This window comes from Capra hircus, chromosome 5 (assembly GCF_001704415.2).
Source record: "Capra hircus breed San Clemente chromosome 5, ASM170441v1, whole genome shotgun sequence".
Lineage (NCBI taxonomy): Eukaryota > Metazoa > Chordata > Mammalia > Artiodactyla > Bovidae > Capra > Capra hircus.
The window spans coordinates 15,522,800-15,666,978 of NC_030812.1; the positions used below are offsets into that span (position 1 = coordinate 15,522,800).

Sequence of the window (144,179 nt, forward strand, 5' to 3'; positions counted from 1 at the left end):
ACTCCAGAGAAAAGAGATCCAGCTCTACCCACCAGAACACCGACACAAGCTTCCCTAACCAGGAAACCTTGACAAGCTACTCATCCAACCCCACCCAGAGGGTGTAACCTCCACAATAAAGAAGAACCACAAAGTTCTAGCAAACAGAAAGGCCACCTCAAGCATAGCAAACTAAACAAAATGAAAAGGCAGAGAACTACTCAGCAGGTAAAGGAACATGATAAATGCCCACCAAACCAAAGAGGAGGAGATAGGAAGTCTACCTGAAAAATAATTCAGAATAATGATAGTAAAGATGATTCAAAATCTTGAAAAAAAAAAATAGAGTTACAGATAAATAGATTAGAGACATGGATTGAGAAGATGAAAGAAATGTTTAACAAGGACCTAGAAAAAATAAAAAAGAGTCAATCAATAATGAATAATGCAATAAGTGAAATCAAAAGCAATCTGGAGGGAACCAACAGTAGAATAACTGTTGCAGAAGACAGGATAAGTGAGGTGGAAGATAGAATCGTGGAAATAAATGAAGCAGAGAGGAAAAAAGAAAAAAAAAGAATGAAAAGAAATGAGGACAACCTCAGAGATCTCTGGGACAATGTTAAATGCCCCAACATATGAATCAAAGAGTACCAGAAGAAGAAGACAAAAAGAAAGGCCATGAAAAAAATACTTGAGGAGATAATAGTGGAAAACTTCCCTAAAATGGGGAAAGAAATAGCCACCCAAATCCAAGAAACCCAGAGAGTCCAAAACAGGATAAACCCAAGGTGAAATACCCCAAGACACATATTAATCAATTTAATGAAGATCAAACACAAGGAGCAAATATTAAAAACAGCAAGGGAAAAGCAACAAATAACACACAAGGGGATTCCCATAAGGATAACAGCTTATCTTTCAATAGAAACTCTTCAGGCCAAAGAGAATGGCAGGACATACTTAAAGTGATGAAAGAGAAAAACCTACAGCCCAGATTACTATACCCAGCAAGGATCTCATTCAAATATGAAGGAGAAACTAAAAGCTTTACAGATGAGCAAAAGCTGAGAGAATTCAGCACCACCAAACCAGCTCTTCAACAAATGCTAAAGGATCTTTTTTAGACAGGAAACAGAGAAAAGGTTTATAAAGTTGAACCCAAAACAACAAAGTAAATGGCAATGGGATCATACTTATCAATAATTACATTAAATGTAAATGGTTGAATGCCCCACCCAAAAGACAAAGACTGGCTGAATGGATACCAAAACAAGACCCCTCTATATGCTGTCTACAAGAGACCCACCTCAAAACAAGGGACACATACTGACTGAAAGTGAAGGCCTGGAAAAAGACATTTCACACAAATAGAGATCAACAACAACAACAGCAAAAAGCAGGAGTGGCAATAATCATATCAAATAAAATAGACATTGAAATAAAGGCCATGAAAAGAGACAAAGAAGGACACGACATAATCATCAAATGATCAATCCAAGAAGAAGATATAACAATTATAAATATATGTATATATGCCCTCAACATAGGAGCACCATGATATGTAAGGAAAATGCGAACAAGTATGAAACAGGAAATTAACAGTAACACGATAATAGTGGGAGACTTTAATATGCCACTCACACCTATGGATAGATCAACTAAACAAAAAATTAGAAAGGAAACACAAACTTTAAATGATACAATGGACCAGTTAGGCCTAATGGATATCTATAGGACATTTCACTCCAAAACAATGAATTTCACCTTTTCCTCAAGTGCACGCGGGACGTTCTCCAGGATAGATCACATCCTGGGCCATAAATCTAGCCTTGGTAAATTCAAAAATATTGAAATCATTTCAAACTTGTTTTCTGGTCATAATGTGGTAAGACTAGATGTCAACTGCAGGAAAAAACTATTAAAAATGCAAATGTGTGGAAGGTGAACAACACACTTCTGAATAACCAACAAATCACAGAAGAAATAAAGAAGGAAACCAAAATATGCATAGAAATTAATGAAAATATGGCAACCCCAAACCTACAGTATTCAGCAAAAGCAGCGCTAAGGGGAAGCTTCATAGCAATACAAGCTTTCCTCAAGAAACAAGAGAAAAATCAAACAAATAACCTAACTTTACATGTAAAGCAACTAGAAAAAAGAAGAAATGAAGAGCCCTAGTGTTAGTAGAAAGGAAGAAATCATAAAAATTAGGGCAGAAATAAATGAAAAAGAAACAAAGGGGACTAAAGCAAAAATCAACAAAACTAAAAGCTGGTTCTTTGAGAAGATAAATAAAATAGGCAAACCATTAGCCAGATTCATCAAGAAAAAAAGGGAGAAGAATCAGATCAACAAAACTAGACATGGAAATGGAGAAATCACAACAGACAACACAAAAAATACAAAGAATCATAAGAGACTACTATCAGCAATTATATGACAATAAAATGGACAACTTGGAAGAAATGGATGAGTTCTTAGAGAAGTATAACCTTCCAAAATTGAACCAGGAAGAAATAGAAAGTCTTAACAGACCCATCACAAGCACAGAAATCAAAACTGTAGTAAAAAAATCTTCCAGCAAACAAAAGCCCAGGACCAGATAGCTTTACAGGTGAATTCTATCAAACATTTAGAGAAGAGCTAACACCTATGCTACTCAAACTCTTCCAGAAAATTGCAGAGGAACATAAACTGCCAAACTCATTCTATGAAAGCCACAATCACCCTAATACTAAAACCAGACTAAGATGCCAGAAAGAAAAAACTACAGGCCAATATCACTAATGAACAGAGATGCAGCTATCCTTAACAAAATTTTAGCAAACAGAATCCAGCAACATATTAAAATGATCATACATCATGATCAAATGGGCTTTATCCCAGGGATGTAAGGATTATTCAATATCCACAAATCAATCAATGTGATATACCACATTAACAAATTGAAAGATAAAAACCATATGATTATCTCAATAGATGCAGAGAAAGCCTTTGATAAAATTCAACATCCATGTATGATAAAAACCCTCTAGAAAGCAGGAATAGAAGGAACATACCTCAACATAATAAAAGCCATATATGATAAACCAACAGCAAACATATCCTCAGTGATGAAATATTGAAAGCATTTCCCCTAAAGTCAGGAACAAGACAAGGGTGCCCACTCTCACCACTACTATTCAACTTAGTTTTGGGAGTTGCAGCCACAGCAATCAGAGCAGAAAAAGAAATAAAAGGAATCCAGATTGGAAAAGAAGTAAAACTCTCACTGTTTGCAGATGACATGATCCTCTACATAGAAAACCCTAAACACACCACCAGAAAATTACTAGAGCTAATCAATGACTATAGTAAAGTTGCAGGATATAAAGTTAACACAGGGAAATCCCTTGCATTCCTATACACTAACAATGAGAAAACAGAAAGAGAAATTAAGGAAACAATTCCATTCGCCATTGCAATGAAAACAATAAAATACTTAGGAATAAATCTACATATAGAAGCAAAAGACCTATATATAGGAACCTACAAAACACTGATGAAAGAAATCAAAGATGATACAAATGGCTGGAGAAATGTACCATGTTCATGAATCAGAAGAATTAATATAGTGAAAATGAGTATACTACCTAAAGCAATCTATAGACTCAGTGCAACCCCGATCAAGCTACCAACGATATTTTTCACAGAACTAGAACAAATAATTTCACAATTTGTATGGAAATACAAAAAAACTCGAATATCCAAAGCAATCTTGAGAAAGAAGAATGGAACAGGAGAAATCAACCTGCCTGACTTCAGAGTATACTTGCAATGCTACTATCATAAAGATTGTATGGTACTGTCACAAAGATAGAAATATAGATCAATGGAACAAAAGAGAAAGCCCAGAGGTAAATTAACGCACCTATGGACACTATCTTTGACAAAGGAGGCAAGCATATACAATGTAGAAAAGACAATTTCTTTAACAAGTGATGCTGGGAAAACTGGTCGACCACTTGTAAAAGAATGAAACTAGAACATTTTCTAACACCATAAACAAGAATAAACTCAAAATGGATTAAAGATCTAAATGTAAGACCAGAAACTACAAAACTCCTAGAGGAAAACATAGGCAAAACATCCTCTGACATAAATCACAGCAGGTTCCTCTATGACCCACCTCCCAGAGAAATGGTCATGATAGCAAAAATAAACAAATGGGACCTAATTATAACTAAAAGCTTTTTCACAACGAAGGAAACTATAAGCAAGGTGAAAAGACAGCCTTCAGAATCGGAGAAAATAATAGCAAATGAAACAACTGACAAAGAATCTCAAAAATATATAAGCAGTTCCTGTAGCTCAAATCCAGAAAAATAAATGACCCAATCAAAAATGGGCCAAAGAACTAAACAGACATTTCTCCAAAGAAGACAGTCAGATGGCTAACAAACATATGAAAAGATGCTCAGCATCTCTCATTATCAGAGAAATGCACATCAAAACCACAATGAAGTAACATCTCACACTGGTCAGAATGGCTGCTATCAAAAAGTGTACAAACAATATATGTTGCAGAGGGTGGAGAAAAAGGAACCCTCTTACACTGGTGGTGGGAATGCAAACTAGTATAGCCACTATTGAGAACAGTGTGGAGATTCCTTAAAAAAGTGGAACTAGAACTGCCATCAGTTCAGTTCAGTTCAGTCGCTCAGTCGTGTCCGCCTCTTTGCGAGCCCATGAATCACAGCACGCCAGGCCTCCCTGTCCATCACCAACACCCGAAGTTCACTCAGACTCACGTCCATTGAGTCAGAGATGCCATCCAGCCATCTCATCCTCTGTCATCCCCTTCTCCTCCTGCCCTCAATCCCTCCCTGCATCAGGGTCTTTCCAATGAGTCAACTCTTCACATGAGGTGGCCAAAGTACTGGAGTTTCAGCTTCAGCATCAGTCCTTCCAATGAACACCCAGGACTGGTCTCCTTTAGAATGGACTGGTTGGATCTCCTTGCAGTCCATGGGACTCTCAAGAGTCTTCTCCAACACCACAGTTCAAAAGCATCAATTCTTCGGTGCTCAGCCTTCTTCACAGTCCAACTCTCACATCCATACATGACCACAGGACAAACCATAGCCTTGACTAGATGGACCTCAGTCGGCAAAGTAATGTCTCTGCTTTTGAATATGCTATCTACACTGGTCATAACTTTTCTTCCAAGGAGTAAGCATCTTTTAATTTCATGGCTGCAATCACCATCTGCAGTGACTTGGGAGCCCCCCAAAATAAAGTCTGACACTGTTTCCACTGTTTCCCCATCTATTTCCCGGGAAGTGATGAGACCGGATGACATGATCTTCGTTTTTTGAAAGTTGATCTTTAGGCCAACTCTTTCAGTCTCCTCTTTCACTTTCATCAAGAGGCTTTTTAGTTCCTCTTCACTTTCTGCCATAAGGGTGGTTTCATCTGCATATCTGAAGTTATAGATATTTCTCCCGGCAATCTTGATTCCAGCTTGTGCTTCTTCCAGCCGAGCGTTTCTCATGATGTGCTCTGCATATAAGTTAAATAAGCAGGGTGACATATACAGCCTTGACATACTCCTTTTCCTACTTGGAACCAGTCTGTTGTTCCATGTCCTGTTCTAACTGTTGCTCCCTGAACTGCATATAGGTTTCTCAAGAGGCAGGTCAGGTGGTCTGATATTCCCATCTCTTTCAGAATTCTCCACAGTTTACTGTGATTCACACAGTCAAAGGCTTTGGCATAGTCGATAAAGCAGAAATAGCTGTTTCTTTTTGGAACTCTCTTGCTTTTCTGATGATCCAGCGGATGTTGGCAATTTGATCTCTGGTTCCTCTGCCTTTTCTAAAACCAGCTTGAACATCTCGAAGTTCGTATTTCACGTATTGCTGAAGCCTGGTTTGGAGAATTTTGAGCATTACTTTACCAGCGTGTGAGATGAGTGCTATTATGTGGTAGTTTGAGGATTCTTTGGCATTGCCTTTTTTAGAATTGGAATGAAAACTGACCTTTTCCAGTCCTGTGGCCACTGCCATAGGACCTAGCAATGCCACTGCTGGGCATACTTACCAAGCAAATCAGAATTGAAAGAGACATGTGTAACCCAGTGTTCATTGCAGCACCATTTACAATAGCTAGGACATGAAAGCAACTTAGATTTCCTCATCTGATGAATGGATAAGAAAGCTGTGATACATATACATAATTGAATATTATTCAGCTATTAAAAATTATGCATTTGAATCAATTCTAATAAGGTGCATGAAACTGGAGCCCAGTTTACAGAGTGAAATAAGTCAGAAAGAAAAACACCAATACATTATATTAATGCATATATATGGAGTTTAGAAAGATGGTAATGATTACCCTATATGCGAGACAGTGAGAGACACAGATATAAAGACTTTTGGACTGTGTGGGAGAAGGCAAGGGTGGGGTGATTTGAGAGATAGCATTGAAACATGTATATTACCATATGTGAAATAGGTCACCAGTCCAGGTTCAATGAATTAGACAAGGTGCTCAAGGCTGGTGCACTGGGATGACCCTAAGGGATGGGGTGGGGAGGGAGCTGGTAGGGGGGTTCAGGATGGGGAACACATATACACCCATGGCTAAATCATGTCAATATGGCAAAAACCACTACAATATTGTAAAGTAATTAGCCTCCAATTAAAATAAACAAATTAATTAAAAAAGAAGAATAATTCTGAAATAAAATAGAGAAGAAATTCAAAGCAGTAGAAATGCAAGCACAGAAACTCAGAGTAGTCAAGGAGATAAGCCTCCTGTGTCCTAAGTTTGAACATCATTGCCTGGGTAATTTATGTCAGTACACTGGTCGCTTTTGCCAGCAATGGAAAATAAGCCAGAGAACAGGAAGTCCGCATTAAAATTTTCTTTGAAAACCATGGTTCTATGAGCTCAATAAAGATTCTGAGAAAAATTTTAGAAATATAAAAAGCCTTTTTTTTATTTTTCAAAGTAAATTAATTTAGATTTCTTAGAAAAGAAATGGTCATTAATATTTACAGTGGAAATGTTAGGAACAGATGTTACAGATTTTGAATAAGATATCTGAAATCATAGATTAGAATGACAGAAATATAATATATTTTGAATTTTGGAAGGCATTTACATAATGCTACATGACATTCTTTTGGACGTAATATAAGAAAGATGGAACATTTCTAATGGGTAGTGAAGTTCATGATTCCTGTTGATCAGAGTGAAGGCCTATGATAGAGTGTAGAAGGACCAAATCCTTTTACACTCATATAACATGGCTAAAAAAAAATAAGGAAACATAAGATTCTTGATGAGTTTACATTATCTGATCATAAACTCTAACACCCGAAAAGGTAAAATTATTCTAATTCCACAGATGAGGGAACTAAATTTCAAAGAAATTAAACAACTTTTCTCATATCTAGAAGTTAGTAACTGCAAAACCGGCTGTCAAACTTAGATCTGCACAACACTTCCACTGTATCTCCTATGAGGACAAAAGACACATATTAAATTTGTGGTAGCATACATTTGGGAGAAGGCAATGGCACCCCATTCCAGTACCCTTGCCTGGAAAATCCCATGGACTGAGGAGCCTGGTAGGCTGCAGTCCATGAAGTCGCTAAGAGTCAGACACGATTGAATGACTTCACTTTCGCTTTTCACTTTCATGCATTGGAGAAGGAAATGGCAACCCACTCCAGTATTCTTGCCTGGAGAATCCCAGGGACAGGGGAGCCTGGTGGGCTGCTGTCTATGAAGTCGCACAGAGTCGGACACGACTGAAGCGACTTAGCAGCAGCAGCAGCAGCAGCAGCAGCATACATTTGAGAGATTATGGTAAAATACTGAATGATAGAATCAAGAGCAGAAATGTATGGGATCATGGCCAGAAGAAACAAAATGAGATTCTTCTGAAATTAATATTAAATCTTAGAAGAAATCTTCAGAGAATCAGTTGAGCACGTACAAAATAGCAAATTATGTTTTGTCAGTAGATTATGTAACAAATAGCATAAAGTTTGAATGTGGACTCTATTAGTCAGTAATATGGTGACAAAAAAATAACAGTGTTGAATTAATAGATATATTGATAAGGCAAAAGTAGAGAATTACATTATCTTCAACTGTAGGAGGAGATTGCAAGTAGTGTTTGCAATGTTAATTCTAGGTGCCATGTTCTAAAGGGCATGTTGCAAGCTGACAAATATTGAGTCAAATGTGCCATATGAACATCTAAAAGAACAAATGCTTTCCCTGCCATATCTTATATTTCATGTTTGTTTCATTTATATACCATTATTGTACAGTTTTGCTATGATAGCTTTATAAAAATTCCCAAAGAATATTGCTCAGTAAGAAATAGAATGTTCCAGTGTCATAAGTGCAAATGTATGACAGAAACAGTTCTAAATGACGTATTGGTTTCCACATCATATTTTATAATTGGAAAACATCTGATTTATAAATTGCACAAGGTTACCACTTTTCAATGAGAATGTAAAAGTGCTTGCATTACAAGTTTTATGTATTTTTTATTTCCACCTTTATTATTGCTGCTAAACTATGTATTTTCTAAAAGTATTTATTCTTCAATTTGTATTGTGCTTTAACAAGATGCTTTTCTTTGATTTTCATAAATACCGAAAAGACTCTGTTAAGAATTTTAAGCATAAGTAATGTTTCAGTCAGTTTAAAGCATACAAATCAAGATTTTTTAATGGTCATACCATATTTTGTGCTTGAAACCTGTCAGTATCTAATTTTATAGCAATTAAATAACTCAATAATTCATGTCATATTCCAGTCTTTTTCAATGAACATTTGCAAAAAGAATTTAATATGGTTTTAAATTTACTGTAAAAAGAGAGATCACATAATGCTTAATAACAGAATATAATTAAACTTCTCTTTCTTGCTTTGTGTTTCTGAGACAAGATTATTGGAGTCTTATTCATTTTAAAACATAGGATTACACCTTGAACCATGTAAAGATAAAGAATGTTTGGTCAGATATTTTTTGAAAGGGAAAGGTTACTTGTACCACTGATCCATAATGGAGAAGCTTTCTTTGTCAAAGTCTTTTCCTTAGAAAGTTGACCCACGGTCAACCTGTAATGAAAACAGAAACATTCTTAGGTGATTGATCAGCTTAGGCAATCCCAGTTTTAGTAATGAAAAGCTCAAATTTAAGATGAAATTTGACCTCAGTAGTTCACATTTGCATTTGTAATTTTCCAGCAAAACTCTATTTAAGTGATGTTTCTTGAGGCATTTTCCAGAATTTAATGCCAATTGTTGGCCTTTGTGAACACTCTCAGAAGAATATGTAAAAGTTAACAACTCACCTCACAGAGTCTACCTAGGTCTTGGTATTATATATCTCTGTTGTGTACCTTTTATCCTTGAAAGTACAGGAAAAAAGGTTATTTCTAATTTCTAAGATGTGTGTAGAATACTATACAGTTAGCCAGGTAATAAAAGAGAGAAAAGTCAAGAATATGGAGTATCTTTAAGTATCTGGCAAGCATCTTCCAAATCAAAATAAAGGTAATAGTTTAGTGGCAGGCATGTGTTAAGTCTCTTCAGTATTGTCCTACTCTTTGTGACTCTATGGACCGTAGCCCACCCAGCTCCTCAGTCCATGGAATTCTCTAGGCAGGAATACTACTAGAGTGGGCTGCCATTTCCTTCTCCAGGGGATCTTCATGACCCAAGGATCCAACCTGCATCTCTTATGTCTCCTCCTTGGCAGTCTATTGGCAGTATTTTTCTTATAGCTTTGACACTTAAATGTGCCACAGAATATTATACATTCATTGTTTTCTCAAATACTGTAGCAACTGTGTGCAAAGAAAGTACATATTTGCTATTGTATCAATAAAAAAATTCTTAATAATTTTATCTGTTTCTAATTTAATTTATTTGAATAAAATTAATAAAATATTTTCCAGTCTTTTCTTAGACTCTATCATACAAGTGATTCCTAAGAATTTTGTTTCAGGATGGAAAGAAGAACAAGAGGAATTCCTTGTCTTCTCATTATCCCAAGTCTCGTATTTCATCTATCTCTCCATATTGTATATGTTGTACATTCATCTGTATACTAGTATATTTATTTGTCTTCATGAGCTTGAGTTAACTCTGGGAGATTGTGAAGGACATGGAAGCCTGGTGTGCTGCAGTCCATGGGGGTCACAAAGAGTTGGATACAACTTAACGACTGAACAACAATAAACAATAAATCACTTCATCTTTGCTGTTTGTCAAAAAAGAAAAGGATGAGACAAGCTAAGGACATTCTGAAAAAACAATGATTTTAGGATGCACTAATATAGGTGTCCTGAATTGCTTTAATGACTCTATGTGTAGACACTATGGTGAAGTCCCTCACAGTAAAATTTAGACAAGTTTGCTTACCATTTGGGTGCATATATCACAAGAGTATCATTTAGGATACTTCAGGATTATTTTATAGAATGACAACATGACTTATGGAAAAATTATGCAAGCTCTTTTCAGATAGAATAACTTTTTAACTGACACTCATGTACCAGAGAAACTAGAGCATAAATTATGTGAAGACCAATCTCTACATAAGAGAAAGAACATAGTCTGGATATTAAAACATTTGATCTCTCATCCTGAACTTGCTATAAGTGTAGAAAAAATGACTGATTTCTGTTTCTTATGTTCTTCCTTCATAAAATGTCCATTTGAACTCCAAAAAAGTATATGATAAATCACAAGGATTTTAAGCATATGAATTTTAATACAAACATATAAAATCAATTTCAAAAATTTTCTGCATATACTGAAAATGTTCATTAGGAATGGAATAACCATAAACCTTCTCTATTTTTTTTTCTATTAAATGCAGGTACCCAGTGGAACCTGAAAATATTGAGCATAACCTTTATTTTTGCAAAAGGGAACCTGGAAAAAGAGTGCTTCCCACAGAAAATTTATTGACAGTAGGTGTTCAAATTTTTGTACATTGAACAATTTCCCCTCCTATATAAATAATCAGGGGAGGATATTAAGTTTTTTTCTTCTTTTCATCACCTCAGTGACACACAAATTTCTATTGTAAAGACATCACTTCTATGAGGAGGTATTCATTGTAGATGTACAGAAGTCTATGGTAACCTAAGTTTACAAGAAAAACAAGACAGATTATCATTCTAACCAACTGCATAGTCACAGAGATGCTTAATAAAATTTATCTAATGATATAATGAAATAAATTCTTGACTATGTGCATACAGTGGGAACTATCTTTCACAATTCATAATTGAACAAACCACATTTTCTCATTTTAAATCCTTCATGTCGCCTTTTTGACATGCAGATGAAATTTTGAAAGTAACACAATAACATTAAAATATAAACAAAAGTATTATTAACTATGAACTGATACACAGCTTCAAAAGTTGAAATAAATGTGTGCATAAAAGTAAAAGTATGCTGAAAATGAGCAGATCAAAACTGCCAAAATGATTGACTTTTTAATTATCCAATCCATTGCTTTCCCTCTAAAGGACAAAGGGAGCAAAAGAGGACGTAGCAAAGCAGGAAACAGGAAGACCTGCTTCAGTAACTGGACATATTGATTTCATTGGCTAAGAAGTCCAAATGCTAATACTCCTAATAATCAGCCATTCCTTTTGTGTTTTGGTAACATATATCCTCATACAATGTATATCAAATGGAATTTTTTGATTTACATCAGATACTTCAAAATTTCCATTTCTGAATTCTCCTAGTTTAATATAAGTAACACATTGTCTATTTTGTTTAAAATATCGAATATTCCCCCCAACATCTAGAGCTCCATGATGCAAAATATCATTTTGTCGATCTTCTGTTCCAGTATTCACTTTAATTCTTTTAATTACAATTGGTTTTTCAAATATAATCACAAAGACATCTCCTGTTGAAGGTGGTTTCCCCCAGAAGTAGTCATCAACACTACTGTAAGCTTTGCTTGCATCATAATTTTCAAAAACACTCATGTTGGTATACAGACTTGCAGGAGGGTTATCTGGGAGGTCAAATGGCTCCTCTTCAAAATCATCATCCTTCAACTTATTCTCAGTTCCTTTATATGATGAATAGTAACCCATGTGCTGAAAGAGAGATGGTTTAAAACGAATCACATTTTTCTGAGCTAACAGACTCCGGAAATGAGTCAATAGCCAATCACAAGGCATTTCTTGATAAAACATTAATAAAAAATGTGCCAAACGTGGGAGATCATGAGAATGATAAAGTTTTCCAATATAGCCAAGCTTAGAGAACTCAAGGGTTACCCAGTAAGTTCCTTCTAAGGATGCAATGACTTTCTTGATGGCAGTTAAGAAATTTTTTGAACAACGAACATCATCTTCAAGCATTACATAATAGTATGAAATATTGGCACAAAAGTTGAGCAAAAAAGCATAATCTACATTTTGCTTGGAACGAAATCTGACTCTATCTTCTGGATCATTGTAATTTCTTTTAAGGCCACTCAGGATTGGGTAATATTCCTCTGGAGCATGTATAACCATTAACCTTCCAGCAATAATATGGTGGGCAAATTTCTGTGTAATATCTTGCAGCATGACCTCACGCCAGGATGAGTTAAAGTCAGCTAGATGAACCACCACTGAAATTTCCTTCAATTCTTCATAGCTGGATTGCTCAAAAATTGACTTGATTGTCTCAAGTAAATAGCTTCCTTTTTTTCGTCTCACTGATGAAAGTCCAATTGTAAGAAATCCTAAACAAAAGAATCCAGAATGAAGACAAATTAAAGGTGAAACTGGGTTTTGAATAACATAGAAAAAAGAAAAAAAAAAGTTCTTTTCCCCTTAGGCCTTCTGCTCTATTAAGTACATCTAAGTGAATGATCATATATAGAGCATTTTGTGATTAGAGAATTATGCTAAATATGCAAAAGCTTCCCAGGTGGCACAGTGGTAAAGACTGCCTGCCATTGCAGGAGACACAGGAGTAACCGGTTCAATCCCTGGGTCAGGACGATCCCCTGGAGGAGGAAATGGCAAATTACTGCAATATTCTTGCCTGCTCTCACTCTCTGTTTTGTATTACCTCTTTAGTATAAAGCAGTTGTAAAAGGAAATGGCAAACCACTCCAGTATTCTTGCCTGGAGAATCCCATGGACAGAGAAGTCTGGAAGGCTACAGTCTGCAGGGCCTCAAAAAGTCAGACACAACTGAGTGACTAACACACACAAACTCTCTATTTTGTATTGCCTCTTTAGTATAAAGCAGTTGGTATACGTGCCAGCACACATTTGTAAATTTAGTATGGAAAGGGATTAGTAATGTGTGAAAAAAGGTGGTGCAATAAATGGAGATTTTAAAAAATAGTGTCAGTCTTTGAAATTAGGAGGAAGTTTAAGAGAAGTAGACCTTTGAAATGGAAGAAAAAAGATTTAAAGAAAGCTAAACTATTGCAATTTTTCCTCAACCTGGTGATCACAAACTCATTTGCATAAACACTTCTTAACAGGGAACTCAGTTTTTGTGGTCTCCACACCACCTACTAAGAAGTTCATGATATGTGTTTCGCCTTGGGTTTATCCTATTTGGAACTCTCTGTGTTTCTTGGACTTGATGAACATAGATGCAAAAATCCTCAACAAAATTCTAGCAATCAGAATCCAACAACACATTAAAAAGATCATACACCATGACCAAGTGGGCTTTATCCCAGGGATGCAAAGATTCTTCAATATCCGCAAATCGATCAATGTAATTCACCACATTAACAAATTGAAAAATAAAAACCATATGATTATCTCAATAGATGCAGACAAGGCCTTTGACAAAATTCAACATCCATTTATGATAAAAACTCTCCAGAAAGCAGGAATAGAAGGAACATACCTCAACATAATAAAAGCTATATATGACAAACCCACAGCAAACATTATCCTCAATGGTGAAAAATTGAAAGCATTTCCCCTAAAGTCAGGAACAAGTCAAGGGTGCCCACTTTCACCACTACTATTCAACATAGTTCTGGAAGTTTTGGCCACAGCAATCAGAGCAGAAAAAGAAATAAAAGGAATCCAAATTGGAAAAGAAGAAGTAAAACTCTCACTGTTTGCAGATGACATGATCCTCTACATAGCAAACCCTAAAGACTCCACCAGAAAATTACTAGAGCTAATCAATGAATATAGTAAAGTTGCAGGATATAAAATCAACACACAGAAATCCCTTGCATTCCTATACACTAATAATGAGAAAGTAGGAAAAGAAATTAAGGAAACAATTCCATTCACCATTGCAATGAAAAGAATAAAATACTTAGGAATATATCTACCTAAAGAAACTAAAGACCTATATATAGAAAACTATAAAACACTGATGAAAGAAATCAAAGAGGACACTAATAGATGGAGAAATATACCATGTTCATGGATCGGAAGAATCAATATAGTGAAAATGAGTATACTACCCAAAGCAATTTACAAATTCAATGCAATCCCTATCAAGCTACCAGCCATATTTTTCACAGAACTAGAACAAATAATTTCAAGATTTGTATGGAAATACAAAAAACCTCGAATACCCAAAGCAATCTTGAGAAAGAAGAATGGAACTGGAGGAATCAACTTGCCTGACTTCAGGCTCTACTACAAAGCCACAGTCATCAAAACAGTATGGTACTGGCACAAAGACAGACATATAGATCAATGGAACAAAATAGAAAGCCCAGAGATAAATCCACACACATATGGACACGTTATCTTTGACAAAGGGGGCAAGAATATACAATGGAGTAAAGACAATCTCTTTAACAAGTGGTGCTGGGAAAACTGGTCAACCACTTGTAAAAGAATGAAACTAGATCACTTTCTAACACCACACACAAAAATAAACTCAAAATGAATTAAAGATCTAAATGTAAGACCAGAAACTATAAAACTCCTAGAGGAGAACATAGGCAAAACACTCTCAGACATAAATCACAGCAGGATCCTCTATGATCCACCTCCCAGAATATTGGAAATAAAAGCAAAAATAAACAAATGGGATCTAATTAAAATTAAAAGCTTCTGCACAACAAAGGAAAATATAAGCAAGGTGAAAAGACAGCCTTCTGAATGGGAGAAAATAATAGCAAATGAAGCAACTGACAGACAACTAATCTCAAAAATATACAAGCAACTTATGCAACTCAATTCCAGAAAAATAAACGACCCAATCAAAAAATGGGCCAAAGAACTAAATAGACATTTCTCCAAAGAAGACATACAGATGGCTAACAAACACATGAAAAGATGCTCAACATCACTCATTATTAGAGAAATGCAAATCAAAACCACAATGAGGTACCACTTCACACCAGTCAGAATGTCTGTGATCCAAAAATCTGCAAGCAATAAATGCTGGAGAGGGTGTGGACAAAAGGGAACCCTCTTACACTGTTGGTGGGAATGCAAACTAGTACAGCCACTATGGAGAACAGTGTGGAGATTCCTTAAAAAATTGCAAATAGAACTACCTTATGACCCAGCAATCCCACTGCTGGGCATACACACCGAGGAAACCAGAATTGAAAGAGACACATGTACCCCAATGTTCATCGCAGCACTGTTTATAATAGCCAGGACATGGAAACAACCTAGTTGTCCATCAGCAGATGAATGGATAAGAAAGCTGTGGTACATATACACAATGGAGTATTACTCAGCCATTAAAAAGAATTCATTTGAATCAGTTCTGATGAGATGGATGAAACTGGAGCCGATTATACAGAGTGAAGTAAGCCAGAAAGAAAAACATTATACAGTATACTAACACATATATATGGAATTTAGAAAGATGGCAATGACGACCCTGTATTCAAGACAGCAAAAAAGACAGAGATGTGTATAACGGACTTTTGGGCTCAGAGGGAGAGAGAGAGGGTGGGATGATTTTGGAGAATGGCATTCTAACATGTATACTATCATGTAAGAATCGAATCGCCAGTCAATGTCTGATGCAGGATACAGCATGCTTGGGGCTGGTGCATGGGGATGACCCAGAGAGATGCTATGGGGAGGGAGGTGGGAGGGGGGTTCATGTTTGGGAACACATGTAAGAATTAAAGATTTTAAAATTAAGGAAAAAAAAAAAGAGAAAAAAATAAAATAAAATTTAATAAAAAATAAAATAAATTAAAAAAAGAAGTTCATGATATCACTGTGTGTCACTGATTCTAAAACATATTTTTCACACAGAAATATTTTAAACTCAGGTTGTATATCACAACTGATAGCATCTTACAACTTAAAATTTATGATGCTTGTACTTTCTTAGAGGTACATCAATTAGATCATGATATTTTCTATAATTTATAATGTCTTGAAATTCATGAAATGTAGTATGTTACTTCTTGGATCAAAGTTCCTGCAGTGGATTGAATAATTGCTTCCAAAATTTCATGTCTATCTGGAACTTTAGACTGTGACCTTATTTGAAAATAGTCTTTGAAGATGCAATTAGTTAAAGATCTCCAGATGAAATCATATTGGATTTAGATTGGGCCATAAATTCAATGACTAATTTCCTTATAAGAATGGGAGAGAACACAGAGAGACAAAGAAGGGCCATGTGGAGAGAGTGGCAGTGATTGCAGTTTTGCTACAACTAACCAAGGAATGCCAAGTGCGGCTAACACCCAGAGGAGGCAAGGAAGGGTTCTCCTCTAGCTGGAGTCTGGTGCTGCCAGCATCCTGGCTTCTGAATTCTGGCTTCCAGCAATGTGAGAGAATCCATTTCCATTGTTTCAGACCACCTAGTTTGTGACCATTTGTTATGACATCTTAGGAAACAAATACAGTGACTTTCACTACTTCAAACTGGTGGCATGTCATAAAACCAGTGTTTGAAAATGTATCACTGTGGGAATAATTATTTTCAAAAGCTAACTTAAAAAAGTTAAAGTGAATTGCTTTTTCCTAGTCTCCCTACATGAATTCTATAGCAAGCTGTTAAAAACTTCATGTCACAATTAGGCATTTAATTTTTTTGGTGTTGTTATTAATGAAATTGGATTGGTCAATAACCGAATTTGTGAAGAAACACTAAATGTTTCCCAAAATATATATTATGTTAGTAAAGCCCATAGATTTCTTGTTATACAAATGAAGCATGCTATCATTATTTTAAAACAAAGTATTTTATTGTTATTGATTTTAAAAGTATAAGTATACTTACGCTTTCTTTGTAAAGGCATGACAGCTAAGTAGCGATAGGTGACATTGAGGGCTCCTGAGAAATTGGACAAATCTTTGAAAGTATGCATGTAGTGTTCTGGACTCAGCTGATGTGTAGATGTTTCCCTTAAAATCTGTTTGTCTCCTTCCTGAATGCCAAGAAGGAGGAAGAGAGAAATAACAGATGGTCATGGATTAAATAAACTTTCTCCTTACACAATAATAATAATAATTATACATATATATATAATCTGATATACAATATTTTGTTGTTGTTGTTCAGTTGCTCACTCGTGTCCAACTCTTTGCAACCCTATGGACTGCAGCACACCAGGCTTCCCTGTCCTTCACCATCTCCCGGAGCTTGCTCAAACTCATGTCCATTGAGTTGGTGTTGTGATGCCATCTACCCATCTCATCCTCTGTCGTCTCCTTCTGCTCCTGCCTTCAATCTTTTCTACAATCAGGGTCTGGAGAAGGAAATGGCAACCCACTCCAGTACTCTTGCCTGGAAAATCCCATAGATGGCAGAGCCTGGTGGGCTGCCGTCTGTGGGGTCACACAGAGTTGGACACAACTGAAGTTATTTAGCAGCAGCAGCAGCAGCAGGGTTTTTTCCAATGAGTTGGCTCTTTGCATCAGGTGGCCAAAGTATTAGAACTTCAGGTGTAGTAGCAGTCCTTCCAATGAATATACAAGGTTGGTTCCCTTTATGTTTGATCTCCTCGCAGTCCAAGGGACTCTCAAGAGTCTTTAATATGGATATTATATAAATATCAGTTACTGGCATTAGAAGCTGTAAATAATTATTTTTCACCCGAATTCTAGATTCTGTTCACTATTTTCCACTTTTTATTTTATGCTTACAGTTGCTTTTCTAAAGCATACATTAATAATGGCATTCTTTTGATAAAAAAATTGAAAACTCCCACTGTTTTCATGTTAAAATTAAAATTCTTTACAAGAATCTTCAAACTTGACAGTGATCTTTACAGTTTCATGTAAAGCTAGTTCTCATTAGAGTCCCCATATCTGAATCATATTAAACTATTTACTCTTCTTCAAGTCCTGTCAAATAAAAGACCACACATTATTTCTAAGATTTTGAAATTTTAGGAATGATTAGAAGGATGCAACAGTGAACATAATGATTGGAGTTTGAATAACTTATTAATCAGAAGTGTTAGTCAGTCATTTATGTAGCCACTATAATCGAAGGCTATTGAGAATGGACAGGCATGGTCTTTGTGAAATGATACTATTTTTTACAAATATCTTCAAGATATGTTGACTAAGAGACATTAATACCAAATGTTCAAAGAAATGTCTTTAGACTATGTACAGGTCTTTCCCATGATGTTTGCTTGTTGCTTGTGAGTGTAGAGGGGGAGAGGGAGTGTCCTGATGAAAGTGAAGTTTAGATCTTTTATATTTAAAAATTTTAGTATCAATTTGATAAGGGAATTATGTCATACAATTTTCAGGATGGTTTATATTCAAGAAGATATTCCTATTCAGCTTAAAAATATCCTGCTAACAATTAATTGCTTCCCTTTATCTCCCTTTGATATAAATTCAGTTGTAGATTTTGATTATCTAATCATTTGAACAGCGTCTGTCTACAATGTGGGAGACCTGGGTTCGATCCCTGGGTCAGGAAGATCCGCTGAAGAAGGAAACGGCAATCCACTCCAGTACTATTGCCTGGAAAAATCCCATGGACAGATGAGCCTGATAAGTTACAGTCCATGGGGTCGCAAAGAGTCGGGCACGACTGAGTGACTTCACTTTCACTTTTCACTTTCTATTAGTTATACATTACTAGCAACATGATGACCTGCTTGGCTTTTGTATATGGTTTATTATCACTGGTAGAATATTAGGACAACCTCATTAGATTTTTTTTTTTTCTTTTCTGGCAAAGTATCTGTTGTGCTGTGTGAGTTCTGTGGATATTTTGACTACTGAGTATAGGATTGGCAGGTCAGGTATGAGCAATGCCATTAAGACAACAGGGCAAGTAAATGTATTAAATGAATTTGGTCCTCATACTATCTGACTGTGGTCAATGAAACTTTAATCAATTAAACATTATCCTAAAATATTAGAAAGGATTCAAATATGAATTTTACTTTAGTTGGAACATTTACTGCTTTATTTTAAATTCAAATATCAATGGAAAAGATGACTAACTCAAAGTTTTCAACCTATGGCCAGGCTGAAATTGTCTTAGAATAAAAGTTGAAACAGTGAACATTGACTGGCAAGAACTTTTAATCTGGTCCTTGATAAATGAATATGCATTCTGTATATCCTTTCTGTATATTGAATTATGTTTATGAGCTTATATTTGCTTTTTAATAGTGTATTTCTATATTTTATATTGCCTTGATAATTTGGACAAAGAAAATACTTTATCATGATTTATAATGTGTTTGCCATCTATAAGTTACAGAATTTTAAAATAAATGACATTAAACTTGGGAGGCTAGTTGTATAAATGTACTAATATCCATTGAATTCTGATTATTTTAAATTAATTGGACATAAATATTTTCATCTTTGTATTTCTGAAAACCTAAAAAAAATCACGCAAGTTTTAAAATGAGCAAATTTAGGATTTTCAAAAGGTAACTGGAGACTCAATTTTGCATTATCTACTTTAATAGTAAATATTATGTCCATATTTAATAGGATCTAGAAAATACATTTATAAAAATCAGGCAGTAGTCACAATACTGAATTCATTTTACCACTCTGTTCTTATTTGATGTCACATTCTAAAGGAAGTGCAGGATATTGAATATCTCTTTAAGAATTCTATCTTGAACACGTAAAAATCCAGACCTTTTCTGTGATAAGATAGGGTACATTCATCCTGATTGAAGGACATAACAGAATATAAGATGAAATGAGACATATGAAAGCACTTTATTAAATTCTCAAGAACAAGTCTTTACACTTTTCAGCATAAATAAATAATACAACTTTCACCTGAGTCAGCCTTGTTGGCTGCTTTCCAGAAGCATCTACCTGAACAGCCAGGCTCTCCCTGGATACCTTCTTTCTACAGCTACTATGCTGTAGTGTGTTTTCAGTAATAAGACAAAGCTTTATGACAATCATTTTCTGGATGGGAATGAAATTCAATGGACTAGCTACAGGCTAAATATATACCCTAGTGGCTACTTTGAAGATGCTCACAGCTGAGAGGCTAAGTTGATTGGGCATGCAGTGTCTCTTCTACTTAGTTTGCCCTGTAATACAATTTGTCTATTATACTGAACTTGGCTTTCTTTCCTACTGAAAGGCACATATGCCTCTATCATATACACATTACACTAAGCTGTTATACGCTCAGGATTTGGGGCCATTGATGGATTTTCTAGCAAGAAGAGTAGAATACATGTGCTAAATAACCCTAGAGGCCTTATTACTGCAATTGTTTATCTGAGTTCTCTGAATTATAACTATAATTTCCTCCTGATTAAAAAAAAAAAACCAGTGGACTTCCCCGGTGGTCCAGTGGTTAGGACTGTGCTCCCAATGTAGGGGGCTGGGGTTCAATCCTGTATCAGGGAACTAGGTTCCTCATGCCACAACTAAGAGGCCAGTTTTCTATGGATATTAACACATTGCTTAAAATTCTTCAAGCCAGGCTTCAGTAATATGTGAACCATGAACTTTGAGATGCTCAACCTGGTTTTAGAAAAGGCAGAGGAACCAGAGATCAAGTTGCCAACATCCACTGGATCATTGAAAAAGCAAGAGAGTTCCAGAAAAACATCTATTTCTGCCTTATTGACTATGCCAAAGCCTTTGACTGTGGGGATCACAAAAAACTGGAAAATTCTGAAAGAGATGGGAATACCAGACCACCTGACCTGCCTCTTGAGAAATCTGTATGCAGGTCAGGAAGCAACAGTTAGAACTGGACATGGAACAACAGACTGGTTCCAAATAGGAAAAGGAGTACATCAAGGCTGTATATTGTCACCCTGCTTATTTAACTTATATGCAGCTTACATCATGAGAAACGCTGGGCTGGAAGAAGCACAACTGGAATCAAGATTACCGGGAGAAATATCAGTAACCTCAGATATGCAGATGACACCATCCTTATGGCAGAAAGTGAAGAAGAACTAAAGAGCCTCTTGATGAAAGTGAAAGAGGAGAGTGAAAAAGTTGGCTTAAAGCTCAACATTCAGAAAATGAAGATCATGGCATCTGGTCCTATCACTTCATGGCAAATAGATGGGGAAACAGTGGAAACAGTGTCAGACTTTATTTTGGGGGGCTCTAAAATCACTGCAGATAGTGATTGCAGCCATGAAATTAAAAGACGCTTACTCCTTGGAAGGAAAGTTATGACCAACCCAAATAGCATATTCAAAAGCAGAGACATTACTTTGCCAACAAAGGTCCGTCTAGTCAAGGCTATGGTTTTTCCAGTGGTCATGTATGGATGTGAGAGTTGGACTATAAAGAAAGCTGAGCGCTGAAGAATTGATGTTTTTGAACTGTGGTGTTGCAGAAGACTCTTGAGAGTCCCTTGGACTGCAAGGAGATACAACCAGTCCATTCTGAAGGAGATCAGCCCTGGGATTTCTTTGGAGGGAATGATGTTGAAGCTGAAACTCCAGTACTTTGGACACCTCATGCAAAGAGCGGACTCATCTGAAAAGACCCTTATGCTGGGAAAGATTGAGGGCAGGAGGAGAAGGGGACAACAGAGTATGAGATGGTTGGATCGCATCACCAACTTGATGGACATGGGTTTGGCTAGACTCTGGGAGTTGGTGATGGACCGGGAGGCCTCGCGTCCTGCTGTTCATGGGGTGGCAAAGAGCCGGACACAACTGAGCAACTGAATTGAACTGCACTAAACACATTGTAGAAGAACAATTTTAATGTAATTGTACATGAATACAATGAATATTTAAAAGTTTATACATATTAAGCCTTGGGATAAAATTTGGTCCAAAATGTAATTTAGGTAGAAAACATCCTCTAGTAAAGAGTGAATACTTAATAAAAATATTGTCACTAAATTTTCAAAATGGGGGCATGCTTATACTTAACTTCCATTTTAATTTACTTTTTCTAACAGAAAGTAAATATTTAAAAATGAATTCAGTTTTTTAAGCTAAGAAGCAATCTCTTCTCTGTATCAGGGATGATTTGTAAATCTGATTAGATATATATGGACTTCCCTGGTGGTATATGGCTAATGTAGCCAAATTTCATTGAGAAAGTACTCTTTAGTAAGAGCTACTTCATTAAATCACACTTTTAAATAACGCGGGTAGGACTGATGTTTAGACAGAAATGTATAAATAGAGCAATAGAATTTTATCTTATGGGTATGTACTCTATTATTTCTTATATATTTTATGGTGAATTGAAGTGGTTTTCTTCCAAAAGACATAAAGATGTTTGCTGCATATAATATTTTGTCTGCTTAAAGTTAAATATTGAAATTGCACTTGAAAGAGTCTTATCATCACTAAATGCAACAAGCATCCTACCAATACCATGTTTTTGATTTACAAGACGTGATTTACTTTCACCAGTACACAGAGATGCAAAAAATAAATGTTTATTACAAAATTAAATCATTAATCAAACCTCCTCTAATTAATTTACAATCTTCAATTCTCTTAATTAAAAAATAGCTGGATCACCTAGGTTTTGCTCTATTGTCCTTAAATTTCATAAACCTAATAGTCAGGCTAAAAAAATCTAAAATGCATATTACTAGTAAGTCTTTCCAGTTTGCTATGTTTAACTAGATCATGCCTAGTCAAATTCTATTAACTGTGGTACCTTCAGTATGGTGAATTGACTAAGGATGGTAAAATTAGACCTATACTTGAAGGTAAAAGCCCACAATATTAAACCTATAATTGAAGGTAAAAGACATAGGCAGAGTCAAGATCTTGGAATGTGACAGAATTTCACCATCTAAGAACAATGCTAGGGGAGGCAAGATGCTTTACAGAAGACCTCCTAAGAAAATCTGTACCAACTAAGATCATTTTGTTGGCTTGTAGGATATAGAATAGTATCTGGCAAGTAACTGGCAGTTACTAAATCATTTTCAATTAATAAAATAAAACATTTTACTAGGAAATGATCTTTGAAGTTGTTGTCAGAGTCTCTCTAATTAAGCTATTAATTGAAAGTTTTCAGCATGCTTCTATGAAAGAAAGTACTTTCCAGTTCTCTGTATGTTCAAAGGCTTTGGTTTTCTGAAATATGTAAACAAGAATAATTGTACAAGTATTAAAATTTTCTCAGATATCTTAACATCAATTATGATGGAAAAAGTGAATAAGAAATAATGCCCATAATTATTCTCATTAGACATGAATTATGTGACAATCATAACAAAAATAAATAATAGAGACATATTGAGTTCTCACAATCAGTCAGAATGTGTCTTTTTGTATACCTTCATAATTCACTTAAAATTCATTCAGGGAATTTCCCTGGCAGCCCAGTGGTTAAGTCTCTGTGCTTCCATTGTAGAGAGCATGGGTTTGTTCCCTGGTCAGGAACTAAGTATCTATAATTGTGTGGTGTGGCCAAAAAATACAAAACTACTCCCCTAAGAAAAAAACAAAACCTATAAAATTAGGGACTTCCATGGTGTCCCAATGCATATCATTAGTAAGTTTCTTCAGAGGTTAAAATTCCACACTTCCATTGCAGGGGGCATGGGTTTGATCCCTGGTTGGGGGCTTCTCAGGTGGCTCTAGGGGTAAAGAACCTGCTTGACAATTCAGGAGACGCAAGAGATAAGGATTTGATCCCTGGGTCAGGAAGATCTCTTGGAGGAGGGCATGGAAACCCACTCCAGTATTCTTGCCTGGAGAATCCCATGGCCAGAGGAGCCTGGATACTCCTTAGAGTCATAAAGAGTCAGACAAGACTGAAGCAACTTAGCATGCATGCATGTACCGGGGACCAAGATAACTGCACGCTGCCAGACATGGGGAAAAATCTACTAACTTGCTAATTTTACCTTTTTTTAAACTATTGAATAGTTTTCACATTCTTATCTTTAGTTCTTGACATTCTTTATTACTTTTTAGTGACTATAAGGGTAAAACATGGTGGTCATATACAGCTGTTCAAGATCCAAATGAGATGTCACACATTAATAAAGCATTCCTTCTTAACAAAATAACACACTTAGTATCATTAATTAGACAACAGGATTTGAAAAATTTTGATAATATAGAAAAGTAAAGAAAGTAAGGAGTTCAGTTCAGTTCAGTCGCTCAGTCGTGTCCTACTCTTTGTGACCCCATGAATCGCAGCACGCCAGGCCTCCCTGTCCATCACCAACTCCCAGAGTTCACTCAGACTCACGTCCATCGAGCCAGTGATGTCATCCAGCCATCTCATCCTCGGTTGTCCCCTTCTCCTCCTGCCCCCAATCCCTCCCAGCATCAAAGTCTTTTCCAATAAGTCAACTCTTCACATGAGGTGGCCAAAGTACTGGAGCTTCAGCTTTAGCATCATTCCTTCCAAAGAAATCCCAGGGCTGATTTCCTTCAGAATGGACTGGTTGGATCTCCTTGCTGTCCAAGGGACTCTCAGGAGTCTTCTCCAACACCACAGTTCAAAAGCATCAATTCTTTGGCACTCAGCCTTCTTCACAGTCCAATTCTCACATCCATACATGACCACAGGAAAAACCATAGCCTTGACTAGACAGACCTTAGTCAGCAAAGTAATGTCTCTGCTTTTGAATATGCTATCTAGGAGTAATACCTATAAAAATTTGTTTAGTCTATTTACAGGTGACTCTGCCCAGTTCCACTTATAAGTGTATCTTTTTCAATAAATATGTAATATACTACTATGAGCTTCCTCGTGGCTCAGTGCTAAAGGATCTGCCTGTCAATGCAGGAGATACGGGTTCCATCCCTGTGTCAGGAAGATCTGCTGGAGAGGGAACCAAAAACTCATTCCAGTAGTCTTGCCTGGAGAAGCCCATGGACAGAGGAGCCTGGTGGGCTACAGTCTATGAGGTCATAAAGAGTTGAACACAACTGAGGGACTAAGCAGACAAACACACACACAGACATACAGTTAATTCAGATAGAGATGATAGCTAACTTATTTGTAATTAGATGTGCATATTTGAATTAAATATAGCATATAGCATTAAATAAAGCATTGGAATATGAGCCAAAACAATTATACTGTTGACAATGTATAATTGATATAAAAAAGTAGCTAGATAGGAAAGATATATGTTATAATATTGCTCAGACTAAGGCTATTTCAATATCTTGGGACTGAAGTTATGTTACAAGTGGACTGTCTTGTTTGACTTATGCCTTAATTGAACAACAAATAATCAACCTCCGAGACTTACCATAACATAGCTATCTTCAATGTACAAGTTCATAAACAGAAGGAAAATGACAAGAACTCCCAAGAATGAGACAGTAGAACGTTTTCGCAGGCATCGCATTTTATCTAGTATATCAAAAATATGTTTCACTTGGTGAAATTTAAGCATTCTTTCCTGTGGAAAAGAGGCACAGAATTACTAACAATTAATTATGCATGTAAATATTTCTTCACCCAACAGGCCTTTATAAAATTTTAATCTCCAGATATTTGTACCAAAATTGTTTACAGTTTCACAATAAAAGTTGGCATAATTTATCAAAACATTAACATAAAGATAATGCAGTGGTTTATCTTGATGTAGTGTTAGTAAAAGTGAAAAGCACAGTTATTTCTGAACAAATAAATATTGGTAACAATAATGTAAGAAAATAATAGTCCCCACTGCACATGGTGAATGCAGCCATGAAATTAAGAGACACTTCCTCTTTGGAAGAAAAGCTATGACCAACCTAGACAGCATATTATAAAACAGAGATATTACTTTGCCAACAAAGGTCCATCTATTCAAAGCTATGGGTTTTCCATTAGTCATGAATGGATGTGAGAATTGGACTATAAAGAAAGCTGAGCTCCAAAGAATTGATGCTTTTGAACTGTGGTGTTGGAGAAGACTGTTGAGAGTCCCTTGGACTGCAAGGAGATCAAACCGGTCCATCCTAAAGAAAATCAGTCCTGGATAGTCATTGAAAAGACTGATGCTAAAGCTGAAACTCCAATATTTTAGCCACCTGATATGAAGAACTGACTCATTTGAAAAGACCCTGATGCTGGGAAAAATGGAAGGCAGGAGGAGAAGCGGAAAACAGAGGATGAGATGGTTGGATGGCATCACCGACTCCATGGACATGAGTTTGAGCAATCTCCAGGAGATGGTGATGGGCAGGGAAGCCTGGCGTGCTGTAGTCCATGGAGTCACAAAGAGTCAGCCACGACTGAGGGACTGAACTGAACTGATGAGAAAGAATGAAAATAAAAGAAAAGCAAGCATTAAGGTAACATCTACCTCCCCATATTATAATGTAATAAAAATAGAAGACACTAGAAGTTTGGGGCTAGTACTGATCTCAGAGTAGGTCCGCTGAAAAGAAATATAGGGAGAAAATTTGAGTGAGAGAAAGAGAAGTCACAAAGGAAGTTAAAGTTTTGGGTTGAGTCCACACAAAAACTCAGTTATAATTGCTTTGTTAATTTTCCCAGTAATTCTTGCTAAATACGTGTAAATCCTGGAGTGGCATATCAACATTACCTTGCTCAATCTATTGTTTATAATGATTTATGGACTACAAAAAGCCAAAATGGAGTTGGTAGGGTTAGTGGAAACCTAATTATTTTCCATTTCACTCTTCTACATTTTGTGATCCACTACAATTACAAATTCATTTATATTACTGATATTTTAAAAAAATTATGTAGAAAACCTAGAATGATCAAAAGGTTAGTGGAATCATATTTTGTCCATAAGCAACGATTTTTGGAAATTATGCCTTGTTGAGTTACATACTATGTCTTCTTGGGTTCTGCTTTAGGATGAAGTATTTATGGGCATAAAGAACTTCAGGAGGTGAAAAAGGCCTGTACCCCAACCTTTACAACAAATGTCTAGAACATATCCAGCTAACAATGTCTCTTCCATGAATTAATGCAAGAAAGCATTTCTGAATCTTTGAAAATTATAGGAAAGAAGATGAGGAATTGGGAGAAAGGAATGTTAATGAAAGCCCATTTTCTTTGGCCATATTCTTCTTGATAATTATTTTTTCTTGATTTGTAGCTATAAATATATGTGTAGAGATGTACATATTTTTTTTGTATAATGTTTTAAAAAAATTCTTCCCTATCTTGATATCAGATAGACAGTCTAATTTATTTTCTTCTGTGTTTTTTTGCTTGTTTTAATACACAGACTTTTGTTCGTACACCTGGAATTTGTCTTTGTGTCTCTTATGAGGTGAAAGTGAAACAATTTAGCTTTTCCATATGTAGAGCTGTGCACTGTGAACTGCTCACAGTTCACTGGCAATAGTAATAATAGTATTACCACTCTAATTTCAAGGGAGTGGGGAGGTATAATCTCCTGTGTACTGAGAAATAAAGAAAAACTGGATACTGGAAAACAATAATGGATTAATGAAACTATGAGCCATGCTATGTAGTAGGGTCATTCAAGACAGATGGGCCATGGTGGAGAGTTCTGATAAAACATGGTCCACTGGAGAAGGCAAAGGCAAGCTGCTTCAGTATTCTTGCCTTGAGAATCCCATGAGCAGCATGAAAAGGCAAAAATTTAGGACATTGAAGGATGAACTTCCCAGGTCAGTAGGTGGCCAATATGCTACTGGAGAAGAGTGGAGAAGTAACATCACAAAGAATGAAGAGATAGAGCCAAAATGAAAACAACAGCCAATTGTGGATGTGACTGGTGATGGAAGTAAAGTTGGGTGTGGTAAAGCACAATACTGCATAGGAACCTGGAATGTTAGGTCCATGAATCAAGGTAAATTAGAAGTGGTCAAACAGGAGATGGCAAGAGTGAATGTCGACATTTTAAGAATCAGTGAACTAAAATGGACTGGAATGGGTGAATTTAATTCAGACGACCATTATATTTAGAACTGTGGGCAAGAATCTCTTAGAAGAAATGGAGTAGATATGATAGTCAAAAAAAGAAAGAGTTCAAAATGCAGTAATTGGGGGAAATCTCAAAAAGGACAGGATGATCTCTGTTGGTTTCCAAGGCAAAACAATCAGTATCACAGTAATCCAAGTCTATGCCCTGACCAGTAATGCTGAAGAAGCTGAAGCTGAATGGTTCTGTGAAGACCTACAAGACCTTCTAGAACTAACACCCCCAAAAGATGTCCTTTTCATTATAGGAGACTAGAATGCAAAAGTAGGAAGTTAAGAGCTACCTGGAGTACCAGGTAAATGTGGCCTTGGATTACAAAATGAAGCAGAGTAAAGGCTAACAGAAAGGCAATGCCAAAGAATGTTCAAATTACTGCACAACTGCACTCATCTCACATGCTGGTAAAGTAATGCTCAAAATTCTCCAAGCCAGGCTTCAGCAATATGTAAACCGTGAACTTCCAGATGTTCCAGCTGGTTTTAGGAAAGGCAGAGGAACCAGAGATCAAATTGCCAAGATCCTCTGGATCATGGAAAAGCAAAAGAGTTCCAGAAAAACATCTATTTCTGCTTTATTGACTATGCCAAGCTTTGACTGTATGGATCACAGTAAACTGTGGAAAATTCTGAAAGAGATGGGAATACCAGACCACCTGACCTGTCTCTTGAGAAACCTGTATGCAGGTCAGGAAGCAACAGTTAGAACTGGACATGGAACAACAGACTGGTTACAAATAGGAAAAGGAGTACGTCAAGGCTGTATATTGTCGCCTTGCTTATTTAACTTATGTGCTGAGTGGTGGTGGTTTAATTGCTAAGTAGTGTTTGACTCTTGTGATCCCATGGTCTGTAGCCTGCCAGGCTCCTCTGTCCATGGGATTTCTAGCCAAGAATACTGGAGTGGGTTGCCATTTCCTTCTCCAGTGGATCTTCCTGACCCAGGAATCAAACCTGGGTCTCCTGCATTGCAGGCAGATGATTAACCGACTGAGCTTTACATCATGTGAAATGCCAGGCTGGATAAAGTACAAGCTGGAATCAAGATTTCTGGGAGAAATATCAATAACCTCAGATATGCAGATGACACCACCCTTGTGGCAGAAAGTGAAGAACTAAAGAGCCTCTTGATGAAAGTGAAAGAGGAGAGTGAAAAAGCTGGCTGAAAACTCAACATTCAGAAAACTAAGATCATGGCATCTGGTCTCATCACTTCATGGCAAATAGATGGGGAACAACGGAAACAGTGTCAGACTTTATTTTTCGGGGCTCCAAAATCACTGCAGATGGTGATTGCAGGCATGAAATTAAAAGACATGTGCTCCTTGGAAGAAAAGCTATGACCAGACTAGACAGCATTTAAAAAGCAGAGCCATTACTTTGCCGTCAAAAGACCATCTAGTCAAAGCTATGGTTTTTCCAGTAGTCATGTATGGATGTGAGGGTCGGACTATAAAGAAAGCTAAGCACTGAAGAATTGATGCCTTTGAACTGTGGTGTTGGAGATGACTCTTGTGAGTCCCTTGGTTTGCAAGGAGATGAAACCATTCAATCCTAAAGAAAATCATTACTGAATATTCATTGGAAGATCTGATGCTGAAGTTGAAACTGCAATACTTTGGCCACCTGATGTGAAGAATTAACTCACTGGAAAAGACGGTGATTCTGGGAAAGATGGAAGGCAGGAGAGGAGATGACAGAGCATTAAATGTTTGGATGGCATCACCGACTTGATGGACATGAGTTTGAGCAACCTCTGGAAGTTGGTGATGGACAGGGAAGCCTGACGTGCTGCAGTCCACAGGGTCGCAAAGAGTCAGACACAACTGAGTGATTGAACAGAAATGAGACATTAATAAAGTATAAAGTGTTAGTCACCTGGTCATGTCTGGCTCTTGTGATTCCATGGACTGTAGCGTACCAGGCTCCTCTATCCTTAGGATTCTCCAGGCTAGAATACTGGAGTGGGTAGCCATCCCCTTCTCCACCCAGGGATTGAGCCCTGGTCTCCTGCATTGCAGGCAGATTCTTTGCCATCTGGGTCATCAGAGTAGGCCTAATACCAGACCATATATTAAATCATCTCATCTTTTGGTTTGTGATGTCAGTTTTAGAATAGGGTCAGTTTCTAATTTGCATTTATGTGTCAAAAGTGTGTCAACAGACTCACCATTTATCTTTTCCAATAAGAAAATGCATTACATATCACTTTTGAACCAAAACATTAAGTTAAATTCTGTTGTCTCATTCTATAATCTGAAGTGTACTGTAACCTGGTCCTCAATCTACAGATAAAATATTCTGCTTGTAAAAGTTTTTTTTTCTGGATTTGAGTAGGATAAGATGCCCTCTCATGTTCACTGCAGCTGTAACCGGCCTAAGTTGGCCCAGCAAAGATAAGAAGCAAGATTAATGCTATAGACTCTCCATCTGTGGCTCACTTCAAGAGAATGATACTCTGGTAGGGCCCCAGGCCCCAAGGACCTGGAGGGGCTGCCTACAGGGTACAGAGTCTGGATGCAGCTGGGGACTGTTAGCACAAATGCTCGTGAGTCTGGATACTTGAGGCAGAAGTCTCAGGGTCACCTGAGAAGGACTGTTTTGAAGTACGGTCTGGTGAAAGACTTTTCTTTTTATATTCAGTGGCCAATATCAGAACTCCGGTGTTGTTGTTGTTCAGTCGCTAAGTCATGTCCAACTCCTTGCGATCCCACCAACTACAGCATGCCAGGGTCCTCGGTCCTCCACCATCTCCTGGAGTTGGCTAAAATTCATGTCCATTGAGTAAGTGACACTATCTAACTATCTCATCCCCCACTGCTCCCTTTTCTTTTGCCTTCAATCTTTCCTAGCATCAGGGTCTTTTTCAATGTGTTGGCTCTTCCCACCAGGTGGCCAAAGTATTGGAGCTTTAGCATCAATCCTTCCAATGAATATTGAGAGTTGATTTCCTTTAGAATTGACTGGTTTTATCTCCTTGCAGTCCAAGGGATTTCTGAGAATCTTCTCCAGCACCACAATTTGAAAGCATCAATTCTTCAGTGTTCAGCCTTCTTTATGGTCCAACTTTCACATCCATACATGACTACTGGAAAAACTGTATCTTTGACAATACAAATATCTGTTGGCAAAGTAATATCTCTGCTTTTTAATACACTGTCTAGGTTTGTCATAGTTTTCCTTCCAAGGAGCAAGTGTCTTTTAATTTCACGGCTGCAACACAGAACTCTGGTGCTGCCATCTATATTTTAGGATGTGCCTGATTCAGGTCCAGGAGAGGATGCTCCAAGAACACTGAGGGTGTACAACCATGAGTGTTTGGGTTGAAGGAAGAGGTGGAATTGAGGTGTTTCAGGACCCATCCTGAGGGATACCATGGGTTAGGATAAAGTTTATGTTACGCGTTCTGGTTCCAGAGAGGGCTGAAATATGGACTCAGATCTGTTAACATGAATATAAAGGCATTGTAGGACTTTCTTGGTGGTCCAGTGGTTGAAACTCCATGCTCCCAATACAGAAGGCGTGGGTTCGATCCCTTGCCAGGGAACTAGATTCCACATGCCTCAACTAAGACCTGGCCTATTTAAATAAAAAATAAAAGTATTGTGGATGGATGATCCAGGACCCTTGGTTGGTTGAGAGACTGGGTTAAAGTTGTATATTCTGAACCTGGGGATGTCTTGACAACATTGAGAGAGAAGATTCTTGCAGAAAAGGTGTTTGGGAGGGATTTTCAGCCTCAGAGTCTAGTTCTGTGAAGAACAGAAGTAGTCGCTGAATGCAGCCTTGAGTGTTGGTTAGGAGCAAGGCTTTCAGAACCCATCAACTATGTAGCAGTCCTGAGTCCTCAAGCCAAGGCACCAGGAAACTCGGCCTGGGAGCCTGTGCCTGAACTTCTATCCTGGCCCACAGCTATCCGCCCTGGTGCACGTCTTCCCCTCCAACCAGGTTCATCTCACCAGAGGCTCTCAACATCAGTGTCAGAGCTTTTAGAACCACACCTCCACGTTGCCCATGGATTTTTCTCATGCTTTGTCATCAGCATACACGTGGAGGTGTTTTCATCACAAATTTGAATGAAAACCAACAAGTGAAAGTAGAGAAGATCTTTCAATATTTGTAGTGTTAATAGATTGAAGCCATTCACAATGTAGCCTTAAATGCATATTTGATGGTATACAAAGGAACTTATGAGCAAGGTTAAGTAATGAAATGGATTATAACAACACAGAAAGCTTTTTATCTGAATTTGAAATGACAAAGAATTAGAATCTAATTACACACAAGTGACACAATATTTCTAAATGTCAATTTGGGAAGACGACAATAGCATAAAATACATTTATTCCCCTTAACTCAGCAATTATACTTCTAAAAATCTTTTCAAAGATAAAACAATTGTATTTGTGAGCCAAAGTCTTATCATGGTATAGCAAAGCAGGGATGTCTGTAAAACAAATTGGAAACAATCTATAAGATGTTAACAGTCATTATCTCAATGTAGCAGAATGATCAGGAATTTTTAATCTTCTTTTTACTTTTCTGAACTTTCCATGTTTTTAAAAGCATATATATCATCATATTTTTAAATGTTACTTTTAATTTTCAAAATTCTCTATTGTCTGTCAGAAAATAAAGGACATTTTATTTCCTGGACACAGAAGCATAAACAGCAAACTTTTTTTCAAGAAAATAAGATTAAAAATACATAATACTTTATAATTTTGTTTCTGAAAGTTGAATGTTTTAAGTTTAATATAAATGCTAAGTCAAGAAGAATTCCATCCTAATTTTACTCTTTTGAGATAAAGAGAAAATGCAAATGATGTGACACAAATTGCATTTGCAAAGTTCAAATGTAGATAATTATAAATAAAATAATATGCATATCTACTAATATTTATTAAATATTCGTAAGTGCTGGGTGATATACTTTGCATAGGTAGCTCACTGAATCTTCATACCAATGCTAAAACTTTAATACTACTATTAGACCAATTTTATAATTTAAGAAAAACAAAGCTTTCTTGAGGTGTCTCCATAAGCTATGACGCCAACTTTCAAATCTTAGAATTATCAGAGTCTGCTTTATTAACTACTATTGCTATACAGTTTATTAATTAGGCTTCTTATGATATTTTAAATACATTTCTACCAATAGACACAATAACTTGTGACATTTATCTGTTGCACAAAATAAAAATAATATAATAAATATAAATATAATTTTCTTGGCAGAAAGAAAAATTTTGATTAAACTTATTTAACTTAAAATACACATAGATATATAATATGATACTGCTGCTGCTGCTAAGTCACTCTAGTCAGGTCCGACTCTTTGTGTCCCTATGGCTTGTAGCCTGTCAGGCTTCTCTGTCCATTGGATTCTCCAGGCAAGAGTACTGGAGTGGGTTGTCATGCCCTCTTCCAGGGGATCTTCCCAACCCAGGGATCTGTTAGGGACCAAACGACAGTCTCTAGGACCTGAGTCATGTTTACCAGAAAGAGACAGGATATGTGCTCATCCTGCCTGGCCAATCATGTAACGCCAGCTACTCCTGTAATTGAGACAAAGAACTGCCTGTATATAAGCCGCCATACTCCTTTGTTCGGGGCTCTTGTCAGATTCCCTTGTGTGGGATGAGACTTGGGCCCTAGCGCGCTAGGAATAAACAAACTCCCTTCTTGCGTTTGCAATACTGTGGTGGACTTGCTCTCTCGGTCGGTTCAGAGATACGGGCTCCGAGCATAACATCTGGGGGCTCGTCCGGGATCTCCGTCCCGCCGGGGAGGACAACTCTCCTGGTAGAAGGGAGTAACCTCGTTAGGAGATAAGGGCTCTGAGCACCGGTGCTAACGCTGCAGAAGCCCAGATTAAGTCCAAGGCCCGGTATCATACTGGGGAGGCATCTGGCTCTGGTTACTGGATTAAGTCAGCGTAAGGCCGGGGCCTGGTTTCGTGCTGGGGAGGCAGCTGGCTCTGGTTACTGGATTAAGTCAGCGTAAGGCCGGGGCCTGGCTTCGTGCTGGGGAGGCAGCTGGCTCTGGTTACTGGATTAAGTCCAGCATAAGGCCGGGGCCCAGTTTCGTGCTGGGGAGGCATCTGGGTGTAAAGTGCAGAGGTAAGCCCAGCGTAAGGCCAGGGCCCAGTTTCGTGCTGGGGAGGCGGCTGGCTCTGGTTACTGGATTAAGCCCAGCGTAAGGCCAGGGCCCAGTTTCGTGCTGGGGAGGCGGCTGGCTCTGGTTACTGGATTAAGTCCAGCGTAAGGCTGGGGCCCGGTTTTGTGCTGGGGAGGTGGCTGGCTCTGTGAACATCCTGCAAGTAAGACTGAGTGCATTGTCGGTGGCCACCTTGCGTTTGTTATCTGTTTGTCTATTCGTGGTGTCTGCGTTGCTCTTTGTGTGCTCTGTTGGCTCCCAGTGTACTTTTCTGTGATCATGGGACAAACAACTTCTACTCCTTTATCTCTTATGATTAACCACTTCTCTGATTTCAAGTCTAGAGCACAGAATCTATCATTGCTGGTGAAAAAAAAAGCAAGTTAGTAACTTTTTGTTCTGCCGAGTGGCCTGCTTTTGATGTCAGCTGGCCACAAGAAGGCACCTTCAGCCTGCCTACTATTCAAGTGGTCAGAGAGAAGGTGCTCACCCCCTACCCTTCAGGACACCCAGCCAGACCAAACTCCATACATTTTGGTCTGACAGAACCTGGTGGAAAACCCCCTGGCCTGGCTAAAACCTTTTGTTTTTCAGTCCCTCACTTCCCTTCCCTCTTCCCCTCCCTTGCTTCCACAGGTTCCACAGGTTTCATCAAGAGAAGCCAAAAAGAGAACCAAGCCTTCAGCTCCTCCCAGAAAAAGGGGCCCCGCCTAGGGAACTCGGAGAAAAGGCAAAAAAAAAAAAAAAAAAAAAAAAAAAAAAATGGCCGGCGTAGCAGAAGAAGACCCGGAGGTTCCTTCCTCCACCATTCATGTGTTTCCGGTCCGGGCAGGACCAGCCAGAGAGGGTGGAGAACGGACATATCAGTATTGGCCCTTCTCCACTAGTGATTTGTACAATTAAAAAACCCAGACTCCCTCCTTCTCTGAAAAACCACAGGGTCTTATTGATCTTTTTTAGAGTCTATCCTGTTTACTCACAATCCCACTTGGTATGATTGTCAGCAACTGTTACAGGTACTTTTTACTACAGAAGAGCACGAACGGATCCCTGTCAGAAGCCCTGAAAAATGTGCCAGGGGTAGATGGGAGGCCCACAATACAGCCTAACCTCATTGAGGAGGGGTTCCCCTTGGTGCGACCCAACTGGGACTTCAAACGCGCTAAAGGTAAGGAGCCTCTCCGAGTGTACCGTCAGACTCTCATGGCTGGCCTTAGAGAGGCCACCAAAAAGCCAACTAATTTGGCCAAAATAAATCCAGTGAGACAACAGCCAAATGAGAGCCCAGCAGCCTTCCTGGAAAGGATAATGGAAGCTTTTAGACAGTATACCCCTATGGACCCACAGGCAGATGAGTCACGAGTGGCAGTTATGTTAGCATTTGTAAATCAAGCAGCCCCCCATATTAAAAAAAAGTTACAAAAGATAGAGAGGTTAAATGAACAATCCTTGCAAGATCTAGTGAGGGCAGCCGAGAGTTTTTAATCATAGAGAGACCCCAGAAGAGAGAGAGGACCACATTAAAAGAAAAAAAAAGAAAATTTAGAGCTGAAGAAAACCGTAAAAATCAAAAAGAGCTGGCCCAGATATTTTTTGCTGGGGTTAAAAACAAAAACAGGTTCCAAAAAGGGAAAAAATTGGACTCAAATACTGAAGAAAAAATGACAAGGCGTAAGCTTGAGAAAAACCAATGTGCATTTTGTAAAGAGTTTGGACATTGGAAAGATAAATGCCCCAAGAAAAATCTAAAAAAGGGGCCCAAGAACCCCAAGAACAAGACTCCCTCTCCAGACAGTCATATCCTCTATGCGGGTGAGGATAGCGACTGGGGGGGTCAGGGCTCAAAGCCCCTCCCCGAGTCCTGGGTAACTATAAATGTGGAGGGGAAACCGGTTGGCTTCATGGTGGACACGGGAGCCCAATACTCAGTCTTAAACCAAAAAGATGGACCCATGTCTAAAAAAAGTAGCTGGGTGCAGGGAGCAACTGGGACTAAATGATATGGATGGACTACAAAATGGCATGTGAACTTGGGGGCCCACCAGGTAACCCATTCTTTTCTGGTGATATCTGAGTGTCCAGCACCCTTGTTTGGAAGAGATTTACTGTCTAAAGTAAATGCCCAAATTCATTTCGACCACGGACAAGTGTCAGTTTTAGATGGGACCGGGCATCCTCTTCAGGTCCTGTGTCTGGCATTAAAAGATGAATACAGACTCTACTTGCCAGAGGCCCCAGCGACAATAAGCCCCGAAGTACAACCATGGGTTCAAAGATACCCTCAGGCCTGGGCTGAAACAGCAGAAATGGGACTGGCCAAACAGAGGCCCCCTATCATTGTGGAACTAAAAGCCAGTGCTTCCCCGGTGAGGGTACGACAGTATCCCATGAGTCAGGAGGCTCGACAAGGAATTACTCCTCATATACAATGCCTCATAGATGCTGGGGTCCTGAAAAGGTGCCGGTCCCCATGGAACACTCCCCTGTTGCCTGTGAAAAAGCCTGGGGGAACTGATTTTAGACCGGTTCAAGATCTACGAAAAGTCAACAAACGGGTAAATGATATTCATCCTATGGTTCCTAACCCTTATACATTGCTAAGCAACTTGCCTCCAAACTACATTTGGTACACTGTTTTAGATTTAAAAGATGCCTTTTTCAGTTTGCCTCTTGCCCCCGCAAGCCAAGAGATCTTTGCCTTCGAATGGCAGGAAGACGATAGTCAGACCCCTGTGCAGCTGACATGGACTCGCTTACCACAGGGTTTCAAAAACTCGCCCACGTTATTTAATGAGGCCCTGGACGAAGACCTCCGTGAGTATCGGGTTGAACACCCTACCATTGTTTTATTACAATATGTTGATGACATTATGCTGGCAGCGGCTACAGAGAAAGAGTGCCAAGAGGCAACAGGTGACCTTCTCCAAACCTTGGGGACTTTAGGTTACAGAGCCAGTGCCAAAAAGGCTCAGATTGCCAAGCAAGAGGTTACATACCTCGGTTATAAGATAAAACAGGGCCAGAGGTGGCTAACACAAGCTATAAAAAAACCATCCTCCAGATCCCTGAGCCGGCTAACCCTAGACAAGAGAGAGAATTTCTGGGAACTGTGGGATATTGCCGGTTATGGATCTTGGGGTTTGCAGAAAAGGCCAGGCCCCTATATGAAGGGACCAAAGAAAACAAGGACTGGAAATGGACTGAGCCAATAAAAGAGGCCTTCCAAGAGCTCAGGCGAGCCTTGCTAGAAGCTCCTGCCCTTTCCCTCCCTGATCCATCTAAGCCTTTCCAATTATTTGTAGATAAAAAGCAGGGGATAAAAAAAAGGGGTACTAACACAGAGATGGGGACCATGGAAGCGACCTGTAGCTTACCTTTCCAAGAGACTGGACCCAGTGGCAGCCGGATGGCCACCTTGCCTCCGTATCATCGCGGCCACTGCACTCTTAGTCCATGATGCTGATAAACTGACTTATGGACAGAGACTCTTGGTCTACACTCCTCATGCCATAGAGAGAGTTTTAAAGCAACCCCCAGATAAATGGATTTCTAATGCCCGCTTGACGCACTACCAGGCCTTGCTACTTGACACCCCACTGATTCATTTCCAAATGCCCTGCACTCTAAATCCGGCCACTCTTTTGCCCAATCCAGAAAAAAAATAGCCCCCTCCATGATTGTGATGAGATACTGGCCAGGGTAACAGCAATGCGAAAAGACTTAACCGATACTCCACTGGATAACAGTGAGCTAAAATGGTTCACAGACGGCAGCAGTTATATAAAAGATGGACAGAGACGGCTGGGAGCCGCAGTAGTAGATGACTCTGGACAGACGATATGGGCAGAGGCCCTTCCCCCGGATACCTCAGCACAAAAGGCAGAGTTAATTGCCCTGATTCAAGCATTAGAGAGAGCCAAAGAAAAAAAATAACTATTTTCACTGACAGTCGCTATGCTTTTGGCATGGTACACATCCAGGGCCCAATATATCCGAAACGGGGGTTTTTGACAGCTGAAAAAAAAAAAAAATTAAAAACTTGCCTAAAATCCGTAGACTTTTAGAGGCTGTACAGATGCCTCAGGCTGTGTCAATAGTACACGTACCTGGACATCAGAAGGGTGACAGCCCCACGGCATGAGGGAATCATGCCGCAGACCTGGCAGCTCGAAAAGTAGCTGATGAAGATTTCATCACCCCTGTGTTGGCGATCAGACTTCCACCTCCAGGTATGGGAACTCTGCCCCCAACCCCTGAGTATTCATCCACAGACTTTGCTTGGATCCAAAAACACACCAACCTTCAGAAAGATAAAGATGGATGGTACCGAGACTCAGACGGCTACTTAATACTCCCTGCTCAGTTGGGACGGCAACTATGTGAGCATTTACACTCGTCTACTCATCTGAGAAAAAAAAGAAGACTCTGATGCTCTTTCAAACTGCACGCCTGAGATTTCCCCAGCACCAGACAACTGTAAAGAACATAGTGCATGCTTCTAAGGCGTGTCAACAGATGAGGCCAGGAAAAGGACAACATGCAGGACTGAGGTATCGGGGAGAAGGACCAGGGCATCACTGGGAAATAGATTTCACCGAGGTAAGGCCAGGCAAGTATGGTTACCGGTACTTGTTAGTGTTGGTGGATACCTTCTCAGGGTGGGTGGAGGCTTTTCCTACAAAGGGAGAAACCGCGATGATAGTGGCAAAAAAGATTTAAAATATATATATATATAGTTCCCAGGTTTGGCCTGCCAGTGACCATCGGCTCTGATAATAGACCTGCTTTTGTGAGTCAAATAGTTCAGAGCCTTGCCCTAGCCCTGGGGACTAAATAAAAGTTACATTATAAATACAGTCCACAGAGCTCAGGGCAAGTAAAAAAAAATAAATCGGACTCTAAAAAAACTTTAACTAAATTGGCTATAGAGACTGGCGGGGACTGGGTGACCCTCCTTCCCTTCGCCCTCTTCCGTGCGCGTAATACTCCTTATCAACTTAATCTGACCCCATTTAAAATTCTGTATGGGAGACTTCCCCCTGTATGTCCAATATTTAAAAGAAAGAAACTACCGCCTCCCACGTTGGGGCAATTCCAAGAGGACTTGATGGCCTTAAGCAAGGTGCACTCTCGTGTCTGGAAACTGCTCCAGAAAATACATGTGGGTCAAAATAAGTGTTCCCTCACATGACATTGGCCCAGGAGACTGGGTATGGGTCAAAAGGCACCAAACCAAGGCACTAAAACCCAAATGGAAGTGTCCTTATGTTGTTCTTCTTACCACCCCAACTGCCCTAAAGGTCGACGGTATCGGGCCTTGGGTGCATTGCAACCACATACGCCCAGCTGCTTCAGCAGAGCAGGAAGACACTAAAAAAAGAATGGAAAGCATCTCTGCACCCGTCCAACCCCCTGAGGCTAAAGCTTCGAAGGCGCCAACAGGACCAGGACAACTCGGCTGGGCCGTCTTGTGGATGACCCAGTTATTCTGCTCCAGAGTTGCCAGCGTGAACCCGCATCAACCCGTCAAAATCACCTGGAAGCTGCAAAATGGACTAACACGAGAGGTGCTAAACTCCACTACCGCCATACATCCACCAAACACATGGTGGCCAGACTTGTACTTTGACCTTAAGCCGATGGTAAATGTGTCTTGGGCTAGGGGTTATCTCCGAGAACAAGGGTTCTGGGCATGCCCAGGCGCACCCAGACATGACTGGAAGACCTGTGGGGGGGCACAAGACTCATTGTAAAACTTGGGATTGTGTTACTTCTAATGATGGACCTCGGCGCTGAGAAGTAAAAAATCGAGATTCATTTAATTTTTCATTCGCCAAGCCCCTCCCTAGGGTCCTCGGAGATCCAACTTTTAGCTGTAAAAGTTGCAATTATGCACAAGTCAGAATAAGGTTTAATCCAGAAAAAAGCAAACAAGAGGGGATTAGATCTGCTCTTTCTGCAACAAGGGGGACTCTGTGCTGCCCTAGGAGAAGAGTGCTGTTTCTATGGGGATCATACAGAAATAGTTAAAAAATCTATGGCCAAAGTGAAAAAAGGACTAGCCCAACGTAAACGAAAACGTGAGGCTCAACAGGGATGGTTTGAATCTTGGTTTCAACAATCCCCTTGGCTGACTACCTTAATCTCCATCTTGCTAGGACCCCTGCTAGTACTTTTACTAATGCTTACCTTCAGCTCATGCATTATCAATAGACTTGTAGCCTTTGTAAAGGAACGCATAAATACAGTACAGCTGTTTGTGCTTCGACAACAAAATCAAACTGTGTCTCAGGACCGAGAGGAAGATTCCTCTATATGATCTAAGGACAGGGGGAAATGTTAGGGACCAAACAACGGTCTCTAGGACCTGAGTCATGTTTACCAGAAAGAGACAGGATATGCACTCATCCTGCCTGGCCAATCGTGTAACGCCAGCTACTCCTGTAACTGAGACAAAGAACTGCTTGTATATAAGCCGCCATACTCCTTTGTTCAGGGCTCTTGTCAGATTCCCTTGTGTGGGATGAGACTTGGGCCCTAGTGCGCTAGGAATAAACAAACTCCCTTCTTGCGTTTGCAATACTGTGGTGGACTTGCTCTCTCGGTCGGTTTGGAGATACGGGCTGGGAGCATAACAGGATCAAACCCGTCTCTTATGTCTCCTGCATTGGCAGGTGGGTTCTTTACCACTAGAGTACCTCCTGGGAAGCCCCTATAACACAATGAGGTGGGTCATATATGATATTTCAAGTAGTATTGTTTGTCTTCTTTGATGAGTACATGTATGTGTGTTCAGTCATATCTGACTGTTTGTGACCCCATGGACTGTAGCCCACCTGTCTCCATTGTTCATGGGATTTTTCCAGGCAAGAATACTGGAATTGGTTGCCATTTCCTCCTCCAGAAGGTTTTTCCAACCCAGGGATCCAACCCACATGTTCTGTGTCTCCTACAATGCAGGTGGATTCTTTACTGCTGAATAAAGGGGAATTTTAACTGGTATAAGTGGAAAATATAAAGCTTTGAAGATAATACTCTTGTGCATTTTGTATTAATGCAAAATAAAACAAATCACTGCCACCAAAACCTTGTAATATAGTTCCAAGAGTTAACAAAAACAGAAATAAAGTCCTTAGAGAAAAATGGTAGTTACCTAAGTTTTAATATCCAGTCCTCCAACTTATAATCCTCCAAAATTCATTCAAACAATCAAAGCACAAATAAACCTTCTGTAGTATATACCCTCAGCACAACCAAGAGAAAAATAAAATAACACAAAGTCCAATTTATATGTAAATAAACATAATAACATTAAGGACAAGCAGAACTAGCTGAGGAGCCCAAATTAGAGGTCAAGAGACAGACCAAAATATGTGTCATTTATTCAACAACATTAAATTATATCATAATAAAAGAAAGATTAAGAAAGCTAGTAATCTACCCAAAGTTCTCTCTCACCTCAAACACAGAATTAGATCGTTCCAGGAAAAAAACAAATGAACATTCAAGGACAAGAAAACATAGAAACAGCAAAAAAAAAAAAAAAAAAAAAAAAAGATAATAATTTCAGACCAATGTCAAACAAATTTACTGAGAAGAAAATGGAAATATCTGAAGGAACTCTGATATTTGGCTTTTTGTTTTTCCATGAAACAAGGAAGATCTCAGATGTTAGTGGGGTCACAGAAAACAACTTGACAAAGTTTATATTGAGAAAACTTGTGGAAAAAACAGTGATAAAAATTACTCTGATAGTAAAATACAGAATTAGTATAAATTTATGATTATATTGTAGTGATAAAAAGAGAGAGAGAAAGTAAGAAACCTATTTGCTACAATTGGATGTGACTACTACACCATCATCTGATCCTCAAATCAGTAACTGACAGAAAAACAAAAACTAAAGTTTCCCCAATTTCCAGGAGGAATTGCATTTCATCAATAGTTGATGATGCTTTTTATTTTTTTTCAGATACTGGCAGTGTATAGCCTTAAGTATATCCTTAAGAAAAAAAGAAAGAAAAGAAGTAAGACACAATTTCTCCAGTTTGCTGCCAGGAGGCAAGTTTTAAAAGTCAGGGTAGGAGATTGATGCAAGAAATTGAAGAAGACACAAATAGAAAAATATTCTATCCTAATCTATCAGAAGAATTAATATTGTTAAAATGTATATTACTCAAAGTGATCTATAAATCAAATATGAACCCTGTTAAAACTCCAATGGCAGTTTTCACAGAAATAGAAAAAAAGCCCTAAAATTTGCATGATGCTACAAGGACTTTGAGATCCCAAAATAATTTTAAGAAAGCAGAACAAAGCTAGAAGCATCACACTTCCTAATTGAAACTATCTAAAAAAGGAGAAAAAGAAAGATATACCCATGTAAATGCAGAGTTCCAAAGCATAGCAAAGAGAGATAGGAAAGCCTTCCTCAATGATCAGTGCAAAGAAATAGAGGAAAACAATAGAATGGGAAAGACTAGAGGTCTCTTCAAGAAAATTAGAGATACCAAGGGAACATTTCATGCAAAGATGGGCTCAATAAAGGACAGAAATGGTATGAACCTAACAAAAGTAGAAGACATTAAGAAGAGGTGGCAGAATACACAGAAGAACCGTACAAAAAAGATCTTCAAGACCAAGATAATCACAATGGTGTGATCACTCACCTAGAGCCAGACATCCTGGAATGTGAAGTCAAGTGGGCCTTAGGAAGCATCACTACGAACAAAGCTAGTGGAGATGATGGAACTCCAGTTGAGCTATTTCAAATCCTGAAAGATGATGCTGTGAAAGTGCTGCACTCAATATGCCAGCAAATTTGGAAAACTCAGCAGTGTCCACAGGAATGGAAAAGGTCAGTTTTCATTCCAATTCCAAAGAAAGGCAATGCCAAAGAATGCTCAAACTACCACACAATTGCACTCATCTCACATGCTATCAAAGTAGTGCTCAAAATTCTCCAAGGCAGGCTTTAACAATACATAAACCATGAAATTCTAGATGTTCAAGCTGGTTTTAGAAAAGGCAGAGGAACCAGAGATCAAATTGTCAACATCTGCTGGATCATCAAAAAAACAAGAGAGTTCCAGAAAAAACATCTATTTCTGCTTTACTGACTATGCCAAAGCCTTTGACTGTGTGGAACCTAATAAACTGGAAAATTCTGAAAGAGATGGGAATACCATACCACCCGACCTGCCTCTTGAGAAACCTATATGCAGGTCAGGAAGCAACAGTTAGAACTGGACATGGAACAACAGACTGGTTCCAAATAGGAAAAAGAGTACATCAAGGCTGTATATTGTCACCCTGTTTATTTAACTCATATGCAGAGTACATCATGAGAAATGCTGGGCTGGAGGAAGCACAAGCTGGAATCAAGATTGCCAGGAGAAATATCAATAACCTCAGATATGCAGATGACACCACCCTTGCAGCAGAAAGTGAAGAACTAAAGAGCCTCTTGATGAAAGTGAAAGAGGAGAGTGAAAAAGTTGGCTTAAAGTTCAACGTTCAGAAAACTAACATCATGGCATCTGGTCCCATCACTTCATGGCAAATAGATGGGGAAACAGTGGCTGACTTTATTTTTCTGGGCTCTAAAACCCGTGCAGATGGTGACTTCAGCCATGAAATTAAAAGACACTCCTTGGAAGGAAAGTTATAATCAACCTAGACAGCATATTAAAAAGCAGAGACATTACTTTGCCAACAAAGGTCTGTCTAGTCAAGGCTATGGTTTTTCCAGTAGTCATGTATGGATGTGAGAGTTGGACTATAAAGAAAGTTGAGTGCCGAAGAATTGATGCTTTTGAACTGTTGGATAAGACTCTTATGTTGGATAAGACTCTTGAGAGTCCTTTGGACTGCAAGGAGATCCAACCAGTCCATCCTAAAAGAAATCAGTCCTGAATGTTCATTGGAAGTACTGATGCTGAAGCTGAAACTCCAATACTTTGGCCACCTGATGCATACAGCTGACTCATTTGAAATGACCCTGATGCTGGGAAAGATTGAAGGCAGGAGGAGAAGGGGATGACAGAGGATGAGATGGTTGGATGGCATCACCAACTCAATGGACATGGGTTTGGGTGGACTCCAGAATTTGGTGATGGACAGGGAGGCCTGGCATGCTGCAGTCCATGGGGTTGCAAAGAGTTGCACATGACTGAGTGACTGTATTGAACTGAACTGAACAAAGATATAGTAATTAAACCAGTATAGTACTGTCACAAAAACTAAAAGCTTCTGCACAATAAAAGAAAAAAATCCAACACAGGAGGATAGAGCCCTATTCCTTGAAAGAGGTATGGTGGTCTACAATAGTAAAGTGGAAATAGGATGGCTAGGGGAGAGATTTAAAAGCAAGGTAGCTAGATAGCAAGATAGAGTTACTGGGTAGCTATTGAAACTTAGATTTAATCCACAGACACTGGAACAATATGTCTCTCAGGTCCCAGTATAAAAAGACAGAATGTTGTTAAAGGCTACTAATAATACTGATTATCTATAGGAAACCACTAAATCCAACAAGGCATACACAATTTCACTATCCTTAAAACTGCAATTGTTAAAAAAAAAAAAAGGTAAAAATTTGGTTTCAAATTTTTAAGCAGGTGACCATATCCTGATAATATACATATAACTTACATATAGAATTTTGCTACTTGAAAATGTTAGTATCACAAATGAGCATAAGTTACTTGAAGAGTATTTGGTTCCATATTCAAGCAATGTCTTATTTGTTAGAAATTTACCACTTTGCCTTAAATAATTTCAGAAAAGTTTGAAAGTGTTATTCAAAGGTAATGGGTTGATTGCTACAGATTAGTTTTATTTAGAAAAACAAGAACTTTTATTACCATGGCTTGAGTGAATTATTTTCTCAAGTTGATATATCATTTTTATATACCCTAAATGTCATCAGAGATTCAGCTGTTAACAACATATGCTACAATATAGTTTATCTTTTGTGTATACGATGGGAAATACTGAACATACTTTGTTTAGCAGATTTACGGCAAGTGTTTTCAAAAACAGTCTCTTTGTCACAAGTTTCTAATACAACACTGCTGATTTTGAATACAGTTATGGAAATATGAGGGCTTCCCCTGGCTCATCAGTAAAAAAAATCTGCCAGCAATGCAGGAGACTGGAGTTTGATCCCTGGGCAGACAGGATCCTCTGGAGAAGAACATGGGAACCCACTCCAGTATTCCTGCCTGGAGAAACCCATGGACAGAGGAGCCTGGGAGGCTATGGTTCACTGGCAAAGATTTGGACACAACTGTAGCAACTGTGCAGGCACACATACATGGAAATTAGAATGTATATTAACCCTATGCTCCACTCCAAATGTATGCCAAGTTGGCACATCTGGTTCAATAAGACTTCATTGGTTTTTGCTTATGGAAGAATCATATTCCCTTTGGAAGACCCAGGTGCTAAATGTTTATATATATGAAACTACTATAACAAAACATCAAATACATAAATGTGTAATATTATTTTGATGTGTCACCATGCCAAGTAATTCATTCTTCAATAGAAACCAATCATTTCTATAATTCCCATCATCATATATAAATACATGGATAAATATACTTACATATAAAATGTATATCATATATTCATATATATCACAAAGGATTTTGAAATTATAGTGTGACATATATTCCTCTAGATTTATATACACATAATTATACATATATAAATATAGCTGTATTCACAGACAATGAAACAGGTAAATCAGTGAGAAGGTACTATTCTTTCTCACTATTTAAAACTGATGCTATCCGAGTTTGGTCTTCTCAATTTACAGACAATCACCAAGGGCTTCTCTCATAGCTCAGTTGGTCAAGAATCTGCCTGCAATGCAGGAGACCCCAGTTGGATTCCTGGGTGGGGAAGATCTGCTGGAGAAGGGAAAGGCTACCCACTCCAGTATTCTGGCCTGGAGAATTCTATGGCCTATATGGTCCAAGGGGTTGCAAAGAGTCAGACACGAAGCAACTTTCACTTCACTCACACCAAGATATACAGGATCTTCTTAATAATCATCTTTCCCTTCCGTAATATTCTTTCTCACTGCTCCATCTAACCTCTTCTTGTCTCCCTTCGCAAACTTTTGACATTATATAACCTCTCCTACAAACATTTTTTGAACAAAATTCAAAACTTAAATTCCAATTTTTCAATAAGGACTATTACCTCTAAGTAGATTTTTCCTTTGCCTACTCAAACACCCTGGTGGTTCAGATTGTAAAGAATCTGCTAGGTTCCATCTTGGGTTGGGAAAATCCCCTGGAGGAGGACAAGGTGACCCACTCCAGTATTCTCACCTGCAGAATTCCATGGACAGAGAAGCGTGGCAAGCTATAGTCCATGGGATTGCAGAGAGTGGGACACGACTGAGCAATTAACACACACACTCAAACACCAGGAATCTAAAACTATAGCTGATTTTCCCTTCCAGCCTGCTCCACCTATCTGTCTCATTTTTGGTAGACCTAGCTTTCTAATCTCCTAGTCAAATTATTTGGAAAAAATAACAATAACAACAAAAAACTCCTGGTCTCCCATAGACAGAGAACCTCGTCTCCAGACCTCAATTTCTCTCTCACAACCTGCCACAATTTCTTCCATTCTGTTTGTACGGTCATCATCAAAGTTCAGGTTAATACTTTAACTTTGGAAACAGCAATAGGTTACTTGATGGTTTTTCCTACCTTTTCGCTGTTTAACACGTTTCTAAAGTATCAGAACCTAAACTGGAAGAGGATTTGGAAGTACCAGCTCCTAAACCAGAAATGGTGAGATGGCGCAACAGAGATGTCAGGATGCGTTTCCAGTCCTGGGGTGTTAAAAAGATGCTTGCTTGGCGAGGTTAGTAGAAAAAAACATAATAACAAGGTCCTGATGTGCCCCTAGGGAGGCAGAAGTCAAGAAAGCTGCCTGCAAATCACCTGTGTCATCACCATGATAAAACAATGCCTCATTGGGTAACTTGGTTATCAAGGAGGAACAGCCGGCCCTGCACAGAGCTCAACCAGCCGATGCATTCAAACATGAACATCCCCACACTACGGAATCCCAGGACTTAGATAGTGGAAGCTGTCTGCAGAAGACAAATTCAGTTGATCTGTTTCAGAAGAAATCGGGAAGAAGAACCTAATGCCTCTTTCAGAACGATTTTATGCATTTGTTTTTCAAGCTGTAGAATTAGCTGCATTTTAATTTCTACACTGCATTTTATGAGAAAGTGACACTGGGAAAAGCCAACGAGGTAGAAGGCCTGGGCAATTCTTTTGAGTCAAAACTACAATTTCTATATCCATCCTATTGGACTTCTACTTCCCACTCCTGAGCTAAAATAACCAAAGTTTATCCTATTTTGTGATGAGTGGTCTTCATCATTAAGCTCCTGACTTTTTGCAACCCCTGTTCTTGTAAGAGTAGTTTTATATTGAATTAAAAAAAAACCCTTCTCTATAGGAAATAATGAAATGCTCGAGGTCCAGTGCGGTGGTGGCGCCGGTGCTTCAGGTATTGTCTCCTTTTGCTTCAAGCTGCGCATGCTTGAGGCCATGAACGATCACCTAGAGTTCAATGAGCGGTCAAAGGGCCAGCAGAGAATACATCGCAGGATAGCATCCCCTTTCTGGACTGTATGGAAAGCAGAAGCTTGACATCTTTTTCTTGAGGACATTGAAATTTATACACTTTGTGATTTATGTCCAGAGTCATCTAACTGGAAGAAACACATTGCAAAGTTGCCACCACAGTGTAGTTTGGATTGCTTGAAACTGGAGCTTTAGCAATTGCTACGATAACTGGAAGAAGAAATACTTTGAAACCTTACTAGCTTGATCCAGAGAGTTGCAGTATGGCGACCCAAGTATCAGGCTGCCAGTCCCAGAGTCCTCCCTCTGACGTTTAAAGAAGTTAAACTGTTTTCTCATAATGTTTCACTTGTACACAATTCACATCTTTTAAAAATGCAAAGCAAGTGATCACAAGTCTATGGCTCAACTAATTTTGAAGTCCTACAAGGTTGACCATCTCTAGAATTTGGATTCATCAGCGTGTGAGTAGTTATGGGCTATACCACTTTCTCATACATGCAACCCTTAAATTACTGTAACTCTACATTGAACACCAGTGGAATAATTTTGATTCGTTTTGCAGTTCAGAAAAAAGATCCAAGGGATTAATTTCCCTGGAGGATGGATGGGTGAAAAGGAAGGGTCAAGTAAAACTTAACGATAATGACCCTTTCTGGATTTGGGTTCAAAATCTTTGATGAACTACCATACACATATCGGTGGGATGGAGAACAGTTATTAAAATAGGACAGCACCTTTTTTAGAAAAAAGGTGTTCATACATTTATTGGAACTTTCTATCCAACAAGTCCAATGCTCCTGTGTCTTCAAGTTTTGTCACAGGCTTAAAACCACCTACCTCTGAAAAATTTCAGAGCCAGAAGGTTTTTGAAAGTCCTGCTTGAATCATGGCAAGATGGCTTGGTTTTACTAGGACTTTGGTTGCGACAAGACCCAAGCTACTGAAAGTCATATTATGTGCCGAGAGGAGAGTCCCAGGGGAGCTATACAATTTCCAGACACAGAAGTGTAACTGGCTCTGGGGAAGATGAAGATGGCTCCTGGGGAAAGAGAGCAGACCTTCATGTAAGGTCTGTCAGATTCTCTTTTGGAACTCAACACTGAGTGTCATCAGTCTTGCATTAGAGGCTAAACTAGGTCATATAGAAGTGAAAACCAATCTGTGTTAGTTTTGGAGTTCTTGCCCCTAATTAGAAAAAATTAGGGATTGAACAATTTAGAAGTTCATAAGACCAAGAAGGATATTGTTTGGTGCAACACAGTTTATTTCTCAAAGGCCTTACTATAAATTGCTATGTATGTGGATGTGCTTTTGTACATAATTCCTTTTCTTTCTGAAACTTGGTGTATTCTAAGCATTAGCTTAAGAAAAGTACCAATCTCCACATTTCTTTTCATTTAATCTTTGTGGATTTGCTCTCTTCTCTTACCAGTGCTCACATTTTTGGAATTTAATTTTACATCACCATGATGGTACTTTCTTGATAAAGATTTCTCTGAATCTCTTTTTTGGTCAAAAATTGTTCATCACTTTTTTTTTTTAACTCTTACCATTTTATCTATATGTCTCTTAACTTAATAGTTTCTGCTTCTTCATATAGTATTTTTAAGTCTTATTTCCTGTTGGATTCTGAGCTTGTTATATGTAAAACATTGTTTTGAACTTCTATCATTGTACTTGATTATTTAGTGGAGTTTTTTTTTTTTTTTCCTTTAAGATTGTAAACAATCTTTCCTGGACTTCCCTGGTGGTCCAGTGGCAGTTAAGACTTTGATGTCCAAAGCAGGTGATGTGGGTTCAATTCCTTGTCAGGGAGATAAAATCCCACATGCCTCACAGCCAAAAATCCAAAAGGTAAAACAGAAGCAATATTGTAACAACTTAAATAATGAAGACTTTAAAAATGGTAGGTGGCTCAGACAGTAAAGAATCTGCCTGCAGTACAGGACACCACCTGGTTTTGATCCCTGGATCAGGAAAATTCCCCGGAGAAGGGGATCTTCTCCAACTCAAGTACTCTTGCCTTGAGAATTCCATGGACAGAGGAGCCTGGTGGGCTACAATTCATGAGGTCGCAAAGAATCAGACATGACTGAGTGACTAACACATATATATATGTTAAAAAAGTCTTAGAAAAAAAAGCAAGCAGCTACTTTTTGTGGTGTGTGTGCATTTTTGCTTATGGAAGAAACTACCAACATGTGAATATTTACATTTCTTTCTCACAGCACAACACTCAAAAGAGTTTGTCAAAGAGCTTCCCTGCCATGACCTAGACCTACAATGTAATCTCTGGGCTCTTTGGTTGCAGAAATGCAAATGAGCACATTAAACTTAACTTTGTCCATTATCAAAGAACCAGACTCTTTAATGCTTATTTGTTTTTATAATTGATTTGAGAAATGAAGATAATGGCATTTGCTAGTTTTATTGTTTAATGGATTAAAATATTTTATATGCAAAATAAATAAAAGTTTTGGGGGACATTTAATGTAGCAAAAAATAAAATAATCTTGACACTTAAAAGACACTTGAACACTTAGAAGACCAGTAGCAAAATAAATGGCTTGTGCTTAGGAGCCTCCAACAGATGTATTCTGACCTATTTATTGCTTATCAGAATTCAGATATGGTACAAAGTTTTAGAAGTCATGCAGTTTGGGAACTGATATTCATTGGACTCATGGGACTATATTTTTATCTTTACTACTTCACATGGGGCTTCCATGATGGCCCAGATGGTAAAGAATCTGTCTGCAATGTAGGAGACCTGGGTTCAATACCTAGGTCCGGAAGGTCCCCTGGAGAAGAGAATGGCTACCCACTCTAGTAATTGCGCCTGGAGAATCCTATGGACAGAGCAGTCTGGTGGGCTATACTCCATAGGGTCACAAAGAGTCAGACATGACTGAGTGACTAACACACACAGTTCACATATCTGCATACATATGTATAGGAATAAAGATTCTTCATGACGTTATGAATATCTATTATTGACCTCAAATCATTGCTCATAGAGGCAGGTAAGTGTTGGTTGTACAAACTTCCTTACATTTCTTCTTGGAAGACACTGTGGGGGAATCTTATGTTAGTTTTCATTAACTTAAGAAAATCCTTTCATTTGGTGACAAATTTATACTGATACAAAGTGACAAGTGAATTATTACACAGTAGAACCATTTGCTTAGAGGGTATGATAATATGCTTATGCATATTATCATGTTTCTATAATGTTACCTGGATTATATTACCTGGACAAACCACCAAATGTTAATGAGTTCAGTTCTCTCCCTCCAGTTATTTAGGGTAAAATCATGATTCCCAATGCAAACTATTCCATGGTCCATAAATAAAAAGATGGAAGAAAGCAAAACCGTATTCCTATCTATATGAATGAATGCGACTATATTAATCTCCCCCAGGGCACTAAGCTTATAATTTATATTACATCTAATAGTCTATTTTAAAATCAACAGAATGTTAAGGTAAATTACATTCTTCACATCACACGGGCTTGTATCCAATACTTAACCTCCTGTCAGCAAACATGTAAGTCTTGCAGTCAGCTGTTCCTCTGTCTGACATATGCCGCGACGCGCATCTGACTTGCTTGGCTTGCTTTGTTTAATGTGCGCCTAGTTTGTCTCCCGGCATTGCTTTGTGGACGGCTGCACATGCCCTTAGGGAAGTATCCAATACTTTCCAGTGAACAGAAAAGAAGGTTGCTGACAGAGGAAAAGCTTCACTACCCCACGAAAATGGAAAGGGTCTTATAAAATATGATTATCATGTTTTGTACAAAAGGTTCAGATATTCTGATATTGATAGAAACAAATGTAATTGTCTTTCCCCATTAAAATTTTTTTTAAACAATTCCAAGTTGTACTGTCTATGTGTAGTTATAGGTGGTAGTGAAGTGGAAAATTATAACAGCTAGACAATTCCGTAGGGGTCACAATGATGACCAGCAAGATTTATTTTTTGGTTCCTTTAAGCTTCAGTGCAGATAGAAAATCTGTAACCCTGATAGGCTGAAGGTTTTCTGCCACTAAATATAAAAATAGCAAACCTTGAGATGAGGATTGGGAAGAAAGAGAGGCATTTTCAACACTGAAGCTAAGACATGTACTTAATTTACCAGTGTCTCTTACTGATTTCTAATTTCTTTCCAATGAGCTAGAAAAGGTCTGGCTAGAGAAGAACCAATAAAAACAAACACTGAACTAACTGCTTTAGAGAGAATGCAAGAGTTAGTGCTAAGGAATGGTATAGCTTTGAAAGCTGTTTTAAGTCTCAGTGAGGAAGAAAGAATAATAAAAATGATGGTGCTAACTAATTCATTCAGAGGGTTGTGAGGTATATTGCATTTAATCTTCAACAAAATTCATGAAGTAAACAAGAATATATTTGTAGTCATTCTTATATTTCAAATAAGGGAAATGAGGATTAGATAAGGTCCTGTGTCCAGGTATACTACTGAGCAAGTATGCTGTACTGGTATGATAAATGATAGATTCTCTTTCTAAATCTGTAACATTTTATGCTTTCCAGTCTGCTCAAAGAGTTTATCTGAGAGATCAGTTCAGTTCAGTTCAGTTCAGTTCAGTTCAGTCGCTCCAGTCGTGTCTGACTTTTTGCGAACCCATGAACTGCAGCACGCCAGGCCTCCCTGTCCATCACCAGCTCCCGGAGTTCACTCAAACTCATGTCCGTCGAGTTGGTGATGCCATCCAGCCATCTCATCCTCGGTCGTACGCTTCTCCTCCTGCCCCCAATCCCTCCCAGCATCAGAGTCTTTTCCAATAAGTCATCTCTTCACATGAGGTGGCCAAAGTATTGGAGTTTTAGCTTTAGCATCACTCCTTCCAATGAATATCCAGGACTGATTTCCTTTAGGATGGACTGGTTGGATCTCCTTGCAGTCCAAGGGACTCTCAAGAGTCTTCTCCAACACCACAGTTCAAAAGCATCAATTCTTCGGTGCTCAGCTTTCTTCACAGTCCAACTCTCACATCCATACACGACCACTGGAAAAACCAGAGCCTTGACCAGACAGACCTTTGTTGACAAAGTAATGTCTCTGCTTTTTAATATGTTGTCTAGGTTGGTCATAACTCTCCCTCCAAGGAGTAATGGGTCTTTTAATTACATGGCTGCAAACACCAACTGCAGTGATTTTGGAGCCCCCAAAATAAAATCAGCCAATGTTTCCACTGTTTCCCCATCTATTTGCCATGAAGTGATGGGACCAGATGCCATGATCTTCGTTTTCTGAATGCTGAGCTTTAAGCCATCTTTTTCACTCACCTCTTTCACTTTCATCAAGAAGCTTTTTAGTTCCTCTTCACTTTCTGCCATAAGGGTGGTGTCCTCTGCATATCTGAGGTTATTGATGTTTCTCCCAGTAATCTTGATTCCAGCTTGTGCTTCTTCCAGGTCAGTGTTTCTCATGATGTACACTGCATGTAAGTCAAATAAGCAGGGTGACAATATACAGCCTTGAAATACTCCTTTTCCTATTTGGAACCAGTCTGTTGTTCCATGTCCAGTTCTAACTGTTGCTTCCTGACCTGCATATAGGTTTCTCAAGAGGCAGGTTGGGTGGTCTGGTATTCCCATCTCTTTCAGAAATTTCCACAGTTTACTGTGATCCATACAGTCAAAGGCTTTGGCATAGTCGATAAAGCAGAAATAGCTGTTTTTTTGGAACTCTCTTGCTTTTTCAATGATCCAGTGGATGTTGGCAATTTGATATCAGGTTCCTCTGCCTTTTCTAAAACTAGCTTGAAAATCTGGAAGTTCACGGTTCATGTATTGCTGAAGCCTAACTTGGAGAATTTTGAGTATTACTTTACTAGCGTGTGAGATGAGTGCAATTGTGTGGTAGTTTGAACATTCTTTGGCATTGCCTTTGTTTGGGATTGGAATGAAAACCGACCTTTTCCAGTCCTATGGCCACTGCTGAGTTTTCCAAATTTGCTGGCATATTGAGTACAGCACTTTCACAGCATCATCTTGCAGGATTTGAAATAGCTCAACTGGAATTCCATCACATCTACCAGCTTTGTTCATAGTGATGCTTTCTAAGGCCCATTTGACTTTGCCTTCCAGGATGTCTGGCTCTAGGTGAGTGATCACATCATCATGATTATCCGGGTCATGAAGATCTTTCTTGTACAGTTCTTCTGTGTATTCTTGCCACCTCTTCTTAACGTTTTCTGCTTCTGTTAGATCCATACCATTTCTGTCCTTTATCAAGCCCATCTTTGCATGAAATGTTCCTTTGGTATCTCTAATTTTCTTGAAGAGATCTCTAGTCTTTCCCATTCTGTTGTTTTCCTCTATTTCTTTGCACTGAGCGCTTAGGAAGGCTTTCTTATCTCTCCTTGCTATTCATTGGAACTCTGCATTCAGATGCTTATATCTTTCCTTTTCTCCTTTGCTTTTTGCTTCTCTTCTTTTCACAGCTATTTGTAAGGCCTCCTCAGACAGCCGTTTTGCTTTTTTGCATTTAGGTGCTTCCAAATCAGTTAAAATTTGGATAAAGCAACACTCTTTGGATAAAGCAACTGTCACTAATACATAAGATTATTATTTTTCCCCCAAAGGAATTGTACAAACATTTATACAATGGTATAGTGTAAAAGACTGTAATATGTTGTCTCAGTAAAATTGCCACACATTTTTGTATGCCAATGTACCAGGTAAACTTTAACTTGAATTTAGTAATACTAAATACCAATTTGAGTAGATAACAATATATATATAATAAATGGTAGATGTTCCAGGTGATTCAGTAGTAAAGAATCGACCTGCCAAGCGGGAGACATGAGTTCGATCTCTGGATCGGGAAGGTACCCTGGACAAGGAAAGGGAAACTCATTCCATTATTCTTGCCTGGGAAATCCCATGGACAGAGGAGCCTGGTAGGTTACAGTCCATGGGGTCATAAGAGCTGGACATGACTTAGCGATTAAACAACAGCAACAATATGATATGTGGATAAATCATTTTATTTAAATAATACTCTATATTAGAAAAGCAATTGCTTTTCTCTTTAAGAATTATTTTTATTAAGGTTGTTATTAAATTTTAAAATCAGAATGATTAAGTATATTATGCATAATTCATCACCAATTTATTTATCCTTCTTTCAAACATGGAGTTCAATTAAGTACCAGGGACATATCCTAAGCACAATGACTGCAATTTCACATCTAGCTTAACTAGAACAGAAAACAAAACAAAATAAAACCTTACAGAGGGAAATACAATAAAAAACACATGATGTGGTTAGAAATACTTTCCTGATGGCTGGTATCAGGAATTTTTAGAAACATCACTAAGTGATTGTTTCATCTATGTTGCCCTGAAAGTGAAATTGAAGTCTCTCAGTCATGTCCAACTCTTTGCAACCCCATGGACTGTAGCCTACCAGGCTCCTCTGTCCATGGGATTTTCCTGGCAATAGCACTGGAGTGGATTGCCATTTCCTTCTCTAGGGGATCTTCCCGACCCAGGGATTGAATCTGGGTCTCCCGCATTGTAGACAGACGCTTTACCATCTGAGCCACCAGGGATGTTAAATATTGCTTTGACCTTTCATTTATTTATATTTCAACATGCATATGACATTGTGCTAGAAAAGAAGGTTAATATGCCCATGTTTTTGCACCACTCTTTAGTGTAAGGTAAATGGAAGAAACACGTGCCAAAATTCAATCCATAAAGTATTACACGTATGACTTTAGAAAAAAGTTGCTCTGTTGTGTCTGACTCTGTGGTTCCATGGAATGTAGCCCACCAGGCTTCTCCGTCCATGGAATTTCCCAAGCAAGAATACTGAGGCCAATTGCTATTTCATACTCCAAGGGATCTCCCCTACCCGGGGATCTAACCTGCATTGCTTTTGTCTCCTGCATTGGCAGACAGGTTCTTTACCACTAGCGCCACCTGGGAAGCCCAGGACTTTAGAATGTGCACAAATTGCAGTAGGGACACAAAAGAGGGAACGTGGGGAGGTGTGCTGTTTACTGTGGAGTGGTATCTTCAGGAAATATCCCATAGAAGAGGTGACAGGTAATAGGATAAGGGTGGGGATGATTCCAGGAAAAGGCAGAGCAGAAAGCAGCTTGTAGAGTGTAATATTTCTGTGTTATGAAGTTGTTTTCCTTTTATAAAAAATAACTTATTTATTTATTTTTGGCTGTGCTAGGTATTCTTCGCTCTGTGTGGGCTTCAGTTGTTTCACGGTGTGTAGAATCTTTCCAGACCAGAAATCGAAATTGTGTCCTGCACTGACAGGTGGATTCCTAGCCCCCTGTGCCACCATCCCACTGCACCACCAAGGAAGTCCCTGAAGTTGTTTTCTTTTTCCTTAAAATTTTACTAACATCTTCCTTCGTGGCTCAGTGTAAAGAATCTGTCTACCAGTGCAGGAGATGCCAGTTTGGGAAGATCCCCTGGAGAAGGAAGGTAGGAAAGATCCTCTGGAGATGGAAATGGCAACTCATTCCAGTAGTCTTGCCTGGGAGATCTCACGGACAGAGGAGCCAATGGGCTGCAGTCCATAGGGTTGCAAAGAATTAGAGAAGACTTAGCTTTAAACAACAATATTCACATTGACTTTAACTTTGAGCAATGAAGTTGGACTCTATATTAAGTACTACAAAATTCAGTCCCTCTTTTGAACCTTTGAATTTTCTAGAATCAAGAAATCTGCTTATGAAACTGTAGCCAATGTTCAAATAGGATGTTACGTGTTGTTTATGGCCACTTGAAGCCATAACTGGATTTTTTTCAGTTCATGAACTGGTTTACGATGGTTATAACTTTAATGCAGTTTGGAGTTTACAAAGGTGATTGCCAGTGAAGTTTGGTTCTTGTTTATACCCATCTGAAAGTAACTTAAAGGTCACCTCCTTGTCAAGAAATTTAAGGAAAGAAAATTTGTTTCTGTATCTTAAAAACTCTTCCTAAATGAAAATGTCCTATATCACGTGTCAGTAAGTCACCTATTATCTTGTATAATGTTATCGTTCATCTAAGATCTATATATACTCTTATTTATTTACTGTTCTTAAATACACATAAAACTTTAACTTAAAATGCATAGAGAAAAATATTAAAGAACTATAATAAAATATTAATACTAGCTGTGTGCACTTCATACAAATTAAATACGCTTGTTATTTTCTCCCTTATATTCTTCTATATTTTTCAGTTTTGTTAGTAGGCATATAATATATTTAAAATAATATATTTGTTTAAAAAGCACCTAAAATTCTACAAACATTTTAAAAATTAAGCAAAAGAGTGTGAAGCAAAAATACTAGACGGAATTAATTCTGATGGCAAAGGCTGAATGTTTTCTGAGCCTAAGAATGTTTTGATTCTTCTTTTTCTTTTCATGTTGTAACATTACTGCTCATATATGAATTTTATGGAACATACAATTTTCACTTTTATAAAAACTTATTGCTATAGTCCAGTACCTAAAAGGACAACTTAGGCCATAAGTTTCTATATCATACAGATTGATAAATAATTTCAGGTTGACTAAAGCGATAATGTAGATATAAGAAGACTAATATATATTTGCACTATATCAACTGTCCTGTAAACTGGTGATGGTGAAATTGACAGTCATTTCCATAGTTAAATTCTCAAATGGGAAATCTGTATCTGTGGCCTAGGGATGTTTCTAGCCATGGTATAACTGACATTTTAAAAAATGTATTTTAAAGTCTCAATTCCCCTTATCCACCTTGTTATCAGAAGTCTTAAAAATTTTTAATGTATCAGGTTATTTTTTTCAATTCCCAGACCCTTAATGTAAGGATTAAGCCTAATAATATTAACAGTTGTATGACAATCTTGGTTCATTTGATTTACTAGCACATGGAAACAGAATCAAGACTTTGTCTTTTCCTCTCAGTTACTGATTTCTTAAAGTAGATTGTTAGGTAATTTAAAAAAAAGAAGTAAATGAATTTAAAAATAGCCATGTTAACCTAAATTCATTATCAGTTCCTTAAATAGAATTTTTATACCAACTTCTCAGTCTTCCCTCTTTTTTATTCTCCAATGGTATGAATTATTTTATTGATTAGGAAGCTACAGCCTGAATACATAATGAAAATTCACATGAAAAACACATTTTAGTAAGAAATTAATAGTTTGAATAGTGAAAACCCAATTTTCCTGTGTTCAATCTTGTCATCTTTTCCTGTTATTTCCCACATGTACTTCAAAGATCACTGATTCTTAGAACTGTGCAGATAATCAAATAAAATTAAATAATTATATAAAATATGTTTTTTCAAGGCTAATGTCTAGCTCTCTCACATAAGCACAGTTATATTCTATATATTCAGAAGCAAAATATATTATTAGATAATTAAACAGCTTTGAATATGTACTATTATTGAAAAACTCATACAATAGTATTTCATATGTTGTTTCAGAAATTATATACTTTATTGAAAACAAGCTATTGATGTAAAGCTAACAAAAAGCACTAAAAGAATTTTAAACTTTAGGGAATTATTATATGATAGGCAATGTGCTATAGGACTTTCTACAAGCATTATCTATTTTAATCCTCCTAAGACTCTAGTAAGTGGATACCATGATATTCATTTTTCAATCAAGGAAAAAATCAGGCTTTAGGGAATGTTTAATAAACTTTTCCTGGGTCACATGGTTTCTGAGATTCAAGCCAAAGGTCTATTTGACTTTATGTATTATGCTCAAACATTATACTATCTTGTCTCTCTTCATGTAGTGACAGTGATTCATTATCAACTAGATTCTAATGCTTAGCTTTCCTGTACAAAATAAAGTATACATTCATATGACAAAAAATACTTACGCATAAATTTCACTTGCCAAACTAACACATGGTAGTAAATGGCAATGATTAATTAGGAGAAATAATGTTTTGCAGTTATGATGGCATGTTTATGTCACTAGTGCTGAAATTTCATGTTTTTGCTAGTATAAAAATGAAAAAACAGGACTTCCCTGGTGGTCTAGCAGGTAAGAATCTGCTTACCAATAGACCTGGGTGCAATCCTTGGTCAAGGAAGATTCCAGATGCCACGGAGCAGCTAGGTCCAGGTGCCACAGCTGTTCAGCCTGCCCTCTTAGCTGGGGAGTCACAGCTAGTGAGTCCGGGCACCTAGAGCCTGTGCTCGGCAACAAGAGAAGCCACTGCGATGAGCGTGGCCCTTGCTTGCCACATCACGAGAAAGTCATTGGCAGCAATGAAGACCCAATGCTACCAAAAATAAAATAAATCAGTAAAAATAAATCCAAATAGACTCTAAAATACTATAATAAACAAAGGAAATGTTCAAGTCCAAACATAAGAAATGGGGATAGAAAGAGAGCTCTTCATTTTTAAATGATGCAGATAATGCAAGGATATACACAGATAGAAGCAGTGAATGTCCTCCTTTACCAGGCCCCCAAATTCCTGCTAGAGATAACCGTTCCCCCCAGCCAACCCTAACCAGGTAAGTTAATTTTCCAGGGCCTTTTCTACACACACACACACACACACACACACACACACACACACACAGACATATACACACACACCTACTTCTTAAAATAACACATATATTGAGTCATTACATGTACTAACTTGTTTTTTTATCCCTTCGTATACGCTGGAAATTCTTTCATATTCAGTTCAAGTAGGGTACTCTTTTTCTTTTATATAGCTTAACATTCTAGTTGAAACACTTAATTATATGACCCTTGCCTTATAAATATATTTGTTAGCTATTTCTAAATATTCTCTACTATAAAAAAATGCTACAGTAAAGATTTGGGTTATATACTTTTGTGCATAATTTTTGGATATAATCTTATCAGTGAAATTCTGTGTCAAAGGGTAGGTGCGTTTATGATAGATGCTGCCAACTTCCTTTAACCTTGTAATATATTTCTGTGTATTAAATGTAACACATTTAGAACTGGTTCTGTGTTTATTGTCAGCATTTCAAATAGATCTCACCACTTCCCAATAAATTTAAGCAGATCTGTGAGATTATTGTTGACAGCTTAGTTAAATAAGCTTTCTTAGCTCTTCCAATCTGTGTGATTTTAATTCCTCCAGAGCCAGAGATGTTACTGAAAAGGGTCCTTTTAGTTGAGATAGCAACAACAATGTATTTGTGTATGGTAGCATTTGTTAAGTAGACTGATTTTTCACAGAAAATGTGCATGTTTCATAAAACAGTTCAGAATTTTTTGATGCCCTGTGGCCACAATTGCTTTTACTGGAATTTTTCAGAGGTTTGACTAATTCTAAAATTCCTCTCATTTTGCTAAGCTTATCTTTGAAATAATAGTTTAATCTTTAATGCACTCATTTTTCCTAGAAATATACATGTGCTGTAATAACTCATCAATATAAAATATTATAGATATTAAGGACATAATTAATATAATAGTTGATTTTATACATTAGCCAATGACTTAAAATATTTAAATTTTCCAGCCTTTGAAAGTTAGTGTATCTAGTCCAGAAAGCATTAAACACATGTTGTTAAAACTGATCCATCAACTGCCATATTTAAAGAATGTCTTGTAGTTTTCATAACACTTTTCACACTCCTTTTTCTCATCTTTTTTTAAAAAAATTTATTTTAATTGGAGGCTAATTACTTTACAATATTGTAGTGGTTTTGCCATACATTGACATGAGTCAGCCGTGGGTGGACATGTGTTCCCCACCCTGAACCCCCCTCCCACCTCCCTCCCCATCCCATCCCTCAGAGTCATCCCAGTGCACCAGCCCTGAGCACCCTGTCCCATGCATCAAACCTGGACTGGCGATATGTTTCACATATGATAATATACATGTTTCAATGCTACTTGCTCAAATCGTCCCAGCCTCACCTTCCCCCACAGAGTCCAAAAGACTGTTCTATACTTCTGTGTCTCTTTAGCTGTGTCGTATATACGGTCTTCATCTTTCTTAAAGCAAATTTGACCACATCACTCCCAAGCATGAGATAGTTCATGACTTCATTTGCTGATGATGCAGAGTTCAATTTTTTTTTCACAATTTACTGAAAGCTCTTGTCACTTTCTCTGGCCCTTTTCTACAGTTGACAGCATTCCATCTTATGACCATGTGCTACATCTGTTCAAACATTTTTCCTACTCCCCACCCCAGCAGCTCAAGTGATGCTTCCTCTATGAAACAGTGTGAGATTTTTCCCTCTTTTACGTAGAAGTAGTCAGTACTATCTAGGGTCATCTGTGAAACTAATGTAACTTATTCATTATATCATGTTTAACATTTCATTGCAAGGATTTCTTTACATAACATTTTTTTTCCTAACAGATTGTGGATTTCTTCCAATCAGGGAAACTATCTTTATATTTATTTAGAAAAATGTATACCTTAGAAACATTCCCCAACATTTTGGACGGATTATTAATAAATGAATTTGCCATTTGAGAATGCAGACAAAAACATCTCTAATTAAAATTTGAATAATCCTTAGTGAAACTTCAAGGAGTATGATTCTCACTATAAGATGTTACTTTACTATTCTGTTTACTATGCTGTCTCCAGAAGTGTGGGTGGGAATTTGATCCTGCTAGGAGATTCTGGAGGTTAGGAGTTAAGATCATCGCATTAAAACAAAAGCTGCAGTAAAGGAAATAAGAAAAAGCCACATCGTAGCTTAAAGAAATGACCAAAGACTTTTCACTGCACACCCTCATTTAAGTATATTTTTCTTTTCATGTAATTATTATGAAAGTTTACTGTTATTATACCTTTCATCATTCACACTGGTGTATCAAACACTATACTTTCAATTTTCTTATTATTGTCTGTAGCATTTAACATAGTGAGAGCCATATGGTTGGCACTTACAAAAGACCTTTAAAAGACTTAACTAATTAAAGTCGTATTCAACTCTTTGCGACCCCATTGAATTCTCCAGGCCAGGATACTGAAGTCAGTAGCCGTTCCCTTCTCCAGTGGATCTTCCAGACCCAGGAATGGAACAGGGTTCTCCTACATTGCAGGCAGATTCTTTACCAGCTGAGCTACCAGGGAATCCCACGTAAAGACAAGCAGTATCAAAATGCCTGATGATTTTTAATGGACAGTGTTACAAACACTACAGGCAGATAATATCCAAATTTATTTATTAATATAACCAGCACGTTGAGCTTTTAGTAAGGACCAGGCTCTGTGTTAGGAATTTTGTGTCGCCATTCATCTGATCTTCACAACAAACCTCTGAGATAGGCACCATTATTATTTTTGTCATTTACCTATGTGGAAACAGGTTTATTGAGGTTAAATGACTTTCAAAGATATACCCCCTGGAGGAGTGCATGGCAACCCACTCCAGTATTCGTGCCTGGAGAATCCCATGGACAGAGGAAGCCTGGCAGGCTACAGTCCATAGCGTGTCGAAGTCGGACACGACTGAAGCGACTTAGCACACATGCACACACAAAGATGTATCACCTGGGAGTGGTAGAGGTAGGAAGGACTCAAGTCAGAAGAAGTTGATTTCAGAGTCCACAATCATAACCACTTGCATTCTTTCTACCTTAAACTTAGAAGGAAAGATGTTTTCTGGTTATTTCAGCAATAGACTGCCATATACTAAAACTTCTCTTCTGCACGTTTTTGAGATTGAATATTAATTTAGGAAATGACAAATGAATTAAAATCAGAAAATAGGTTTAATAAATTAGTTCCTAAATGCAGGGTGCCTGCATGCGTGCTCAGTTGTGTCAGACTCTGTGACCCCATGCATTGCAGTGTTCCAGTCTCCTCTGTGTATGGGATTCTCCAGGCAAGAATACTGGAATGGGTTGCCATTTCCTTCTCCAGTGGACCTTCCCAATCCAGGGATGGAACCTGTGTTTCTTATGTCTCCTGCCTTGGCAGGAAAATTCTTTACCATTGAGCCACCTGCAAATCCCCTCTAAATGCAGGGACATTAGGGAAATCACTCTAGATAGAATATTGACAGTGGATTAGAAATCGAATGACCAGATTTTAAAATTTAAAAAAAATAAAAATAAAAAAATAAAACATTTTAAATCTTAAAAAAAAAAAAAAAAGAAATCCAATGACCATTTTACATAGGAAAAATCCCATGGATCAAGAAGCCTGGTCAGCTACAATCCACAGGATTGCAAAGAGTCAGACATGATCGAGCAACTGAGCACACATACACACACACACACACGCACATGCTTTTTGAAATCAAATTATGTAAATGGGAAAATATGATCTCTAGTTCCTGAAGATTATCTCTATTTTTATTGGAATTAAGTAGCTGTTTCTATAGTAAGTGTGTAACTACACAGGGAAGCAGATAAATTGGATTTAAAAGAAATCAAAGTTCCAGTGCAACTTGTGTTTATTTTTTTTCATTTCGAGAGAAATTCAAAACATTATAAAACCAGTTTGAACAATCCAAAGCTTCAATATATTATCTTGTTCTGTATCTATAGATTTTTTATGAAATAGTCTATTATATGGTATTTCTTTAAAATAATTTTATTCTAATTTAATTTGAATATGTTCATTGTTATCCACGTGAAAGGTCTCTGAATGTAAGACCTCTTTACATAATGTCCTCACTTATTTTCAATAGTCAAATTTTAATATCGGAATTGCACCTCTAGAAAGTGACCTTTGGAATCATATAGTTGAGTATTTTTGTTCAGATAAGGGTAGGTGAGGAATTACAACGATCTGTTTCTCTGTGTATTCATTCTCTTGTCTGTCACATCGCATTCTTTTTTAATTTTTCATTTGTTAATTTAAGTGTCACATGGATAAACCATGAGGATGCAAATATGAATCTAATGTTTTTCTTAAAAAGCTTAGGGTGTTTTAATAAAGAGATTTAACATTCTAATTAAATATTTAATTAAACTCAGCCTAAAAAAGTATCTCTGTTTAGCGGGGCTAGAAAGGAAGAACATTGGTCCTATTGGAGGGAACCTGTAAATACAATAAGATAACCAGACCAGTCAAATTTGCTACATGCATCTGAGAGGTAATAGAGTCAAATACTGACAGGAAAAATGGGCAACAGAATCGCTGTCATAATCTTACTGTGAGTTAGTCATGGAGTTACAGATAGTATTGTCTTCAAAATATATATTATTTTCTGCAAGAAAATCGTCATGCACATGTTCTGCTGGGAGTTGGAGACAGATATTAACAAAGACAAAATTGTTTTTAGCTTACTACAGCATACTATCTGTAGAAGCCAGTTTCTGGAGCCCACCATCTCTACCTGGATGTACAGGTATTTGCAACTTGGCATGTTCTATTAGAAAACTGAATTCATTTGCTGCCCTTCTCCTCATCTCTGGTTATATGTTCTTGGGCCTGCTGTCTTATTTTGGCTAATGACAAGACAATGCCTCTTCACTGCTGCCTGAAGGAAAAAAATCTCAGCATCATCCCTAACTCTTTCTCCATTGCCCTCACTTATGATACACACCATCACACATGTTGTAAATAATCAAGTTCTATCAATTCTCTCAGAAATGTCTGACATTTTTTTCTAATATTTTTACCATTTTTTCCCTGACTCTCCCACCCTCTCTAGAAAGTAAGTCCCTTGAGACCAAGGACCTTAACTGTTTTATTCACAGAATGCACTGGTTATTTCAAACACCCTCTTCCAACAACACAAGAGCAGACTCTACATAAGGACATCACCAGATGGTCAACGCTGATATCAGACTGATTATATCCTTTGCAGCCAAAGATGGAGAAGCTCTATACAGTCGGCAAAAACAAGACTGGGAGCTGACTGTGGCTCAGATCATGAACCCCTTATTGCCAAATTCATACTTAAATTGAAAAAAGTGGGGAAAACCAATAGACCATTCAGGTATGACCTAAGTCAAATCCCTTATGACTATACAGTGGAAGTGAGAAATAGATTTAAGGGACTAGATCTGATAGACAGAGTGCTTGGTGAACTATGGACAGAGGTTCATGACATTGAGAGGAGTCAGGGAGCAAGACCATCCCCAAGAAAAAGAAATAGAAAGAGCAAAATGGCTGTCTGAGGAACTCAGACAAATAGCTATGAAAAGAAGCAAAAAGCAAAGGAGAAAAGGAAAGCTATAAGCATCTGAATGCAGAGTTCCAAAGAACAGCAAGGACAGATAAGAAAGCCTTCCTCAGCAATCAGTGCAAACAAATAGAGGAAAACAACAAAATGGGAAAGACTAGAGATTTCTTCAAGAAAATTAGAGATACCAAGGGAATATTTCATGCAAAGATGGGCTCAAAAAAGGACAGAAATGGTACGGACCTAACAGAAGCAAAAGATATTAAGAAGGGTGGCAAGAATACACAGAATAACTCTACAAAAAAGATCTTCATAACTCAGATAATCACGATGGTGTGATCACTCACACTCACCTAGGGCCAGACATCCTGGAATGTGAAGTCAAGTGGGCCTTAGGAAGCATCACTACGAACAAAGCTAGTGGAGGTGATGGAAATCCAGTTGAGCTATTTCAAATCCTAAAAGATGATGCTGTGAAAGTGCCGCACTCAATACGCCAGCAAATTTGGAAAACTCAGCAGTGGCCACAGGACTGTAAATGGTCAGTTTACATTCCAATCCCAAAGAAAGGCAATGCCAAAGAATACTCAAACTACTGCACAACAGCACTCATCTCACATGCTAGTAAAGTAATGCTCAAAATTCTCCAAGCCAGGCTTCAGGAATATGTGAACCATAAAATTCCAGATGTTCAAGCTGGTTTTAGAAAAGGCAGAGGAATCAGAGATCAAATTGCCAACATCTGCTGGATCATTGAAAAAGCAAGAGAGTTCCAGAAAAACATCTATTTCTGCTATATTGACTATGCCAAAGCTTTTGACCATGAATCACAATAAACAGTGGAAAATTCTGAAAGAGATGGGAATACCAGACAACCTGACCTGCCTCTTGAGAAATCTGTATGCAGGTCAGGAAGCAGAAGTTAGAACTGGACATGGAACAACAGACTGGTTCCAAATAGGAAAAGGAGTACGTCAAGGCTGTATATTGCCACCCTGCTTATTTAGCTTATATGCAGAGTACATCATGAGAAATGCTGGGCTGGAGGAAGCACAAGCTGGAATCAAGATTGCCAGGAGAAATATCAATAACCTCAGATATGTAGGTGACACCACCCTTATGGCAGAAAGTGAAGAAGAACTAAAGAGCCTCTTGATGAAAGTGAAAGAGGAGAGTGAAAAAGTTGGCTTAAAGCTCAGCATTCAGAAAACTAAGATCATGGCATCTGGTCCCATCACTTCATGGCAAATAGATGGAGAAACAGTGGAAAGAGTGTCAGACTGTATTTTGGGGGCTCCAAAATCACTGCAGATGGTGACTGCAGCCATGAAATTAAAAGATGCTTACTCCCTGGAAGAAAAGTTATGATCGACCTAGACAGCATATGTAAAAAGCAGAGACATTACTTTGTCAACAAAGGTCTGTCCAGTCAAGGCTATGGTTTTTCCAGTGGTCATGTATGGATGTGAGAGTTGCACTGTGAAGAAAGCTGAGTGCCAAAGAATTGATGCTTTTGAACTGTGGTGTTGGAGAAGACTCTTGAGAGTCCTTTGGACTGCAAGGAGATGCAACCAGTCCATCCTAAAGGAGATCAGTTCTGGGTATTCATTGGCAGGACTGATCTTGAAATTGAAACTATAACACTTTGGCCAACCGATGCGAAGAGCTGACTTATTGCAAGGGCCCCAATGCTGGGAAAGATTCAGGAGAAGGGGATAACAGAGAATGAGATGGTTGGATGGCATCACTGACTCAGTCGACATGAGTTTGGGTAAACTCCGGCAGTTGGTGATGGACAGGGAGGCCTGGCGTGCTGCAGTCCACGGGGTCACAAAGAGTTGGACACAACTGAGCGACTGAACTGAACTGACGCCTAGTTCATTGAAGAGTTCCTGGCATACAGTAAGCCCTCAACAAATATCTGTTAAATGATCATATTAACTCCTAATTATGGAATAAGTCAACAACTAATATTTTTAGAGGATTATTACCTGCCAGGAATAGAGATATGTGCTTTGCAAAGATTTTGTATGTAATCCTCAGAATTACTCCAGAATAGATTGGCTTAACAAGGTTGGTTGGACTCAGATGCCCATGTTGATTGTTATTGGGTTTTACTTAACCAGGGCTTTCCAGACAGCACAAGTCATCAAGAATCTTCCTGCCAGTGCAGGGGACATAAGAGACTCAACTTTGATCCCTGGGTTAGGAATATCCCTTGGAAGAGGAAAATGGCAACCCACTCCAGTATTCTTGCCTGGAAAATCCCATGGACAGAGGAGCCTGGTGGGCTACATCCATGGGATTTCAGAGTCACACATGACTGAGCACACACAGTTTACAGTTTTTATTAATTGCCCTTCTGAGGCAGGAGATAGATGGGTCCCAGGAAGAGTGGCTTTTGTCCCCTGTTGAGAGATACTCCAAAATAGCAGGAGAGAGGAGAAGCTGAGCTATGCTCAGGTAAGAGAGCATATATTTCTCATTCTGGAGGTCACGGAGACCTTCCAGACTACACATGTGCAGAAAGTCTCCTTGGTGATCAATGGAGAGAAGGTATCACCTCTGAGCAAGTGATGCCAACCTCCCCATAGGCCTCTTGGCTATAACTGATCGTGGCTGAGACATGTGTGTACACATGGGAGGACCCTGAGATATACCAAATACAGACTCAGAATCAGGCAAAGCAAGACGACTGGCCAAAGGAAATTGGAAGGAAATTGTTATAGATATCTCTTCCACTTGTATTAAATCCCTCTGTATCAATCTGTATTAAACTGGTGATCTTCCAATAAAAGCAATTCAAACTACCACTAGGTCTTGACTCTCTCTCTCCCTCTCTGAGTCCACCAATGTGTCTGTCAACAGGTACCCTTTTTACATCCTAATAAATACTTACCTTGCTTCATCACTTTGTTTCTTTGTGGAAATTCATTTCTACACAGCTGATGGGCTAAGATGTTTCACTGGCCACTGAATCCTTGTGGCCTAGTGGTTAGGACTCAATGCTCTCCCTGCCATGGCCTGACCCTCAATCTCTCTGGCAGGGAAGCAAAATCCTGCTTCAGCTCCTTCAGGCTGAGGTCACTTGAGGTCACTTTTACAGCACTATGATCTATAAGAAATATATATTTGGTCTTTGTTCACAGTTCTATGCTTAAAGCTCCCCAAACCTTTGGCATTTCCTAAGTGCTAAAAGCTTTAAAATGTCTCTTGTGTTAATAAGATGAGTTGAGAAATGCACTAAGGATGGGAGCTGGCTGCCAGGAGAACCAGGCATGTGATTAGAGGGTTGGAAATTTCAGTCTCACCTTCAGAACTCCTGGGAGATGAAAGGGACTGGAGGTTGAATCAGTTACCAGTGGTCAATGATTTAATCAACCAAGCTTTTGTAATGAAGCCTCTAAAACAACCCACAAGAGTGGGGTTCAGAGAGCTTCCATGCTGATGGACATGTGTAGGAACTGGCAGAGTAGCATGTCTGGAGAGGGTGTGGAAACGTTGCATCCTTCCCCTATACCTTGTTCTAGATATCTCTTCCATCTGTATTAAATCCCTCTGTGTCAATCTGTATTAAACTGGTGATCTAGTAAGTGAAATGTTTTTCTGAGTACTGAGCCACTTTACAAGTTAATCAATCCTGGGAAGGGGTCTTGGGAACCTTTGAGCTTCATCCAGTTGGTTAGAAGCATAGGCAAGAATTTGGGCTTGCGGCTGGCATCTGAAGTGGTGGTGGTGGTTGTGGTAGGGTATTGTGAAGCAGTGTGAGCCCTCAACCTGCAGGACCTGATGCTATTTCCCAGTAGACAGTGTCAGAATCAAGTTGAATTCTTGGACAATTTGCTGGTGTCTGAGAATTGTTTGATGTTATGAGAAAAGTACTCTATACCCTCTGACACACAAACTTTGGAATTGGGTCCAGGAGTCTAAAAGACCCACCAACATCCCTTCACTTCCACAGTTCATCAAGCATATTGTTATAATAGCATCATTTTTCTAAAGATTCCCTATAATTCTGCTTTTTTTTTGTTTAAAACCTTTGAATGATTTATATCTCCGTGAAATTTCAAGTGAGATGCATTGTAATTGGGCTACTGCCTACATTTCTAATCTATTTTTCTGGGATTACTTCTAACAATTACTATTAGGGCTATGGGGGTCTACTCCTTAAATTATGCCATTTACCTTATTATCTGTGCCCTACCATTGTTTCTGTTGTTTTCTGTGCCTTGATTTACTTTCTTGTTGCCTGCTTAATTGTCTCCTAACTCTTAGAAAACAGGTGACTCAGTGGTAAAGAATCTGCCTGCTAGTGCAGGAGACTCAAGAGATGAGGGTTTGATCCTTGGGTCAGTAAGATCTCCTGGAGGAGGAAATGACAACCCACTTCAGTATTCTTGCCTGGAGAATCCCCTTGACAGAGGATCCTGGTGAGTACAGTCCATGGAGTCACAGAGAGCTGGACACAACTGAATGACTGAGCATATGCCTTGTTAATTAGCCCCGATTCACCCTTAAAATTCAACTCTAATTCTCATCCTCATTTGCTTGAAAGAGATACTGTGGAAGCTAGATATGCCTGAATTTGCATCCTGGATTTTCTACTACTGGCTGTGTGATTTTAGGCAAGGTCTTAATCCTCAGGTTCTTCATTTTAAAACTGGCACATTAACAACTTAGTTCAAGGGTTATTTCTTTGATTATGCTAAGTCGCTTCAGTCGTGTCTGACTCTGTGTGACCCCAGAGATGGTAGCCCACTAGGCTCCGCTGTCCCTGGGATCTCCAGGCAAGAACACTGGAGTGGGTTGCCTTTTCCTTCTCCAATGCATGAAAATGAAAAGTGAAAGTCAAGTCGCTCAGTCGTGTCCGACTCTTAGCGACCCCATGGCCTGCAGCCTACCAGGCCCCTCTGTCCATGGGATTCTCCAGGCAAGAGTACTGGAGTGGGGTGCCATTGCCTTCTCTGTTCTTTGATTATAGGAGAAAACAAAGCAACGAGAACTTGGCACATACCCTAGGAAAGTCCATTAGATCAATTCCGTACCCCAACATAATCAGTGGAATTAACTGCTCCCATTTAGTTCACAGTTCTACTTCAAAACCTGTAGAAATTATACCTGTTTAAATTCCCAAATCTAACCATCTGGCAGCCACGAAGTAGACTGCAGACGAATAAATGCTGAATTTATTGATATATAATCGAAGTATACTATACTTTCTCAAGTGTACTATTCTTTCTTAAGTTTCTTAAATGCAATCAGTGGGGACTGTTTTGTTATTATTTACTACTAGTAATAAAGAGGTGATTGATTCTGCGTTTTCATAAGCTTTCTACACCTTTTACATCAATAGTACCACACAGTTCAGCATTGAAATCAAACAATGAATTAAATAGAATGACTCATACTAGGAAAGGTCTCCAGGCCCATCAGGTCTTCTTATAGTTTAAGGCAAATATAAATGTCAATGTCAGGTCAAAAGATATAGGGTTAAAAAGTAGGGTGACTCGTGGGAAAAAAAGGCAGTACACAGCCAGTCGGAGGCTGGGACCAGATCTGCTACCACACGTGAGAACAGCTATTTAACATAATGGAAACACTTCTGGGCCAGTGCTTTTTTCAGTACGCTTTGTAAATAATTAGTATTTAAATATATGCAAACTGCTTTTCAACTACTTGAGCAGAGATACTGGCTGGTAAAAACTTGTTGAGTCTTCTCGCTGTGTGATAACACAAAGTTTCCCTTCTGCTTCTTGTGGCAGTGATCTTCTCCTGCTTTACAATGTGTCAGGAGGCAAGGTCTCAGAACTTGCTAAAATACTTCCTGATGATTAGTAATTATTGTTTTTCTTTGGATTCATTTTCTTCAGCGAGGAAGGAGTCACCTACCTAATTTAAATCTATTGCCTGTGATATTAGTGATGACAGTTTATTTCAGCTAATGAGGAACTTTACAAGATGGCTGTATTGCAACCTAGATCCTGGCTCAGAGTTGTCCTTTTATTCATTGACGAAGGTGTGTAACTTCTCATTAACATTAGAAAGAACTGTGAAAGTATAATGGTTACAGAATAGAACAGAATGGATTGTGTCTAGGGGTTAATTTTAATTGCATATAACTGTATTTGGAAGGGCAGCTTAGAAATGACTGTTTAATGATAAGAAACACATTTCTTAACTACAAATAGCAACTGATCTTAGACAAACATTTGTTGTGCCTATAATTCTATTAAAATGAACATTATGGAAGTCCAAGTTTATTTTTTCAAGCATTGAAAATATAATTTTTAATGAGAAATAAATGTCTGTTGTTGATAAACTATTCAGGCTGTGGTATTTTGCAAAGCTATCTTGAAAAGGCTAAGATATTGTGTTTTAGACTGATATGGGGAGAAGGAAATAGCAACCCACTCCAGTGTTCTTGCCTGGAGAATCCCAGGGACAGAGGAGCCTGGTGGGCTGCTGTCCATGGGGTCACACAGAGTAAGACATGACTGAAGTGACTTAGCAGAGCAGCAGCAGCAGACTGATACTGAAGTTGAAATCAGTATGATTGTGGAATAAAAATGAATATAGTCTGCAAGAGATCCTCACTCTACTATGAAGCTTGTAATGTGTCTAAATATTAGGGGGTATAACTACTTGTACATGAGACAGAAAAAAAAACACATTGAAAAGTTCACCTGTATAAATGACCAACAAACATTTGTTGAGAAATCTTTTATGCACAAACTGTTGAGTTTTTTTTTTTTTTAAGAAGGCTGAAGAGGCAAAGCAAAAAACTAATTAGCTACAACACATAGTTATGCATTGCTTTCTAATAGAATATTAGTTATATTGTAATCTGGAGGAAAATGTTTATAATTTACTCAGTGATTCAAAGCATGTGCATGAGTGCTAAGTCATTTCAGTCATGCCCAACTCTTTGCCACCCTATGGACTGTAGCCTGACAGGCTCCTCTGTCCATAGGATTCTCCAGGCAGGAATACTGCAACCCAGGGATTGAATCTATGTCTCTATGTCTCTTGGATTGGTAGGTGGGTTCTTTACCACTAGTGTCACCTGGGAAGTCCTAAATTATTTTAAAAATGACCTAAAAGTCAAGCTGATAATCACAGAATAGTCAAGATACATCGAAATGTGAAGATCATTAGTTCAATTGCAAATTTATGCATAAGGAAAAATATTAATGCTAGGGACTCCAAGGGGAAGATTTAATTTATTGATAGGACAAAGGCTAGGTTGAGGTTTCCTTTTCAAGATTTGAAATTGCCTAAAGTCTAAAATCGTAGTGTCTTATGTAGTCATTAAATCCAAAGTCACAAAGTAAAATATAAAACGTATATAATCAAATATAGGAGAAATAGAACTACTATGCTACACTTCAGATTGATATTCTGTTTAAAACTGGATTCACCATAGTCAGTAGTTCTTTCATTATAAATGATTGTGCTTTTTCTGTTGAGAATCAAATGTAATCTATCTAGGCTTACGGGCTTCCCCTGGGGCTCAGCAGTAAAGAATCCACGTGCAATGCAGGAGATAGGTTTAATGGGGAACCTATCCTGATAGTTTCTAGTCGGGAAGATCCTGTGGAGAATGAAAAGCAACCCACTCCAGTATTCTTGCCTAGGAAATCCCATGGACAAAGGAGACTGGTGAGTTATGTCCGGGTTGCAAGAGTTGGATACGACTTAGTGACTAAACAACAATGACGACATGCAATACATGCATCTTAAGCACTAGAATCAAATTCTGTTTGGTGAGTAAGATGTTCACCTATGGGAACTAGTGATAACAGTGGGAATAACAGATTTATGTCTCCCATTTCCTTCTCATGTCACTGAGGTATACCAAGTGAAATGGAATGTAAAACTGTCTAACACAAATTTATGTAAGTTGTTATTTCTGTATCTCTCACATTCTCTCTGGCTTTTGCTGACCTTTTACAGTTTTATTTGAGTTAAATTTGTTTAGGATAGTCCTACATTCTAATGCATGAGAGATAAAGATTGAATAAAATTTTAAAGAGAGAGCAAGACTAGATTATGAATATGTATGATATCAATATTCATACATCAATATCAGTATGAATGAACAGCAATAATGAAGCAATATATCAATTGAAACAAAGCATAAAAAATGGAAATTTCATGACAATATCTGCAATGTTCAAATGATCCAAGTTTCACAAAAATGGCCAGCTAGGGGAGATTCTAGGTTCTAACAGAATTAACTTGGTCCATGAATATGTGAAGAAGGAAGAATTTTATATAAAAGTCTAGTTTTTTTTTTTCAATTAGAGTGTACAACAATAATAAACTTTCATTCCCACATTACAACAACTTACTGGACCTAAGCATTAACTAATCCTCATTTAGATGCAGGCAGGGGAGGAGCTTCCTTGGTGGCTAAGAAGGTAAAGAACCCACCTGGGTAGGGAAGAGCCCCTGGGGAAGGGAATGACTACCCACACTACTATTCTTGGAGAATACTTGGAAGCCTGGAGCCTTCCATGAACAGAGTAGCCCAGTGGGTTATAGTCCATGGGGTCGCAAAGAGTAGGACATGACTGAGGGACTAAGCAAATTTAGATGGAGAAGCCTTTTCTCTTTCATATAATCTCCCCACCTCCAATTTCTCAATAGTTTACTACTGAAGTGCATTACTCATTTATATTTCTTACATGATTCTTGACAGTTGAGTATGCAACATCTGATCCAGAGGAAAGGGAACCCAAGCTGTAAAAGTTTAGGGTATTTTTGTTTCTAATGGTATGGGTATCCTTGAGGTGGAGAGAGATGTAACATATACACTTTAAGCATTTTCATCCTGTTAGAAGAGAAAAAAGCAAAAAAATAAGTCTTTTCATGAGATATGACTCTCTGAGCTTTATTTCACTGGATCTTTATTCATCTGACCTCATATTTTATATCCTAATAATTAGAGAAAAGTATTCTGATTGTATATTTGATTGTTTATAAGGTGGAAGTATGCTCAAATTATATTTTTTGGCTATTCCTGGTCTCTGTAAGAGCGAATTTTGATGATTTATCCACTGTTTTATATAACTTATTAACTTTAATAAGTGGTATTGATGATTACGCATACATGTATATCTATCCAACTCAAATAATATTTATATTTCTAATTGTAAATTCAAATCTTGGCAAAATTGTCATCCATTTCAATGTCTTATGTATCTTATTTAGTGTGAACCCACGTGTCAGGGGGCTTCCCTGGTGGCTCAGATGTTAAAGCGTCTGCCTTCAATGCAGGAGACCTAGGTTTGATCCCTGGAATGGGAAGATCCCCTGGAGAAGGAAATGGCAACCCACTCCAGTATTCTTGCCTGGAGAATCCCATGGATGGAGGAGCCTGGTGGGCTACAGCCCATGGGGTCGCAAAGAGTCGGACACGACTGAGCGACTTCACTTTCACTTTCATGTGTCAGGACCTGGTGACATCTGAAGCCCTGGTTACATGTAAGTATTGATAGTGTAGGGCCCAAGCTAATAAATTTTAAATGATAACACTATTATTTCTAAGTATGTCCTTTCAGATTCCTACAGTAGATACAAGAGAGTTAAATACATTGAAAATGAGGCAAAGAATTACCTTTACCTTATTTAGGAGGAGGCATAGCTAGGATGCTCAGAGGGCATTTGAAAAAATGCCCCAAATTCTTCTGTGTGATGTACTCTCTTTTGAATATGACTGTAACTTCTCTCATCAAGAGGTAGAGCCTATTTTCCACATATGGGTTTAGGTTGACTTTTTGATATGTTTCAGCCAAATGAGTGCCATAGAATTGACAGTGTATTCAGATCTAAGCCTAGAACTCAGGCCTTGCATGCTTCAATTTTCCCTCCTAGAACCCTGACTGCCATGGGAACAGGCCAGGCTAGCTTGCTGGAGGTACAAAGGTCATCATCTCAGCCAAGGCCTTCCTAGAGCAGCCAGCTTCCAGACAATGGAGGAGTTGAGCGCAAACACATGAGTAAGCCAAGGAGCACAGTCAAGCCCACTCCAGAATGGCAGAATGGTCCAGGTGACCTTGGAAACTCAGAGGGAAACTACACTGCTGTTTCAAGCCACCAGTCAGCAATTTCCAAAGTGTGATCAATGGTTACCTGGGATCTCCATCACCTTTTTCTGTGCAACTGCAAGGTTAAAATTACTTTGATAATTATATTAAGACTTTGTGTTTTAGTCCTCATTCTGTAAAGAGCTTACAGTGGAGATTTCCAAAGTCTTCACAAGGTATGATATCAAAAGAGAATGAATATAGTACAGAGAGGAGGATCCAACAATCTCTTATTGAGCCACACATTAAAGAGGTTAGCAAAAATAGAAAACAATGCTGCTCTTCTCACTAAATTTTGCTTTGCTTAAAAAAGGCAGCTATTTTTCATAAAACATGTTATTTATAAGTAATAGTGTTCAAGTAAATGATGAATATATTAAATTTTATATTTTAGTTTCTAATCCAGTAAATATCAATGTAAAATGCACATAACCTCTTTGGAGTCCTCAATAATTTTTAAGATGGATCCTTATAACAAAATAGTTTGAGAATTGCTACACTTTTCTTATTTATTTAACATTCTACATTATGAGAATAGCAGTTTGTTTCTCAAATAAAAATCACTGTTTTGTCCTTCATGATGTAATTCCCCTAGTATATTGCAATTTTAAAGCCTTGGGATCCGTAGACAGTGGATATATGTGTTTTCATTTCTAGAATAATACTGAGTCATTTTCAGCCTTATTATTCTATATTTTAAAAATGAGGCTTATTTCCTTTCTAAAACACATGCAGATAAATATTATTCTAATTTGTAAGCAAATATTTACTTGCCAATTTTATAGAAAGCAATAATTTCCATGGAATATAGAAATACAGAAGCTGAGAATTTTAACTAAGAGAACATCCATTCAAAATTTTGCCAAATGTAGCTTGAGGTTGAAGGTTGAAGACTCCCAGTGGAGTTGTGGTAATGATGCACTTGGGGAGGTTAAGTTGCTCATAAATTTTACTCTATGAAGATCAAAATGAAAGATTTTGAACTGGATATGCTTCACTGCTCTAAAATTATGTAAAGAATTGAAATAAAATGTGAGCAATGACTACTCAGTTTCTGAGAACTCTATGTTTATAACAAAAGACAGATAATATGGGACAACACATCTGCTCTGATGAAACGATGATAAAGAGTTAAAATTTTCTGTGGGCTAATACTGCATACTGCAATGAGTAATAGCTTACTAAAATATCACATATGAAGCTGGATAATTCAACTGTATTTGACTACAATAGCTTCTTTTGCTTATTTCTTTAACTCTTTGAGTTAGCAGTAGATAGTCAGAAAAGCGGAAATGCATGAAGTAGAATATGTAATTAAAGAGCCCTACCCTCCAATGCCTTCAAGCTGGAATCAAGATTTCTGGGAGAAATATCAATAACCTCAGATATGCAGATGACACCACCCTTATGGCAGAAAGTGAAGAGGAACTAAAAAGCCTCTTGATGAAAGTGAAAGTGGAGAGTGGAAAAGTTGGCTTAAAGCTCACCATTCAGAAAACGAAGATCATGGCATCCAGTCCCATCACTTCATGGGAAATAGATGGGGAAACAGTGGAAACAGTGTCAGACTTTATTTTGAGGGGCTCCAAAATCACTGCAGATAGTGACTGCAGCCATGAAATTAAAAGACGCTTACTCCTTGGAAGAAAAGTTATGAGCAACCTAGATAGCATATTCAAAACCAGAGACATTACATTGCCGACTAAGGTCCGTCGATTCAAGGCTATGATTTTACCGGTGGTCATGTATGGATGTGAGAGTTGGACTGTGAAGAAGGCTGAGCACTGAAGAATTGATGCTTTTGAACTGTGGTGTTGGAGCAGACTCTTGAGAGTCCCTTGGACTGCAAGGAGATCCAACCGGTCCATTCTGAAGGAGATCAGCCCCGGGATTTCTTTGGAAGGAATGATGCTAAAGCTGAAACGCCAACACTTTGGCCACCTCATGCAAAGAACTGACTCATTGGAAAAGACGCTGATGCTAGGAGGGATTGGGGGCAGGAGGAGAAGGGGACAACAGAGGATGACATGGCTGGATGGCATCACTGACTCGATGGACGTGAGTCTGAGTGAACTTCAGGAGTTGGTGATGGACAGGGAGGCCTGGCGTGCTGCGATTCATGGGGTCGCAAAGAGTTGCACACGACTGAATGACTGAACTCAACCCTTCAATGCCGGAGAAGGCAATGGCACCCCACTCCAGTACTCTTGCCTGGAAAATCCCACAAACGCAGAAGCCTGGTGGGCTGCAGTCCATGGGGTCGCTCAGAGTCGGACAAAACTGTGCGACTTCACTTTCACTTTCATGCATTGGAGAAGGAAATGGCAACCCACTCCAGTGTTCTTGCCTGGAAAATCCCAGGGACAGGGGAGCCTGGTGGGCTGCCGTCTATGGGACAGCACAGAGTTGGACACGACTGAAGCTACTTAGCAGAAGCAGCAACCCTTCAATGCAGAGATATATTACTTTGCCAACAAAGATCTGTCTAGTTAAGGCTATAGTTTTTCCAGTGGTCATGTATGGATGTTAGAGTTGGACTGTGAAGAAAGCTGAGCGCCGAAAAATTGATGCTTTTGAACTGTGGTGTTGGAGAAGACTCTTGAGAGTCCCTTGGACTGCAAGGAGATCCAACCAGTCCATCCTAAAGGAGATCAGGCCTGGGTGTTCATTGGAAGGACTGATGCTGAAGCTGAAACTCCAATACTTTGGCCACCTCATGCAAAGAGTTGACTCGTTGGAAAAGACCCTGGTGCTGGGAGGGATTGGGGGCAGGAGGAGAAAGGGACGACAGAGGATGAGATCGCTGGATGGCATCACCAACTCGATGGACATGAGTTTGAGTGAACTGCGAGAGTTAGTGATGGACATGGGGGCCTGGTGTGTTGTGATTCATGGGGTCGCAAAGAGTCGGACACGACTGAGGGACTGAACTGAACTGAACCCTTCAATGCATTGAAATGAAAAACTAACTACATACATTACAAGTATTTGGGACAACACAAATTATTGTGAATTTTAATTGCTACTAGACCCTTGAAAAATAAAATTTACACAATAAACCAGCTTATGGAAATGATCTCAGTTCTGATGGATTAAAATTTATATTTGAAAATCTCCCTTTGGCAAGAAACAGTTTGTTATAACTGAATATTTGAATGTTTTTGTAATGGCATTTTCACATTATCTTTGAAAAAAAAAAACAGAAAAAATAGCATGTGCTGTATTTTAATGTTCATCGCAGCACTGTTTATAATAGCCAGGACATGGAAACAACCTAGATGTCCATCAGCAGATGAATGGATAAGAAAGCTGTGGTACATATACACAATGGAGTATTACTCAGCCGTTAAAAAGAATTCATTTGAATCAGTTCTGATGAGATGGATGAAACTGGAGCCAATTATACAGAGTGAAGTAAGCCAGAAAGAAAAACACCAATACAGTATACTAACACATATATATGGAATTTAGGAAGATGGCAATGACGACCCTGTATGCAAGACAGGAAAAAAGACACAGATGTGTATAATGGACTTTTGGACTCAGAGGGAGAGGGAGAGGGTGGGATGATTTGGGAGAATGGGAATTCTAACATGTATACTATCATGTAAGAATTGAATCGCCAGTCCATGTCTGACGTAGGGTGCAGCATGCTTGGGGCTGGTGCATGGGGATGACCCAGAGAGATGTTGTGGGGAGGGAGGTGGGAGGGGGGTTCATGTTTGGGAACGCATGTAAGAATTAAAGATTTTAAAATTTAAAAAATAAAAAAATAAAATTAAAAAAAAAAAAGTAAAAAATAATCATGGATTTCATACTGAAAAACATGGACATTTTAATACTATTTTCCACAAATAAATTTTATTAATTTAAACCAATGTGAAAGTGCTAGGCTCCAAAGGGAGTAAACAAAAATGTTTGAAATGTTTATGCTGGAAAATGCCCAAAACAGCTACTTTATATACACATTTTTCACATGAATAAAGAGAATAAAACTTGTGAATATGTCCTTTCCAATTTTAGCCACCTTTTCCAATTACCATATCCTCTCATTAGAGAGTCTACATGGGCACTTTATTAATTGCCTGCTTAGTTAAACAGTAAGCACTAATAGTAATTACAAGAATCCCAAAGGCTCTAAAATTAATATTGTGTATTCAAGGAGCCTAAAAGATTAGAAGAGGAACCCAAAGTAAGTGTTTTTGTTTTCTTCAAAAGCAGAATCAAACAAAGATTATACTCCATCTCTGGTAACCCACTCCAGTATTCCTGCCTGGGAAATCCCATGGACAGAGCCTGGAGGGCTATCCCATGGGGTCATAAAGAGTTGGACATGACTGAACACACACACGTTCACGCATACTCCTTTTCACTGCTGACAGGGCTTAATAGTTTATTAATATTAATATGATAATGTCCTTGCTCCAGGGAAGAGAAAAAAGTAGCAGAATCATATCAGAATTATGAAGGAAAAGGTTGGAGACCTGTGGAGGTAGAAACTTAGTTTGAATTAAAGTTTTAGCAGAGGACAGCCTTTTAAGTTGAGACCAAAGAGAAAAATGTCATTATTTACATCATTTGTAAAATATAAATAATTAATCATTTGCATTTTAAGAGACTCTAAACATGCAATGCCTCTAATTCTTCTTTGTATGTACCCCCTTTTCAATCAGAAAAAATCCCTAGCAATGTAGATTCACAGTTCAGAGAAATCATTTTCTAAGGACAAGAGCCAAATACAAAATACTTTCAGACAAAGAAAAACTGAAAAATATTCACTAAAGCAAAGTCTAAAAATGTACTTCAGGTAAATAGATAAGGTGAAAGTTCTAATAAGAAGCAACACTGAAAAAACAGTGATGAATATGCAAATAAACTTAATATTAATTTATGATATAATAATAACATATCTAATTCTTGGAGTAATAGAGCAAAAATAGCCACAACATTGTTTAAAAACATTGATGGCATCTGGTAAAAAAATAATCTAATATACTTGCATTTTAGGAAAAACTTAAAGACATTAACATGCTTCTGTGTGTGTGTGTGTATTCATTTGCTTCATGAGGTATCTTAATTGTATTAGTTGTAATAGAATATTTTATTATTGTTCTAACTATGACTTGTATTTTTTTTCTTTTAGCTTCAATAAATTTCCAAGTTTTAATAAAAACATCAAGTTATATGCTTTGATAAACTCAGAAGTTGCCAATAAACATCCCTTAGAGTTTATAGTGAAAAAAGTACTGTTGAACAAATAGAATGCATGCATATAAAACTAATAAGCAGACACCCTCAGATTTAGGCTCAGAGGTAAAGAATCTGCCTGCAATTCAGATCACCTTGAAATGTAGGAAACATGGGTTTGATCCCTGGGTCAGGAAGATCCTCTGGAGAGGGAAATGGCAACCCACTCCAGTATTTTGCCTGGGAAATCCCATGGATGGAGGAGCCTGGTGGGCTGTAGTCCATGGGGTTGCAAGAGTTGGTCATGACTAAGTGACTAAACCACCACCACTAACTGCCCTAAGACAATTTGACTTGTGGAATATCTTTGATAATATAAAATGATAAATATCTTCAATAAATATATAAAGTATAGCCCCTCAAAATTCCACTGTGAATTACACTCAGTCTCACCTTAAGAAAGAAGTTGTCACAATCTGTCCTGTGTAGAAAATGTTGATATACTGGAAAAAAGAAAGTCCAATATTACTAACTCAATCCTCTTGTTATTTTTAAAAGTAAAATAAAAATTATTCTAGATAATTTGCTATTCCCGTGAAATCATATTATATTCATACTTTCTAGTTTTCCAAAATATAGAAAGAACTTTTAATATAATTATTTAATAAATGTATCTCACAGAATATTTCTTTATATTAAGTTAAATTATTCATTAAAAGTAGCCATATTAAATGTTTGAAGCTTATATTATATGCTATAAAAATACACACATATGTCTTTTAACATTATCATTGATTTTATTTGAACTAGTAAATAAATTAGATACATTTTACAATATTTCACATAAGCAGAGAATTATTTGTCTTTAGAAAGTAACTGCAGTGCATGTTACCTAGGTTCACATCACCTAAAAATTGTATGGGCTAGTTTGTTCCATGTTTATCCATGTTTTGATTTTTCCATCAGCTATAAAGGTATAAAACATTCAAGAGATTGTTCCTGCTACAACATTATAAATTCATTGCCTGGAACAGTTTGTTATTGACTACCAGATTTTGTTAACAAAGTTATTGAAAAGAAAATTGTGCAGATATAACACAATGAATACATGAAGAAAAGTCTCTAATAATGTCTTTAAAGTCATTTGCATATTCTTTAAGCAAAGATAGCTTGAGGAAAATATATTGTTATTTTGCATGTTTCTCAACTGGGCTTAAATCCCACTGCTGGCCATACACATCGAGGAAACCAGAATTGAAAGGGACACATGTACCCCAATGTTCATCACAGCACTGTTTATAATAGCCAGGACGTGGAAGCAACCTAGACGTCCATCAGCAGATGAATGGATAAGAAAGCTGTGGTACATATACACAATGGAGTATTACTCAGCCATTAAAAAGAATACATTTGAATCAGTTCTAATGAGGTGGATGAAACTGGAATCGATTATACAGAGTGAATTAAGCCAGAAAGAAAAACACCAATACAGTATATTAACACATATATATATGGAATTGAGAAAGATGGTAATAATAACCCTGTATGTGAGACAGCAAAAGAGACACAGATGTATAGAACAGACTTTTGGACACTGTGGGAGAGGGTGAGGGTGGGATGATTTGGGAGAATGGCATTGAAACATGTATACTATCATGTAAGAAACGAATCACCAGTCTAGGTTCGATACAGGATACAGGGTGCTTGGGGCTGGTGCACTGGGATGACCCAGAGAGATGATATGGGGAGGGTGGTGGGAAGGGGGTTCAGGATTGGGAACTCATGTACACTGTGGCAGATTCATGTCAGTGTATGGTGAAACCAATACAGTATTGTAAAGTAAAAAAAAATAAAATAAAAAGCAAAAAAAAAAAAAGAGTACTACTTATATTTTTAAATAGTTTGTGCTTTCCTGTGCTTCTTAGATACTTTCAAGGAACCAATAATGCTATTTTCTGAAGTTTGATGCTATATAAACATTTATTATTTTACACAACAGTTAATGGTGAGAATTCAGATGCTCTTGAGGCACAGATTTCTCTGCCTCTCCAGCCGTCTCCATCAGCTTCTTTCATCTCTACTTAGATGTAATGTGGTTAGCTTCTGTGGTCAAAAAGACCCTCGAGAGTCCCTTGGACTGCAAGGATACCCAACCAGTCCATTCTAAAGGAGATCAGTCCTGGGTGTTCTTTGGAAGGAATGATGCTAAAGCTGAAACTCCAGTACTTTGGCCACCTCATGTGAAAAGTAGACTCATTGGAAAAGACTCTGATGCAGGGAAGGATTGGGGGCAGGAGGAGAAGGGGACAACAGAGGATGAGATGGCTGGATGGCATCACTGACTCGATGGACATGAGTCTGAGAGAACTCTGGGAGATGGTGATGGACAGGGAGGCCTGGCGTGCTGCAATTCATGGGGTCGCAAAGAGTTGGACGTGAATGAGCAACTGAACTGAATTGAACAGAGAGTCTCTGTACTTTTTTTCTACTTTGTTTTTTCTTTTGTAGCTTCCAGATATAGGAAAAACAGTGGCAATGGGAGATTGATATTAATATTTTAAAATGGTAGCAGTTATTTTAGAATTTTCATTTCAAATAAATTCATTTCTAAATGTAGAGTTATGATTGTTACAGATAATTGGTTATACCTCAGCATGGAGAGTATGGCACCTACAATTATTAGAGTGAGGCAGAAAGGAGGTAGGATTTAAGGAGGCCTAGCTATAGATCCCCAAAAATTTGGCATGCGGAAAGCTGTAGCAACAATGAGTTTAATTCTGTGCAAGCTTTGGTACTTGACTAGAGCTGGCCATTTGGGCTAAGGAGTTTATTTTCAAACTTATGAATGGAATATATTGATAAAGGGATTCTAGACCCTAGAGATGATGTTCAGATGACCCAGCAACTATGAATAAATTATTGGTTTTCAGAATATAATAATATGCTTCAGGACCAGGTGTCTTGTTATGGACCTGTCTTGAGTCTTTTTACTTACTTTTGATGTGACCTTAAACATATTTTAAGATATGTTTTAACAAAAGATCTGATATTTTATAGTGTGTTGATGAATTTTTTTGGATTTTGTATAATTGTATATGTATAGTGAGGAAAAGTATCATTGGGATGTACCTGAGCAAAGATTCATGAAATAAGATATTTAATTATAAAGGTAATTAAGCAAAAATAAATTTCTCTGCATAGATAGTCATATGCTTTCTTTTAATAAATGTCATTTTAATATAAAAACAAATTTATTATAAGAATTTATTCTATTTAGAGAAATAAAGTGTCTGAATGAAAAATATGCTTTATTTTTCTAGTTATTAATATATAGCATCTTAAATGGCATTCTTAATATGCCAAATTCTAATAGATATGATTTAGTTGTATTTACTTTCATTTTTTTAATTTCTCTGTAGAGTACATCATGAGAAATGCTGGAATGGAAGAAACACAAGCTGGAATCAAGATTGCCGGGAGAAATATCAATAACCTCAGATATGCAGATGACACCACCCTTATGGTAGAAAGTGAAGAGGAACTAAAAATCCTCTTGATGAAAGTGAAAGAGGAGAGCGATAAAGTTGGCTTAAAGCTCAACATTCAGAAAACGAAGATCATGGCATCTGGTCCCATCACTTCATGGGAAATAGATGGGGAAACAGTGGAAACAGTGTCAGACTTTATTTTGGGGGGCTCCAAAATCACTGCAGATAGTGACTGCAGCCATGAAATTAAAAGACGTTTACTCCTTGGAAGGAAAGTTATCACCAACCTAAATAGTATATTCAAAAGCAGAGACATTACTTTGCCGACATGTATGGATGTGAGAGTTGGACCGAGAAGAAAGCTGAGCGCTGAAGAATTGATGCTTTTGAACTGTGGTGTTGGAGAAGACTCTTGAGAGTCCCTTGGACTGCAAGGAGAGCCAACCAGTCCATACTGAAGGAGATCAGCCCTGGGATTTCTTTGGAAGGAATGATGCTAAAGCTGAAACTCCAGTACTTTGACCATCTCATGCGAAGCATTGACTCATTTGAAAAGACTCTGATGCTGGGAGGGATTGGAGGCAGGAGGAGAAGGGGATGACAGAGGATGAGATGACTGGATGGCATCACTGACTCAATGGACATGAGTCTGAGTGAACTCTGGGAGTTGGTGATGGACAGGGAGGCCTGGCATGCTGCGATTCATGGGGTCGCAGAATCAGACACAACTGAGCGACTGAACTGACTGACTGACTGATTGTCTAATAGTTCCAATTAAATAAGCAAATCAGATAACTCTGTTGCCCAAATGATGTCTTAAAATGTGATTCTGGTTAGAACGCATTTGACTTTTATTCCTTTATTGTTTTCTCTTCTCACTGTCTGTTTGGTTTGATACATTTCTTAGCCATGTGTTTTATTACCATCAAGCATTTTATGCCTCAGACACACTGAATTACCTGCCATTTTTCGAACACATTTCATATGAACTTTCAAGCTTCAGTGCTTTTGAACATATATTCCATTTTCTTAGACAAAACTCTGATCAAATGTCACTTCTGTTGAAAGGTCTGTAACCTCTACAGTGATGTTGATCATCCTCTTCTTGAGACTTCAATTAGAAGATGCGCTGCATCTTACTGCAATCTTTCTGTGAATGTCTATACAAACATCTCATTCAATTCATATGCTGCAGTGTTCCATGGAAATGGAATTCTAGAAAAATCTGGAAGATCTATATCTCCCCTTAAGATGTTTACAGTAGCTCTTCCTTCATGGTCTGTCCTTCTCCTTGTTCACATTTATATTCATCCCTTTGCTGATTTCTTCTCCTTTCAGAAAGACTATAATTCTATTGACAAGCTGGGCTAAAACCGGTGTTTCTAGTTTCCATTCTGCTGGATGGAAACAACTATATCCTTTGTTCTCTTGTGGATGCAGACAGTCCCTGACCACTCCCTCCCTCCCCCTGGGGGATACATCCACCCTGGAAGAGCAGCTATTGGATCCTTCAAGTCTCAATCTGATGTGTCCTGTATGGTTGATAAAGGCTCCTTCACCTAGACTGTGGCAGCCAGGTATGTGTACTTTTTGACAGAAAAGCGTACCGTGAATCTTCAATTACCATGGTTATCATGAAATAAAATGACAGAGATTCTGTCCTTCTGGTTCTTGCTCCTCTCACTTGACCAGCTCTCTGTAAGAGCATGTGAGCAGCAACCCCTGAGCAGGAGTCTAACGCTTGTGGAGTGAGTCACCAGCTCCACACATGATGATGCATATCAGTGTCTGAAACTGACCAGAGAAGTGGGAGATGACCCTCTTACTTGGAATTGAAACAGAAATGAAGCAGGAAGCAAGATAATGGACACAAAGCATTTTCTTTTGAAAATTTGGTTCTCAGTTCCCTAGAGGCTAGGCTACTGACTAAAAGGAGGCCTAAAGCTTCTATTTTTCCAAAGGAAGTAGAGATCTCGGGATGACAGACCTATCTGAGGCTGAAGCACTCTAATCCACTTTTTGATACACTATGGGAAGCCTCTAGACAGACTGCCCTCTGAAGTTTTCATGTCACTCAAAGAATAGTTTTTCCTTTATAGTATTTTCCCAGAGCCTCTATGTCTTTCACTTATTTGTTTTTTAATGACTAAGATTTATTTAGGCAAAACTCAGGAAACTTTCAGTTGTCATTTTTAGGAAACATATATGGCTTATTAATGTTTCAAGTCAATCTAATTGCTTAACTTTTCATGTAAAATGTCTATGATAGCTTTTGTCATGATTGGGTATTTAGTCGCAGTAGAACACAACACTTACCAATCTAGAAAGTCCATGAAATTCAAAATAATTCCTTTAAATAATTTTAATTGAGATATCAATTTTAACTATGAAATTCTGTTCTAAGAACTGCAATTTTGTTGTCTCCAATTGAGCTACTGTCTAAAGACAATTAATTTATAGTCATTAAAGCAAAAGAAAGAAAATGCAAAATAATTCATGGGAAGAATTTAGCCCAATAGGGGCTCCTATTCAGGAAATAACTGTAGGGAGTGAAGTCCTGGGTTTGAACAAGGCAGATGAAGGAATGTCACTGGTAAATGACAGATATTTACCAACACTGATGGGGGATGGTGTTGGTTAGCAAAAATCCATCTGTAGAAAATAATGGAGTTGGAGGACAATCTTCATATGCTTCCTGGAGGAAAGTGGTGGGAGGAATGAGGACTTCCTCCCATCAAATTCTCCCCTTGTTCCATCCCAATACAGACCTCCAACTTGCTGATGATGTAGAGCAAGAAATCTTGGGCCAGATGCATAGCTTTCAAGTAAAGAGATACACAGTGAAAATGAAAATTGCCAAAAGCATCTTTAATATCTGATCCATTGGACTTCATTTTTAAGGATACCTGATCATCTGTTTGTAAAAGGCATATAATATATTATGAGTCCTGCTAGTCCAGGTTGATGATTAGAGATAAAAGCAGGAGTGAACTTCCTTGCCATAGAGAATAAGATCAAGAGAAGTGTAAGCGCTAGCTGGTCAACATTGTACATAGATCCTGGATCCCTAAATCCTCTCAACTGAACATGTGCCTTACTGAAAACTCAGAGGAGTCCTTGATTCCCTTGGGTCTCTGCCAAATCCAACTGAATTACATCTCTAAAATTTTGAATTTAACATCCACTTCAGTTAATTTTGGTTTACTCTGTATGTGCTTTTAAGTCATTAAAAGTCTTCTTTTGGCTGTGTGAGGGCCTGAGTCACAGTAATCTGTAGTTAAGCTGGCTGTCTGAGATTTGTGAATTATTGCGGCTTTCTTCTTGCTATCCCAACTTTCCAGGCCTCTGAAGATCTCTATGTGCTACCCTGCCCCCAGACCAGCTCTAGCACTGCAGTACTGGAAAGCCCTGTAGGCCATGGGTTGGGCTTTCTTAGCTCTCCTTCCTTGCCCCAGTCTTTGTCAGGCCATGTCCTTGCACTTGCTGATGCTCCACTTGGTCAATGCTATAGGACTGATTTGTGATGGAAACCCTTCAGAATTGTAATCCAGTGCTCCAACTTATGTGTAACCATTAACAGCTTGTTAAAATTGTATTGGTTTCTCCTTATTCCTTATTCCTCCTAAGGCAGAGAGGAGCTTCTCCTTCTGCTGTAGAACCCTTAGGAATGGAAAAAAAATAATAAGATTCTTTTACTCCTGGATAGGCTCTTATTTTGCTGGAACTTGGTCATTCAATTTTGTATCTTCAGTTCTCTGAGGAGTTAAAAATATATGACTTTTTAGCTTATCTGGCTTATCTTCAAGTATTCTTTTAATAAGCATCTCCCTGCAAAACTTCTCATATTCTTGATTTGGACAATTCTACGTACAAAAATACTGATTCAAGTCAAAGTTGAGATAATATAGATTTATTTCTCAAATATTGAAACCACCCATCAATGATGATTCTTCCACAATTGAGTAGGTCAATAACAGCATGCAAAATTAGAAAATAATTAGAGTGTATGTATGCATTTTAGATCTTACTTAGTCTATTTCTCTAAAGCTTTTGACAGTGTGGATTACAAAAAGCAATGGAAAATTCTTATAGAGATTGGAATGCCAGACCACCTCACCTGTCCCCTGAGAAACTTGAATGCATGTCAAGAAGCAATGGTTAGAGTCTTAGAGTGGAACAACTGGCTGGCTCAAAATTGTGAAAGGAGTAGTAACAAGGCTGTATATTATTACTCTTATTTAGATTCTATGAAGAGTACATCACAAGAAATGCTGGGCTGGATGAATCACAAGCTGGAATCAAGATTGCTTGAAGAAATATCAACAACCTCAGATATGCAAATGAAACCATTCTAATGGCAGAAAGTGAAGAGGAACTAAAGAGTCTCTTAATGAGGGTAAAAGAGGAGAGCAGAAAAGCTGGCTTAAAACTCAACATTCAGAAAACTAAGATCATGGCATCTGGTCCAAATACGTCATGGCAAATAGAAGGGGGAAAAGTGGAAGCAGTGACAGATTTTATTTTCTTGGGCTCCAAAAATCACTGCATACAGTGACTGGAGCCATAAAATTAAAAGACACTTGCTCCTTGGAAGAAAAGCTATGACAAACCTAGACAGCATATTAAAAAGTGGAGATAACACTTTGCCGACAAAGTCCATATAAATAAAGCTATGGTTTTTCCAGTAGTCATGTATGGATGTGAAAATTAGACCATAAAGAAGGCTGAAAGAATTGATGCTTTTCAATTGAGGTACTGCAGAAAACTCTTGAGAAACCCCTGGATTGCAAGGAGATCAAACTAGTCAATCCTAAAGGAAATTAACCCTGACTATGGAGAAAGCAATGGCAACCCACTCCAGTACTCTTGCCTGGGAAATCCCATGGACAGAGGAGCCTGGTGGGCTGCCGTCTATGGGGTCGCACAGAGTCAGACACAACTGAAGTGACTTAGCAGCAGCATTCATTGAAAGGACTGAGGCTGAAGCTGAAGCTCCAATGCTTTGACCACCTGATGCAAAGAACGGGCTTATTGGAAAAGGCCTTGCTGGTCAGAAAGACTGAAGGCAAAAGGAGAAGGAGGTGGCAGAGAATGAGATGGTTGGATGGCATCACTCACTCAATGGACGTGAATCTGAACAAACTCCAAGAGATAGTCGAGGACAGAGGAGTCTGGCCTGCTGCAGTCCATGAGGTCACAAACAGTAGTAACTAAACAACAACAACATTTATCTAAAACCTAATACCTGTAAAGTGGAAAAGTCTCCAATCTTAATTTTCCACATATAAGATGGCACTGAGGGAAAAGTAAACAGTGTAGGCTATGAGAGGTTAAGCAAGCAGAAGAATCTATACAATATTGTCTTTCCCAGTCAATGTCTACTCTTTGTTTCCAGGTCTTGAGGTTACTTAGTGTCAACTCTTCTTTAAAATCAATATCTAGGAAATGCTGCTAGATTTAATATATATCCATAGTATATCCATGTCTCACTAAAACTACTGTTTTCACCTTGGTTACAAGTTATTATGATTTCTTCCCTGGATTTAGCTATCGTTTTTGCTCATCTCCATTCTTTCACTCTTGCAACCTTGCCTCCTTGCCCACTCCCCAACTTATGCTAAACAGATTAACTAGAGGAGGGACCAGGGTTCAATCTCTGGGTCAGGAAGATCCCCTGGAGAAGGAAATGGCAACCCACTCCAGTATTCTTGCCTGGAAAACCCCATGACTGGAAGAGCCAAGCAGGCTACAGTCTATGGGGTTGCAAAGAGTTGAACACAACTCAGTGACTTCACTTTCACTTTTATTAAAATGAAAATTAGACAGCCTCATTCTGCTAATTATACTATCATTATACAAGCATTATACTATCTCCTCACTTCTTTTGAAATGCCTGTTAAACAATGCTATAAAAAAGTCCTTATTGGTCTCCTGTTCTTGCCTTCTTCTTTCAGCAGCAGACACACTATCTTCCATGTTCTTTGCACATGCTGTGAGCCTCTTGATGTAGGTAGACTTTGCACTGGATGTTCCAATTTTCCTACTAAAAATCTCTCTTCCTAATACTCTCATGGCCCTAACCCTTACCCTCTTTCAAGTCACTATTCAGGCATAACTTTCTCAATGAGTTCTATCCTATCTATCAAATTCACAATTCCTTTCTTCAAACATGCATTCCAGAATCACTCAGCTTGTCCTGTCTTTTCCTTTTCTGTGACATTTGTAACCTTCTAATATATTATATAGTTTACTCATTTATTTATTTTTAATATCTATCTATTTAGATTATATCCCAACCTTTACAAGAACTGATTTTTTTCTTTGATAGTTTGCAAATATTTGATAAATAATAGATATAGTAAATACACATTAAAAGAATGAAACAATGTGAAAGAAAAAGTTAATCAACCAGTCAATTTCTTGTGTACAGATTCAATCAAAATATTTATCAATGTATATTTTTTTCTCCAAATTTCAACTTTAAGTTGATGGTTTGGAATTAAAATTTCCTTAATAATATTTATTTGTATAGATAGCAATACAATTTTTAAAAGTTATAGTGCTCTCTATGTGTTAATAAGTTGGAATTTCAAAGCTATATTTATTCCTGAAGAGATTTTTTAGAAAAGTGATAAAATATTACTAGAACATACAGGGGTATATTTGTTAGAACACACACATCTAGAATAGTTACCTTCTACCAGATTCATAAGCAATTATATTTGGAATCATATTCATGTACTGAGTTCTAGTAATGTGGTTAATAACCACTTTTTAATAAATTGACCAACCAATAAGCAAACTCCTTATTTTGCCAAAATCCTTGGAATAATATGTACCCAATGTGCTTATTCAAGAGTATGCTGGCATTTCTAAACAAAGATGAAAGCTAGATTATCATGTAGTGTTTTACCTTTTACTCTAAATTGCAGCTGAAGGCCAAAGCTTACAAAATAATACAGATAGTCCCAAAGTAATACTGCTTTTAAATGCAGAGGTAGACAATGGAGAATATGATATGACAAAGAACAAAGAGAGGAGGGAAGTGCACTCAATCATATTGAATGCATTGTGAAAATACCAAAGCAAGACAATATTTGATTTTTGGAGGTTAGGACAGTACGAAAACATCATGAGAATAGGTGGATGATGAGAAATTTGGATCTAAAAGGAAGTCAAAATTCAAAAGAGCAATCTCTTTTGGAGGGAAAAAAATAAAATAAGCTCTATAACACAAAAGAGGATCAAATTAGACAGAAAATATTAACAGAGATAGCCCAAAGTGCTTTTTTTCCTTTGCAGTTAGCTTATAACAATATCATTTACAGGATAAAATATTTATCCAGAGATACACAACCAACAGAAGATCTCTTTTGCTCTCTTTCTATTTATAGATGCACATGGCTAATAGAATTATGAAATTTGAGGACTCCAGTGATGTGCCATTGCAAGGGCTTCCCTGGTGGCTCAGATGGTAAAGAATCCACCTGCAATGTGGGAGTCCTGGGTTTCATCCCTGGGTCAGGAGGATTCCCTGGAGGAGGGCACGACAACCCACGCCAGTGTTCTTGCCTGAAGAACCCTATGGGCAGAGAAGCCTGGCGGGTGACAGTCCATGTGGTTGCAAAGAGTTGGACACGGCTGAGCTACTAAGCACAGCAAAGCATAGCACAGCCCAGCATAGCACAACCATCTGCAAATGAGAAGACCAGGAAAGCAAGTGGTGTAGTTTCACACTGAGTACAAAGGCCTAAGGGCAGGAGATTCAATGGTATAAGTCCTGTTCTGAGTGCACAAAAAGATTGATGATCCAGCTCAACGGTAGGCAGAGTGAGTAAATTCTCCCTTCCTCTGCCTTTTTGTTCTCTTCAGATCTCCTGAACAGACTGAATGAAGCCAACCTATGTTGGGGAGTGCGGTCTACTTTACTCTTTCTACCAATTGAAACACTAGTCTCATCCTGAGACATATCACAGACACATCCAGAAACAACGTTAGCCAAACATCTGGTCACCCTGAGATTCTGTCAAGCTGACACACGAAATTAATGATCATTTCCTCATTTTGCAGAATCAAAAACTAAAGAGTAGAATTAACTAACCTGCAAAAGTAAAACAGCTATTATTGGAGCCTGGATTTTTATTGTAGGGGGTCTATCTTCATCATCACTGTTCCTAATTAGGACACTATACTGCTTCTTCAATATGAGACCTATTGAATACTTTCAATTCTTAGTTCTAGACAATAGCAGTGAACATAAAAGCAAATCTCCTGCTCTCATGAGCTTTCATTCTGAAAGGGTATTCAGACAAGTAACAGCTAGTACATAGTGCGTTTATTGTTTGCCAACTACTGTTCAAAGCTCTTTATAAATATTAAAACATTCAAACTGCAAAACACCCTATGAAATAATTATCACCATTATTACCATTATTATCCTTCTTTTACAGACAATAGCGTGAACAAAAGGATTAAGTGACTTGCCCAAGGTTATGGAGCTAGTAAATGGCATTTCCCCCACTCATAAATACTTTGTCACACTCTCTTGGCTCTGCTGCAATAACCCAAGCACACTCCTATCACTAAACTAATGATTCAGAAAAAAACTTTCTAAAACAAAAAACAGAACTTTCTTGAAATTCCTGAATTTGCCTTATTATCTGTTTCTTCTTTCATACTTTTCAAAATCCCATGTTGAAAATGCTCTTGTTGTTCTTGTCCATGTGAAAAAGGAGTAGAAGTAATAAAAAATAAAATAAAAGTAAAATATGTTTGTGAATATAAAAATGTCTATACACTTCTGTGAATTTCATAATTAATGAAATAGATTCATGCAGCCACAAAGACATAATTAGCACTCTTTCTTTCTTCTTTCTCTCCTCATTGTCTCCTCATTTCTCTTCTCTTTGCAGCAAAGGATATTTGAATAAATGGATTTAGAAATGAATTAATTAGATGGATCAATAGGTAGGTAGGTTTGTAGGTAGGGAGAAAGAGATAATTACAATATACTAATAAACTGAATAAAATAAATATATAACTGAAGAGAATTGAAATTGAATTTGAAAAAGAACATTGTGTCAACATATTACCCCCTTTTTTCCTCATGATAATAAATACAGGAGAATTAGCTAGTTTCATATATCATTTATCCAGATAGCTTTCCTCTTTGAAAAAGAAAAATATCTAAGACTTTTTGGCCTTCTTGGATGTCACCTTCAATTTGGGTGACTTGTCATACCCAAGGTCAGGAGCAGCTGCATCAGACAGCTTGGAAGATAATGCATTTCTGAAGGGAATGAATATGGTATGAAGGTTTGGAAAACAGTACCAAAAAATAAATGCCATCAAGACTGAGTGAACTCTGAGTCACTGTAGTCTGAGATCCCCATTCCTGGAGCAAAGAAATGATGGACCTGTTGTGTGTGTGCATGCATGTTAAGTTGCTTCAGTCATGTCCAACTCTTTGCAACCCCATGGACTGTGGCCCACCAGGCTTCTCTGTCCATGGGATTCTCCAGGCAGGAATACTTGAGTGGGTTGCCATGCCATCCTCCAGGGGACCTTCCCAATCCAGGGATCCAAGCAGCATCTATTATGTCTCCTGCATTGGCAGGCAGGTTTTCTACCAGAATTGTCATGGATCAATGTAAACAAGACCAAAACAGGATTGGAGCCTGAATGATAAAGCAAGAGGCAGATTGATATCAGATCAAGATGTATTCGGCATCAGCCTGCAGTTTAATCTGAGAAGTTCTGGAATTAAGTTCTGGAATTTACTATGCTCATACATACTTATGGGCTTCCCTGGTGACTCAGTGGTAAAGTACCCACCTGCCAATGCAGGAGATGAAGGTTTGATTCCTGGCTGGGGAAGATCCCCTGGAAAAGGAAATGGCAGCCCAGTCCAGTACTCTTGCTTGGAGAATCCCATGGACAGAGGGGGCTATATAGTCCATGGGGTCGCAGAGTTGGACACAACTGAGAGACTGAGCAACAATGAAAGTTCACTGTTAACAGTATTATAGTATGGGGACATCTGAGAGAACTAGGAGTTACATTTTCATTTCCATATGCAAAATATACTTCAAGACTGCTGCTGCTAAGTTGCTTCAGTCGTGTCCAACTCTGTGCAACCCCGTAGATGGCAGCCCACCAGGCTTCCCCGTCCCTGGGACTCTCCAGGCAAGAACACCAGAGTGGGTTGCCATTTCCGTCTCCAATGCGTGAAAGTGAAAAGTGAAAGGGAAGTTGCTCAGTCATGTCCGACTCTTAGCTACCCTGCAGCCTACCAGGTTCCCCCCTCCATGGGATTTTCCAGGCAGGGGTACTGGAGTGGGGTGCCATTGCCTTCTCCAATACTTCAAGACAAATATATATAAAACAAATAAAAAAGCACTTTAGTCAACAATTCAGTTTTCGAGGACTCTGAAGAATCTTAAGAGTTACATCAAATATCCATAAATCAGACTGGAATGTTGACTTTTTCTATAAGAATACAAGTTATTTCACAAAGTATGCATTTCAAGCTTTTATTGATTATGACATAGTATTTAGTAACAGAGTTTTTTTTTAAGTATTTTTAATAGGTACTTTTGCAAGTGAAGTTCTTGAGATTTATGTGTTTCTAGTTGACTAGAAAATATTTTTCAGAAATAGCTTTTTTAGTCTTTTGAGAAGTGTGCATTCCAGCATCAGAATGTAACACTTTCTCAAATGAAGGTTTAATAGCTATTTTGGAGTTCTTATTTCTGTTGCCATTTTCATCTAAAATCATGAAAGGTAGAGTTACTTTGGATATCGCAGCTTCTGAAAATGAGATTATATATATATATGTTCAGTTCAAACTTCCATCTCATATGCCATACTGGAGGCCAGTATAGATCTATCTATGTCTTCTTTCAGGAAACAATTCTGTAATTCAATAGAAGACAAAAGGAAAAGAAAAATTTCATAATGGACATTACAATTTTAGTTCTTTCAATTTTAATATTAATTTGGTAATTAAAATATATAAAATGTTTTACCTATTAACTTAATGACAAAGAACTTTAGATTAAAAATCAGTGTTCTTTTATTTTTCTTCTGCAGGCTGAAGAACACCCATGGGAAGTCAAGTAGGATATTACCAGTTTATCAGATTTTAACCTGATGACCTTGTTGTTCTACTTCACCAACATTCTACCAACCTTGCTTATGGCAAAATTGCATGATCTGATTGTATCAGTTCTCCCAAAGGCTGCCTTCCTGAAAATGAGTTCCCAATCAACTCAAAAACTTCATATTGAACCAAGGAGATTAGTTTTCAATTTTTTTCCACTCTAACATATGTGAAAGTTCACAATTCTCTCAGTGAGAATGGCAAGATGGCAAAGGAATAGAATGGGGAGACAACTTTTTCCCCCACAAATTCATCAAAAAATCATTTGAATGCTGAGCAACTTCCACAAAACAACTTCTGAACACTAGCAGAGGACACCTTGCACCCAAAAAGGCAGCCCATTCTCTTTGAAATGAGGTAGGACAAAATAAAAATACAAAAAGAGAGACAAAAGAGTTAGGAATGAAGACCTGTCCTGGTGCGGGAGTCATGAAGGAGAAGTTTCCACACAGTAGGAAACCCTCTCACAGGAGGGTCTGTGGGGAGGTTTAGAATCTCAGAAGGCAACATAACTAGGAGAAAGAACACACACACACACACACACACACACACACACACACACACACACACACACAGAATACATGCCCAACCACAACTGCGGAGAAGAAAACTTTCCTGTGAAGGACTCAAACCTAACAATCTAACTCTCAGCCTGATCACTCACAGAACAAAGCAATAAACAAATATCAAAGAAGAGCTATTCAGCTGCATACCAGCCCGTCCCCGCCCAGAGGCAAAGAGGCTTGATTGCGACAGCCAGAGCCAGAAGGCAAGGGGTTGCTAAAATCTCAGCCCCAGAGAGGGCATCTTCCATCAAATTGTGAGCAGGCTCCCAGCTGCTAACTACATCTTCCTGAGATCCTGGAGGGTTGATAATCCTCCAAGATGCACGGCCCACTTGGGATGGTGCGCTTGCCAAGCATCTGGTCACCTGAGCTGCTCAGACCTGGGAAGGGCACAAAATGAATGCCCAACCTACAGAGATTGAGCCAGAACTGTGACTGAGTGTCCGCTGTGGAGGTTCTGGTCATCAGTGGCCTTCCACAGGGGCTCTGGGTGTAGCAGACCTGGGTATGGCATAGCTCTCTTGGAGGAGGTCATGATTAACTCCACCATGGAACTACCAGAACTTAAACAGGTCTGGGGAAACAGACTCTTGGAAGGCACACACACAAAAAAATCTTGTGTGCACCAGGACTCAGGAGAAAGGAGCAGAGACCCCCACAAGACACTGACCGAGACATGCTCATGATTGCCTAGGAATTTGCAGCAGAGGCATGGGTTGGTAGTGGCCTGCTGCAGGGTTGGGGGCACTGACTGAAGCATGGGACCTTTTTAAAAGAGTTTGCTATTATCTTCATTTCCCCCTCCATAGTTTGAGAGACCCACCCATCAACAGAAAATTGGATTAAATATTTACTGAACATGGCCCCACCCATTAGAACAAGATCCAGTTTCCCCTTCAGTCAGTCTATCCCTTCAGGGAGCATCCATAAGCCTATTATCCTTATCCATCAGAGGGCAGACATAATGAAAACCACACCACAGAAAACTAACCAAACCAATCACATGGACCACAGCCTTGTCTAGCTCAATGAAACTATGAGCCATGCCGTGTATGGGGCCACCCAAGATGAATGGATTATGGCAGACAGTTCTGACAAAATGTAGTCCACTGGAGAAGGCAACACCCAGCTGTGGATGTGACTGGTGATAGAAGCAAGGTCCGATGCTATAAAGAGCAATATTGCATAGGAATCTGGGATGTCAGGTCCAAAAATCAAGGCAAATTGGAAGTGGTCAAAAAAGAGATGGCAAGAGGGAATATCGACTTTCTAGGAATCAGTGAACTAAAATGGACTGGAATGGGTGAATTTAACTCAGATGACCATTATATCTACTACTGTGGGCAGGAATCCCTCAGAAGAAATGGAGTAACCATCATGGTCAACAAAAGAGTCCAAAATGCAGTACTTGCATGCAATCTCAAAAATGACAGAATGATCTCTGTTCGTCTCCAAGGCAAATCATTCAATATCATGGTAATCCAAATCTATGCCCCAACCAGTAACGCTGAAGAAGCTGAAGTTGAACGGTTCTATAAGGACCTACAAGACCTTTTAGAACTAACACCCAAAAAAGATATCCTTTTCATTATAGGGGAATGGAATGCAAAAGTAGAAAGTCAAGAAACACCTGGAGTAACAGGCAAATTTGACCTTGGAATGTGGAATGAAGCAGGGCAAAGACTAACAGACTTTTGCCAAGAAAATGCACTGGTCATAGCAAACACCCTCTTCCAACAACACAAGAGAAGACTCTACACATGGACATCACCAGATGGTCAACACAGAAATCAGACTGATTATATTCTTTGCAGCCAAAGATGGAGAATCTCTATACAGTCAACAAAAACAAGACCAGGAGCTGACAGTGGCTCAGATCATGAACTCCTTATTACCAAATGCATACTTAAAGTGAAGAAAGTAGGGAAAACCGCTAGACCATTCAGGTATGACCTAAATCAAATCCCTTATGATTATACAGTGGAAGTGAGAAATAGATTGAAGGACCTAGATCTGATAGATAGAGTGCCTGATGAACTTTGGAATGCAGTTCATGACATTGTACAGGAGGCAGGGATCAAGACCATCCCCATGGAAAGGAAATGCAAAAAAGCAAAATGGCTGTCTGGGGAGGCCTTACAAATAGCTGTGAAGAACAGAAGTGAAAAGCAAAGGAGAAAAGGAAAGATACAAGCATATGAATGAAGAGTTCCAAAGAATAGCAAGAAGAGATAAGAAAGTCTTCTTCAGCGATCAATGCAAAGAAATAGAGGAAAACAACAGAATGGGAAAGACTAGAGATCTCTTCAAAAAAATTAGAGATACAAAGGTAACATTTCATGCAAAGATGGGTTTGATAAAGGACAGAAATGGTATGGACCTAACAGAAGCAGAAGATATTAAGAAGAGGTGGCAAGAATACACAGAACTGTGCAAAAAAGATCTTCGTGACCCGGATAATCACGATGGTGTGATCACTCATCTAGAGCCAGACATCCTGGAATGTGAAGTCAAGTGGGCCTTAGAAAGCATCACGATGAATAAAGCTAGTGGAGGTGATGGAATTCCACTTGAGCTATTTCAAATCCTGAAAGATGATGCTGTGAAAGTGCTGCACTCAATATGCCAGCAAATTTGGAAAACCAAGGCTATGGTTTTTCCAGTAGTCATGTATGAATGTGAGAGTTGGACTGTGAAGAAGGCTGAGGCCGAAGAATTGATGCTTTTTCTCTGGTGTTGGAGAAGACTCTTGAGAGTCCCTTGGACTGCAAGGAGATCCAACCAGTCCATTCTGAAGGAGATCAGCCCTGGGATTTCTTTGGAAGGAATGATGCTAAAGCTGAAACTCCAGTACTTTGGCCACCTCATGTGAAAATTTGACTCATTGGAAAAGACTTTGATGCTGGGAGGGATTGGGGGCAGGAGGAGAAGGGGACGAAAGAGGATGAGATGGCTTGATGGCATCACTGACTCGATGGACGTGAATCTAAGTGAACTCCGGGAGTTGGTGATGGACAAGGAGGCCTGGCATGCTTCAATTCATGGGGTCACAAAGAGTCGGACAGGACTGAGCTACTGAACTGAACTGCAGAAGGCAATGGCAAACCATTTCAGTATTCTTGCCTTGAGAACCCCACAAACAGTATGAAACGGCAAAAAGATAGGACACTGGAAGATGAACTCCCCAGGTTGGTAGGTGCCCAATATGCTACTGGAGATCAGTGGCTAAATAACTAAAGGAAGAATGAAGAGATGGATTCAAAGCAAAAACAACACCCAGTTGTTGCTGTGACTGGTGATGGAAGTAAAGTCCGATGCTGTAAAGAGTAATACTGCATAGGAACCTGGAATGTTAGGTCCATGAATCAAAAAAAACTGAAAGTGGTCAAACAGGAGATGGCAAGAGTGAACACTGACATTTTAGGAATCCGTGAACTAAAGTGGACTGGAATGGGTGACTTTAACTCAGATGACCATTTAGATACTACTGTGGGCAAGAATTCCTTAGAAGAAATGGAGTACCTATCATAGTCAACAAAACAATCTGAAATGTAGTACTTGGATGATCTCAAAAACGACAGAATGATCTCTGTTCACTTCCAAGGCAAATCATCCAATATTACAGTAATCCAAGTCTATGCCCCGACAAGTAATGCTGAAGAAGCTTAAGTTGAACGGTTCTATGAAGACCTCCAAGACCTTCTAGAACTAACACCCCCAAAAGATGTCCTTTTCATTATAGGGGACTGGAATGCAGAAATAGGAAGTCAAGAATCACCTGGAGTAACAGGCAAATGTGGCTTTGGAGTACAAAATGAAGTAGGTCAAAGGCTAACAGAGTTTTGCCAAGAGAAAACACTGGTCACAGCAAACATCGTCTTCAAAATAAGAGAAACAAAATAAGAGAAAACTCTGTACCTGGACATTACCAGATGGTCAATAGTGAAATCAGACTGATTATATTTTTTGCAGCCAAAGATGGAGAGGGCTTTATATAGTCAGCCAAAAATAAGACAGGGAGCTGACTGTGGCTCACATCATGAACTTCTTATTGCCAAATTCAGACTTAAATTGAAAAAAGTAGGGAAAACCACTAGACAATTCAGGTATGATCTAAAACAAATCCCTTATGAGCACACAGTGGAAATGACAAATAGATTCAAGGGATTAGATCTGATAGACAGAGTGCCTGAAGAACTATGGATGGAGGTTCATGACATTGTACAGGAAGCAGTGATCAAGACCATCCCCAACAAACAGAAACACAAAAAGGCAAAATGGTTGTTTGAGCTGGCCTTACAAATAGTTATGAAAAGAAGAGAAATGAAAGGCAAACGAGAAAAAGAAAGATATGCCCACTTGAATGCAGAATTCCAAAGAATTCAAGGAGATATAAGAAAGACTTCCTCAGTGATTCATGGAAAGAAATAGAGGAAAAGAATAGGATGGGGAAGACTACAGATTCCTTCAAGAAAATTAGAGATATCAAGGGAAAATTTCAAGCAAAGATGGGAAAAATAAAGGATAGAAATGATATGGACCTAACAGAAGCATAAGACATTAAGAAGAGGTGGCAACAATGCACAGAAGAGCTATACAAAAAAGATTTTATGACCTAGATAATCACGATGTTGTGATCACTCACCTAGAGCCACACATTCTGGAATGCAAAGTCAAGTGAGTCTTAGGAAGCATCACTATGAACAAAACTAGTGGAGGTGATGGAATTCCAGTTGAGCTGTTGTTAAAGTGTTGCAGTCAGTATGCCAGTAAATCTGGAAAACTCAACAGGGGCCACAGGACTGGAAAAGATCAGTTTTCATTCCAATCCCAAAGAAATGCAATGCCAAAGAATGCTCAAACTGCTGCACAAGCGCACTCATCTCACACACTAGCAAAGTATTGCTCAAAATTCTCCATGCCAGGCTTCAATGGTACATGAACCATGAATTTCCAGATGTTCAAGCTGGATTTAGAAAAGGCTGAGAAACTGAAGATCAAATTGCCAACATCCATTGGATCATTGAAAAAGCAAGAGAGTTCCAGAAAAAAATCTACTTCTTCTTTATTAACTATGACAAAGCCTTTGACTGTGTGGACCACAACACACTGTGGAAAATTCTTAGAGATGGGAATACCAGACCATTTGACCTGCCACCTGAGAAATTTGTATGCAGGTCAACAAGCAACAGTTAGAACTGGACACGGGAAAACAGACTGGTTCCAAATCGGTAAAGGAGTACATCAAGGCTGTGTATTTTCACCCTGCTTATTTAACTTATATGCAGCGTATATCATACAAAATGCTGGGCTGGATGAAGCACAAGCTGGAATCAAGATTGCTGGGAGAAATATCAATAACCTCAGATATGCAGATGACACCACCCTTTGGCAGAAAGCGAAAAAGAAATAAAGAACCTCTTGATGAAAGTGAAAGAGGAGAGTGAAAGAGTAGGCTTAAAACTCAACATTCAAAAAACTAAGATCATGGCATCTGGTCCCATCATTTCATGGGAAATAGATGGGGAAATAATGAAAACAGTGATAGACTTTATTTTGGGGGGCCGCAAAATCATTGCTGATGGTGACTGCAGCCATAAAATTAAGATGCTTGCTCCTTTGAAGAAAATTTATGACAAAATTTATTAAAAAGCAGAGATATTACTTTACCAACAAATATCCATCTAGTCAAAGCTATGGTTTTTCCAGTCATGTATGGATGTATAAGTTGGACTCTAAAGAAAGCTGAGCATCAAAGAATTGATGCTTTTGAACTGTAGTGTTGAAGAAGACTCTTGAGAGTCCCTTGGACAGCAAGGAGATCCAACCAGTCCATCCTGAAGGAAATCAGTCCTGAACATTCATTGGAAAGACTGATGTTGAAACTGAAACTCCAATACTTTGGCCACATGAGGTGAAATATAGACTACTTGGAGAAGACCCTGATGCTGGGAAAGATTGAAGGTGGGAGGAGAAGGGGATGACAGAAGATGAGATGGTTGGATGGCATCACAGATGCGATGAACACGAGTTTGAGTAGACTCGGGGAGTTAGTGATGGACAAGGAAGCCTGGTGTGCTGCTGTCGGTTTGGTCGCAAAGAGTCAGACATGACTGAGTGACTCCTCTGAACTGAGCTGAAGAATGGCAAAGCAAGGATTTTCTAAAACATGAGAAGCACATACACTGAAGGGTAAAGTTTGTAAAACCCTGAGGAAAGTCTGACACACGTATTATTCTTAGTTTATTACCATGACATTAATTTTTTGAATGTTAAGTTTTAAGCCAGCTTTTTCACGCTCCTCTTTCACCTTCATCAAGAAGCTGTTTAGTTCCTTTTTGCTTTCTGCCATAAGAATGGTATCATCTGCACATTTGTGGTTATTGATATTTCTCCCAGCAGTCTTGTTTTAAGCTTGTGCTTCATCCATTCCAGCATTTCGTATGATGTACTCTGCATATGTTAAGTAAGCAGGGTGACAATATACACCTTTGAGGTACTCCTTTCCCAATTTGGAACCAGTCTGTTGTTCTATGTCCAGTTCTAACTGTTGCTTGTTGACCTGCATATAGGTTTCTCAGGATTCAGGTAAAGTGGTCTGGTATTCCCATCGCTTTAAGAATTTTCCATGTTTTGTTGTGATCCACACAATCAAAGGCTTTAGCATAGTCAGTGAAGCTGAAGTAGATTTTTTTCTGGAATTCTCTTGCTTTTTCTATGATCCAGTAGATGCTGTCAATTTGATCTCTGGTTTCTCTGCCTTTTCTATATCCAGGTTGAACATCTGGAAGTTTTTGGTTCATGCACTGTTGAAGCCTAGCTTGGAAGATTTTGGGCATGACCTTGTTAACATGTGAAATGAGTAAAATTGTATATATATATATATATATATATATATATATATATATACAGACACATATAACATACATTGGAAATGGACAATGCACATATACAAAATATGTAAAAAATGTATATATATATATGTGCTATATTAAAGTCACAGTTTTGTATCTTTAAACATGAAGAATATTTAAACATTGAAGATAAAGTGAAATGGATACTATTGGGGACACGTTCTCCTTTTGGGCATGTGGTCATTGAAAGGAATGGCTAAATCATCAGTGGGTTGGCCCTCCACCTTTTCTTTCCATTTTCCTTTTTAAATTTCCAGTTGGTCTACCCTACTGTCACCCAGGAGTGCTTCTTGCTGTGCTATCTGTTCTGTTACACTGGGTGACCACAGCTCAGGCCCTGCATACTTTTAGCCTTGGACAAGATTTCTCTAACCTTCCAGATACCTCTTTACCAGGGGTGACTTACAGAGCCAATAGTATACCACTGTTTGAGTCCTGTGTTTTCTGATGCTGTTGACAAGGCATCTCTCTTATCAGAGTGTGACCTGCATTTCTCCTCTCTCCACTCTCACCTTACTATCCATAGTTTTTGGTCGGCCTTCTGCCAGCTGCTATATTTAAGTGTTCTGCTTTCAGCTAAGGTGACTGCTTTGTCTTTCACAATCCTACTCCTTTCCTTTGGCTGGGAAAGTTACTTCCCTCGTGGCTCAGACTGTAAAGAATCTGCCTGCAATGCAGGAGACCCAGGTTTAAGCCCTGCATCAGGAAGATACCGTGGGGGAAGAAATAGCAACTCACTCCAGTATTCTTGCCTAGCTAAGTCCATGGACAGAGGAGCCTGGTAGGCTGCAGGTTGCAAAGAGTCAGATGTGACTAACACTTTCATTCACTCTGTCTCCTATTGCTGACAATCCTTCAGCTCTACAGTCTCCCACCTCCTCTCAGTCCTCCAGTCAGTATCTCTTCTTGCCTGTTCACTCAATGCTGGCCCCTGTATGCCAGCTGTTATGCCATACAGTTGTGCTTTTTAGAACTATATTTGGGTTTCCCTGGTGGTTCAGATGGTAAAGAATTTGCCTGCAATGCAGGAGATTGAGTTTGATCCCTGGGTTGGGAAGATCCCCTGAAGAAGGGAATGGCAACCCATTCCAGTATTCTTGCCTGGCTGGAGAAGTCCATGGACAAAGGAACATGGCTGGCTATAGTCCATGGGGTCACAAAGAGTCGGACAGGACCAAGCAACTAAACTGAACTGAACTGACTCAGGCTTTTATCATAATTCAAGTTTTGATTTGTTTTTTAAAGTTTTCTTTATATTTTTGACTTTTTTATTTTATTTTGATTATCAGGGAAATAGGCAACATATATTTGCCTGATCAACAAATAGAACATTACAAAAAATTGAAAATATATGAAGTGCTATTAAATCAGCTTAAAGGATTATCCCTTTTGAGTATGCCTCAATCTGCTTATAAAAACTAGTCAGTGAATACACATATGCACACACACTTCAAATGCGCCATGAATTCAATTGGAATCAAAACACTGCAACCAGAGGTTAACATTACTGCTTTCATAACAGTGGATGGTTGGAGTTGTATATTCTACTCAAAATTAATAGGTGTGGAGAAAGAGAAAGAGACATTTATTAACTGAAGGGAGGACATATTAAAATAAATACGCTGCCCCATAAAGTTAGCTTCCTAGTGTGAGAATGATTTAAAATACAATTATGGTTTTCCATTAACTGGTAAAATTTTTAGGTAACAAGATTAAAGTGTTTAATTCTTAGAATAGGCTTATGCTGTCTGCATGGAAATATCTGTGTATTTTTAAAACAAATTATACATGAAATCAAGGCTGTAAATTGTGTAAATATATCTTAGGCATTCAACTTAAAGAAAAAAATTAAAAGTAAATAACATTTCATTGATGGAAATAGAAATCACTATTGTTTCTCTGTTATTCAAGGGAACGGCAGAGGGTTTGTGTTTTGTAATGTAAGATCGTTTTAGCACTTCACACTGGAGAAAATATATGTGGTTAGATAAGGAAGCAGTAATAGTGAAATAAGAATAACATTTTTGAAAAGTTCCTAGATGATGGATTATATTCCAAAACACATCCTAGTAACCTATAGATGTTAAAGAACAATATGTAGCGAGATGGTTTTCGTTGCCATTGATTTGTTGCCATGGTGACTTTTTGGGATGATGGGAAGGCAGCATAGTCAAAGTGATTTAAATATGAGAGTCTGTGATCCAAACTAGAGAATGAGCTATCATTGGACAAAAATCAAGGGCCTCATTTTTAATATCTCAAACATCCTAATTATGGTAGCATCACATTTATTTTGATAGCTCTGTTTTTTTTTGTCCACATGAATTTACAAATTCATCAGGAATCCAGCTTTCTGTAATATTCAAGAGAACAGTGTTCATCTAGCACAAATGATGACACTGGAGAACAATGTCTGTTACAGCTCCTGGAGCACAGAACAGGAATTATCTGTTATTTGGGAACAGGAATTGACTGAATTCTGGGTTGGCATCTCAGTGACATTTTGCGCTATTGCTGTGAATACAGGTCTTACATTGAGGTTTTGCTCAATTGCTCAGTTACAGAAAGGGCCAGAGAGGTCACACTGGCTTCTAAATGGATAAAGAAAAAATAAAAAAGAGATATCTATACAGATAAGATCAACGATACTGAAGTACCTTCTATTACCCTAAAACATAACATTATTGAGTGCGAGAGGTTGTAGACTATCTCATGGGACCTGGTATAGAAAAACCGACGATTGAGATGGTTGCTTAAAATCATCATTAAAAAAAAAAAAAGCCTACGTTGTGAAGGCTCCATGTCACTAGAGAATGGAGACGTTACAGTTTGTGCCGTGTGCTGTCTAAAGGCCCCTCGCCCAGTGGGAGATCTTAGTAGCAGAATCCTTGGCAGGCATTTTTCAGCAGTAAAACTATTTCTGTTGGACATGCTGTGAGTCATGCATAGATGCTCTATGAGAACCCTCTTTCAGAGGTGTCATGAAGTGGGCCACAGCACAGTATAATCAAAAGAGCGCTGGACTGAGAACCAGGAAATGGTCTTTCTAATTCTGGCACTGCCATTAAACCAGCTGTGCAACCTTAGACTGCCCTCAATTTCCTCATCTGCAAATTGAGGACTCCTGAGTGAACCCTCTCTAAGGTCTTTTCACCACTAGAATCCTATGATTCTTTTCAGCATTATCATGTGTCTTTATTTTCCCAGTGGGATTCCTTTGACTAACTGGAAATAAAGTAAAAGCTTATACTGAAAAAAAGGAATTGGTAGGCAACAACTCATTTGTCTTACTGTATTTCTTCAGAGACATTCTGGAGCATATCTTTCTGTCAAATATGAGGTCTTCTTAAGAGAGATTTAGTACTGACATGCATCAACCACAGTATAGGCATCTTCTGAAAAACTAGAAAAATACTCCAGTGCAGTTGTAAATGGTAAATTGTAAATTTTATTACAAAATTATTAAAAGGAAAGTTTAATATAAGGATCAAACTATTACAAATGATACAAAATATATTTGAAACTTCTCTTTACATAAGTACCTTTTTTTGAGGGGGTTGTTCATTATAAAAATCAATGGTGTGGGGAAAAATGAGAGGCTGTTTACAAACCCAAAGTTAATTTGAATCTTTCAATAGCAAAATAATTCTAACATGATTGACTGACTTTACTCTCCTGATTTTTTTTTTTTTTGGCACTTTAATCTTCCATAGACTGAATGTTTATGTCCCCTCAAAATTCATATGTTAAAACTTAACTCCCAATAAGTGATGATAATGGAGGTGGGGACTTTGGAAGATGACTGGGTACTGATGTGAGGCCTCACAGATGGGATTGGTGCCCTTTAAAATGTACTGCCAGAAAGCTCCCTGGCTGCTTCTGCCATGCGGGAACAGTGAGAAGATGGACCAGAAAGCAGGTTTCATCGGTCACCAAATATGCTAGCACCTTGATCTTGAATCCCTAGCCTCAGAGCTATGAGTAATAAATGCCTGTCACTTAAGCCACTCAGTCTGTAGTATCTTGTTATAGGAGACTAAGGGCTTCCCTGGTGGCTCTGATGATAAAGAATCTGATTGCAATGCAGGAGACAGGGGTTTGATCCCTGGGTCAGGAAGATCCCCTGAAGAAGGAAATGGCAACCCAATCCAATATTCTGGCCTGGAGAACCCCATGGCCAGCCCATGGGGTTGCAAAGAGTCAGATATGACTGAGCAACTGAGTGCAAGCATGATAGTCTAAATGGACCAAGGGAGAAATTGGCACCTGGAAGAAGGGATGCTACTGCTGTAAAGCTGTAAAAATACAGAAGTGATTTTGGAGCTATTTAATAGACAGAGGCTGAAAGAGTTTTGAGGTGCATGTTAGAAGACAAAACAAAACAAAATGGCATTGCTAAATAGAGCTTTACAAGGTATTCTGGTGAGACCTCGGAAGCAAAGAGGGGAGCTGAAGAGAGGACCTCAGTCTTCTTAGAGACTAGCAAAGTACTTGTGAACGGAATGTTGGAGAAGTGTGGACAGTACAGGCCACTCTGAAGGGGTTCAGATGAAAATGAGAACTATAGTATTGGATACTTGAGGAAAAGCAATCTTTGTTATAAAGTGGCAAAGAGATTGGCTGAATTGCATTTGTCTCCAAATGCTTTATGGAAAGTAGAATTCACGAGTGAAACCAGATACTTGGCTGAGGAAATATCTAGGCAAAATGTTGGTAGCCTGGTTCCTCCTGACTATGTGTAGTTAATCATGAGAAGAAAGAAATGACTAAAAATTTGGATTATTGATCAAAAGGGAAGCTGAATTTAAAGATTTGGTGAGTTCATAGAACTCCGTATCTTCAGTGTCCGTTCCTGGGCCTCCACTGTGTTCCCTTGGTTGTGTCATGTTTCCCTGATTTCATGAGCCCTGCAGCGCTGTGTCGGTGTCTGAGTGTTTGAAGAAGCACTCACTGTTTCCAGACTTTCTGGACTGGCTTTGGTAAGAAGATGCTTCACTGTGGATGGGAGCATCCTAGAGTGTGCTTTGACCTGCATCTAATAGCAGTGGGTACCAAGTACAGGGGTGCATGGCAACTTTCCATCATGGGGGGATACGATGTCTCCTTAGCTCAAGCAGTTGGGGTCCGTGACATCACAACTGCATGATCCTTGGTGGTGAGAGCTGCGGAAGCGGGGGTTATCAGGGGCTGTGGACCTGTATGCTGCTGACCTTGACTCGTGTCACCAGCCTGCACTACTGCACTTGAGCCTGCACTTAGTCCCTGCAGCCACACAAGTGCATGTCTGGCACCTGGACTGTTCATGCGCACACAGCAGCACCAGTCAGTGTCGCCATCGTGGGCCAGTACCAACCCCTGCACCATGCAGGCAGTTGAGGCCAAACATGTGCACACCATCAACTCCAGCATCAATGCCACCTGCCCCGGGCCCTTGCCACTGAACCCAGAGGTACCACTGAGGACCCCGTGGCCACTGCAGCCACTTCTTCCAGATTTTATGTATCCCAGTATAACATCTGTAACTAACAACAAATTAGTCCCTTCATCTGAATGTTTATCACTTTTTTTTTGTCTTCTCTGATTTTAAAATTTAAAATTAATACAGAATTTTAGTAGCTACTCTGGGTATCTTTGTCTTATTCCTAATTTTATTGAGAGACTGTTTCGGTTTTTTTCAATCATATAGTGTTTGCTGATGCTTTCTAAAGGATAATCTTTATTGTGTGAAAAAAATGTAGTACTAACATATATAAACTACAGGTTAGGCATCTTCAGGGAAAAGAGAAAACAGGTTATAAATGTAAATTGTAAGATTCAGTGCAATTCTCAGAGAGCCTAACATAAATATCGGATTATTAAAATGATGTGAAATATGCTTAGACTCTTCCTCTTTTATCTGAAGAATTGTCTGAAGAATTATCAACAAATTCCTGAAATACTTTGCATAGTTTTATTGCATTTTCATTCAAAGAACCATTCTCTAGAATCTCTATATTTTTAATACATTGCATTTATTTGTAGCAAACTTCTTGCGCATATTTCATAGCGTAATGCAATAACATGTAAATATAGTTGTGAATTTAAACTATTGTAGGATCAATAAAACACTGTGTGTACATTTGTCTGTATTAGATTGAACTTGTTTACTTTTAATTAAAATCTTTGATGTTCTTCCTCCTCCATCCCCCACCCAATCATTAGATCATCAGGTCTCAGGGAAATGTTTTTAAAATCCAATTTCTTAGGAAGATATCTGTCGATTTAACAATGCAGGAGACTAACTGCAATGCATTGTACTTCCTGCAGTGCAGGAGATGCATATTTGATTGCTGAGTTGGGAAGATCCCTGGAGAAGGAAAAGGCAGGACAACCCACTCCGGAATTCTTGCCTGGGAAATCCTGGCAGGCTACAGTCCATGGGGTTGCAAGGGAGGGACATGACTTAGAAACTGAATTACTGCCACCAGCCTCTTAAAAACTGAAAGCCATAGACTCTTCTTCCAGGCCCATTAGTTAGGTCATCTGGGCAGCAGAAAAAATTAGCATGTGTTTGGGTTGCTTCCTAGACTCTTCCTAAACTGTATTTTCTTAAACCCATAGCCACAAATTATTGTTTAATTTACTATTGGATAACAAAAATTCAGAGGAAAACAGATTCATCTTGTTTCCCCGGTTGCAGTGATTTATCTAAAAGGTTAAACATGTTTCCTCTTTCCTATAAAGTGTCACATAAAGTACCAAACCAAATTAGCTCACAACAAAAGTATGAAAAACGAAAAGGAAAGCATTTAAAGTAAGTTGAAGTGCTAAGCTCAGGGGTTATTCTAATTCTTTATGCTAAAACAGGGATTTGAGAAAAAAAAAAGTTGCCTCAAATGTTTTCAAAAAGATTTAGTAGGAAGGAAAGAACAAAAGCAGTAGCCTTGAATAACAGCTATTTCCTGAGTTGAATAAATGAGGCAGAAACACAAAACCTTGACGTATAATTGTCAAAATTTCTTAACATGAAAATAGTGATGGGTTGTTAACCACTTTTCCTCCACTGACTCCATATATTACCATTACCCTGAGAATCCTCAGGATATTTTGTTTTATAGGAAGTATTAATGAATTTCAATATCACTAGCCAAATGCAAAAGGAAGCAGAACATAAAATGACTAATCAGGCAGGAAGAATTTAAGTATGAATGACAGTATCTCGAAACTAGTAGACTTTGTCCTGAAATGGCTGGAAGTTAGGCAACTAACAGCAAACACAAAGAAATAATGAGAGCTTGAAACTCATAGCTTTACACCTTCTCTCTTATTTTATGTGATTGCACTAAGAATCTACAACTTAAATATGGAGTTTCAGGGAAAAAAATGATAAAAAGATGTTTCTTGACAAAGGTATGTTTCTGGGTCCTGATAGCTCGATAAGGAGCCCTTGAAGTGTATCACATCTTGATGCTGCCACAGAGGTTTCACATAACCTCTAAGTGAATGCCTCTGGCATTCACCAGACACACAAAGACATTGTGAGAAAGAAGCTAGCCTTTCCTTTATCACATAACAGTTCCCCAGAGAGGACCCCCAAGGCACTAAGCCATACTCCCCAGTTTCACAGGAAGAACTTGAAATTGTTTTTCCTTCTTTTTTTTAACTTCAAGAAGTAAGTAGAGCTTTTTCCTTGTCACCCTACAATAACCCTTGGCTTTCTAGTCTTCTCTGATATATGACAGGATAAAAATATTTGCCAAAGTGAAAAGGGATCTTTGTGTGTTTTTTGTTTTTTGTTTCTCATTGCAGATCATATTTCTCTCAAATAACCACACTGTTAGGACCAAATTGAAGCCAGGACAGGCTCTAAGGGGCAGGCCCGGAGGCAGTGTAGCTAGGCCAATCAGAAAAAATCCACGTAGCCCCCCGCCCACGCCAGACCCAATGCGGATAGGGATGAGAGGTTTAAAAGTCCCGTGCGCGCGTACGGTTTAACCAATCAGCTATGCTGTTACAGAAACAAAGAACCGTCTCTATAAAAGTATAGGTGATTCAGAACTCGGGGCCCTTGTTCCACTCCACTGCGTTGGATGAAACTTGAGCCCTGGCTCGAGCTAGCAATAAATTCCCTTTTTGTGTTTGCATTGCTGCGGATGTCTTATTCTCTCAGTTTTGGGGACTCGGACTCTGGGCATAACACACACAATCACTCTGGTTCACATAAAAAATCAGTCATTAGAGGCTATGAAAAAGAATTTAAAACTTGTCTTTTAGTATGCAAGAGCAACTATCATGTTACTGCACATTCCACTAACATGTTTGATTAGGCAATAATGCTCATACAACTTGGAAGTAAGATGCAGGGAAGTTATCCTACCCTATTCTTCTATTTATAGTAAAACTGAGGCTTAAAGAGTTTATGTGATTTAATTTCCCAAGCTCATCATTATAGTTAGAGTTTGAAAATATTAAAAAGGGAAGTGAAAATATTATATTAACATTGGAGATTTGTATATGTAGAACATGTATGCCCTAGGAAAAAATTAGCACTAATTCATATAAATTCATTTTAACTAAATTCTCAGTTAATGCTGTCTTTTTGGATTTCAAGTGAACTCTTTATTTTAACCTTAAACATTCTACTCAAGAATAGATCCAGAACTTCCCTGGTGGGAGAAGCCACCTGCCAGTGTAGGAGACACGGGTTCCGTCCCTGGTTCAGGAAGATTCCACATGCCTCAGAGCAGCTAAACCCATGTGCCACAGCTACTGAGCCCGCGTGCTGCGCCTACTGAAGCCCGTGCACCTGGAGCCCATGTTCCATAAGAAGAGAAGCCAACACAATGAGAAGCTGCCCACCACAAGGAACAGTTGTCCCCACTGGCTGCAACTAAAGAAAGCCTGCAACCAAAATTAAATACACAAAATCTTAAAAAAAAGATGAGATCCATTTTCCCTTTGCCATTATATTTAGTTAAGCTGAATCTTTAGTGCTGCAGTGTGAACTCAACATATAAAGCTATCTCTCATGATCCCCTCCATCCCCCATCAAACCTTTGTTTCCATGCTCTCGTCTGCCATGTAATATCAGAGGTAAATGTAGATACCCTTCTTTCAAAGCTAACCCTGAGCTCTTTTGTTCTCTCCTTTATAACCTCACTTTTTCTATCATTAAATATCTTTTATTAGTATGTCCCTTTCTACTCACTCTTTAAAACTAAAGTTCTCCTATTTTTCAAACCTTCCTTGACTTTCTTGATTTTGCATATAGAACACTTTCTCTCTTCACCCAGCATTCTATCAAATCATTTGATAGTATGTTTCCCCTTTCCCCTGGAACTGGCTCCTGAAGTTCCTAATAGACAAAACTTTCTCAATAGCCATTTGGTAGAACTGACCACACAGAAAATACCAAGATATATTTAAATTCACATTGCTTCTCATTAATCATTTCTTTGGAGTTTAATATGTGAAATCATTTTGCTATGTCCTATAAATTATGCACAGTGCTTAATAACAAGGAAATTACATTATGTGGTTAATACCTAATAAAAGGCATTGCTCATATTATAGCACAAAAATTATTGGTTTAGGAGACTGTATTGGGCCCAAATCTCCAGTATTATTAGGTGCTTTTGAAAGTGAAGGAAAGTGAAATTGTTAGTTGCATAGTCGTGTCCAACTCTTAGGGATCCTATGGACTGTAACCAGCCAGGCTCCTCTGTGCATGGGATTTCCCAGGCAAGAATACTGGAGTGGATTGCCATTCTTTTCTCCAGGGGCTCTTCCAGACCCATGGATTGAATTTACATCTCTTGCATTGCAGGCAGATTCTTTACTATTTGAGCTACTAGGGAAGCCCTGGGTGCTCTTGAATACTATCTAACTTTTAAATGCACTCTTTTCATAAAATTTCTAAAGCACTACTCTCTTCTTGATCCTTTTTTTTTTTTTTTATTTGCTCCAGTGTTCATTGCAGTAATATTTACAAAGCTAGGATATTGAAGCAACCAAGATGTTCATCAACAGATGACTGAATAAAGAAGCATAGTACATTTAAGGGCTTCTCTGTTGGTTCAGTCAGTAAAGAATCTGCCTGCAATGTGGGAGACCTGGGTTCTATCCCTCGGTTGGAAAGATCCCCTGGAGAAGGGCATGGCAACCCACTCCAGTATTCATACCTGGAGAATCCCCATGGACAGAGGAGAGTGTTGGGCTACAGTCCAGGTGGTCACAAAGAGTAGGACATGACTGAGCAACTAAGAACAGCATAGCACAGTAAATATATACTCCTATTATTTTCAGTTCAGTTCAGTTCAGTCGCTCAGTCGTGTCTGACTCTTTGTGACCCCATGAATTGCAGCATGCCAGGCCTCCCTGTCCATCACCATCCTCCAGAGTTCACTCAAACTCACGTTCATTGAGTCGGTGATGCCATCCAGCCTTTACTACCTCTTTATTTTATAATTTTTCCCCCTTCCTCTGCCCCTTTATTCTGACTGGTAAATGATTCTAGATCTTCTGCTTTTTCCTGCTCTCCTTGCCCAGTAGCCTATAAAGTGCATCATTGAGCAAATAGAAGTAGATGAGTTCTGTATTTCTAGCTCTACCGTCTATGGATACCTCTAGAATCATTTCACACAGGGGATATTTCAACTCTATTATCATATCCCCTAATATATCCTAATTAAGTATTCACATTTTATACATACTACTAAGGATACTTAAAATTACTTGAGATAGTTTCCTGTGCTGTGTTTCTGAATATGTATTTAATTTTTGTCATCTTACTTTTGATTTTAAAAGAATGCTTTAAAATTACTCTTTATACTAATGTACAATATTTACCTGGTTTTGATGTCTTAGCTGCCTGTTCTAGTCCTTTAAATGTATTTCCTCTTATTCACAACTATTTTTAGAATTTTATACATATATTCGCAAATGGAGTACATCAGATGAAATGCCGGACTGGATGAAGCACAAGCTGGAATCAAGACTGCAAAAAAAAAAATATCAATAGCCTCAGATATGCATATGGCACCACCCTTATGAAAGCATAGAGAAACTAAACAGTCTCTTGATGAAAGTGAAAGAGGAGAGTGAAAAGTTAGCTTAAAACTCAACATTAAAAAACTAAGATCATGCATCCGGACCCATCACTTCATAGCAAATAGATGGGGAAACAATGGAAACCATGATAGATTTTGTTTTCTTGGGCTCCAAAATCGCTGCAGATGGTGATTTTTGCCATAAAATTAAAATACACTTGCTCCTTGGAAGAAAAGCTATGACAAAACTAGACCACACATTAAAAAGCAGAGCCATCTTTACTGACAAAGGTCTGTATAGCCAAAGCTATGGTTTTTCCAGTAGTCTTGTACGGACATGAGAGTTGGACCATTAAGGAAACTGAACGCCGAAAAATTGATGCTTTCGAATTATGGAGTTGGAGAAGACCCTTGAGAGTCTCTTGGACAGCAAGGAGATCAAACTGGTCAATCCTAAAGGAAATCAACCTGAATATTCATTGGAAGGACTGATGCTGAAGCTGAAGTTTCAATATTTTGGCCTTCTGATGCAAAGAATTGACTCACTGGAAAAGACCCTAATGTTTGGAAAGATTGAAGGTGGGAGGATAAGGGGACAACAGAGGACGAGAAGGTTGGATGATATCACCGACTCAATGGACATGAGTTGAACAAGCTCCAGGAATTGGAGCTTTTACTTCTCGCTTTTACTCTTTTCAATAGCATAGGGAACAAAATTTATTACATTTTTTAGTTTGTTTAATGGAAATGGCTTTGACCTGAAGGCACTGCATTTACAAAGGACAAGGAGGCCTGGTCTGCTACAGTCTATGGGGTTGCAAAGAGTTGGATATGACTGAGCAACTGAACTGAATTGTATTATTTAGGAATGGTAATATTTTGTTCTAGATATTATCTATACATTAATGCTTTTATGAAAACTTCTAGCTTCTTTGGTGTTTTTGGAGGGAAGGGGAAAGGAAGACTATTTCTTAATTTTTCTTGCCTATGAGCAATATTGAAATTAGCTAGTAATCACCCCCTTCTCTCCATCTCTGTACTATTAAGTTTAAAGTCATGTCTTACTTCTTGCTAATTCCTATAAGTCAAGAATTAAACTTGTTCTAGTTTTCTTATATTACCCCCTCACACATAGTGTTGCAGTTTATTATGTGAATATGAAATGTTGTTTAAAAAGTAATAAGTTGGAGGAAAGTAATAAGAGAAACAGAACATATATAAATTTTATAGAAAATAATTTGGCTTGAATTTGCCCTTTCTTTGCCAGAAAATCTTTACATCGACTTTAGAATAACAATGCAACTGATATCGTATTGCAATATTGGATACTAACATAATATGCAAATTATTTACTGCTTCCCACATCACTTCTCGCTTTTACTCTTTTCAATAGCATAGGGAACAAAATTTATTACATTTTTTAGTTTGTTTAATGGAAATGGCTTTGACCTGAAGGCACTGCATTTTCAAATCTGGGGAAACGTATCTACAGAAATACATACTGCAAGTTAGAATATAGAGTATATATCTTTGACATATTACTTACCATAGATGCAGAAATGTCATTACACTTCTGTATTTAACTTATCAGAGATAGTATTTACTAAAAAAAGAAACTAGATAGGTGTGTTTAAGTCCCTTTAATTCATTTAAAATTAGCCTATTATTTTCATTATTAGGAGTAATTTCATGAGAAATTTTATTCAAACTAGTTTCTACAACAATGGAAAACCACAGGTACCTAAATTAAGAAATGTTATCTACCTTGAACTGTTTGTACTCTCTGCCATTACTGCATCTTCCTCTGAAAATGCAGTTGCCTTTCAACCACTGAATGTTTCATTTCCAAGCTAATTCTAATTAGAATTTTACTAAAATAGAAGGCAGCAATCTGTCATTTGACACTTACACTAATGGAAGAAACATTTGCTTGAATTACATTTAGTATCAGTTGATAGACTCTTCTTCCTCACTTTTCAAATATTGCTTTGTTTAGAAAACCATTTCCTAGGAGTAGCATTTTCTGTACTTAAGTTATATTGTATATAATACACAATATGCAATGTCTACTAAGGGATAAAAATATTCTTATAAAAGAGTTAAAATGATTTTACTTTATCACCCTCTATTCTCCTTTTACCTGGCCCTTCATTTTTGTTTTCCTTTTCTAAATATCAATGCTGGAACATGGATATCATGGTATTGTATTTTCCAGGTAATCTGTTCTTTTGTTCCTTCCTTGCTATCAGTTATGAAACTACTCAAATAATTTGACCCCATGCTATGAGAAAATTTGTGATGGCACTTTCTGAAAGTTTCCATTAAGTTGGAAATATCGAGACATGTGTGACTGAGTGCCAGTGGGCCAGGATTCTGGCACAGTCATATATTGCCTTCATTTCATGCATTGTTTTATTTAGGTTTGGCTTCCCACCACAGTGTGTGAATCGCTAGAAGGCAGAGGCAATATATTAGATGCTTTATGTAATCCCAGTTTCTATCACAGTTTTAGGAGACATATAAAGAACTCAACCCTCTTTTCCTTCCTCTCCTTGATCAGTAATATCTGTACAGTTAATCCTAATTCTTTTCCCATACATGTCTAATATATGCAGACAAAGACCTTATAATGTAAAAATGGGATACATATATATTTTTACACAAACACACTTATGTACATAAATATATTTCTATAAACTTTTTGCTGTTTTTAACTTATATATTTCATTTATTTGGAAATGGCTACAAATTACTTCATATAACATTTATCTAAATTGCATATATATGAGCAGACCAATTTTATATTTTCCAGTAAATAGCAATTTTCCATAAGTCATTGCTTTCTTTACAAAGAAAATCAGGCATACCCATGCTGTGAAAATTCAAATGTCAAAATATTGTTCAGTGACAGAAAACTTTCCTTTTCACAATAGTTCAGCATTTATTGAAATTCTACTCTTTTAAAATAAATTATATTGTACTTTATATGACAGTTCATATCTGAATTCTCAAATTACTTATACGTTTTCTATGCTTGTGCCATAACAGATTCATTAGTTTTATGGTATAAACATATTTTTATAGTTTGTGCTTAGAGAAAATTTATACAATTTGCCATGTTCCATGAGAGTGGTGCTTCACTATTTTAAGATCGCTTCATTTCTGTCAATAAAGATCAATATTTTAATTTATTTTTATATAGGACTTGTATATTTCTTTTGACGCTTATTATTAACTATATACGGAGAAGGCAATGGCACCCCACTCCAGTAGTCTTGCCTGGAAAATCCCATGGGCGGAGAAGCTTGGTGGGCTGCAGTCCATGGGGTCGCTAACAGTCAGACACGACTGAAGTGGCAGCAGCAGCAGCAGCAGCAGCAGCAGCATTAACTATATCATGGTTTGTATGATCCCATGATTCTTTTTATTTGAAGTTCTTTCATTTCTAAAGATTTCATTGTTTTTCCATTCTATTAAAGCTAAGATTTTAGTTAGAAGAGAATTTCACTTTAAATATTTTTCACGTATATGCTTTCTGCTGTTTTCCATACCATCAACTTCTAATTTTTTATTTTTATTTTTGCATAAAATATGAGAGGTGTGTTTTGTGTACTTCAGGTATGCTGCAATAATCTTGTGGTTGATACACAGTTACTTTTTATTTCACTATATCTTTTAAAATGTATATTTTCAAAGGAAACTATAAGCAAGGTGAAAAGACAGCCTTCAGAATGGGAGAAGATAATAGCAAACAAAGCAACTGACAAAGAATTAATCTCAAAAATTTACAAGCAACTCCTGTAGCTCAATTTCAGAAAAATAAATGACCTAATCAAAAAATGGACCAAAGAACTAAACAGACATTTCTCCAAAGAAGACATACAAATGGCTAACAAACACATGAAAAGATGCTCAACATCACTCATTATCAAAGAAATGCACATCAAAACTACAATGAGGTACCATTTCATGCCAGTCAGAATGGCTGTTATCCAAAAGTCTATAAACAATAAATGTTGGAAAGGGTGTGGAGAAAAGGGAACCCTCTTAACACTGTTGGTGGGAATGCAAACTAGTATAGCCACTAGTGAGAACAGTGTGGAGATTACCTAAAAAAAGGGAAATAGAGCTGCCATATGACCCAGGCAATCCCACTGCTGGGCATACACACGAGGAAACCAGAATCGAAAGAGACACGTGTACCCCAAAGTTCATCACAGCACTGTTTACAATAGCTAGGACATGGAAGCAACCTAGATGCCCATTGGCAGACAAATGGATAAGAAAGCTGTGGTACATATACACAATGGAATATTACTCAGCTGTTTAAAAGAATACATTTGAATCAGTTCTAGTGAGGTGGATGAAACTGGAGCCGATTATACAGAGTGAAGTAAGCCAGAAAGAAAAACACCAATACAGTATCAGTTCAGTTCAGTCCAATACAGTATACTAACGCATATATATGGAATTTAGAAAGATGGTAATGATAACCCTGTATGTGAGACAGCAAAAGAGACACAGATGTATAGAACAGTTTTTTGGACTCTGTGGGAGAGGGTGAGGGTGGGATGATTTGAGAGAATGGCATTGAAACATGTATATTATCATATATGAAACGAATCACCAGTCCAGGTTCGATGCATGAGACAGGGTCCTCGGGGCTGATGCACTGGGATGACCCAGAGAGATGATATGGGGAGGGAGGTCGGAGGGTGGTTCAGGATGGGGAACACATGTACATCCAGGGCAGATTCATGTGGGTATATGGAAAAACCAATACAATATTGTAAAGTAATTAGCCTCCAATTAAAACAAATAAATTTTATATTTTTTAAAAAATGTATGTTTTCTGTTACTTAATTTTTTCTCTTTTTGTCTTCTTTTTCCACTGAGTTTTAAGGTGTACTGTTTTTTTATTAATATGGTTTATTATTTACCAGTGTCTCCTTTCACTTCAAATAGTGTTTGCTCTCTACATTTTGAAATTCATTTTTAAGTATGTAAAAGCTAATTTAGATTCTTGCATTTTTTATTTTATCATATTGCTACATTGTTTTCTTTCTCTCCATTTTTGATCTTTGGCCTACTTTACTTCATATTTTCCTCCAGAAAAATAGTGTAAACCAGAATTTTAAAAATCGTAATATAAGATTTCTTATTCAAGGAATTAATTCATATGCACATTTATTGCTATCAAATTTATTGCTTTTTATTGCTATTACAATCTGATAGATTTAGGAATGGTATCTTATTTTTTATAACTTATTTGCTGCCCTTTGCCTTTTCCTTATTAATTTTGTTGAGTTGATTGAAGATTTTGAGGAAATAATTTCCTCTTACTAGAATACTTATGAATTTAAACAAGTAATTTCTATCTTTCTTAGAGATGGGATTAAACTGTTAAACATAAAATGTTAAAAAAAAAGATTTATCATGAATATTCAAGGTTAATAAGTTCAGTTCAGTCCCTCAGTTGTGTCCGACTCTTTGCGACCCCATGGACTGCAGCACGCCAGACCTCCTTATCCATCATCAACTCCTGGAGCTTACTCAAACTCATGTCCATCGAGTCAGTGATGCCATCAAACCATCTCATCTTCTGTTATCCCCTTCTCTTTCTGCCTTCAATCTTTCCCAGCATCAGGGTCTTTTCAAATGAGTCAGTTCTTCACATCAGGTGGCCAAAATATTGGAGTTTCAGCTTCAGCATCAGTCCTTCCAATGAATATTTATGACTGATCTCCTTTAGGATGGACTGGTTGGATCTCCTTGCAGTCCGAGGGACTCTCAAGAGTCTTCTCCAACACCGCAATTCAAAAGCATCAATTCTTCGGCACTTAACTTTGTTTATAGTTCAACTCTCACACCCATACACGACTACTTAAAAAACCATAGCTTTGACTGGATGGACTTTATAGGTAAAGTAATGTCTCTGCTTTTTAATATGCTGTCTAGGTTGGTCATAACTTTTCTTCCTAGGCGCAATTGTCTTTTAATTTCATGCCTGCAGTCACCATCTGCAGTGATTTTGGAGCCCCCCAAAATAGTCTCTCAATGTTTCCATTGTTTCCCCATCTATTTGCCATGAAGTGATGGGACCAGATGCCATGATCTTAGTTTTCTAAATGTTGAGGTTTAAGCCAACTTTTTCACTCTCCTTTTTCACTTTCATCAAGAGGCTCTTTAGTTCCTCTTTGCTTTCTGTAAGTATCTATACACTGTTTCCAAAGAAGACAAAGTCCTCCCTTGTTTTGTTCCCTAATGCCTGCCACCCATTGTCATGATTAGATCATATAACTTTCGTTAATTTTTAAAATATAATGTCACAGAAATTACTTTGATGTATATCAATAATTTGCTACTTTTATAGCTCCCCATTCCTTGTGTGGATTGTATATTATTTATAACTGACAAACTCAAATAGGCATACATATAAAGTTAACTTTTAAATGGATTCAATTTTAATTTTAAGGCACCCATTCTAAGCAAGGCAAGAAAAAATTTAGTCATTTCCATGCAAATGGTTCAATAAAATTTTGCAATTTTTTTCTGCTTCTTTCTTTTCTGATTTAAATATTAATAACTGGGCTACCAGAACAGTTGAGGGTTAGTGGAGGAGGGTGGGCAAAGTAGACTATATTCTTTTAAATATTTTTGGCATACTGAATTGCAAGATGGTTCCCAAGATTTCTGCATCAAATTGTAAACTACTGAATAGGAATTAATTTATTAGTTTATTGTTGCTAAAATAATAATTAGAGCTTAAAGTAATGACATAGATGTATATTATTTCTCTTTTTCTATTCATCTGTAGAATACCAATGAAAAAAATCTATCTACACAGATAACTTACTGCCACATGATTAGTTACAGAGAGGATGACTATTGGTGGAGTTCAAAACAAAGAAAGACCATTTCCTCTCAGAGAATAAGAGTGTTGGAAGCAAAACCTAACTGTGCATTGACATATACAAAGAGGATAGAAAATCTTTCTCTGTGGATGAACTGACATAGCAAAAGTAAAGGGACAGAAAATAGTTCAGAGATAGAAAGTAAGCCTACCTAATTTCCAGGGGAAAAACACCTTTTAAAGTGATACCATTCTAAATTTAGAGATAGGTAATTATGCTTAGCTCTCCCTTCAGACACATAGCATCAACCTGCCTGCTCCAGTCAGGCTAGATCACAGTGGGTACTCCAAAACTATCTAGTAATAGGTTGCCAAAACTTCAGTACAGGAAAGGTTGCATTTAGGTTAGGGTGATGCTGATGAGAGAGAGGTGTGTATAACAGAGCAGTGCTTGAGACTAAGTATAAGGAAACTTAATCGACCCTTGATACTCTACCAGCCGACTATGAACTTCAAAGCCTGCATGTAGATTATGAGTTTCAGTGTTCTTGAACTAAACTTAATGGAATAAACATCTTAAATCCCCAAGTTGAAAATCTCTTTTGCATTGCATATATCAAAGAATACTTTTCCAAAATATTTTTATTAATAAAAACATCTTTGGAAAAAATAATGTTTTTTACTTAAAGTCTGTACCATCAAGCAGACTAATTAATAATGGCAGAGAAAAGCAAAGAATTATGACTATTTAATGTTCCTTACATTTCATTTAAAAGACAGTCATTACACTTCATCAGAATAAAACTATTAGTGGAAAATGAGACAAATACTGATGAAAACTTGAATACTAAGTACAAGGAATAAAAGACCATGCTTATTGATGTAGAAATAGAATAGAGTATATGCTTTCATTGTAACTGCAAATTAAAACTTCTTTAATGTTTAAGTGAGATGAAGGTGCTACATATGGAGCAAAGATAGCATTTGCTACTTCCTATTTGTATTAAACAGTTTTATTTACCTAACCAACATTATGTTAACCTGTTAAAATAGATGTTGAAAAAAAGTGGAAAAGTAGTATGTTAACCTGTTGTGATAGATGTTATATAAAGCCAAATTATTAATCTAGCTACATATTTAAAACCACTGAAAAATCTATTTGCTTTTATGAATAATTTTAGGAACAATTTAAAAGTAACAACTATTAAAATTAAAAATTAATATATGAAATATTGCAAAAAGCTAATGAGTTCATATTAGTCCATCAAAGTGATTTGGAAATGAAGTAGTAGTTTCAACTCTCTGAATCTATTTATTTGACAAATATTTGACCAGCTCAAGAGATAGGCTTTTAAGACAACATTCAGTTCAGTCACTCAGTTGTGTCTGACTCTTTGCAACCCCATGGACTGCAGCATGCCAGGCCTCCCTGTCTATCACCAACTCCTGGAGCTTACTCAAACTCATGTCCATTGAGATGGTGATGCCATCCAACCATCTCATCCTCTGTCGTCCCCTTCTCCTCCCACCTTCAATCTCTCCCAGCATCAGGGTCTTTACCAATGAATCAGTTCTTCGCATGAGGTGGCCAAAGTATTGGAGTTTCAGTTTCAGCATCAGTCCTTCCAGTGAATATTCAGGATTGATTTCCTTTAGAATGAACTGGTTGAATCTCCTTGCTATCCAAGGGATTCTCAAGAGTCTTCTCCAACACCATAGTTCAAAAGCATCGATTTTTCGGTGCTCAGCTTTCTTTACAGTCCAACTCTCACATCCATTTCTTTACAGTCCAACTCTCACATCCATATATAACTATTGTAAATACCATAGCTTTGACTGGATGGACATTTGTCAGCAGGGTAATGATTCTGCTTTTTAAAATGCTGTGTAAGTTGGTCATAGCTTTTCTTTCAATGAGTAAGCATCTTTTAATTTCATGGCTGCAGTCACCATCTGCAGTGATTTTGGAGCCCCCCAAAATAAAGTCTGTCATTATTTCCACTGTTTCTCTACCTATTTGCCATGAAGTGATGGGAACAGATTGCATGATCTTAGTTTTTTGAATGTTGAGTTTTAAGCAAACTTTTTCACTCTCGTCTTTCACTTTCATCAAGAGATTCTTTATTACTACTTCTTTTTCTGTGAAAAGTTGGTGTCATCTGCATATCTGAGGTTATTGATATTTCTCCCAGCAATCTTGATTCCAGCTTGTGCTTCATCCAACTTGGTACTTCTCATGATGCACTCTTCATATTAGTTAAATAAGCAGGGTGACAATATACAGCCTTGACGTACTCCTTTCCTGATTTGGAAACAGTCTGTTGTTTGATGTCCAGTTCTATCTGTTGCTTCCTGATCTGCATACAGATTTCTCAAGAGGCAGGTCAGGTGGTCTGGTATTCCCATCTCTTTAATAATTTTCCACAGTTTGTTGTGACCCACACAGTCAAAGGCCTTGGCATAGTCAATAAAACAGAAGTAGGTTTTTCTCTGGAACTCTCTTGCTTTTTCCATGATCCAGCGTATGTTGGCAATTCGGTCTCCAGTTTCTCAGCCTTTTCTAAATCCAGATTGAACATCTGGAAGTTCACATTTCACGTATTGCTGAAACCTGGCTTGGAGAATTTTGAGCATCACTTTGCTAGTGTGTAAGATGAGTGCAATTGTGTGGTAGTTTGAGCATTCTTTGGCATTGCCTTTCTTTGGGATTGGAATGAAAACTGACCTTTTCCAGTCCTATGGCCCCTGCTGAGTTTTCCAGATTTGTTGGCATATTGAATGCAGCACTTTGACAGCATCATCTTTCATGATTTGAAATAGCTCAACTGGAATTCTAGCTTTGTTCGTAGTGATGCTTCCTAAGGCCCACTTGACTTCGCATTCCAGGATGTCTGGCTCTAGGTGAGTGATTAATCATTATGGTTATCTGGGTTAGGAAGATTGTTTTGTGTCGTTCTTCTGTGCATAGTTGCCACCTCTTCTTAATATCTTCTGCTTCTGTTAGATCCATACCGTTTCTGTCCTTTATTGTGCCCATCTTTGCATGAAATGTTCCTTTGGTTTCTCTAATTTTCTTGAAGAGATCTGTAGTCTTCCCCATCCTATTTTCCTCTATTTCTTTTCATTGATCACCGAGGAAGGCTTTCTTATCTCTCCTTGCTATTCTTATTCAAATGGGTATATCTTTTCTCCTTTGCCTTTTACTTTTCTTTTTTCATAACTTCATACTTGTCTTCTTTTCACAACTACTTTAAGGCCAGCTCAGACAATCATTTTGCCTTTTTGCATTTCTTTTTCTAGCGGATGGTCTTGATCACTGCCTCCTGTATGATGTCACGAACCTCTGTCCATTGTTCTTCAGTCACTCTGTTTATCAGATCTAATCCCTTGAATCTATTTCTTACTTCCATTGTATAATCATAAGGGATTTCATTTAGGTCATACCTGAATGCTCTAGTGGTTTTCTGTACTTTCTTCAATTTAACTCTGAATTTGGCAATAAGAAGTTCATGACGTGAGCCACAGTCAGCTCCCGATCTTGTTTTTGCTGACTGTATAAAGCTTCTCCATCTTTGGTGGCAAAGAATATAATCAGTCTGATTTTAGTATTGACCATCTGGTGATGTCCATGTGTAGAGTCAGCATTGCTGCTGCTAAGTCGCTTCAGTCATGTCCGACTCTGTGCAACCCCATAGACGGCAGCCCACCAGGCTCCCCCATCCCAGGGATTCTCCAGGCAAGAACGCTGGAGTGGGTTACCATTTCCTTCTCCAATGGATGAAGCGAAAAGTGAAAGTGAAGTTGCTCAGTCATGTCTTACTCTTAGTGACCACATGGACTGCAGCCTACCAGGCTCCTCCATCCATGGGATTTTCCAGGCAAGAGTACTGGAGTGGGTTGCCATTTCCTTCTCCAAGAGTCAGCATTACCTAACCTAAAAAATAAATGAACTTCATAATGGAGAAGGAAGTGACAGATCATATTAAGGTATTCTTATATTATAGTCTTACTCAACCCTAACCTATTTTAAAGTAAAATGACAATTTTTTCCACTTTGAGAACTCCATTACAAACCTTACAGATTTATTGTTTACCCTTTTTTCCCTCGGGATTAGCCCTTTAAATTTAATAGTAGTTTGTATTTTTTCTACAACATGCAATATAAAACAGGAAAGTTTTGCAATGTATAAGGTTTTTTCATTCACTTATCTTGGCTAGGAAAGGTAAATTTCATTATTGAAACTGTTCTGTGCTATGGTTAGTCACTCAGTCTTGTCCAACTTTTTGTGATCCTGTGGACTGAAGCCTGCCAGGCTCCTCTGTCCATGGGGATTCTCCAGGCAAGTATTCTGGAGTGGGTAGCCATTTCCTTCTCTGGGGGATCTTCCTGACCCAGGGATTGAACCCAGGTCTCCCACATTGCAGGTGGATTCTTTACCATCTGAGCCTCCAGGGATGCCATATTGCAAGTAATATGTTGGCAAAAATAAGTATAAATTTTTAAGTTATTGATATAATCTTTTTTTTATATTCAGAAGAAGAGCTGCATTTAAACTATATTTTGAATCACTGGCTTTCTGTGGTGCTATAAGTGTCCAAGTTATGATTAATCTTTTGACTAGCGTGGATAATATATGTCAGCTAAAAGGATGAGTCTTGCGTGAGCTGATTGGTGATCCAAAAGAGATGTCCACATTCTGATCTCTGAAACTTGGGAACATTATCGTATTTGGTAAAAGATTATGTTAAGGATCTTGATAAGGGAAGTTTACCATGAATACAAAGTGGGCCCTAAATGTAAATACATGTATTCCTTTAAGAGAGAGGTTGATTGAGTTTTAAAACAAGCAAACAGAGGAGAACACAGCACACAGAGGAGAGGAAAAGGCACTGTAAACCCAGAGGCAGAGTCAAGGGATGCCAACAGCTACTGGAAGCTGGCAGGGGCAAATGATGGATTCTCTCCTAGACATTCGGTGACTTTGCTGGGGCCTTGATTTTGGACTTCTGACCTCCAGAACTGTGACAGAATAATTTTTTTTTTCTTTCTTGTGTCTTTTTAAAATGTATTTTCTTTTTTGCCACATTGTGTGGCATGTGGAACTTTCCCAGCCAGGGATTGAACTCATGCCCTATGCAGTAGAAGTGCAGTCTTAACCACTGGACCACCAGGGAAGTCCCTACATTTCTATTATTTTAAGCCACCAACTTCGTAGTAATCTGCTACAGCAGCCACGGTAGCTAATCTAGATCTCCTGTTTGTTTCTCGGTTCATCTAAACTCACATCCCTTTGCACCTTGTTTTGAATGTGAGTTGCCATCTTCTTATAGACCAAGAATGGGGCAAGAAGGCAACACTTGGCCCAGACTCTGCCACTAATATCCTTTCCTTCATCAACCATGTAGATTTAGTTGATTAGTCAGGCTATAAACCTGCCAAAAGCTGAGAAAATTAGAATATTTTCCAAGTGGCTTCTTTTTCCCATCTTAATTTAGAACGTTTTTGTGTCACCCTCTCCCAGTGGCAAATGTGGTAAATATGAGTTGGGGAGCTTCTGGTGACCATAGTTTTAGACCTAATTCATGGATGAGGCCAGGTGGATAGAGGACAGTAGTGAATAGCTATAGTGCCTGGATCAGACAGCCTCCAGTATAAGATTCTTCTGTTATTCATCTTTAATTCAAATTTGCATCTTGAAAATTTAGTCATGTCAATCATATAGTAGTTACTTAATAAGTATTTGATGAGCAAATTGTCTATTCAAGTTAGTCTTTCTTTGATGTGAATGATGTTGTTGTTTTCCAGTTGCCAATTCAAGTCCAACTCTTCGTGACCCCATGGACTGCAGCACGCCAGTCTTCCCTGTCCCTCACCATCTCCCAAAGTTTGCTCAGATTCATGTTCATTGAGTCAGTGATGCTATCTATCCATCTCATTTACTGCTGTCCCCTTCTACTTTTGCTTTCAATCTTTTGAAGCCTTCTCTGATGGCTCAGATGGTAAAGAATCTGCCTGTCAATGCAGGAAACCTGGGTTTGACCCCTGAAGAAGGAAATGGCAGCTCACTCCAGTATTTTTGTCTAGAGAATTCCATGGACAGAGGAGCCTGGTGGGCTACAGTCCATACAGTTGGCCATGACTTAGAAACTAAACAACTGTGTTAGGAGAATGGTCGGCAAATGATGTAAAATATGGTAGAATACTTTCAATATAAGAATCCTGCTCAAACAATTCACTAAAATAAATGTGTAGTTGAGAATTATATATTGTCACTAATTTTAAAAATATTTATTGAGTTCTTATATCGCAGTGGGTTCACAGAGTGACAAGCAAAATAAGTATGTAGTACTGAATCTAATGGGAAAATGATAGCCATAGTCTCTAACATCATTTTCAGAAAACTTTTTTAGTATTACATTCTTCCTAGTTTTAGTCCAAAATTCTACAAATGCCTCTATACAGAGTGAACTTGTATGCATACTGCCTTATCATGTACATCATACATTTTAAATTGTTTTAAATTTCATGGATTTATTTATTTTTCTCCTATTTATAAAACAGGATGATACTAGTCATAAGTTTAGTTTTTGCCTTTTTGACACATTAGTGAATGTTTAACTTGAAGTATAGGTGTTTTGCTTTGGAAAATTAAAAAATAAATCATTTAAATATGCTTTATACTTAAAGATTTTACTTCAGTAAAAAAGTGTAAATTGAAATTGAGAACTTTACAAGCCTTGATAATATACCTCATATATTCACATTTAGTGCAAATTTAAATTTTTAATGGTATTTCAAAATTCTAGTTTCCATCATATTTAAAAATCACATGCATTGATGAATGAGAAAAAAGATTGAATAATAAAAGTTTAAGTATTCAACTCAGAGTTATTTTCTTAAATAGAATTCCTGAACATCACTGTGAGAATCTTTTTTTTTTTTTTTAAGAAACAAGATGATAATCCAGATATAATGCTGTACAGTCAGTACTACAGGTCAAGTATAAATCCACTATGTTATTTTGTGCTGTTCTGTGCTATGTCTCTTCATTCACGTCTGACTCTTTGTGGCCCCATGGACTGTAGCCCACCAGGCTCCTCTGTCCATGGGATTCTCCAGACAAGAATATTGGAGTGGGTTGCCACTTCCTTCTCCAAGGGATCTTTCCAACTGAAGGATCAAACCCGGGTCTCCTGTGTCTCCTATATTGACAGGCAGGTTCTTTTACCACTGGTTCCACCTGAGTAAACCAAATATGACCGAACGAAATATAAAATTTACATTCCCAGATTTTTAGTATTTGCACAGATGACACAAAAGATGTCAATATAATTTTTTTTTTCTTTCTTAGGCTTTGTAACTTGCCTCTCCTCTACTTAGAGAACAAAGTATTGAATTACATCTCATATATTTTTGGTTTGGTAATTATTATTGCTGATATTACTAAATTACTTGAATTTTACCTAAAATTGGTCTTAGTAAATGGACAATCATTTCTAGTTCCTGGCAAAACCAATTAAAGTTGACAGATTTTCTTAATGAAGTCATTAATGCAAATTGCATTCTCAAAGATTTCCAATAAATTTATTAAGAGAAAAATTACTTATTTTACATGACTAAAAATGTATGCATCATTTAAACTGCCTTATGTACCTTTGGATTTTGTAATTCTTTCAGATGGAACTGAGGAAATGCTGTTATGATTGGATTATATTCAATGAATTTATTCTAGGGCAAGTCAAATATAAAATTGAGTAAGAATGAAGAAGTAATTAACTGCTGATAGTTTTTCTTTTTGTGCAATATTTTAAAATCTTAACCCTCTGCAGTTGCTCACACATCTTAGTGAAGAGTTTGGAACCATACAGATGACTGTACAGGATTGGCTGACTCTTAAAGAGGAGCAGAGGCTGCAGGGATACTGCAAATCCGCAATATGGGACACCACAACATGGGATATCACAACAGTGAGCACCACTATCAACCAACTGCAGGTCATCTGCAGCCTTAAGCTAACCAATATTCTTTCCTATCAAATATCCTTTAAAAAAAAAAAAAAAAACTAGTCACTAGACACCAACACCAGCATGTTCTTACTTATGTCTTTTATCTTGTCTTCCAAGACAGTTTTTTAATAGCACAATATGAACCCACTTGTGGTATTACAGAGACACTGGTATATGGCATTATAAATTAATGCAACTTGTTTCACAAAGCAATTTGTGGCAAATATATCCATAAAAAGGTCACACATTTATCCTAGCTGCTATTTCTGGGAAGTTTTCTGGTTTTTCAGACTAAAATGTTGAGCTTTGTTTATCTATCCATCACCTGAACTCTTTTAAAAAAGTTTTTCTATTGGAGCATAGTTGACTCACAGTGTTGTCCTGGTTTCAGGTGTACAGCAAAGTGAGCCAGTTATACACATACATATATCCGATCCTTTTTCAGACTCTTTCCCCATATAGGTTATTAAAGAATACTGAGTAGAGTTCCCTGTGCTATAAAGTATGTGCTTGTTGATTATCTTTTATATACTTTAGTGTGTATATGTTCATCTCAAACTCCTAATTTACTCCTCCTTCCCACTTTTCCCCTTTGGTAAAGATGAATTTGTTTTCTAGGCCTGTTGAATCTGTTTCTGTTTTGTAATATGGGAAGTTTTATTAAATAACTGAACAGAGTAAAACAGCACTATACATAAAGATATTCATATTAATGTCATTTACAAGTTCAAGATGTTTAATTAAACCATCTATTGTATAGTAGACTGGCTTTGTAACAAATGATATTTTTCAATATTATTATAATTTTCATAATCATTATCATCATTATTATTGCTATTCATCCATTTTAAAGTGATTCATATATCTGAAAAAATGTTTATGGCATATTTATAAATAGAACAAACAGAATAGAACTTATTCTTTTATTTTCACCAGTATTTATTGTTTAATGTGATATTAGTCATCAGGAAAAAGGAAAAAAAATCAGTGGGCAGAATTAAAAAAATCCTTGACTTTATGGAGCTTTTAGGTTGGTGGAGGATGCATATGAAAAATAAGTGATCACCCTAAATATTAATTACAACAGGCTGAGTAGTAATGGAGAAACTGACAAGGTGCATTAGATAGCACGAACAGAGGATCTGAGACTAGGAATCAGGCAGGGATTTTATAGGAGGAGTGTTAAACTGGAGAATAAATAGCAGCTAGCTAGATGAAGCATGGAATGAGTATTGCAGAGAAAAGAAAACTCATGGACAAAGACACAGTCAGATTTCAGGTTTTTGAGGGCGGGAAGAAGGTCAGAGTGACTACAAGATGGCAAGGCAAGAGTGCTGCTACTTGAGTCTGCAGTTAAATCAAGTAAGACTTGCTAGACAAAATGAACACCACAGATGATATAACCAATGTTATATTAGAAATTTATATCTACTTCTGCTTCATTGACTGCACTAAACATTGGGAAAGGAGTATATCAAGGCTGTACATTGTCACCTTGTTTATTTAACTTATATGCAGAGTATGTCATGAAAAATGCCAGGCTGGATGAATAACAACTAGAACCAAGACTGCTGGGAGAAATATCAATAACGTAGATTTGCAGATAATACCACCCTAATGGCAGATATCAAAGAGGAACAAAAAAGCCTCTTAATGAGGACGAAGCAGGAGTGAAACAGCTGACTTAAACTCAACATTCAAAAAACAAAGATCATAGCATCTGGTCCCATCAGTTCATGGCAAATAGATGGCAAAAAAGTGGAAGCAGTGACAGATTTTATTAAATCACTGTCGACGGTGCTTGCAGCCATGAAATTAGAAGATGCTTGCTCCTTGGGGAAAAAAAGCTATTGCAAACCTAGACAGCATATTAAAAAACAGAGACATCACTTTGCCAACAAAGATCTGCATCAGTTCAGTTCATTTCAGTTGCTCAGTCATGTCCAGCTCTTTGCCACCCCATGGACTGCAGCACACCAGGCCTCTCCATCCATCACCAAGTAATGGAGTATATTCAAACTCATGTCCACTGAGTCAGGAATGCCATCCAACCATCTCATCCTCTGTCATCCTCTTCTCCTCCCATCTTCAATCTTTCCCACCATCAGGGTGTTTTCTAATGAGTCAGTACTTTGCATCCGGTGGTCAAAGTATTGGAGTTTCAGCTTCAACAATCAGTCCTTCCAATGATATTCAGAACTGCTTATCTTTAGGATGGACTGGTTGGATCTCCTTGCATTCTAAGGGACTCTCAAGAGTGCTCTCCAACACCACAGTTCAAAAGCACTCAGCTTTCTTTATACTCCAACTCTCATGTACATACATGACTACTGGAAAAACCATAGCTTTTATTACATGGACCTTTGTTGGCAAAGTATTATCTCTGCTTTTTAATATGCTGTCTAGGTTGGTCATAACTTTTCTTCCAAGAAGCAAGCCTCTTTTAAATTCATGGCTGCAGTCATCATCAGCAGTGATTTTGGAGCCCCCCAAAATAGTCTCTCAATGTTTCCATTGTTTCCCCATCTATTTCCCATAAAGTGATGGGACCAGATACCATGATCTTAGTTTTCTGAATGTTAGGATTTCAGCCAACTTTTCCACTCTCCTCTTTCACTTTCATCAAGAGGCTTTTTAGCTCTTCTTCACTTTCTGCCGTAAGGGTGGTGTCATCTGCATATCTGATGTTATTGATATTTCTCCCAGCAACCTTGATTCCAGTTGTGCTTCACCCAGTCCAGAATTTCCCATGATGTATTCTGCATATAAGCTAAATAAACAGGGTGACAATATATGGCCTTGATATACTTCTTTCCTGATTTGTAATCAGTCTGTTGTTCCATGTCCAGTTCTAACTGTTGCTTCTTGACCTGCATACAGATTTTTCAAGAGGCAGGTCAAGTGGTCTGGTATTCCCATCTCTTTAAAAATTTTCCATACTTTGTTGTGATCCACAGAGTCAAAGGCTTGGCATAGTCAATAAAGCAGAAGCAGATGTTTTTCTGGAACTCTGGTGCTTTTTCAATGATACAACAGATGTTGGCAATTTGATCTCTGGTTCCTCTGCCAAATCCAGTTTGAACATTTGGAAGTTCACAGTTCATGTACTGTTGAAGCCTGGCTTGGAGAATTTTGAGCATTACTTTACTAGCGTGTGAGATGAGTGCAATTGTGTGGTAGTTTGAGCATTCTTTGGCCTTGCCTTTCCTTGGGATTGGAATGCAGCCTGACCTTTTCCAGTCCTGTGGGCCCTGCTGAGATTTCCAAATTTTCTGGCATATTGAGTGCAGCACTTTCACAGCATCATCTTTAAGGATTTGAAACAGCTCAACTAGAGTTCCATCAACTCCACTAGTTTAGTTCATAATGATGCTTCCTAAGGCCCACTTGAATTCCCATTCCAAGATGTCTGGCTCCAGGTTAGTGATCACATCATCGTGATTATCTGGGTCATGAAGATCTTTTTCATAGAGTTCTTCTGTGTATTTTTGCCACCTCTTCTTAATATCTTCTGCTTCTGTTAGGTCCATACCATTTCTGTGCTTTATCATGCCCATCTGTGAATGAAAAGTTCCCTTGTTATCTAATTTTCTTCAAGAGATCTCTAGTCTTTCCCATTCTATTATTTTCCTCTATTTCTTTGCATTGATCACTGAGGAAAGCTTTCTTAACTCTCCTTGCTATTCTTTAGAACTCAGCATTCAAATGGGTATATCTTTCCTTTTCTCTGCCTTTCACTTCTCCTCTTTTCATAACTATTTGTAAGGCCAGCTCAGACAACCATTTTTCCTTTACACATTTCTTTTTCTTGGGATTGGTCTTTATCACTGCCTCCTATACAATGTCATGAACCTCTGTCCATAGTTCTTCAGGCACTCTGTCTATCAGATCTATTCCTTTGAATCTAATTGTCATTTCTACTGTATAATGGTAAGGGATTTGGTTTAGGTAATACCTGAATGGTCTAGAGGTTTTACCTACTTTCTTCAATTTAAGTCTGAACTTGGCAATAAGGAGTTCATGGTCTGAGCCACAGTCAGCTCCTGGTCTTATTTTTGACTGACTATATAGAGCTTCTTCGTCTTCAGTGGCAAAAGAATATAATCAATCTGATTTCAGCGTTGACCATCTGGTGTTGTCTATGTGTAGAGTCTTCTCTTGTTTTGTTGGAAGAGGTTGTTTGCTATGACCAGTGTGTTCTCTTGGCAAAACTTCACTAGCATTTGACCTGCTTCATTCTGTACTCCAAGGCCAAATTTGCCTGTTCCCCAATATTTCACAGCTTCCTACTTTTGCATTCCAGTACCATATAATGAAATGGACATCTTTTTGGCGTGCTAGTTCTAGAAGGTCTTGTAGGTCTTCATGGAACTGTTCAATTTAAGCTTCTTCAGTATTACTGATTAGGGCATAGACTTGGATTACTGTGCTATTGAATGGTTTGCCTTGGAAATGAACAGAGATCATTCTGTCATTTTTGAGATTGCATCCAAGTACTGGACTCTTTTCTTGACTATGATGGCTACTCCATTTCTTCTAAGGGATTCTTGCCCACAGTAGTGGATATAATGGTCATCTGAGTTAAATTCATCCATTCCAGTCCATTTTAGTTCTCTGATTCCTAAAACGTCAGTGTTCACTCTTGCCATCTCCTGTTTGACCGCTTCCAGTTTGTCTTGATTCATGGACATAGCATTCCAGGTTCCTATGCAATATTGCTCTTTATAGCATCAGACTTTACTTCCATCACCAGTCACATCCACAGCTGGGTGTTGTTTTTGCTTTGGATCCATCTCTTCATTCTTTCTTTAGTTGTTTTGCCACTGATCTGCAGTAGCACATTGGGAACCTACCAACCTGAGGAGTTTATCTTTCAGTGTCCTATCTTTTTGGCTTATCATACTGTCCATGGAGTTCTCTGGCAAGAATACTCAAGTGGCTTGCCATTCCCTTCTCCAGTGGACCACGTTTTGTCAGAAATCTTCACCATGACCCGTTTGTCTTTGGTGGCCGCTACACAGCATGGCTAATAGTTTCAGAGTTACACAAAGCTGTGGTCCATGTGATCAGATTGGTTAGTTTTCTGTGATTGCGGTTTCAATCTGCCTGCCCTCTGATGGAGAAGGATAAGAGGCTTATGTAAGCTTCCTGGTGGGATAGACTGACTGAGGGGAAAACTGGGTCTTGTTCTAATGGGCAGGGACATGTTCAGTAAATCTTAAACCAATTTTCTGTTAATGGCTGGAGCTGTGTTCCCTCCGTGTTGCTTGACTTGAGGTCAAACTATGGAGGAGGTAATGAATTAGTGGCAACCTCCTTGAAAAGGTCCCATGCCTCACTCAGTGCCTTTGACCCTGCAGGAGGCCACTGCCAACCCACACCTCTGCCAGAGACTCCTGGCCACCCATGGGCAAGTTTGGGTCAGTCTCTTGTGGGGTCACTGCTCCTTTCTCCTGGGTCCTGGTGCACACAAGTTTCTGTTTGTGCCCTCTAAGAGTCTATTTCCCCAGTCCTGTGTAATTTCTGATGGCTCTGTGGTGGAATTAATGGTGACCTCCTCCAAAAGGGCCTGTGCCATACCTAGGTCTATGGCACCCAGAGCCCCTGCCCCTGCAGCAGTCCACTGCTGACCTGTACCTCCTCAGGAGACACTCAAACACAGTTCTGTCTCAATCTCTGTCAGGTCTCTGGGTCCTAGTGTGCACAAGGTATGTTTAAGTGCTCTGAGCGTCTCTGATGGGAGTGGGGTTTGATTCTAAATGTGATTTTGCCTTTTCTACTGTCTTGCTGGGGCTTCTTCTTTGCCCTTGGATAGGGGGTATCTCCTCAAAGTCACTCCGGCACTGCACAGCAGCTGATCCAGTGCCTACCGTCTTGCTTGCTGGGGCTTCTCTGCCCTTGGATGTGGGGTATCTCCTCACAGCTGCTCCAGCACTGTACAGCCACTGTTCCAGATCTGCATAGTCAAAGCTAAAGTTTTTCCAGTAGTAATGTATGGGTGAGAGAGTTGGACCATAAAGAAGGCTGAGCACCAAAGAATTAATGCTTTCAAACTGTGGTGTTGGAGAAGACTCTTGAGAGTCCTTTAGACAGCAAGGAGATCAAATCAGTCAGTCCTAAGGAAAATAAGTCCTGAATATTCATTAGAAGGACTGATGTTGAAGTTGAAGCTCTAATACTTTGGCCACCTGATGAGAAGAACTGACTCATTGGAAAAGACTCTGATGCTGGAAAAGATTGAAGACAGGAGGAGAAGGGGATGACAGAGGATGAGATGGTTGGATGGCATCGCCAACTTATGGAAATTAGTTTGAGTAAGCTCTGGGAGTTGGTGATGGACGGGGAAGCCTGGCATGCTGCAGTCCATGGGGTCTCACAGTGCTGGACATGACTTAGAGACTGACAATAACAACAATGGAATATAACCTATAAAAATAACAAATATGCCTGAAACTAATATAATCTTCTAAGTCAACTATACTTCAATTAAAAAATAAAAATAGGAGAAATCAGAAGTTTAGTAAATGATGCCCTGTTAAATTTTCAGCTGTATTTACATTTGACTGTGAAACCCAGTCTTCTTAAAACATAAAATTAATTTTTAAAATTTGTTAACTATTTTTTAGGACATTAAATATTAAAGGAAATTCCAACAAATAAAATTTTCTACAACATAACCTGGAGAATCCCCTGGACAGAGGAGCCTGGCAGGCTCACAAGGAGTCAGACAGGCCTGAAGCAACTGAGCATGCACAACATAATCCCTAAAACTTATAATTTATTTTCTCAGTTTTAATAAAACTTTAATCTAAAAATATTTTATCACTCTACTTGTGACAAAAACGATGCTCATGAAAGATTTAAAATGATTAAAGAGTTCTAAAAATCATTTACAGGATTCAGTTAAAGTCATGGTTCTCCTGGCCTACTATGAATTTGAAATATGTAGTCTTTCCATAGTGAAACTATTGTTCTTTGTTTTTTTAATCCACATCCTCTTTAAAGTTTAAAGATACTAAAGATAGTTATTTTTCAGGTATTTGAAATGCAGTATTTTCATTTCATTTAAACATATAAGTATCAGTGACTTCACTGGTGGTCCAGTGGTTAAAAAATCTGCCTTCCAATGCAAGAGATGTGGCTTTGATCCCTGGTCAGGGAACTAAGATCCCACATGCCATGGGGCAACTAAGGCTGTGAATGGCAACTGCAGAGCCCACATGCTCTGGAGTCTGCACACCACAACTAGAAAGCCCTCATACTGCAACAAAAGATCCTGAATCCTGCAACTAAAGCCTGACACAACCAAACAAATAAATAAATATTTTTAAAAAGAGCAAAAATATATAAGTATCATGATACTTTAAGAAATAGAAATTTATTCTATAAATTTGGTAAAATGTCAAAGTAATTGTTATAATTTTTAAACTATATAAAGTTTCTGGCACTTTAGGGAGAATAACTTTATGTACAAAAAGCAATGTTCCCACACTGCACAGGAAACATTATTATGCAGGCATAAAAATATAAATGTGTCAGTATACTACCTAGAAATTAATGGCATTAGGACTGAAGGAAATGAAGACAGAGATTTTTAGGCAGTTTATCAAGCATTTGTCAGGATTGTGTAATCATGTAGGAAGGTTTGCTATTTGTGGCTCTGCAACTGAAATCAAATCTTGCTCTTGTGTATTTGCAAAATAATGTCAGTCAGTGTTAATCTGTATATATAGCACAAGCCTCTAGAATAAGCCCTTTACATTTGAAGACATATAAAGTCAGATTTAATTTCTAGATTTTCCACAGAAAAGACAAATACATTTTAACTTTGTTCTATTTTATTATTTTAGAAAGACGTATTTTAAAAAATCTTTGAACCAAAATATTTTAAGATTACTCTTTCTTGTAAGTGAAGTGAAGTCGCTTCATTAAGCAACTAAGTGTCTGATTCTTTGCGATCCCATGGACTCTAGTTTACCAGGCTCCTCCATCCATGGGATTTTCCAGGCAAGAATATTAGAGTGGGTTACCATTTACTACTCCAGGAGATCTTCCCGACTCAGGGATTGAACCCGGTTTTCCTGCATTATAGGCAGACGCTTTACCATCTGAGCCACCAGGATGTGTCTAATTCCCTGTAAGATTAGTGGGAGTTGTGTCTGCACATTTAAGAAAAGACTATAACCTAAGCCTCAATTTCAAACATTTCCTAAAGACATTATTTGAAAGCTTAACTAGAATGGCTATGTATTTTTCACCCACACTTATGCACAAACACCTCCAAGGGGACTGCACTTACTTTAAAAACCTAAAATCACAGAAGCATGTTACATTAACCAAGTTCAATAAAAGACAACCACAAATGGAATGCAAAATATCTTTTCAATCTTTCTGTAATCACTTCTAAATGGAAAATAGAGGCACCTGGGGCTGAAAGTGTATTACCAGTCATTTTAGTAATGCAATTGTTTGAAAAATATAACTACTGGAAAATGCTGTTGATACAAAGTGCCAAATGTATATGCACATGTATATACTGTACAAGTATGCATATGCATGCCAGTAGAAGCCACACTTTGAAGCATATTGTCTAAATACAAAAGAATTGATGAAAACTGTGATTCATATCATCTACATATTATTCATGCATGGAAAATCTTGTGATTAGGGCTAAAGGTGTAGTGAGCTTCAGGTTTATAGCAATATTTAGTTCTCTAGTTAAAATCTCTATCACCTTGAAAGGGTATTTGACATTTCAGTATTCCCTAAGTGGTGCTATGTAACCTTTCTTCTTGGTTCCCAATTTCCAGCATTTTATTGTTGTTGTTACATTTAATCCTATAGGTGTACTAAATGTCCTTGAAGAGTCCATTTTTCTTTATAGAAATAGTTAAAAAATATTCATAGCATCCTGAAAAAGATCAGCAGTGACAGTGCTAACTCTGTCCTTGTTCACATTTGCAGGAAAGGATGAAATTGATTAGTTAGTCAAACCTATTTATGAAACATCTATTGATGCATTTTACTGTGCTAAAAACTGAAGACAATACACACACACACACACACACACACACAAACATCTTACATGGTTTCTGTTACATACTATTTATTTGTAGCAAATGAACATACATGAAATAAAGACCAACCAAGGATTAAAGCTGAGTCATAAAGAAGACATAAGCGACAAAAGATTAACAATTAGGGAGATGATTGTGGGCTGTAGTAGCCATTAAATAGTTCACAGACTAGACGTGTCTCCCCAAATAGGAGGAGACAGAATAATAGTGTGACAAAGGATTGAAACTGATGTGTGAGAATGATAATAAAGAGATGAATCTTTTTGAACCAAAGTGTCAGGGAACATCATATGGTGAAATATAAAGAGAAAGTTAAAAAAAAGGATAGGAAAGCTGTGGTACATATACACAATGGAGTATTACTCAGCCGTTAAAAAGAATAGATTTGAATCAGTTCTGATGAGATGGATGAAACTGGAGCCGATTATACAGAGTGAAGTAAGCCAGAAAGAGAAACACCAATACAGTATACTAACACATATATATGGAATTTATGCAAGACAGCAAAAAAGACACAGATGTGTATAACGGACTTTTGGACTCAGAGGGAGAGGGAGAGGGTGGGATGATTTGGGAGAATGGCATTGTAACATGTATACTATCATGTAAGAATCGAATCGCCAGTCTATGTCCGACGCAGGATACAGCATGCTTGGGGCTGGTGCACGGTGATGACCCAGAGAGATGTTATGGGGAGGGAGGTGGGAGGGGGGTTCATGTTTGGGAACGCATGTACACCCGTGGTAGATTCATGTCAATGTATGGCAAAACCAATACAGTACTGTAAAGTAAAATAAAGTTAAAAAAAAATGACTATGAAAGGGTTTCAATTACAGAGATACTGGGGAGGAAAAAAAGGAGCCAGTGGAAACACATTACGTTTTGCTTTATAATCATTCATCCAGAAGTGTACAAATAGAACTGAGAAGAATGAGGTTGGAAACAAGAGAATCAAAACCATTGCAATAATCTGGACTTGTACAGTGAGATCCTGGCCTCCAATGAAATGAATGGTAATTGCCAAAGTGTGGTAAATATATAACTCTGGTTAGCAGCTAACCAAATTCATTACATACTTATTCAGGTATTATTCAGTAAAATAAATGAGTTTTTAAAAAAAATTTAAATTCAGAAGCATGGTAAAATAAATTCCTAAGCGCTTTCAGAAGAAATTACAAGAAAGAACTCTTAAGGATTATCATTATTCTAGACTGACTTAAGCAATATTGAAGCAGAGTTACAGACTCTAGGTATTGTGCAATATTCCTTTTGCTGTCCACGTTGGTTATTAATTACAAGTACTCAAAAGAAAGTTGTTCTTTCGGCTAAAGGAGACTTACAGGCTTATAGGTTGTTGTTTTTTGTTTTTTTCCCCACACTAAAGTTTACATTTGAGGATGCAAACCTTTAGATAAGATGGAAGAAAAATTATGGAAAAAAATATAAAGGTGAAAAAGAGAACTCAGAACTAAAATGATGATAAGTACAGCATGAAAGCCAAGAGAGCAGTGTAGTTGTCACTTAACTCTGGAAGTGCTGGGTATTGTGAAAAGATAAAAGATGCAAGAAGATGGAGCAGAAAGAACACTGAACTAGAATGGAAACCAGGTTTCAGGTTTCATATTGTCTGCATCCAGGGGTAAAAACAACTGCTCATGAATAAACTAAGAAACCTAGACTAGCCTAATTGTCCTATTTCCGTTAAGATCTATCTGTCATACTTGGAGAAACAGAAACACATCCTCTTTAGTTCAGATAATGGATTAAAAAATGCCCAGCAAAGTAAGAGACATGTGACCTATCTCAGCAAACTCAAAGCTGAATCTCAAGAGAAAATGAAATAGCATACTTTCACCATTTAAAATACACCAGGGATTTTAGTGGTGTAAAAAAGAACGTGCCTGTGGGTTGCTGAACTCCTGAGTTATATTTTCTCTATCTGCACTGAATCTACCCATTTTTCTCCAAGACTTTTCCCAAGGTGTCTGCCTAATTATGTCTTTAACTCTCTTTATTGGTTCAGTTTCCTACACAGTTTTTTTTGTTTTTTGTTTTTTTTTGTTTTTAGTTTTTACTAATACATCTCACTGTGCCTTCTTTTTTCCTGCATCTACAATTTTTTTTTCATAGACTATGTTAAATGATTCAAATCTATTATCTATAATTTTCACAGTAATTCCTATCCATTTTATTTTTGGCATATTTATAAATATAGAAATGATTTTATCATCATTCTCTTAGGTGCCTAATGCAAAAGAGCTGTTATTAGAGCTCAGACTTGAACCCTTATCTTTATGACTTTCAGTTCAGTCCAGTCGCACAGTCATGTCTGACTCTTTGCGACCCCATGGACTGCAGCACACCAGGCTTCCCTAACCATCACCAACTCCCAGAGCATACTCAAACTCATGTGCACTGAGTCAGTGATGCCATCCAGCCATCTCATCCTCTGTCATCCCTTTCTCCTCCCTCCTTCAATCTTTCCCAGAATCAGGGTCTTTTCTAATGAGTCAGTTCTTCACATTAAGTGGCCAAAGTATTGGAGTTTTAACTTCAGAATCACTGCTTCCAATGAATATTCAGGACTGATCTTTAGTATGGACTGGTTGGACCTCCTTGCCATCCAAGGGACTCTCAAGAGTGTTCTCCAACACCACAGTTCAAAAGCATTTGACTACTGGAAAAACCATAGCTTTGACTAGATGGACCTTTGTTGTCAAAGTAATGTCTCTGTTTTTTAATATGCTGTCTAGGTTGGTCATAATTTTTCTTCCAAGGAGCAAGTGTCTTTTAATTTCATGGCTGCAGTCACAATCTCCAGTGATTTTGAAGTCCCCCAAAATAAAGTCTGCAATGTTTCCACTGTTTTCCCATCTATTTGCCATGAAGTGATGGGACCAGGTGCTATGATTTTAGTTTTCTGAATGTTGAGTTTTAAGCCAACTTTTTCACCCTCCTCTTTCACTTTCATCAAGTAGCACTTTAGTTCTTCACTTTCTACCAAAGGGTGGTGTTATCTACATATCTGAGGTTATTGATATTTCTCCCATCAATCTTGATTCCAGCTTGTGCTTCATCCAGCCTGGAATTTTGCATGATGTACTCTGCATATAAGTTAAATAATCAGAGTGACAAAATACAGCCTTGATGTATTCCTTTCCCAATTTAGAACCAGTCAGTTGTTCCATATCTAGTTCTAACTGTTGCTTCTTAATTTTCATAGATTTCTGACCTTAAAAGTCTACTTTTCAATTTCTCTCCTTCCAACTGCACTTCTTCACCTTCTTTTATCACAGTTTTAAAGACACTAGTAGAAGTTTTGAAGTCTTTCTACCCTAAGGAAATATTGTGATGTTTCCTTTCAAGAAAGCCACTGAGATTTATGACAGTAGTTGGGGATAACCAGACATTATAAATCTTTTTGCACCCACTCCAATACAGATAACCTTACAGAATTCATCCATTTTAGTGCTTGCTAACACTCCTATTTTATGGATAAAAAGGATATAACCAGAAAAAATCAGGAATGTCCAATGCAGTAATCTCAAAGATTTGGGGAATAAGTGACATTACAGTAATTTTTTATGGATACCAGTATTAAATAGAAGGGTGAGATATGAATTTATCATGTATCTGTAAAATATCTAAGATAAAGACAAGGAAGTTGATGAATTTACCCCCAAATATAATATAACTAAAAGAGAATGCTGAGACTGTCAATTTAGAGGTATCTGTATTTAATGGATAAAAAATAGGTATAATGAGATTAAGAATAATGTGATCCAGGAATGCAAAAAGTAAATGATTTACTAAAACTCTGAGACTCTATCATTGTCTCACTTTATTCACTGTTAAAAATTTGCAATATGGCATGTATCTGGTGCCATTAATTAAAGGAGTTCAGCTGAGAGACTAAAGCTTCATTGTGGTCCAGGGTAGAATGTTAGATTAGTACTTGAAATTCAAGACAACAAGGGGTGAATGTCGACATTCTAGGAATCAGAGAGCTAAAATGGACTGGAATGGGTGAATTTAACTCAGATGACCATTATATCTACTACTGTGGGCAGGAATCCCTCAGAAGAAATGGAGTAGCCATCGTGGTCAACAAAAGAGTCCGAAATGTAGTACCTGGATGCAATCTCAAAAACGACAGAAATCTCTGTTCGTCTCCAAGGCAAACCATTCAATATCACAGTTATCCAAGTCTATGCCCCAACCAGTAACGCTGAAGAAGCTGAAGTTGAACGGTTTTATGAAGACCTATAAGACCTTTTAGAACTAACACCCAAAAAAGATGTCTTTTTCATTGTAGGGGACTGGAATTCAAAAGTAGGAAGTCAGGAAACACCTGGAGTAATAGGCAAATTTGGTCTTGGAATGCAGAATGAAGCAGGGCAAAGACTAATAGAGTTTTCCCAAGAAAATGCACTGGTCATAGCAAACACCCTTTTCTAACAACACAAGAGAAGACTCTACACATGGATATTACCAGATGGTCAACACTGAAATCAGATTGTTTATACTCTTTGCAGCCAAAGAAGGAGAAGCTGTATCCTTTCAACAAAAACAAGACCAGGAGCTGACTGTGGCTCAGATCATGAACTCCTTATTGCCAAATTCAGACTCAAATTGAAGAAAGTAGGGAAAACCACGAGACCATTCAGGTATGACTTAAATCAAATCCCTTATGATTATACAGTGGAAGTGAGAAATAGATTGAAGGGCCTAGATCTGATAGATAGAGTGCCTGATGAACTATGGAATGAGGTTTGTGGCATTGTACAGGAGACAGGGATTAAGACCATCCCCATGGAAAAGAAATGCAAAAAAGCAAAATGGCTGTCTGGGGAGGCCTTACAAATAGCTGTGAAAACAAGAGAGGTGAAAAGCAAAGGAGAAAAGGAAAGATATAAGCATCTGAATGCAGAGTTCCAAAGAATAGCAAGAAGAGATAAGAAAGCCTTCTTCAGCGATCAATGCAAAGAAATAGAGGAAAAGAACTGAATGGGAAAGACTAGAGATGTCTTCAAGAAAATTAGAGATACCAAGGGAACATTTCATGCAAAGTTGGGCTTGATAAAGGACAGAAATGGTATGGACCTAACAGAAGCAGAACATATTAAGAAGACGTGGCAAGAATACACGGAAGAACTGTACAAAAAAGATCTTCCCGACCCAGATAATCATGATGATGTGATCACTAATCTAGAGCCAGACATCCTGGAATGTGAAGTCAAGTGAGCCTTACAAAGCATCACTATGAACAAAGCTAGTGGAAGTGATGGAATTCCAGTTGAGCTGTTTCAAATCCTGAAAGATGATGCTGTAAAAGTGTTGCACTCAATATGCCAGCAAATTTGCAAAACTCAGCAGTGGCCACAGGACTGGAAAAGGTCAGTTTTCATTCCAATTCCAAAGAAAGGCAATGCAAAAGAATGCTCAAACTACTGCACAATTGTACTCATCTCACATGCTAGTAAAGTAATGCTCAAAATTCTCCAAGCCAGGCTTCAGCAATACATGAACCGTGAACTCCCTGATGTTCAAGCTGATTTTAGAAAAGGCAGAGGAATCAGAGATCAAAGTGCCAACATCTGCTGGATCATGGAAAAAGCAAGAGAGTTCCAGAAAAATATCTATTTCTGCTTTATTGACTATGCCAAAGCTTTTGGCTGTGTGGATCACAATAAACTGGAAAATTCTGAAAGAGATGGGAATACCAGACCACCTGACCTGCCTCTTGAGAAATCTGTACGCAGGTCAGCAAGCAACAGTTAGACCTGGACATGGAACAACAGACTGGTTCCAAATAGGAAAAGGAGTACGTCAAGGCTGTATGTAGTCACCCTGCTTATTTAACTTCTATGCAGAGTACATCATGAGAAATGCTGGACTGGAAGAAACAGAAGCTGGAATCAAGATTTCCAGGAGAAATATCAATAACCTCAGATATGCAGATGACACCACCCTTATGGCAGAAAGTGAAGAGGAGCTAAAAAGCCTCTTGATGAAAGTGAAAGAGGAGACTGAAAAAGTTGGCTTAAAGCTCAACATTCAGAAAACAAAGATCATGGCATCTGGTCCCATCACTTCATGGGATATAGATGAGGAAATAGTGGAGACAGTGTCAGACTTTATTTTTGGGGGCTCCAAAATCATTGCAGATGGTGACTACAGCCATGAAATTAAAAGACACTTACTCCTTGGAAGAAAAGTTATAACCAACCTAGATTGTATATTCAAAAGCAGAGACATTACTTTGCCAACTAAGGTCTGTCTAGTCAAGGTTATGGTTTTTCCTGTGGTCATGTATGGATGTGAGAGTTGGACTGTGAAGAAGGCTGAGCACTGAAGAATTGATGCTTTTGAACTGTGGTGTTGGTGAAGACTCTTGAGCATCCCTTGGACTGCAAGGAGATCCAACCAGTCCATTCTGAAGAAGATCAACCCTGGGATTTCTTTGGAAAGAATGATGCTAAAGCTGAAGCTCCAGTACTTTGGCCACCTCATGCGAAGAGTTGACTCATTGGAAAAGACTCTGATGCTGGGAGGGATTGGGGGCAGGAGGAGAAGGGGACGACAGAGGATGAGATGGCTGGATGGCATCACGGACTCGATGGACATGAGTCTGAGTGAACTCTG

At 38.1% G+C, this 144,179-nt stretch overlaps 1 protein-coding gene across 1 annotated transcript; it reads right to left on the reverse strand.

Moving 5' to 3' along the window:
• Nucleotides 10,817–80,938, reverse strand: MGAT4C (MGAT4 family member C). The gene is made up of 4 exons (XM_005679782.3): nucleotides 80,895–80,938; nucleotides 25,621–25,773; nucleotides 17,230–17,377; nucleotides 10,817–12,769 (listed from the first exon to the last, which is right to left on the reverse strand). Exons 2-4 carry the CDS (start codon nucleotides 25,765–25,767, stop codon nucleotides 11,628–11,630), a joined length of 1,437 nt encoding a protein of 478 aa, XP_005679839.1. The 5' UTR covers nucleotides 25,768–25,773; nucleotides 80,895–80,938; the 3' UTR covers nucleotides 10,817–11,627.

Bases quoted from the DNA above. Each gene is read 5' to 3' on its own strand.
- MGAT4C (XM_005679782.3), bottom strand. From the start codon at position 25,767: ATGCTTAAATTTCACCAAGTGAAACATATTTTTGATATACTAGATAAA. The intron at 17,378-25,620 runs GTAAGTCTCGGA...CTTGGCATTCAG, and splicing joins TTGAAGATAGCTATGTTATG to GAAGGAGACAAACAGATTTT. The intron at 12,770-17,229 runs GTAAGTATACTT...TCTTTTGTTTAG, and splicing joins CATGCCTTTACAAAGAAAGC to GATTTCTTACAATTGGACTT.